The 142,864-nt window shown below is 40.3% G+C and overlaps 9 protein-coding genes, 1 long non-coding RNA gene and 1 pseudogene across 14 annotated transcripts; 7 read left to right on the top strand and 4 right to left on the bottom strand.

Annotated features, from left to right (window-relative positions):
• Window positions 1–470: 470 nt before the first annotated feature.
• LOC133735943 (uncharacterized) lies at window positions 471–2,150 on the bottom strand. The gene is made up of 2 exons (XM_062163384.1): window positions 1,036–2,150; window positions 471–659 (listed from the first exon to the last, which is right to left on the bottom strand). The coding sequence occupies exon 1, from the start codon at window positions 2,123–2,125 to the stop codon at window positions 1,118–1,120; it is 1,008 nt and encodes a 335-aa protein (XP_062019368.1). The 5' UTR covers window positions 2,126–2,150; the 3' UTR covers window positions 471–659; window positions 1,036–1,117.
• A 6,805-nt stretch (window positions 2,151–8,955) lies between these two features.
• On the top strand, window positions 8,956–12,941 carry LOC133740744 (pentatricopeptide repeat-containing protein At5g04780, mitochondrial-like). Of its 2 annotated transcripts, XM_062168687.1 has the most exons (3): window positions 8,956–9,233; window positions 10,484–11,555; window positions 11,913–12,941. In XM_062168687.1, exons 2-3 carry the CDS (start codon window positions 10,514–10,516, stop codon window positions 12,386–12,388), a joined length of 1,518 nt encoding a protein of 505 aa, XP_062024671.1. In that variant the 5' UTR covers window positions 8,956–9,233; window positions 10,484–10,513; the 3' UTR covers window positions 12,389–12,941. The 2 variants fall into 2 exon arrangements, with proteins under 2 accessions (XP_062024671.1, XP_062024670.1); XM_062168686.1 differs by having other exon boundaries at window positions 8,960–9,233; window positions 10,484–12,941.
• Window positions 12,942–13,389: 448 nt separating this feature from the next.
• On the bottom strand, window positions 13,390–16,245 carry LOC133738105 (pentatricopeptide repeat-containing protein At5g50390, chloroplastic-like). Its single transcript, XM_062165551.1, has one exon. The coding sequence runs from the start codon at window positions 15,602–15,604 to the stop codon at window positions 13,478–13,480; it is 2,127 nt and encodes a 708-aa protein (XP_062021535.1). The 5' UTR covers window positions 15,605–16,245; the 3' UTR covers window positions 13,390–13,477.
• Window positions 16,246–25,475: 9,230 nt separating this feature from the next.
• On the top strand, window positions 25,476–37,411 carry LOC133736883 (zinc finger CCCH domain-containing protein 19). 2 transcript variants are annotated; one of them, XM_062164485.1, is made up of 10 exons: window positions 25,476–27,248; window positions 27,333–27,412; window positions 28,709–28,896; window positions 29,441–30,344; window positions 30,451–30,578; window positions 30,838–30,897; window positions 31,006–31,056; window positions 33,908–33,978; window positions 34,849–34,988; window positions 35,105–37,411. In XM_062164485.1, the coding sequence occupies exons 1-10, from the start codon at window positions 25,768–25,770 to the stop codon at window positions 37,087–37,089; spliced, it is 5,088 nt and encodes a 1,695-aa protein (XP_062020469.1). In that variant the 5' UTR covers window positions 25,476–25,767; the 3' UTR covers window positions 37,090–37,411. The 2 variants fall into 2 exon arrangements, with proteins under 2 accessions (XP_062020469.1, XP_062020468.1); XM_062164484.1 differs by having other exon boundaries at window positions 34,849–35,003.
• Window positions 37,412–42,533: 5,122 nt separating this feature from the next.
• On the top strand, window positions 42,534–47,477 carry LOC133740668 (uncharacterized). Of its 2 annotated transcripts, none has more exons than XM_062168602.1 (5): window positions 42,534–42,877; window positions 43,044–43,210; window positions 43,505–43,568; window positions 46,942–47,011; window positions 47,148–47,477. In XM_062168602.1, exons 1-5 carry the CDS (start codon window positions 42,604–42,606, stop codon window positions 47,257–47,259), a joined length of 687 nt encoding a protein of 228 aa, XP_062024586.1. In that variant the 5' UTR covers window positions 42,534–42,603; the 3' UTR covers window positions 47,260–47,477. The 2 variants fall into 2 exon arrangements, with proteins under 2 accessions (XP_062024586.1, XP_062024587.1); XM_062168603.1 differs by having other exon boundaries at window positions 42,541–42,769.
• Window positions 43,581–46,839, top strand: LOC133740669 (uncharacterized). The gene is made up of 2 exons (XR_009861366.1): window positions 43,581–46,279; window positions 46,367–46,839. It is a non-coding gene; the product is annotated as an uncharacterized LOC133740669 (long non-coding RNA).
• An 857-nt stretch (window positions 47,478–48,334) lies between the features above and the next one.
• LOC133739090 (cytochrome P450 84A1-like) lies at window positions 48,335–50,915 on the bottom strand. Its single transcript, XM_062166813.1, has 2 exons — window positions 49,919–50,915; window positions 48,335–49,105 (listed from the first exon to the last, which is right to left on the bottom strand). Exons 1-2 carry the CDS (start codon window positions 50,843–50,845, stop codon window positions 48,485–48,487), a joined length of 1,548 nt encoding a protein of 515 aa, XP_062022797.1. The 5' UTR covers window positions 50,846–50,915; the 3' UTR covers window positions 48,335–48,484.
• An 18,150-nt stretch (window positions 50,916–69,065) lies between these two features.
• LOC133737384 (uncharacterized) lies at window positions 69,066–75,536 on the top strand. The gene is made up of 6 exons (XM_062164949.1): window positions 69,066–69,093; window positions 69,709–69,785; window positions 71,600–71,820; window positions 71,911–72,476; window positions 72,590–73,995; window positions 74,352–75,536. Exons 1-6 carry the CDS (start codon window positions 69,066–69,068, stop codon window positions 75,534–75,536), a joined length of 3,483 nt encoding a protein of 1,160 aa, XP_062020933.1.
• A 4,221-nt stretch (window positions 75,537–79,757) lies between these two features.
• On the bottom strand, window positions 79,758–82,365 carry LOC133737383 (wax ester synthase/diacylglycerol acyltransferase 11-like; annotated as a pseudogene).
• Window positions 82,366–83,889: 1,524 nt separating this feature from the next.
• LOC133738973 (protein FMP32, mitochondrial-like) lies at window positions 83,890–86,954 on the top strand. Its single transcript, XM_062166678.1, has 6 exons — window positions 83,890–84,290; window positions 84,419–84,478; window positions 85,858–85,934; window positions 86,033–86,089; window positions 86,261–86,327; window positions 86,412–86,954. The coding sequence occupies exons 1-6, from the start codon at window positions 84,012–84,014 to the stop codon at window positions 86,532–86,534; spliced, it is 663 nt and encodes a 220-aa protein (XP_062022662.1). The 5' UTR covers window positions 83,890–84,011; the 3' UTR covers window positions 86,535–86,954.
• Window positions 86,955–95,712: 8,758 nt separating this feature from the next.
• On the top strand, window positions 95,713–99,447 carry LOC133739576 (uncharacterized). Of its 2 annotated transcripts, XM_062167360.1 has the most exons (7): window positions 95,713–95,860; window positions 95,983–96,045; window positions 97,607–97,686; window positions 97,791–97,833; window positions 98,852–98,919; window positions 99,030–99,066; window positions 99,161–99,447. In XM_062167360.1, exons 1-7 carry the CDS (start codon window positions 95,741–95,743, stop codon window positions 99,284–99,286), a joined length of 537 nt encoding a protein of 178 aa, XP_062023344.1. In that variant the 5' UTR covers window positions 95,713–95,740; the 3' UTR covers window positions 99,287–99,447. The 2 variants fall into 2 exon arrangements, with proteins under 2 accessions (XP_062023344.1, XP_062023345.1); XM_062167361.1 differs by lacking the exons at window positions 98,852–98,919; window positions 99,030–99,066.
• Window positions 99,448–142,864: the final 43,417 nt, after the last annotated feature.

Genomic DNA, 142,864 nt, shown 5'->3' with positions numbered 1-142,864 from the left:
AATCATCTGTGTCCCGTGAGATTGCTCTTTGATCTTTCCTTTCGATTATTCATTGTTCTTCGTGGTTGCCCAACATTCATATAATTGTGTTCTTGCTTGTCACTAGCACTATTTTAATATCGTGTGGCTTTCATTGTTCCTTGCAAGGTACTCACTTGGCTGACTTGCTTGCTAGCAAGTGCCGCACGGTCCGCTTTGCGCACTGCAAAGTTCGGCCCGTGACACCTAGCCAAGCTATACTCATATTCCCATATTTGTCTGTTCGTCCGATGCATAAATGACATTATTGCCTACATGGCACTAATGATTTTCTGCATCATATTCTGAGATTCTGTGACTTCATTTTCAAGCTTCGAAATGTACTCTCTACTATAAGCAAGTAAATACTTGATAAGCAAGGATAAATAAATAAATAAATAAGTCATGCTGCTGTCCTTAGAATGTTTTTATTTTATTTTTATGATCTGGAAAATTCATTTAAGAAAGGCAAAAGCCACTAAGTACAACATAGAAAGAACAAGCAGAAACTGCAGTACGAAGGAAGTTAAAAACCAAACAACAAAAGTCCTGGCGAACACAATAATCTGGAGGGCGAGGGAGCTCTTTGAAGAACAGCAGGGAGAGGGGTGGTGGCTTTGCAAGCTGTCCATAGAATGTACCTGTTCCCAATTTAAATGAAAAGAATATGAGTAAACAGATAACAGTACTAAACATATCAAATGTAAAAGTTACCCAAACTAGCTACAAAGACAATTGATAAAACAGAAATAAGGTCACATATACCCTAATCCCTTCCCTCAAAAGAATTGATCAACAGATTCAGGTATTGGATGTACTGTAATAATCAATATAGTTACACAAAAAACATCTCTAATTGGTGTTATGCAAATGCAATTTGGCATGGAAAAACCAGAAAACTCGAATAACAATGTAGCACAATGAAACACCAATAATAGAGGCAAACAAACAGTGAACAAGTATATATATATTGAAGCATGAAAGTTTTAGCGTCTGGTCCTTTTACTATGATCATACCTCATTCTCCACGTCTTTTTCTCTTGTTTGGCAATGTCAATGGCAATGATGAGGATGGACTAACAGATTTGTGTACACTAGTTTAGTTTATGTTGGCACATGCAAAAGCCGTACAGAACACATTGTCCTCGAAGAAATCATAGTATTCTGCAGCTTCAAGGACTGCGGAGAGGACTGAATTGTCATCAGGGTCATTTTCAATGAAAACTCGGAACAGCAAAAAAGGCATATGGCAATGTAGATCCGCTTCAACACCCTCAAAAGAATTTACTAACCAGATAAAGTTGTCCTCACCATCGTCAAATAAGCCCATAAAAACTTGATCCAACTCTAAAAAATAGGGACCCTTGAGATTGAAGATGTCAAACAGGTCATGTAGCACCTTAAGTGGGCGCTCAGGATTTCCATTGGAATCCATCCGAGAACAAACAAGTAGTCCAGTAGGTAAGAGGCCAATAAAAAAACCTTTATATTCAACAGCGGCTCTAAATTGATCAGGCCATTTATCCCATTTTTCTTTGCACAAGTCAAAGGTGTATGAAGCGCCGCGACTAGTGAATGGAATGCCGAGAGTAGTAATATGGATCTTGTGTCCCCAACTAGTGTGGTTCGACACTCTGGAAACGGGCGGATTAGGTAGGATTCTTTTGGTGCATCCGTCAGTTCCTTTGGGTTCAAGCACATAAAAGGTGATGCCCTGTGATGCGTCCAGAATATAAAATGAAGACCCAACTTGAAACAAGGTAGCACTGGATTTGCTCAGGGCAGACAACAAGTCGGGATAGTCATAAGGAAAGGCAGCGGAGGTAACACATGTGGTGTTAGGGTTAATGGCATAAGCATCAGATATGTTGGGTTCATCGTTAGAATAATAACCCCCCACCAAATATACTTGAGAACCCACAATTATGTGTTGCGTATAATATGGAAACTTACCATCAGGCGAAAGGAGCTCCAGATCTTCAAACTCTACCGGTGGACGCTGATTCAGCTTTGGAATTCTGTTTCCGTTTCTCAGTTTTCGGATATCCAGTTTCAGACGATGTACTCCAATATCTGTCACCACATATAAAAACCACTCTTTCCCCATCTATGGAATTCTAGGGTAAATCTAACCTGACGAACAACTCGATCCGTGGAGCTTCGAGCAGAGGGTTTCGGCGATGCCTATCCGACCTCTTTATATGTACTAGCAACGTGCCCGCGTTTTTCGCGGGTGATGTGATATTAATGGAAAATAGATCAATTAAAAAAAATAGTGGTTATTTATTTTTTAGACATAGAATAGTGGTGGTTTTGGTATTTTTTTCAATTTACTCTTTTATTTATTTATATTTTATTAACTTAATTTAATAATTATGTTATTGAAGGGTATTATAGGCACTTTCAAAATTTGGTGAATCCTTTGACACCAAAAGAGGGCCTCCAATTATAGTAGAAGAGATATATCCCCAACTACCCTCCCTTCTTTGGGCTTTGGGCTCGCTATTTATGAGTTTATTTTATTTTAGCTATGTGGAACAGGTCAACAGGCCCATCTACTGGGTGGGCATGGACCTTTAATGCCCTTTCGTGTTCGAGTTGGCCCCGCCCCCCCCCCTCCTTTCTTTTGTTTTTTTTTTTTTGTGAAACGTTCGAGCTGCCCTTTATTGGGCGTGGCATGCATCACTGACCATAAGTATTTGTGTTATATCGCAACTTGTATTACTTGTTCTTTGTTAAACTTGCGGTATATAATGCTAGTTTTGGAGCCGTGTATGTAATTTCTGAAAAATCGTATTAAACTAAATTAATTTTATATATCTATACTATTATTAAGAGAACTCAATTTATCAGCCAAAGTGGGTGTGAAATAACATAAGTATCCTTAAACTATAGATTAATTTAAAATATTCTTTAATATATGAGGAATATTATGGTAAATAACAAAATATAAATGAAAATAAAAATTCAGAAAAAGAAGGAAATGATAACTTCTCACCCCACACATTCTACGGCAGCGACCTTGTACCCTACCTCGCCAAGACCAGAGGCCTTCGCAGGAACATCTTGCAAACCCTAGGCGCACCAAAACTGCTTTTCTTTTTCCTCCGAGATTTGTGGAGCTCTTCTTAAGGATAAGTTAAATTAATACGACTTGTGTATTAAAGTTATTCAATACCTACTTCAGAAATAATTAAGAAACCTAGCTTGCAGACCAAGAAAACCCATATGCCTTGTCATTAATACCTTCAATCGATATCACAATACAATTAAATTGGGTGGATAGACTCTCTTGTTCGTCTTTCAGTATAATCCTCAATATTTCATTCTCCACTAAGCATGGAACATCTGCAGGCAGAACAGAACACAAACATCGAAGCTAATATCCCCCAGCTCCCTTCCGAAATTTTATACTTTAAGATATTGTCAAGGCTAGGCTAGCGATCAAGGATGTAATGAGTTGCAGGTGTGTATGCAAGTCTTGGTCCTCTCTCACCCGCAACCTTCTCTTTTATCCACGCCTACCAAAACTTCAAGCGCCACAATAGCAGCAGCAACAACAACAACAATACGTCATGACGACCCCATCCTCGAAATCTTGTGCTTTCAGATATTCCCAAGGCTACCTGTCAAGTCCCTTTTAAGGTTTCCAAGCGTGTGCAAGTTGTGGCATTCCCTTATTCGAAACCCTCTCTTCATCCCCCTTTTTCAGGGGACTCCCCTGCTTCGGTATGTGGGGAGAGTATCAACGGCTTGGTTTGTATGTATTGTCGGATCCCAAATGGGAACTTGAATGGGAAAAAAAATCTGTTTCCTTGAATGTGTTGAGAAGTCGCAGCTGACGAATGACCATCGGTTGCGATTTCGATAATCTTCGGTTTCGAAGTTGTTTTGGTTTCTTCTTTTTTAATAATAGACGTGTGTGTATTGTGTGCTACTTGGGTGATATATTTTATACCTATCAAACTGATCATCTAAAGCTTGTTCTTGTGTTAGAGAAGCAAACAAACTTTATAATTGCAGAAGTGTACATTTGACTATTACGACTATTAAACATCAAGTGTACGTATATACTTCCTCAGCTTGTTGAATCTAGAGAACATGGATGAAGAAAAGATCGAGCTTGGCTGCAGGCTTGGTGGTCTCAGTCTGGCTGCATATAGCATCCCTTTTTGTACTGTCCCATCCAAAAATGTTAGCAATTCGTCTGTACAATGAATTGATAATTGTTATCAATAGGAGGTAGGGATGAATGTTTTTACAATAGGATATGATTTCTCACAAGCTAGTGTTCATAACTGGAATCCATCTCAGTTCTTCTTCGCCAATAGATGTTTCTACACTCAATCTCTCGATCGATCAAAGTTGGAGGTCAATGTTAGGTTCCTTATCAGCAAACAATAGGTACGAAAATCGAAAACAGAGGACCCATAAAAAAAAGGGTCATTGACCAAAAGCACCAAAATAAACCCTTCAAAATACTTTGATAACTAAATGAAGAATTCTATGGTTACTTTTTGAATGAACTAGCTTGATGATTCATTCTGTCTCGTGATAAATTTTTATAATCTGAAAGTTCGATTGTTTGATAAGTTAGTCTTCAAAAATCATTTTTGCAAAATTATAAATCAAATGATTGATGCTAAAATCATCCTGACAAACTGTTTATTTATTTGATAGAATTAGATGGTTAAGTGCTTTTTGTAAATGTATAGTTATTTTTTGGAAAAGAAAATATCGTCGCAGTGTTTCACACATAAACAGTTTCCACTGTAATGAATAGTTCCATTAATTTCTAAGGATTATTACGACAATAAAGTTTGTGCAACAACTCACTAGGCAACAAATTGTTGTTTTTCTTGCATCTCATTTCCCACAATCCATTTCTTTAATTACCTTGTTTGGGTAACAGGAATTTGTTTTCAACAATTGTTTAATCATCTCTAGTAATGTATGGTTTTCTCCAGTCATGTTCACCTACTTAGTTCCAGTCAAGCTCCAGTTCACATTCTGGATGCTTTATACTTTGATGGTAATCATCTTCCTTAATCAATAAAATTTCACAAGTCTTTACTCAAAAAAAAAAAAAAATATGTTCACCTACTTAGTTTATTTCTTACTCAATTGTGTTAAACTGCCATTAGATTTAAATTCAACAGTAGAGAATAATGAGGACACGTTGAATCTAAATCGAATGACAGTTGAGTACAATTGAATAAAAAACTAACTAAATACGTGGACAAGACTATGATTTCTTTTATTTAAAGAATCGGATTGCCTAGGGGATGAATGTTGCTTACCTCTCTCATCCAACATTCCCCGATCATTAGCTGCCACATGGATTCTGCATCACTCAAATTTATAACTCTAATGTAATCAAATTTACAATTTTTCCGAGTTTACCCATCATAAAGGAAAATTTGTTTCTTTTTCCATACAAAATTAATTGATATACAAACATCTCTCGCTCTGTCTCTGTCTCTGACTCTCTCTCTCTCTCTCTCTCTCACGTTTCAACAAAATTTTGAGAACAAAAATAAAATAAGTAGAGAAAAAAACGCAGCTACACACATTGGAGGTTTAAATAAAAAAGTTATCTTCGTCTAGCAATGCATCCTTGGAATGTTATCGTCGGATGGGATCTAGTGGATTAGTATGTAGATGTGGTGGTATCTTTGTAGCTCTCACTTTGGATCGATGTGATTTGAGGAGAAGATAAAGTTTCAGCGCAGCGGCTGGCAAGTGTTTAGGGGTAGACTTTTGGCCACCGAAAAACTGAAAATCGGTTAACTCCGCACCGAACAGCCACGAGAGAACCAAAACCAGACCGATAGGAAAGGTTGGTGTTGGAAACCGCACTGAACTGATCACTTCAATGTCGGTTTTCAGTTCAACCATACAAAAAAATCAGATTGAACCGAACCGAATTGTTTTTATGAATTTCTATTGGTTTTGAGCATTGTATACCCTACGCTTGCACACACACTACGCATTCAATTGCTATCTTTTTTAATTGAGGTCAGCTTAATATTGGTAGTAATATGCTACCCTAGACTTGCATACACTAGATTATATCCTTACTATTACATCAGAGATGCATTTCTATCTATGAAAAAGAAAACCTAAATGCATTTCACCTTCAATTTCAATTTTGTTAAGCTACTGCTCCTTGCAATACTTTAAGCCTTTTAGTAGTGCCATGGCAAGAGGGCTAAGTGAAGTTGCAACAAATACAATTACAACTCCAATTAACTCCCCTGTTTCATTTCTAATCACATCCTCGGCTCTCACTTTCCCAACTTTCAAGTCACAAGCACCATTGAAATTTATGACGCAGCGGTGTATTTTAGTTTTTTTTTTTATATTTTTTTTACTCCATTCACTGAGATTTACAACTACTAGTATTCAGTGAGCCGACCTCACAACCTCCCTTACGAAGATGAGACTTATACTACTAGATTAAATGGTAAAGGGCGTGTATTTGAATTTTCACGTAATAAACAAAAATTAAAAAATAGAAAATCTAGTTATTTAATTCATTCAAAGAGATCATGCTCCTTGTTTCTTTTCTTATTGTCATATTGATTTGTGATGGATTTGAACGTATTATATTGAAAAAATGATACATTCTTCCATAAATTTTGATAGCCAGATTTGGAGATTGCATTGTTCCTCAAAATCGAACAAAAATCGAAATCGAGATTGGTTAAACCGACTATGTCGGTGTTCAAAGATTCTGACTGGTTTTGGTGCCTAAAATCTAGCAAACCGACTAGCTGGTTCAATTGTCAGTTCCAACCAATTAATTACACTGAACCAATTGAGTCCTGCCTTAGGTGGATTTTATTGGTTCTATGAAATCGATGAGATGTCGTGGGTTTGGGATCATAGATGTGGGTCGACCCTGATAAGATTTGGAGTTCGTGGTAAGCGGATCAAATCGATTGCCATTCTTTTGCCCATGATGTTTTTCGTACCATCTCTAGGCTTTTTCTTATGTGCAACTTGACAAAAGTTTACTTCTAAATATCGAAAGAAGCCGCCCCTAACATGGTCACTCTTATTTTTCTTTTGTGAGGCATCACATTAAGCATGAGATCCATAGTTCTTTATTTACACACTAATTCCAAACTATGCACTTTTTATATTTATAATTATGTCATATAAGACCAGTAGTCGAAGGTAATATAGTGTCCCCTTTATAACGGATTATTATGTGTAATTTTATAATAATAAAATTGACGTCTTATTTCTTAAAAAAATGAAAAGGCTATATAATAGACCCGCTAGACATTAAAATAGCTCAAGAGACCACAATAATTTCAATATTGCCATGCCTTTTTATTCGTCATTATTTTAAAAATAGTCATTGTGTCCAAAAGATTACTAAACATTAAATTATTACAGCCAAAAGTTACTGACTCTAACATCAAAAACTACTATTATGTCGAACCTCTTTTTTTCCCTACGAAAGAGGATCAAAGGATTTCACTCCTACCTCTATAGTGACTCAAACTCATGACCTCGATCTTAGGTAGTGGGTGCTCTAACCAGTGAGCTAACACCACTTCGTCTTATGTCGAACCTCTAAAAACTATTGTTACCAACCTAAAAGCTATTATCACCAAATCCCTTATCAACGTACTCATTCTTAGGCTTAACTAGATTAAGCTGGATCTTGCGGTACCGACATTCATGGATGGAGGATTGCTAAATTTTTCTGTATCCTTTAATATTGGCCAACAATGCACAAATGCAAACTCCTCTCATTTAGATAATTGACGATATATTGATTTAGCTTGTAATTCCTATAAATAAGGAGATATTAAACATGTACTATATATATTTAGACAAAAGTCAATATAAATAACATGCTAAAACAACGACAAAATTAATTTTAGAAATAAGAATTAAACTTCAAGAATAAGGACGATTACCTGGTCGATCACCACTTTTGTGAAGAAATGCCGCTTTGTTAAGAGCTTGACGCCATCTTTGGCATGCTGGTAACCGTCACACCCTCCTCCTAATCTAATCAGGCCTCCGGTCAACTTGCAAGTCTCGTACACTTCATGTATACGCTCCCACAATTTTTTCTTCTCTTGACTAGCACCGTAAACATCTTCGGCGGGTTTCCAACACTCTTTGTCTAGGGTTGGGCATCTTCTAAAAAAATTGAAAGCTAGCTAGATGAAGAACAATGGTGAAAAATGATGAAGTTTGGAGATGTTTTGGACTGAAAAATTATGAAGAAGAGTTTTGGTACTTATAGAATTTGTTAAAATTACTGTTCCAACGGGCAAAAAATATTTTTCTGATTTTTTAGAAAATTTTCTTTTATTTTTTCAATTTTTTTTGGTTTAAAACACAATTACTTCATTATTAAGTATTAACCATTGATTTTGATCCATGACATTTTTTTGACTGTCAAATTAGAAATTTAGTAAATATATATTTTCTTTTTTATTTTTAGAACGAATTAATCCGGGCGTTTCATTCTAAATAAAATTAATGAAGATTGAATATGGGCCATTGATCTTACGACTGTTGGAAGCTTAGATGTTGTTCTGCGCACGCGGGCCCCATGTGTCAGCCACTACATCAGCGCGTTAGCACGCTTCCTCCATTTTTTTGTCGTTTTGCGCGAGTGGCTTATGTCTTCTACCTCTTGCGCGTTAAGCTGAGCGTCTGCAATTTATCACATGACGTTGTGGCCACCTCATTTTGCAACGAAGCCAAAATGGCTTTCGTTGTACAAAGTTTCGTCATTTTGACTCGAGTTTTGGCTCATGAGTCAAAATGACTACATCTCGCCTTGGGTTGGAGATGGTGAATTTGGTTTGGGAAAGTCAAATTGGCTTTTGGTCCCATTGTTGGAGATCCCCTTTAGTATTAAGTTTCAGCTCAACTCTATTTTTTTTTTCTTTTTCTTTTAACACAAATCTAATGAGCCACAGATCAACAGAACTCTTTTGAGTAAAAATTGGTAGGGGTGGTCCAGCATATTTTGCCAACCGGTTATAACCGACCCGTTTATGAACCGCTTTGATCCGTAAACAAAACCCAGATTGCAGGCCATTTTCTCCATATATGCCCAGCAACCCATTCCAAATTTGTTCCAAACTCTTTTACTTGAACCCGCGCCTAAATTTCCTTGTGAACTTGGGATTACAAAGCTTCCAAATGGGTCTGTGCTGCCATATAAATTCCACAAGGTCAGTTCTGCATTTCGGGGTTTCTGATTTTAATCTGGTTTGGGTGATTTGGTATTTTGTTGGGTTCATTTCAGACTTCACTGTGGTGTTTAGATTTATGTTCTCTATTAATTCCAGACAGAAAAACAAATGAAACAAAGTGTAAATCATGACTGCCTGCCCAGAACTCTAATTTTTCTAGCAAAGTAGAATTTTTGATTATGAAAAGCTGCAATCTTGCTGATATTTAGTTGTGTATACCAGTCATTTATTGGTCCTTGAAGCTATCAGGGACAACCCACTTTCGAGTTTCGACAATATCAATGCTGTTATTTACCAAATGTTGTGTTTGATGATGTACATTATACTCTCAGCTTAAATCAAAGCAAGAGTGCAGGGTGAAAAATTGTTTATGTTTATATTGTGTTGGGGGTGCCATAAGAGTCGGCAAATCCTTATTTGAGTTTGAATGTGGGTGCTTTCATTTCGGGGCTTGTCATTCTCTGTATTTGGGGATTATATTGCCCATACTTACAGCACATCTACTTGTATTAGACTTCCTCACTAACTTTTCAGTAATGTCAAAACAAAATACCTGATAGTGGAAATTTGATAACTCGACTAATTAAGTTTTGGATGAAAAGCTAGTATTAAATCATGGAAAGAGACTACAGAATGATTGTGTTTGTTTTCAAAATCGGGTCACTTTTCAAAAAATTCTGTAACTTTCGGGTTGCTTCTCCCCCTTTTCTTTTGGTTACATGCTCCTCCCTCTTTAGTGACTGCAGAAAGATGAGAAACGAATATATGTCTGTGCAGTGATATAGAAAATAGATGATGATAAGAGCAAGACTACACATTTCACCAAAAGAAATGGACATGTAGAAACTAATATGTTGTCCCACCCTGCACTGCCCTGAGAAAGTCTGAATCCCATATAAATACTTCTTTACCTACATTGCAGAAACAGTTTGACCCTCCTCCCCTTCCCTCAACATGTTTAAATTTCTTAGCTTTTATCATATGTAGGAATTAATGATATAGAAAAGGATATGATTTGACTTTGACCATTTGTGTACAACTCGATTCTTTACAAATGCATGGATATATTTCACTTCTTCTGTGGAATATAGACAAAGGTTTTTGCTCCCACTTCCTTGAGTTTATCTGTGGTTCTTTTCTTTTCTTTTCTTTTTTTATTATTTTTTTATGACTAGATTTCCATTACTTCTTCATGTTATGTTGTTGACTTTTGAACATTGAATTTGCAGGAAAAGATTCACCATGCTGCAAGCAATGGTATGAGAACCTTAAGGAGATACAAGGAAGGATTGTTTAACAGTAGCACAGCTCAGATATATTGTAGAAAATTCTCAGCCATTGGCAATGCTAAAGCTGATAGACCCAGAGACCAATGCCTTGTTTGGTTGGGCACAAGTGCCACTCATATATCGCTTTTGCATCAAATCTTGCAAAGCAGTGCAAGAACAGGTGCACCTATGGAAGGAAAGGCCTGCCATGCACAGAGTATTTGTGTTGGATTACAATCGGACACTTTAACGTCTAACATGCTTATTAACATGTATTCAAAATGTGGCTTACATAATTCCGCTAGAAAAGTATTTGATGAAATGCCTGAAAGGAGCTTAGTTTCATGGAATACTATGATTGGGTCACTTGCCCGGAATGGGGAGGAACAAGAAGCTCTTAGTGTTTTCGTACGTATGCAAAGAGAAGAAAACCAATTTAGTGAATTCACTGTTTCAAGTGTTCTTTTCGCTTGTGCTGCGAAATGTGCTGTGTCTGAGTGTAAACAGCTTCATGCTTTTGCTATTAAGGTAGCAATGGTTTTGAATGTCTATGTGGGGACTGCATTGCTTGACGTTTATTCAAAGGCTGGATTGATAAAGGACGCAAGTTTTGTTTTTGAGTCTATGCCAGAGAGGAGTGATGTCACGTGGAGTTCAATGGTTGCTGGGTATGCGCAAAATGGGCTCTATGAGGAGGCTTTGGTGTTGCTCCACAGAGCTCAAATGATAGGACTAGAACATAACCAGTTTACAATCTCTTCTGCTATTTGTGCTTGTGCAGGTCTGGCAGCTTTGATAGAAGGGAAGCAGGTGCATGCCTTGTTGTTTAAAACTGGATTTGGTTTAAATATCTATATCGTTTCCTCTCTGATAGACATGTATTCAAAATGTGGTAGCATTGGAGAAGCATACACCGTGTTTCAAGGTATGGAGGACAGGAACACTATTTTGTGGAATGCCATGATTTCTGGGTTTTCTAGACATGCTTGCTCCCTAGAGGTGATGATCTTATTTGAGAAAATGCAGCAGGCAGGTATGCTCCCAAGTGAAGTAGCGTATATATCTGTATTAACTGCTTGTAGTCATATGGGATTGGTTGAAAGTGGAAGGAAATATTTCAACTTCATGATAACAGAACACAATGTGTCCCCAAATTTTGTTCACTATGCATGCATGGTTGATATTTTTGGTCGGTCAGGGTTGATTCTTGAAGCCCATAATTTGATTGAGAATATGCCATTTGATGCTACTGCTTCTATGTGGGGTTCACTGTTAGCTTCTTGTAGGATCCATGGAAATTTTCATTTAGCTGAGATAGCAGCTAAGCATTTGTCTGAGATAGAACCGAACAATGCAGGGAACCTCATTTTGTTGTCAAATATTTATGCAGCAAATAATAAGTGGGAGGAGGTTGCAAGAACAAGGAAGCTTCTTAAAGAAAGTGAGTTGAAGAAGGAAAGAGGGAAGAGTTGGATTGAAATCAAGGACAAAGTTCACTCATTTATGGTCGGAGAGAGAAAACATCCTAGAATTGCTGAGATATACTCTAAGTTAGACCAATTGGTGGAAAAATTAAGGATGATGGGTTACAAGGCTGAGATTGAACATGATCTTCATTATGTCGAAGAGAGCAGAAAACATGAACTTCTGAGGCACCATAGTGAAAAACTTGCTCTTACTTTTGGGTTGATGTGCTTACCCTCCAATGCACCTATCAGGATCATGAAGAATCTTAGAATTTGTGGGGATTGTCATTCTTTTATGAAGATCGCATCAAGTTGTTTGGGGAGGGAAATCATTGTCAGGGATACTAAAAGGTTTCACCATTTCAAAAATGGTTTTTGCTCTTGTCGGGAATTTTGGTGAAATACTTGTGCTCCATTATGTAACTGACTACTTACTGTTAGCATTTTGTGCACTTTCCTAGTTGTTGCTGAGCAAAGGGTGCGAAAAATATTACTGAGCAAAGGGTGCGAAAAATATTCATTTGATGACTATTATCCAATAGTCTGGATATGAGAGATGTATGTGTCGAAGTTCAGGAACTAGGTAATAGTATCCCGATCAAAAAGCTGATGAAGGGGGTAAGGGAAACAGGGAGTCTACTGGATAGGCAAGTAGTGGACACATTAAGCCCAAATGTGGTGGTCAGGTTAGTCAAAGATTTCATTTTACCAAGTTCAATGTCTCTCTACATCTTGTTTCCAAGAGCACAAAAGTGGAGCTCTGTTGTTTTGATTTGTTAGGCAGAGTATGTATATCAGCAGGCGCAGTTCATCCTTTCAGCTTTAATTGTAGGACTTCAATGTATTTTGATGGTGCCCTTTGGGCCTTTTTTGGTTCTACAATACTAGTAAAGGTTAATTTGCATATAGACAAGGATTTATATCATATTTTCATCATGTTGATAGTGATCTTATTTCACAAGGATATAAAGTCTCTTGTAAGTTTATGAACTTTATATTTGCAATTCAGAGTATAATGATAAGTACACAAGTTGGGATAAAAAAGAATCAAGACAAAGAATGACAGTCTTGAATCCTTGGATAGTTGATAAAAGAGTATGATTAATATAGTATAGTGATTTCAAACACACACTAGCTTCAATTCCTACAGTTCTCCTATAACACAGTCGGCTGCAATTTCATTATGATAATGCCATCCAACCCTGTTTTCAAGCTCTCTGAGCGGGGAACCTTGTATCTAGTGATTTTAGTCTAGCAGTTCTTTGTTGTTTTTAGGAAATCATAGCATTAGCAGAAAAGAGGGAAAAAAAATTTGGAAGAACAACAGGTAACAGTACTCATTTGGAAGTTGGAACTATAAATCTTGGAAAAAAAAAAAATCAGGTTTAGAGCACCATATCATTTCCAGTAAAACAACTCTTGTTATTAATTAACCTTATTGTATGTTTACAATAAATAGTATAACGCTACAAGTAAAGTAACTTAGCCATCACCAGTAATTCCCACAAGAACAACTCCCATTCTTGAAGTGGTGGAATCTGCTGGCGTCCCTCACTACAATTTCCCGTTCAGTCACCTTAGCTATTAACTTGATTGCGGAATGGCAGTCTCCACAAATGCGATGGCCTTGCACAATTTGCAGTGGCGTCCCATCTGACGTACTTATCAAGCCGTAAGCTATAGCCAGTTTCTCACTGTGGTAAGCTGAGATGCGCTCGTGTTCATCCACATCAGGAAGTAGATGCTTCTTGTCAGGGATGTAACCACGTCTCCTAATCCTGACCATCAATTCGTCCACTTTCTCATAAATCTCCCTTGTTTGGGCATGCCTTTCATCTCCGGAATGAAAAATATGTACCTGTTTCTTAATTTCAATCCAACTGCATGCCGGAAGCATTCTCAAACCCTTTCTTCTTAGAGTCTGAACAACAGCAGCAGCTTCCTTCAACTTTCCACAACTGTTATATATATTCAGGAGCACAACATAATTATTTAGCTTCTCAGGCTCCATCCCATAGAGCTCTTCGGCTGCAATTTTGCCAAGCTCTAAATTCTCATGGATTCGACAAGCTGTCAGCAGAGCAGCCCACATGTTTGCTGTAGGCTTTAAGGGAGCAGTTCTTATCAGTGCAAACGCTTCATCTAAATTGCCCTCTTGTCCTAGCAATTCAATCATACAAGCATAATGCATAGCACGGGGCTTAATCTTGTAATCCCTGCTCATTGATTCAAAAATCTCCCATCCAAGTTCTGATAAACCTGAACGACTGCAAGCAGACAAGACAGCAAGAAAAGTAACATGGTTGGGTACCATTCCTTCCTGAAGCATCTTCTCAAACATCTCAACAGCCTCATCACCCCGACCATGGTTACCATATCCAGCAATCAAGGCATTCCAAGATATGACATTCTTGTTAGGCATCTGATCAAAAACATGACGAGCATCTTCTATCCTCCCCCATTTGCTATAGAAGTCCACGAGCGATGTGTTTGCCACTATATCCAACCCAAAACCATGACGAACTAGACCTGCATGTGCTTGCTTTGCATGTTCTAACGACGCCAACCTTGCACATGTTCTTATGATCATGGAAAACGTAAAATGGTCCATCGGCACACCAGAATCACGCATATCATAGTACATACTCAAAGCCTCCTCACTATAACCATGAAGTGCATAACCCGCTATAATGGTATTCCATCCTACAGTTGTCTTCTTCGGCATCTCATCAAAAACACAGTGAGCGTCATCAATGCTCCCACACTTGCTATACATATCAATCAACGCACAAGACACGAAAATATCAGCCGCCACACCCATCTTCACACAACACGAATGAAACTGTCTCCCTGCAGAAATGAGTCCCAACCCGGCCGAAGCCCGAATCATTGTGGCAAATATCCTCGACTCCCCATCAGAAAACTCCCCCCACATATCCAAAAACAACCCGAACGCCTCCATGAACTCTCCACAATCCACAAGACCCCCAATTATGGTGTTCCACGAAACCGAATTTCTCTCAGGCATTTCCTCAAACAGGTGGCGTGCATCAATCATCATCCCACATTTCACATGCATAAGCAAAACCCTGTTCCTCATGTACTGATCCAACTCAAAGCCATTACCAATCATATAACCAAACACCCTCTTCACTCCTCTAATCGATTTCAAGCTAATACAAGCACTCACTAAAGCATCATAAGTACTACCACCCACTTCATACCCACCTCTAGATTCCAAAAACTCAAACATTTCAAGTGCTTCCCTATACCTCTTATACAAAACCAACTTCTCAATCTGACTACAAATCCCAGAACTGGGCACTGCAATCTGGGCGTCTTCGGGTTCCAAAGGTGCGACCTTTGGTTCCTCCTCAACCTCAATTTTGGCGGGTATGGGTCTGGGCCGGGGCTTCAGCTGTTGCTCCACATAAGAACAACACCTAATTTGAGAAAATGGGTTCCTCCATTTTGGTCTATTAAGGGAAAAAGAGTAGCCAGAAAACAAAGATCTCCGCTTGGAAAACTTGGAATCTGAGAATGACAAAGGGAAGCTAATGCTACATTGAATCTGGTCCAACACTAGGCTTTGGTACCTTAACAGAGGAACCTCCATGGTTGTGGTTGTGGTTGTGGGATCAAACAACTGAGCTGAGAAAAGATGGTACCTTTGCTCTCTGTCGGAGTTTTCGAGGTCGGTCGGAGTTTTCGAGGAGGGAGAGAAACGACGTCGTTGAGCTCGTTGAGAGTGGAGGGGGAATAAATAAATAATTTAGGGCTGGCCGCGGTACGGTTGCCGAGTTTTTTCACTTCAGCCGATACCGATACCGAACCGATAAATGTCGGTATGCTCAAATTCTTCACCGTAACCGTACCGCACTTTTCGGTTACCGAAAGCAAGCTCGGTTTACCGAGCTCAACAGTCGGTTTCGGTCGGTATTGAAAACTCCGATCGTGGGAATTTGGAGGCGGCAAATGATTGCAGAACTAAAATCCGGCTATGAAATAAGAAATATGTATATAGAGGCAACCTCATATCTATAGATCTTGAGGTTCCTGAACCTCAGATTTGTAAGCCAAGTGAAGGAGAAGAGGGTTTCAGTATGAGGAGAAAGAGAAAGAGAAAGAGAAACTGAGGTTTATTTTTTGCATGAAGGAGAACTGAGGTCGAAGAAGAAACGAAACAGAGGTGGAAGAAGAGAAAGAAGAAGAAAAAAAATAAAGGAAGAAGAAAGAGAAGTAAGCTACTAATTTAATAAAGGGTGGGTAGAAAGTTTCAAAGTTCAAATTTCATGGAGAGGCTGCTAATTGTTATCAGTTTTGTAATACACATATAAATATATTTTTTGTTGGAAAATTACAAGTTTTCATTTCGGCCTGGTGGATAAGGCTGATCCTTCGCAGGTGAAAGGGAGGAGGAAGGTTCGAACCCCGCAAGCAGCATAAGGAAGCTACATTTAATTCATTTTGAATTAAATTACTTCATTTTGGTCGGCTCAGTTTAAGCCGGACTCCTGAACCGGAACCGTACCGTGCTGAGTCATCAGGTTTGGTAATCCCATGCCGAAATGGCGGTTTATCAATCGTCTGGTTTGAATCAGTTCAATTCGGCCGATTTTCGGCAGGTTCAGCAAAATAAGCCAGCCCTAGGAATAATGGTCATGGTATAAAGCGAATTGTGGGGTTGAGTTGAGAACGTCTTCGCATGCTCGTCTTGTTTGGGCCCAGACATGTGCAGCTCACATGTCAACAAATAAATTCCTCTTAATGGGAAAGGCTTAGCCTGTTCCCAGTTGACGTTGGGTGAAAAGATTTCTACCCACGAATGGACAACCCCATTCTCTTAAGCAGAGACTGCTAGGTCCCTGTGAAGTCTAAAGACCCATACTTCTGTTCATCTCCTTTTCCCTACAAGGGGAAGGACATGGCCTGAGGAAGATTAGGAATTCACCAGTACCTCTGGTTCCTAGGTCCGACACTCCGACCTGTGGCAATCGATTAGCTACTGGCGCAGGAAGGAACGCAAGCAACAATACCCAACAATAGTTATCAGAGACGAATCAAAAACTCTGGAACCGCTGCCGGAAACGGGAATCACAGTGAAATCCGACGTCACCCAAAAACACAATTTCTTCATAACCCAATCGAATTCAAAAACTATTTATACTAGCATGTAGAGCGTGACGAAAGGATTAAGTTTTATACCACATGAAGCTCAATCCGTAGCCGGAGTCGCCGGAAAAAGTTGGAGAACCGCCGAGGAAGCTTTAAGCTGTCATGCTTTGTATCATCGCCGTCTGTCGCCATCAAAGAGACCAGGAAGAAGTCGGTATCAAAGAAACGAAGCTAACATCGGTGTTTTGCCGCCCGTAGATGGCCTGATGGCGAGGAAAAGACCGGGCCTCATACTCGGGTATTCGGATCGCAAGACCGGGTCAGAGACTCGGGATCTCTCTCAATCCCTCTACAGTGTTGATCTAATTGAATACAGTCTCTTCTTAATTACTTTAGAACGGTCCTGATAAAGAGGTGGCATTTTACGGTCCAGATTGCACCACGTGATTTTCTATTTTCCTTTAATAATTTCTCAAAATTCTAAAACTTCAGAAAATCACAATAAATAGTTGGGGTGTCCAAAAAATTCCCCGAAAATATCGACGGACTCGTGACGTCGTGTATTTTATTATTAAACCCTTAAATCAAGGAATTCACCGCCTGAAAGTTCTCAAAAAATATTTCCGAGCGCCTGTACAATTTCTGAGATCAATAAATAATCTTCGCACGATCTCACTTAAGCTCGACAAATTTTTCGAGGCTCACAGATTGGGGATCCTATTCCTAGAATCCCCCCTCCCTCCCCTAATTGGGGGAGGATAGGGATCCAATGGTGCTCCACCCTGTTGGGGATTTTTGTCATCCCTAAGTTGTAGGCATATAAGGATTTTGTGCAATCCGACGAAATCGCGATGAAAGTTTTAGACTTTTAGTCATATTTTGTTCAATCCAAATAAAAAGAGAAGTTAAATTCAATAAATTTTAAATTCTCCGTGTTTATTGCATGGTAATAACTAATAAGTATTATATAAAAAAAATTGACCATCATTGAAAGTAGTCAACCCTATAAACACTCATACTTCACTAAGGGGAGCCGAATCACAATGAGATAAACATCCAACTAATGTAAAAATTTCAAAAAGTTTATATACTGGTGGTTAAGGTCCTCTTAGGGAATTATAAGTGTATAAGCGGTTGACCGATTTATTTGACATCTAAATGATGGCGGATAGGGTTAATTTTTTTACACAATGCCTATTAATACACTATAAATAGATGGGTAATGTCAAATTTTTTGATTTCCAGTTTCGATTGTTTAGATCGAACGAAATCCTTATATGCATACTAATGCGGTTTTAACTTGTTTATTAGTTGTATTGAAAAATATACCTTCCATGAGGAACAATGTGGAGGAAATAGATTTTATCAAAATCGACCGTTGGATGTCATCATGATAAGAAGATATAATTATGGTCAAAATTTGAGATATTTTCGAAGTTTTTTGGGTCTCGATCTACTAGGTCAATCCTAAACTCCAAATACCACATAAAACTAATTTGCTCATAACCGCTCACTCGCAACTTTTTTTTTCGATCTGTCAGCTCTCACACTCTCGTGGCTATGACCTATATCAACTAATATAAACTAGTGGTTAAGCTCCCCTTAGGGAGTTATAAGTGTATAAGTGGTTGACCACTTTATTTGACATCTAAATGATGGCGGATCGGGTTAATTATTTTTACACAATACCTACTAATATGCTATAAATAGATGGGTAATGTCAAATTTATTGATTTTCAGTTTTGAATGTTTAGATTGCACGAAATCCTTATATGCATACTAATGCGGTTTAACTTGTTTATTAGTTATATTGAAAAATATACCTTCCATGAGGAACAATGTGGAGGAAATAGAATTTATCAAAATTAGCCGTTGGATGTCATCATGATAAGAAGATATAATTATGGTCAAAATTTCAGCTATTTTCGAAGTTATTTGGGTCTCGATCTACTAGGTCAACCCTAAACTCTAAATACCACATAAAACTAATATGCTCATAACCGCTCACTCGCAACTTCTTTTTTCGATCTGTCAGCTCTCACACTCTCGTGGCTATGACCTATATCAACTAATGTAAAAATTTCAGAAAGTTTATCTACTCGTGGTTAAGCTCCCCTTAAGGAGTTATAAGTGTATAAGTGGTTGACCGCTTTATTTGACATCTAAATGATAGCGGATCAGGTTAATTTTTTTTACACAATACCTACTAAGATGATACATAATTATTCCTTCTTCAAGTATTAAGACTTAATTACGCCTTGTAATCCTAGTACTTTTACTAAGCCCACACCTCTGTAGAGTAGATCGTTCAATACCTGCGGCACAAGCCCAAAAGAATCGACAGACTCTTTTGGTTTTCTCGAGCAACAAGGCAGATTGCCTCCACGATCAATCTTTATTCTTTCATAAACCTGAGTGTTCAAAATCGATCATGGTTTCAACATGTATATCTCACAAAACAATTTAATGTTTAACTAAAGAATGAGATAGCAGATCAATTGTTGTACATGACCTTATGGTTTTGATTAATCAAGTGAAATCAAGATATAGATCATGATGCATACAACTCTAAACTTACAGATAATTAGTAGCAACAATATCAAAAAGTTTCATGTTAGATTTGAAACAATATATGCCTACCCCATCATACTTGCTATGAAGAATTATGATTGTATCCATTCCTCCAATTGATGGATTGCAAACCAAGAAGGTAAACACCAAAATTAATTAAGTATATATAACTAGAACAATTAAAAGAAATCAAACGAAAAAAAAAATGACGTAGAAGTGAACTTTTTAGGAAAATACTATTTGGAAGAATAATTTTAGCTTTCAAACAATGTTTTTAGAAAGAGTAAATGTCACAAACAGGTCCCTGAACCTTGAAGTTTAGGTCATCTTACACTTTTGTTCCCAACATTCTAAAACTATCACATAGGTACACTTTTATTCCCAACAGATAAGAAATCAGTCGACTTGAGTGCTTAATTTTTTAGATCTAGAATTCTTAACAACTACAAGGAACCTTAACCTTTATATAGTCAAGGTGTTTAGATCTATCTAACCAACTTGTGGCTAAAATGAAATACCTAATTAACTAGATTAAATTGTACTTTACAACCTAGATATCTAGTTAAGTGAGTTGAGCAAATAGTAAAGCAAGTGGTTGCTGCAAATAGTAGCAACAAGTGGCTGGGCTTTAGCAGTTTCCTAGTTGGACCAAGAAAGTACTAACTTCAACACTCCAAGTAGGCCTCTAGATATTCAAATCACTCTCTTGCAAGAGCCTTAGTGAAGATATTTGCAACTTGGTCTTCAGTATTGCAGTAGACCAAATCCACCTCATTTTCTTCACTACATCCCTGATGTAATGAAACTTCAAGGCAATGCATTTTGCCAGTAGGGTTATTCCTAAGGTGGGCCCCACAGGGGCCAACTCAGATTTCAGGGTGAAATTCGAGGCAGGTCCTATCAGCAGGATAACACAATGAATATTATAAACAGAACAACATCGAATTTAAGTCCATATTTTGGTCTAACCTTATAGTGATACATACGATAACAATGAAAAGAGGCAGAAGATATTTAAGAGGAATTTCATTATAAGAACCAGACAAACTAAAAAAAAAAAAAAAATAGAGAGAGAGAGAGAGAGAGAGAATGCCTTCATATAAAGAAACAGATTTTGCTTAGTGTCCCTTTATCAAGAACTAGATTTCATCTTACTGAAACCCTAGTTGTGGATGGTGAAGTATAGATTCATTATTTTTACACTTAAAAGTCGAACAAACGAGGGAGAGTTGATATTGTAAGCTTAGAAAAACATGGTCATTGTCATAACCTTTAGATATGAAGAGAAAACCATTATAAACCGCTTTATAAGAATGCCATAACTCGTTAAACTGATCAACGCTACGCTCATGCCAATAGAAAATGCCTTGCTTGCCTTTGGTCATGTGAAATGCACATGTGTTCAGATGGCGTTGTGTAATATGAAGTATGAGAGATTCTAATTAGGACCACTAAAATGAGGACTTCATGAGGATTTTCTAATCAACGGACCCACTTTTTGATCAAATTTCTGCAAATCAACCATTAGATGTTTATGTATGCATGTATAAATCATTTATGCAAATTTTCAATCAAATTGAAGGCATTCATAATCGTGACTTATCATTTATGTGCATGAACAGTTCAGATTTGACAGATTTGGTTCGCTCATTGGTTTATCTAGTTTAGTACCTTAATGATTAGCAATTTGGAAGAAAATTTTCAAAAGTGATCTAATCATGCATACATAAACATCTAACGGTTAGTTTGCGGTAATGTAATTAAAAAGTGAGTCTTCCAAACCATTGAAAATCCTCATAAAGTCCTCACTATAGTGGTCCTCATTAGAAGCTCTCCTTATGGAGTATGACTTCTAATAATTATAATCAATATTTCTAATGCTGTGCTTTGAAATTCACTTGGTCATTGGATCAATGGTTTCCAAGCCAACCTTGGTATTTGAGATGTACTTAATGCTGAAACTTGTAGCTTGTCCCTTGGTCTTAAGCGTGTTATAGAGAGTCACATTACTCAATTGGTGGTAGAATCTGATTATGCAGTCTTGGTTAACTCTCTCCTCCATAATAACACTGAATTGCATTGCTTGGGTTCTCTATTGTCAAGCTGCAAGTGTTTGATGCAGAAGTTTGAAGATACTTATGTAAAGCATTTATATCGTGAATGCAATATGGTGGTTGATGCACTTACTAAGAAGGGGATTGAAGCTGATCATAGTGTTCATCTCATGGAAGACTCTGCTAGTTATGCTACTCAGGCTTATTTAGATGATATCTTTAGATTTAGAAGGGTTCCCAGGAGCCAGGGGTTATCATGGGCTGGCCCTGCCCTAAATTTTAGGGCTGAAGGTAGGGTCGGGCAGGGCCTAGTCAAAGTCAACGAAACTTAGCTAGGGTCGGGTTGAGACTTCAATATGTAATCCCTTATCCATCCTTAAGGCCAATTTTGTAACTGTCAAAAAGGTTGGGGCGGGCTGGCCTTCCAAATAGGGCCAAATAGGATTGACAAGGGCTGAAATGACCTTACTTTATTTAACAAATACACACACGCACATTAATTGCTTTGTGTGTGTGTGTGTGTATATAATTTTTTTTTTTTGACAAAATGTGGCACAATGGTTGTAACGGTGGGTAATCTAAGACTCTTTTTTTTGTTAACCCTATTTAATACATACAATTTTTTGAAGTTACCTTAATAACATTTATAAATATTAGTTAGGGGGTAGTAATATACAATTAAATCTCTCTAAATTTCAAAAATTAATTGTTGTTTAGCAAAGAAATTAAAGCTTACTAAAACAAGCACAAAATAATAAAGAGATAAGTTGTACGTGGATAAAAAAGGATGAATATATTGAGAAAATAGAAAAAATAGAAAATTATTAGGACTTGTTTGGGTGGCTTAAAGGGCTGGGCTGAGCTTGACCCTTATGGTCTCAAACTCTCAATTGAGTCAGGCCGGGCTTCATTTCCATGACTCTTATCCTACTCTATTTGAAAAAGAGCTGGGCTTAGGGCCTAGCTACTTGATTTAAGGCTGTGTTTGGTTCGTGGAATCAGAGCCTTGGGAAAGGAAAGTCATTCCTTTCCTGTGTTTGGGATTGCAAAGGAAGGGAAAATGATTTCCAAAGGAAAGGAAATTGAGGGGGAAAATGCTTCCCAACCACCCACCCCAGGATCCACTTTCCAGCCCAATTAAGTGACTAAACTATCCCCGCTCAAAATTGTTATTTGCTAGTTTTATCCACAATACAGTCTAGAGTTCTGTGTCAAGCTTGTTTTTTCATGACTGAGTCCAATTCCAAACGCTATGTCAGATTGCACGAGAACTGAAGCACTTCACTACCAAAATTCATCTTGGTATCATCTTCCTCGCACAACAGCTTCCAAAATTAATCTTGTTATCATCTTCCCATCTTCCTCCCGTAGCAGCTTCCAGGTATGTATCATATATAAGAGGAATCTCACATGCCCCTTGTTTCCTAATACCGTTCTTTTATGTAAGATGGATTTGCAAGCAAACTCATGATCCTCAACTAGTAGAAGTGGAAGAAATAAAGAGAAGCAACCATCACACACCTGGACCCCTATTGAAGATGTAGCTCTAGTTGAGGCTTTAATTGAACTTTGTGTTTCTGGGACCTGGAAGGTTGACAATGGATTCAAGGCAAGATATTTGGGACAACTAGAAAAAATTATAGAGCAAAAGCTACCAAATTGTGGATTAAAGGCGAACCCCCACATTGAGTCTCGTGTTAAGACACTAAAGAAACAAACACTTGCCATCTCTGACATGATTGCTAACTCAAGTGGTTTCTCATGGGACCATGAAAATAAAATGGTTGTTTGCGAAAAACAAGTGTATGACGATTGGGTTAAGGTAAGTTGTATTAAATTTAAATGCAAGTTCTTAATTTCAAATGTGGTATCTAATATCTAATTGTGTTGTAATTTACAGATTAAAATATAATCTTGATATCTAGTTATGTTGTATATGACAGGTTCACAAGGAAACAAAGGACTAAGACTTAAACCATTCATTCATTATGATAGTTTGGTGGAAACTTTTGGGAGAGATAGAGCCAATGGGTTAGGAGCTGAAGGACCTGCTGAAGCGGATGATATTTTGAATAATGATAATGAATTTGTTGATCTCGAAGGAGATGGTTTGCCTGAAAATATTGTTCCTACACCTGCTACTCGTACAACTTCTTCCGCTTCTAATTCAACTCGGACTAGAAAGCGAGCAAGGGACGCTTATGCTCAATGCTTGGGAGACATGGCTAGCACACTCCGCTCCTTTGTGGATGTGACCAAGACACACTTGGAGACTATGAAAGAAGTACTTTTGAATGACCATGCAACATCTACAAAAAGAGGTAAACTTGTCGAAGAGCTTATGAAAATTGAAGATTTGAATGATTATGATGTGCTAGAGGCTGCTGCTACAATTATTGGCGATGACTCCAAAATTGAGCTCTTGTTCAGCTTACCTGACAATTTAAAGAGCCAATGGATTTACAAGCTTCTTAACCACTAGAGAAATTGATGCTCAAGACTAATGTTGGCCTTAAAATTGCTTTTGTTTTTCGTTTGGCGTGTGGATGATCAGATTATGGCTCAACATAATGTTATATTTTGCTCAAACTTCTGTTGGAAGCTATTGTGTAATCTGAATTTTAACTCTGTTGTGACATTAGAACTTAGTATATATTATGATGCTATTTCAAATACCTTTATCTTGGGATGTTTAGTTGGTGATTCTTTATCTATTTTTATCTGATACATAGGGGTCTTTAATGATATTTAGTAGATGATAGGTTAAGTTGGTGATATAAAAAAATATGGAATTATTTATTTTTTTTTTTAATTTTTTTATTTTAAAGGGTTTGGAACCCAGCCAAGCTGGGAGGCTCAGCCCCACGCCCGGTTCCGTTTATTACAATAAAAAGAAAAACAAAGATAGGGAATGGGGGACTAGACCAAAACCATTCCCTAGAACCAAAAAGAACAATAACAGAACAAAGAATACAAGCTGAGAACTCATGAATGAAAACCATAAGTCGTCTAGATTAAGCAAATCTATATGAAGGGCGACCAGAGAAATCACCACCCAGAGCCGAATGCAGGAACTGAGGCACCACCTCCCACTAGACAAAATCTCCATGCGAGGCACCATAATTAGCAAGCTTATCAGCCACTGAAAAAAATATGGATTTTGTTACTTTGTCTCTTGTTATGAAAATGTCTATTTAAGCATATGGAGAGCAGGTTATCATTCAGGCAATTGAGAAAAGGTCATGGTATCCACTATCCAGACACCCTCTGCTCAAGCATATATAATGCAGCGCAATTGAGAAAAGGTCATGGTATCCAGACACGTTCAGCTCTTGCATATGTTCCCAGCATAAGCTTATGATTATGTTCTTAGTTTTCTCATTAGTATGAGGGTATTATTGAAAAATTGATAGGATTTTGTTTCCTTTCCTTATGAGAACCAAACACTTGAATGGAAACTAAAAGGTGTATTATGACTACATTCCTAATCTTTCCAAACACTGAAAAGAAAAATTGATGAGAATTGCAATTTCCCATGTCCATGGAAAGAACAAGAAATTGATTTTCTTTTATTTCCTTTCCGCGAACCAAACACGGCTTAAGTCTTGGGCGTGGTAAAAAGTCAGGTCCTATTGTAGTTATTGGTCATTACTAATAAGGTGAGACGAGTCACCTCTTTGGAATTAAGCCTTGAAATACCACAAGTGCCCTCATGATTTTGCGTTTAATGCAAAAATAGGCACAACCCTATAGAGGAGGGCATACAAAGCCTGCGTTTGATCGCAGCCCAACCCTATCGAGTATCGAGAAAACGCTTCTTCACTTCACAGGGAGCTTCCTCTCTGCTTCGTCTTTGTTCAAAATTCAAAAGCTCTAATTTTTCACCTCTGATTTGTTTTCTCTTTCCTTTTCCTTGTTCCATAGTTATTGTCAATTTGAATTCGAATCGGGTTCTGGGTTTTGCCCTAACAGCCATGCACAGCGCAGCAATTGCGGTATGAAATTCGCGATAAATTGTTGATTTTTGTCGAGAGGAGGAATGGCGGCGGAAGCGGAGAGAGAGGAGGTTGAAGCAGTGGAAGTGGTTGAAGGGCAGAGAGAGGAGGTCGGAGACGGCGGAGACGAGGTAGGAGGTGTGGCAGAGGAGGTACAAGTGGACAGAGAGGAGGAGGTCAAATTGGAGGGAGAGGGAGTCGAATTGGAGAAAGCGGAGGTCGAATTAGAGAGAGAAGAGATCAGAGAGGAGGAAGAGAAGAAGGCTGAAGAGCAGGGACATGTGACGGACATGGTGGATGAGATCATTGAGACTGAGGCTAGGGCTGAGGCCGAGGCGGTGGAGGGGGGACATGTGTCGGATTTGAATTTGAAGGACAGGGTTGATCAGACCTTGGAGACTAGTGATGGGGCGGAAGTGGAGGACACGTTTGAGACTACTGATGCGGTGGAGGAGGGGAAGGGGAATGAAGCAGAGGTAAATGCGACCGACATGGGTGATGAGACTAATGGGACTGAAGCTGTGGAGGAGGGGAAGGAAGGTGTTGTGACTGACATGGTTGATGAGACTATTGAGAGTGAGGCCATGGAGGAGGGAAAGAGAGGTGCAGCAGAGGGACATGAGGCTAATGTGACTGTGACAGAGAGTGATGAGATCTTTGAGACTACTGAGGCTGTGGAGGAGGGAAAAGTGTCTGAAGCAGAGGGAGATGAGGCAAATGTGAAGGACATGGTTCATGAGTCCATTGAGACTGAAGCAGCTGGGGAGGAGGGACAAAAGGCTGAAGTAGAGGGACATGAGGCTGATGCAGCTATTGAGGCTGAGGAGGCCGTGGAGGTGGCACAAGAGGTGGAGGCAGACGGAGATGAGCAGAATTTGAATGTGAAAGACATGGTTGATGATGCCATTGAGACTCAGGTGTCCGGGGGAGAGGAACATGAGGCTAATACAACCATTGAGGCTGAGGAGGTGGGACAAGATGCGGAAGCTGAGGGAGGTGAGCGGAATTTGAATGTGAAAGACATGGTTGATGATACCATTGAGACTCAGGTGTCTGGGGACGTGAGACAAGAGGCGGAAGCAGAGGGAGGTGAGCAGAATTTGAATGTGAAAGACATGGTTGATGATACCATTCAGACTCAGGTGTCCGGGGAGGAGGAACAAGAGGCTGAAGTAGAAGGACATGAGTTGACTGCGACTGTGACCAACATGGTTGATGAGGCTGATGAGGCCGTTGTGACTACTGAGGCGGTTGCGGCAGATGTGAGTGACGATGTAATGGAAGAGACTGAGGCAGCAGAAGGAGCAGAAGAAATGGAGGCAGATGAGATGGAGGCAGCAGAGGAGGAAGAGGCGGAAGAAATGGAGATGGTAGAAGATACTAATACCTCTGGCGTTGGTGGAAAGAGGAAGCGCCGGAAAAATTCTAAGGCGGCGGCCTCTGAAAAGGTCCTCTCAAAGAAGAAGGAAGAGGATGTCTGCTTCATTTGCTTTGATGGGGGTGAGCTCGTGCTCTGTGACCGGAGGTCAGTTTATCTCTACTGCATTGTTGTGCTTCCTTTTACTGCTGTGATTGATTGAATGATACTGATTTTGTTGGTTGTTTTCAGGGGATGTCCCAAGGCATATCATCCTTCGTGTGTTAATCGTGATGAGGCATTCTTTCGGGCCAAGGGTCGATGGAATTGTGGTAAGTTGCTGCCTTAATTATCTTACTTTTCACCAAATCCATTTTAAAACAACTTTTTTTTGTTTACTTATTCCCTGTCTTTCAGATGTCTAATTTTTGGAGATTCCATGTTAATAAATTGGCTTACTTTTTTCATGTTCATAAAGTAAGTTTTATTAGTTGCCAGCAAGTCAAATAATCAAAATTACCGCCAATATATCAGCAAGAAAACTTTGGGTCCGTAGTTTAATGCTAGTTGCTTTGAAAACTTTCGTGTTTTTTATTTTTATGTTCTTTAGAGACGAACACTGAAAAAGAAGAGAATGTTGTAAACTTCACCTAGAGTATCATGTCAAAGTTCACCTAGATTGTACGTGCCAAACTTCCACTTAAATGTAAGCAAACTTTCTAAATCAAACTCGAAAAACATACATAATATGCAAAGTAAAAGGGTTAGAGATCAAATTTAGAGAGACACACACTGAGATAGATATAGGGAGACCCTTGAAGCCAGTGTGAGAGTTTGACCAATTGTTTTGGGGATTGGATGTAGAGAAAGAGGTTCTTCTAGGGAATGAGCTTTGGAGATTTCAGGAAGAAATGGTTGCTTTTTTACGCTATTATCATTAGAAACAAATATGGGCCACAAGCGATTGGTATGGAGATTTTAGGAAGAATGCTTACTGACACATCTAAATGACAGGTTTTAGGTTGACACTCTTTTGGGCAATTGAGGTATCATCGTTGAGTTTATATATACTGCACTGTCAACCTCTAACAGGGATTTCTAAACCTCTTGATACTTATTGCCCGCCCGAATCGTGGTCCAAGATATTTTCAACGTTAAAAATAATTCTAGTTTGCCCAACGGTAAAAATTAGAACTAGGCCTTCCCCCACCTCATTGGCTACCAGGTAAAGTAACACAACCAGTACCCAGCTTCTACCTCCTGCCAGAGATAACCATTTCCTAGGAAATATTAGTTACCTGTTATGATATATGCAAGGATACAGCAATTATATTTTGTCATTCAGACTCTTGCTTGGTACCTGAAATCCTGTGTATGTCAATGGTGATTTCTCATCTCTTGTATGACCTAGTCTTTTTGCATTAGTAGTCGGTGTCTTTTGAAGAGTGAGGCTTCAGTTAGTGTGATTGGTATTTTGATTTCTTCATCCAAGTATACTTTTATCAGGTATTACTGTTGATATGTATGGTTTGGTTAGTTCAACTCCTTATCATCTAGAGAAATGCGAATTTCAAAATGGTTTTCATGTCTTTTAGTTGCTTGGAAGTAACTAATTTATCTATAAATAGGTTGGCACCTTTGTAGCAACTGTGAGAAGAATGCCCACTACATGTGTTATACATGCACCTTTTCCCTCTGCAAGGCGTGTACCAAAGATGCTGTTATCTTATGCATTAAAGGAAACAAAGGCTTTTGCGAGACATGCATGAAAACTGTTATGTTGATTGAAAAGAACGAACATGGAAACAAGGAGAAGGTATGTCTGCCTTTTTCCATCCATCTTCTGTTTGGATAATTCTCTTGTACTTAACTCTTGCTAACCTTGTTACTATATGGTGAACCATATGCATATATATCGTATATATTTTACATTGGAGGATTTTAGTATGTGGAAATAATGTGTGGTCAAATCAACTTGTTACATCCTAGAAAGCAGGTAATAGAAAAGAAACAAGAAAGGTTACATCTGCAGGTGCATTTGTGGATCATTTAGAAGAAGCAAGAGATAAACCCCTGACAGATACAACAATCTTTTGAAATTAGTTTTGTATGGCACCCGAGTAATTGCCTTTTTATTTCTTTCAAGTTAAAGATGCAACAATCTTTTGAATGCATCATCAGTTGGATTTCATATAATCTTAATTTTTAGTCCAAACTTAAGAACTCTTTCGTCTTTAAGAAAGTATTTTGCATTTTATGTTTCTGCTTCCTTTACTCTTTCTTTGCTTGGAGTCTGAAGTGTGATTTTTCAGGTCTGCTTCACATTACATGTTCATTCCTATTTTTCTGTGCTTGTGCAGGATGCAGTAGATTTTGATGATAAAAGCAGCTGGGAGTACCTCTTCAAGGATTATTGGACAGACTTAAAGGAGAGGTTATCTCTAACGCTTGATGATCTTTCACAGGCCAAGAATCCATGGAAAGGATCAGCTGGGCATGCTAATAAACATGGGTCACATGATGAACCTTATGATGCTAATATTGATGGAGGGTCTGATTCCGATAATTCTGAGAATTTGGATTCAACTAACTCTAAAAGAAGAAAGGGTAAAAAACGGTTGAAGACCCGTGCAAAGGGAAAAAATTCATCAAGTCCAGCAACTGGTTCTGGAGGCCGATATGCAGATGACAATACAGAATGGGCATCAAAAGAACTCTTGGAGTTTGTTATGCATATGAGAAATGGTGACAGTTCTGCTTTATCTCAGTTCGATGTTCAGGCTCTCCTGCTAGAATATATAAAAAGGAACAAACTTCGTGACCCTCGCCGGAAAAGTCAGATAATTTGTGATTTAAGGCTTCAAAGTTTATTTGGGAAACCACGTGTTGGGCATTTTGAAATGTTAAAGCTTCTTGAATCTCACTTTTTTATGAAAGAGGATTCTCAGGTTGATGATCATCAGGGAAGTGTCGTTGATACTGAAGGTAATCAGTTGGAGGCTGATGGGCATTCTGATACTCCGGCAAAAGCCAGTAAGGACAAGAAACGCAAACGTAAAAAGAATGAACCCCAATCTAATGTCGAGGATTTTGCAGCGATTGATATTCACAACATTAATTTAATTTACTTAAGACGTAATTTGGTGGAAGATCTACTTGAAGATACGGATAACTTTCAGGAAAAGGTTGCTGGTTCTTTTGTCAGAATTAGAATTTCTGGTAGTGGTCAAAAGCAAGATTTGTATAGGCTGGTCCAAGTTATAGGTAACTATTGATTTACTGTCTTTCATTGTAGTTTTGACCTGGGTAAAGTAGGCGTGAAATCTCTCCAAATTGTAAAGTTCATTTTTCAAATTGATTTTCTGAACAGGTACATGCAAAGCTGCCGAGCCATATAAAGTTGGTAAAAGGATGACAGACATCTTACTAGAGATTTTAAACTTAAACAAGACAGAGATCGTTACAATTGATATCATCTCAAACCAAGAGTTTACTGAGGTGATTTAGCATATAACGTTTCCTTAAAATTAGAAGAGCGAGAGAATTAGTTTTATCACAATCTTCATAACTAAATGTTTCACAAATGTCACCAATACAGACATGATTTGGATATCCTCTTGTTCTGAAGGGGATGAACTTTTAGCAATGTTATTGACAAAATGAGACCTGAAGCTTTATGAGCAAAAGTTGTTATAGGAAGATATTTCTTCTGTTTCAATTTCGATGTTAGTCACTTGCTTATTTATTTTATTGCTAGGATGAATGCAAACGACTGCGACAGAGCATAAAATGTGGACTTATCAACCGGCTAACTGTGGTAATTCTATGCTCTATTATTGTTGTTGGGATTTTTTTTTTTTTTAAAAAAAAAAAAAAAATTTTCCTGGTTTGAGAAGTTCTTGTCCTGAGAAAGTGGTGCTTGTAGGGTGATGTTCAAGAGAAAGCAGTGGTACTGCAACCGGTCAGAGTCAAAGATGTAAGTTCCTCGCACCTTTTCTGGAAAGAGTATTGCTTTTTACTTTTCTTCATTATTTGCATGTTGCACAAGTTGCATTTGAATTTGATTGTTACATCTTAAACTCATTGAGGTTAGAAATTGCTGGGGATTAATCGTTAGAATAATCTTTTAGGCTGGTGGGGTTTGAGGTAAGGAACAATTGGTGAAAAGTGTGATTATGTAGAAAACAGAATGGAGAGATATTGCTGTTCAATGGCAGCTAACAGCATTCCAAGTGAACTGTGTGCAGAACAGAGAGAAAAATAAAATGAAGCCCACATATTTAATCTGATAAATCCGTATTTGTTATCAGAAGTCAGTAGCTTATCAAATTCCCGTACAGTTAAGCAAATTTGTAGACTCTTGAGACTCCACAATTGGAACATAAATACTTATGTTGACAGTAAAGAACTCTTTTATATTATCACTTGTCTTATTATTGGTAGCTAAGCTGCATATATGGGGCATCTTGATGCATTGATAATCAAAAATCTGATATTGCTCATCAATGAGGCCTTTTCCTCTGTCTAAATGTCTTTATGATCTCAAAGAAGACTTATGCTCCTCAATGAAGAGTGGTTTTATTTTCTACTTTTTTTTATTTTTTGAAATTTGACATCAGTTATTCGATTGAGTTTCTGAGTTTGAGAAACTTTATGGATGGTACTGAAATGGCCTAAAGTTACTTTCTATGACTAAAGTTGTCTCTGCAAATGCAAGAGGCTGATTCAGTGTTTGATGTCCAAGTTGTGTTAGGAGGTGATAGGGTACGTTAGCTAGATTGGTTTGCAAGAGGTATTAAATAAGATGAGTTTCTGGAATTTGGGAAACAGTTTGCAGGAAAATTGTAGCTGTAGATATCTTTAAAGTTGCTTTTATGAAATTATTCTATTCTATTTCATGATGATTGGCCTGTTAAGAAAACTATGTTATTGCTGCAAAGAATGAAGAGAAAATCTGAAGCTTGTTTCTGTCTTTCTGCATCAAATGGTAGTATCTCCAGTATATTCAAGCCCCACCCCCTTTTGGGTTTGTTTATTGATAGATGTATGGTGATAGGTTAAGGCCCCGTTTGGGATTGCTTCGCTTTTAAAAAAATCAGCTTTTGTTTAAAATTTTAGATTTTATTGTGTTTGGTAAATAAATAAAAAGCAGGTTTAATTGAAAGTTATAGGTCACTAGCAACAGATTTTAGAAGCAGCCCAGAGGTTGCTTTTAGAAGCTGCTGTTGATCAAAACACACTCTGCAGTTGTTTTATGTACTGACAACACTTTTAAAAATATTATTTACCAAACACGAAACTGTTTTAATTCACAGCTGATTATTCTCACAACATAGCAACAACAATGTTTTTTTAAAAGTCACAGCAATCCCAAACTAGCCCTAAGTTTTAATGTTGGCAGGACTCACTTTTCACTCTAGAAACTTAAAATCTTAGTTATATGCTAAATAAAGGGTCTTGATAGCTAACTAGCCTACCTGAGTTACTACAAAGTTTTATTTATTATTTTAGACAATATTCCTTCATGTCTGGTTCCACAACTTTGGAGATTGATCTGTAAAGAGGAAGCCTGTTTGACATAGCTGCTATCCTCATCCCCAGTATCCAACTTTCGTAATCTGTTTCTTGCCTTTTGTCAAGATAGGTTTGAGGTTTAGTTACAGGTTCTGGGTTGCAGTATTATCAGTCATTTTTATTTTGTTTCTGTTATCATACCACCCATAATGAAGCATATAATAAATTTGTGTCTTAAGGTTGTGTCTTAACTTATGCAATAACATAGCTAAGGCGTAACATGTCTACATCTAACTCTTCATCATGAGTATAGCCTAGAAAGACCCTTGCATTGTGTGAGGTATAGCTTTTTTGATGGAATGAATCAGAGATTGGCAGATTTATGATGGGAATATTTTAGATTTATGATGATACAAAGCGTGAGGATGTGGAGAATGTATTGGAAAAGGTTCTTTTGGCATCTTTGTAGGTGTCTACTTTTTCAGAGTTTAGGTAGTGTTTGGCATTTATAATGCTGCTGTCATGTGATGTTCTAGATAGGCACGAGTGTGCTGATTCTTGGTGGAGTAGCAGTGCTATTTTAGGTTGTGGCTCTTGTTGTTTCTAAATAAAGTTTGTTTCTCATCAAAAAGTACTTGCAATTGTAGATTTAACTTTTGCAAGAAGAGACGTAACATGTCTAGGGTGACATTAACTTTTCATTATGAGGCGATTATGATATAGACATACTAGCAAGAGCTTTACTTTGTGAGAGGTACAACTTTTTGGTAGAATGAAGAGGGGATTGGTTTTGGGGAGATCTATGATGGCAGTATTTTGGGTTTTTGTGGATGGAAAGGAATAAAATGGTCTTTGATGATGCAAAGGGTGGAGGTAGAGTTTTAATCGGAAGGGTTTATTTTAGCATCTCTATTGGCTTCTACCTCTGCAATATATAGGAAGCATTCAGCATCTATAATTTGCTGGACAGAAATGCTGCTGTGTTGTAGTTCTAGTTGGGTTCTAGTGTTGTATATGCTGTTTCTTAGTGTAGTCGTTTTCCAGTCCAAAAGGAAAAAGCATAGTTGATTCAAGGCTCTTGTGGATCTTTCACATTTTCACTGGTCTGTTGTATTTTTTTTTTCTTTCTCAAGCATCATCTTATCCTCTTGTTTTAGAGCCAACATAGATTCTGGCTAATGTTGACTGGACTTTTAATCTTATAGTTTCAATTCAATTTTGTTTTCTAGTGTTCTTTATCATGGATGCTATATTAGCTTTTTTTTTTTTTTTTTTTTTTTTGCATTATTAAGTTATTTGTTTTATTCTGACAGTGGTTGGAAACGGAAACAGTGCGACTTCAACACCTTCGTGATCGAGCTAGTGAAAAAGGCCGTAGGAAAGAATATCCTTTTCTTTTTCAGTTTAATATATATTCTTGTGGGTGCAATGCTTGACTGTTTACTTGGAGGTTTATCCATTGCTTTCTTTCTTGAGGTCTGAGTTATCCATTGAATTTTATTATGATCCTGTGGTATAACTTGTAGTCTTTGAAGGCTGTGGCCTTGGAGTGAGTTGACCTAATTCGTATGTTAGTTATTTCCATGAAGAATAAAAAGAATAAGACAAAATGCAGGTGAATTTGTTCATTTATTTCTCTTTGAAGGCTGTGGGTTCAGCTGCTTATTTTGTCTTCACCAATTTTTATTTATTTATTTCTTTTAGTTTTACTTGTTTTAAATTTGTTTAGCATGCTAGAAAAGCTGACATATGTTCAACCAATGTGACTCATCTGCTATGATTTTAGACAATTTACGTCCTGTTGGCTTATTGGTAGTAGTGTTACCAATTGCCATCTGATTTGGTGCCACATATTGGTGGACTTAAAGTTGGTGCCTTACCATAAATAGGAGGATTAAACTGTGGCTGTTGGTATGTTTTGGTAAGCTCAAGGGTTATGGTACCAACAGTCAGGTTTGCAGATGCATGACAGAACATCAGTTATAGACTAAAAGTTCCTTCTCTTAACTACTTGGCCAAACACTATAAATATTGTTTTTGTTTGTTTTAGTTTTAAATAACATATTTGTTTGGAGTATAATAATATAATTTTTCCCTTCAAAAAAAAAAATAATAATATAAGTTTTTTTTTTGTCATTTATGGGAAAGAAACACACTGAATTTCTTTTATAACTGTAGTTGTTGCTGTTTCTGTTATATCTGTCATCTGACAAGATGAGGGATAGCTGTGAAGTAATCCTTAACTTCCTTTCACGCTTAGAGAATGTGTAGAGAAGTTGCAGCTTTTGAAGACCCCTGAGGAACGCCAGCGTAGACTGGAGGAAACTCTAGAAATACATGCTGATCCAAATATGGATCCAAGTTATGAGTCTGAGGAAGATGAAGATGAAGGAGGTGATAAGAGAGAAGGTCCCTTTCAACGTGCATGTTATGAAATATTATCTTAAATTTGCTAGTGCAACTTTCTTTTGTTGATTATTGAAAGATGACATAGCTTTCAATTCATGCAGAAAGTTACACTAGGCCAACAGGGTCTGGCTTTGGCAGGAAGGGGAGGGAGCCAATTTCTCCACGAAGAGGTGGATCTTCTTTGAATGATTCCTGGAGTGGGACTAGGAACTTTTCCAATATGAATCGTGACTTTGGCAGAAGCATGTCTGGTAAAGGAATCTTCAACAAAGCAGAGAATACAACTGGAGCTGGTGAGATAGTGAATGATACATGGGGTCAAGGAAGAGAGACACCGCAAACAAACTACTGGGAGAACAAACAAAATATATCAAGTCTAGAAACAGGTAGTAGGAGTACACAGTCTGTGGTACCATCTGAAGCCTCTCCTGCTGGTGCACCAGAAAATAGAGCAGCACCTATTTCCACAGGAGTGGCACAATCTGTGGCCAATATCAATGAAACTGAAAAAATATGGCATTATCAGGATCCATCTGGGAAAGTCCAGGGACCGTTTTCCATGATACAGCTGCGTAAATGGAATAACACTGGCTATTTTCCTCCCAACTTGAGAGTGTGGAAAAACACCGATAAACAAGAAGATTCTATATTAGTAACTGATGCATTGGTGGGAAAGTTCCAGAAAGATCCTTCAATTGCAAAGGCTCAAATGGTGCATGATTCACATCTGACGCCTGCAAGTTCTGGGAAAGCTCAAGGAGCTCAATTACAGCAGAGTTTAGAAAGCCAATCTGGAGGAGGCAGCTGGGGAGCTCATAATGAAATTATTTCTTCCACAGGCAGGGGTACTCCATCATCAGTTGAGGTTCCCAAGTATACCTCAGATGGGTGGGGTACAACAAACTTTCCTTCGCCTACTCCATCTCAAACTCCCATTAGTGGGGCAAAGAGGCAAGCGTATGAGAATAATTGGCCACCCAGTCCAGGAGGCAATGGAGTGATGCAATCTCATGCGGTACTTACTCCAGAGACTGCCATGCGAGTTTCTGGAAATGATCCTTCAACTTCTCTACCTGGTATGACTGCAGCACCCAATGCTCTTCAAATGCATGGTCAAGTAACAGTATCGGGACCGGTATTGGCCAATGCCTCAGTGAAACCATTACCTGATGTGCAAAACATTGTTTCAAATCTGCAAAATCTGGTTCAGTCGGTGACTAATCGTACCACTGCTAGTGATACTCGAGCATGGGGTTCTGGTACAGTACCCGGAAGTGAATCTCAACCCTGGGGAGGTGCTCCATCCCAAAAGATAGAACCAAATAATGCTACGAATGTCCCTGCCCAACATCCGTCCCATGGTTACTGGCCTCCTACTAACAATGGTACCTCATCTATTAATACAGGAAATTCAGCTGGAAATTTCCCAGCACAAGGCTTCTCGGGTGTTCCAAACTCTGATGCTTGGAGACCTCCAGTTCCTAGTAATCAATCATACATTCAGCCTCCAGCACAACCTCAGGTACCTTGGGGCTCGAGTGTTTCTGATAACCAAAGTACTGTGCCAAGAATGGGACAGGAGAGTCAAAATTCTGGATGGGTGCCAGTGGCGGGTAATCCAAACGTGGCTTGGGGAGGACCAGTACCAGGAAATTCAAACATGAATTGGGCTGCTCCTAGTCAGAGTCCAGGATGGTCTGCATCTGGTCAAGTTCCAGTACGTGGAAATGCAGTTCCCAGTTGGGCCCCTCCGCCTGGTCAAGGACCGCCATCTGTAAGTGCTAATCCTGGTTGGGCTCCACCTGGTCAAGGGCCGGCACTTGGGAATGCAAATTCTGGTTGGTCTGCTCCCACTGCAAATCAAACTCAGAACGGAGATAGGTTCTCAAATCAAAGGGATCGCGGTTCTCATGGTGGAGATTCTGGTTTTGGTGGGGGAAAGCCTTGGAATAGGCAGCCGTCATTTGGTGGTGGAGGGGGAGGAGGTTCTTCCAGGCCTCCCTTCAAAGGGAGAGTGTGCAGGTACTTCGAGAGTGGGCACTGCAAAAAGGGATCATCTTGTGATTATCTCCACCCTGACCACTAAAAATTTTGGAACTCAATAGCAGCGGAGCAGTAATACTGTACAGTAATATCTCCCATGGAAGAATTTTTAATTTTGTATAAGCCTCTTCAATCTATTATAATGGCAGCAGTTTAGTGTTTTGCTTAATTTTTTCCTCCTTTTAGCGAGTAGAATCCTTATTTATGATAGAAAGTGTAGTTTTGGTAGTTCAGTAGATGGTGGTTGGGGTCATCTTAATACTAACTAATTTCATCTGTGTCTTTTATGTTGATGGGCATTCTAAGATTGGGAGGGTGATCAAACCAATCTTTTGAAATGATAGTACCGCAATTTTATCTGTTGACTTGTTTTCTCCCAGCATTACTGACCAGTTATATATTTTGATATGTATGCAACTCTTTGATACAAGTTGTGCCTTATAAGAGAATGTAGAATTGTAGATCTCATGTGCTGTGCCTTGCTGCTTGTTGAATGAAACAGCAGGAAATTTTAGACAGATTCCATTGCGATTGGGAGTGTCGATTACTTGATTTTAGGCAGTTGTTCGACTTCTTTTAATCTTTTAAATCTAAGTTAGCTAGCACCGAAGAGGTCATGGATACAAATATCACTGGCATCAAGAATGTAGGTGGGGTGTGGATGAGAAAGAAAAAGAAATCCAAGTTCATATTTGATGCAAGTCTCCGAGATGGAGAGAAGAAGATGACAGAAATATGCATCTGCTAAAATGCATATGTACTCTCTTATGTTTGTAGCCATCATAAGAGTACGAGGGACGTGTTATAATAAACTCTGTTCATCATCCGCAGTTCAACCATATTTTAATTGCTTTTATTTCTAGGAGCAACTCTAATTCATCTGTCAATCGTCAAGTGCACATGAGAAGTGTGTGTCAAATTCGATATTTAAACGGGTCCTTGACTCAAAGCACCAAAATAGACCAAAATCATCCTACTTACCCCAGCAACAAATTTTTGTTCTCACTAACACCATGTAAGAGAAAAAGACACTTTTAAGTTTAACTTAATTATCAAATTACGCACATGCCACTAATAATCTCTCTCTCTCTACTTTCTCTGGTTGTAGATCTGAGGCGCTGGCGAAGAGCTCCGATGACGTTGCCGGCGACGAGGTCAAAGAAATCATCTCTCTCTCCTCCCAGCTTTCATCTGCGACCAATTCTCCGTCGTTGGCCAGGTTCGATGGCCTGAAGACGGAAGGTCCAGCCTTCTTCCCTGCACTCATCCCTCTGTCGGCCTTTTTCCCTGTCGTTTTCCAGCAGTCCAGCACCGACGTCGTCCGTCGTCATCTTCGGCATCGCCGGCGTCATGTTCTGCATTTGTACTTTCTCTCTCTCACTCTCTTTCAGTTGCTAATTCCTTTCGTTTTGAAATCTAAGGCTGTGATTGAACGATTTTGTGGGTGCAGATCAATCAAAAGAAATTATGATGGAAAAAATTTCTGAAACTGGGGAAAACAACGAAGAAGAAAGGGATTCGATGGTCTGCAACCGGGAAAGAAGGGGGAAGAAGAAGATTGGGTGCCCAAATCAAATTTTTTTTTTAAAGTAATGGGATAGAAGGAAAGAAAAAAAAAAGTTTTGAATTGATGTAATCTCATTGTTTTTTTTTTTTTTTTTCTGTAATCAAAGTTTTATTTGTTTAAAGGGAAAAATTTGGTAAGTGGTCCTGAACTATGGACCCCTACGAATTTCAGTACAGCAATTTCCAAAACATAAACTTTGGTACATGAGGTTTCAAAACTGATCAGTAAGCATACACGATGTCATTGACGCCGTTAGTTTGGTGCTAGCTGGCCGTATTTTAAGGGGTAAAACGGTCTTTTCAAATTTTCTACTATGAGCACTCAGCCCTCTCTCTTCTCTCACTCTGGGCACCTAGCTCTCCATCTCTCTTACTCTGGGCACCTAGCTCTCTCTCTCTCTCTCTCTCTCTCTCTCTCTCTCTCTCACCTGCTTGCACAGTGCAGCGTGCAAGCAACACCACCACCCTTTCAACACAGCGTCCTCCCATCACAGCGGACGACAATCGCTGGTCCTCCCAGAACGAATCGAAAAGAATGGTCTCCTACGCTATTCTTCGCGCATAGTAAATCGAATCCAAATACCTCCACAGCTCACCAAGAGGTGTAGACCAAAAATACCTATTCGAAGGAAGTCAAAACTAAAGAATTAGACCCGAAGGATGTGATGTTGTTGGGGGAAAGCGATGAAACTACTTGATGATAGATAAATGAGGTTGTGAGAAGCGGTGGGTGAAGCGGCCACCATTGCCACTATCGAATTTCTCGACGCCAAGCTTGGCAATGTTTGGGCTTTAAGGCGATCGCCAATTTGAGCTCGAAGAGGACGAACACCCCCAGATTTTATCCACCTGCCGCTGACACAGCAACTCGAAGAACGCCGCCGAGTCCGACATGTTGCGAGAGTCCGAGTCCGAGTCGAACTCGGACCTCTGATTGTAGTTAGTGATGCCAATGGTGCAAAGCAGGCAGAGAGAAGAACAGAGATGGCAGACCTGAGAGAAAGAAGAGAGAAGGAAGAGATTGAAACTTGAAAGTTTAGAGATAATACAGAGAGAGTCAACATGAGAGGAGCGAGAAACATGTGGCAGAGGAACAACGCGAGCGGGCCAGGCATTGGGGCTCTTGTAGCAGCGGTGGTGGACACAGAGGAGAGGTCGTCGGAAGCCATTGGTGAGCTGTGGAGGTATTTGGATTCGGTGAGCGAGGTTAGGAGAGAGGGAGAGAGAGGGAGAGTAAGAGAGACGGAGAGAGTGAGAGAGAGGAAACCCATTGACAAATGAAAAATCAATTCTGCCCTTCATTATGTGAGTAATGGCATGCAGACTGACGGAGTTACTGACACCGTGTACGTATATGAAATACATTTCATATTTGATGTACCAAAATTTATGTTTTGGAACTTGCTGTACTGAAATTCGTAGTGACCCTTACTTCGGGTACTATTCATGAATTTTTCCCTTGTCTAAATTTAGGGAGATTAATTCCTATTCTGGCGACTGAAAGTCCTATTGAGGGGCAATACATGGTTGATAGTCGTCTATTATGGGGCAATAGAGGTCTATTCAACAAATTCCGGTGGGCGGCGGCTGGTGACCGGATTCCGGCGGCCGGTGAAAAAACTTCGGCGAAGTCTCCTATGGTTTCTCTCTCTCTCTCTCTAAGTAACAAATGGGTGAGGGTAAAATGGTATTAAAAAAATTAAAAAAAAAAAAAAATCTTAATGGGGTATTAAGGAAGACCTCCTTAGAGTGTTTTGGGTAAGAGGGAATTAAAAACACTTAATGGGATAAGTGGGAAAAAAATCTCTAAAAATAGGGTAAATGGACAAAAACCCTATTTAAAAAGAAATTTGTGTTTTATCTTTTCAACTAGGCGCAAACATACTCTTAGAAGGAAGTGGTATTCAAATGCTCAATAACTAAGTAAAGAAATTATGTTTAACCACTCTTAAATTTTGATATAAAAATAGAAAATAAAACAATTTAAACATAAAATAATTGATTCCATCGATAGACCAAGATTCAAAAATGATTGAGCATAAGTTCATAACAATGAAACTCCAACCACTCTTAGATATTGATTTAACAATAAAAAATGAAACAATTCAAACATAAAATAATTGGTTCCATCGATAGACCAAGATTCAAAAATAATTGAGCATAAGTTCGTAACAATGAAACTCCAACCACTCTTATTAAGTGATAACTGAGGGTTACATGGAGCGATGCAAAAGCATCGAAAGAAAATAAGAAAGCATAACAAGATGCACAGACGCATCTATACTGAAGCATAAATAAAACAGGATAATAAGATGCACATACGCATCTAAAATGAAAGGTAACCAGGATGTGACTTGATGTCGAACGACATCGCTGCACTGCATATGTCACGAAAGCAGTGTAAATGTAATAGTAACCGTAACCGTAACCGGTGATATGATCACCTAGGAGAGGTGATTCGCTCACCAAGAGTTCGAAAGTAATCGAGGGTGTCAGAAACTCGAAAATTAGCAAACGAACTCCTAAGAACCAGAACCAATACCAGATCAATTTGAGCAGCTGTTTCGGATCCAAGATCCGAATGTATAAACGACCCGGATCCCAAATACGGATCCAAATCTGGCCCGAGACCCAAATCAAGTCTGCCAAAACAGACCTGACAAGAGCCCAAGCCCATTTGAATCTGATTTGGGCACCCATGCACATGGGCACCTTAGCATCAGATCCTCTCTGGGCACCCGAACGTCTATGCACCCCAGCCGGCAGCCGTCGACTGTCACCGGTGGAAGAACCCACGGCGCCACCCTCAACCACACACAACCCCTGCGCTCCTCGTCCAGTCGTTTCGCCGCACCACAGACGGAAGAACCCATCGCTGAGAGGACCTAGCACCACGGCCAACCGTAGTAACCTGATCCTTGACACAACCTGAAACCAAAGCGAGAACTTTCGTCCAAACTCCCGGCGTGCAGCAACCATCAGCCACCAACCCGAGCCTACTGCATCCCAGATCTGGTTCGGGTCCCCCATACCATAGTGCCTCCACCGATCTGATTGCAGATCTACCGGAGCCGCTCCGAATCCCAATTTTGGCCTCCAAAACGACGTCGGGATCCCTGGATCCCAAACCTTCCAGTCACCAGCAGCCACCAATCCTTGGCTCCGAACCGAAAACAATTCCAAACCCCAGTGCAAAGCAGTCTGGGTAGAAAGAAGATCCATCGCCTCAAACCGGGTCAAAGACCTCGACTTCTGGAAGAAAAAAGGTAAAAAAGAAGAGGCGGCAAGGGCCGGACTCGACAACTGCGACACCAGGGTAAGCGCCGGAATTTTACTCCATCGGAGATGGAGGAAGGTGCAGAAACGAATCCCCATGGGCGGCGTTCTCTATATTGCAAGGTTCTTGAAGTGAGAATGATATAATAATATTCCCTGTATTGCAACCACTCTTAGATCTTGATTTAACAATAAAAAATGAAACAATTCAAACTTAAAATAATTGGTTCCATCAATAGTCCAAAATTTAAAGATGATTGAGCATAATTTCATAAAAATGAAGCCCCAACACAAAAAGATATCCACAAATATTGTAGAGCCCAACTAGTTGTAGATGATTTATTTGATGATACTCATAAGTGTAAACAGTAAAGCAACTTATTATTCACTGTATAATAAAGTAGTTTTCAGCCCACAGAACATGAAGGAATTTCTCAAAAAAATTGAGGACGTAAATCCATTTTCATGACGGAAAAATATACTTACCGGTAAAAATTAATAAAAATGAGACTGACGAAGAAAAGCCCCTAAAAAATAATAGGATGGTTCTTAATTTCCAACCGTCTGATTTGCATCCAACGGCCATGAGAATCTCAAGTGAAAGCTGAATGAACCAAAAAAAAAAAGAGCAGAGAGCCTGCAAAAGCAAAAAAGTAGAAGAAACAAAAGGGAAGGTCCATGTTGGAAACCCAATTCACCGATTAAATAGAGAGCGATGGATAAGGAAGGCGAACGATTTCAAAACCAAAACCCTAACCCTAATCAGAGCAGAGGTTCAACAAGGGGAAGATCCTGCAAGGGTTGCCTCTATTACTCTTCTCTACACAAATCCAAATCCAAGTACCCCACCTGCGTTGGCTTCTACAGAACTCTCAATCAAGGTCTCTCTCTCTCTCTCTCTCAAGCTCAATGTTTGATTCATAGACTATCTGCAACTTTCATGGGATTAATATATGAAAGATGGAAACTTGTTACTGCTACAACATTCAGTAAGGCTCATTTGATGCTTAAGATTTTTCGATAGTGATTGAAATCTCTAATCTTTGTGGACTGTATAGCCTGTAAGGTGCGTGGTAATTTATGTAGCGATTAGATTCCAACTTAAGACTTCATTCGATAATAAGATATGTGCTTATTTGTGTGTTTGTGGCCCAGTACCCAGCTACATTGTGGGAGAAACGGAGTTGGAAGCTTCAAAAGCCGATCGCAGCCTTACGGATTTTAAGTACGGGTGTGTAGGTTACTCGGTGTTCTTAGACAGGAAAGATTCAAGTGATCCACATAAAAAACAGGCGGAATTGCCATTTTGTGTTGGTCTTGAGGTGTTGCTCTGTCTTTTTCTTGTTTTCATGATTTGTAAGTGCTATTTGCATTTTATTTTTGTGTGTGGAGGTTGTTTGAAAGTTATTGTAGAGCACTTTGTCCCCCTCACTAAATGGGGCTTCTAGTTCTAGTTGTGACATTGTTGGTAAGGACCAGCTGCAGGAGCAGAAATGTCTAAACCTTTCAGACTTGGCACTCAATAATTCATAATCTCATGCTACTCCAATTTGAATGAGTTATGATATTCTTTGTTCTCAATTTCTCATTAAATCAATTGGTTTTGCTTGTGTCAGATATTATATGACAAAAGACCCGCAGACCAGGCTCATGCTCCTACTCCTGCTCGTAAAAGTGGAGGTATGTGAAGTTTTTCTTTCATTAATTTGGGTGATCTCAATAATTTCTTGATTTTGATTAGGCTCTGATACTAAATTTGTCATATATTCTTAAATCCATGTTCCAAAAGTCAAGTGCATGGAAGTTCATTTGATAGTTCTTTATTCTACTTGTATTTATCATAAATAGCTGAACTTAGATGTAATTCATGAAATATAACTAGTGCGAGTAACTGGCTGAACCCAGTTGATTAGCCTTCCTAAATGTGAACTAAATGCCTAACATTCTTTGCAGTAGTGAATAGTGAATATTTATGCAAGTGCACATGTACTTTTCTCCCTTAAAGCAGTGTAGTTGTACTTTCTTAACTACCATTACTAGGTGAAGTTAGTTGAAATTCATGAGAATTGTATTTGGGTCATTTCATTTGCATTGTGATGTTCTGACATAGGGCATTTCTAGTTAACACCAGACTGAGTTCTCCAACTATTCTTGATATTGGTATATAATTCACCTTTTGGTGTATGAAGTCAGAAAATGTCCCCTGGGAATTCATGGTCAATGGGTTGTTTTTCATTTGGCTACCAAAATACTTGGTGAGTGTTATATAATAGCTATTAGGTCAGCCATGCTATATGACAATTGTTAGCCCATTTTCCAATAGTTTAATCTTTTAGAATAGAGGTAAGTCAAGAAACTTTTATTCTAGTTCTAGAGTCATCACCTGTCCAACAAATGTTATCCGCGTATTAGAATCATCAAGTGTAGGTTACCTTAATAAAAAGCGCATGTAAGAATTGCCAGTCACCCTCAAAATTGACAATTTATCTTGTCTATAGTCCCCCAAACAAAGGTATCCGCGTGAGGTTTGATTATTGAACAGTAGTCCTATTTTGATTGGGCCAAGTGTTTATAAAGCTATATACCAGCTGTCGCCTTTCCACCTGACAACTTAAAGCCTTTTTGTACAGTGGTGAAAAAATTTATCATGGTATCAGAGTAGGGGAGTGTAGGAATAGTGGTGCCACACTTTCAGTATGCGAATCCTTATTGTTGGCAAGTAATTGTATCGATTTTGTCTTGGAGAAGAAGGGGTTTGGAATTCTTTGGAGGAAAAGGATGAGAGGATGCTTGAAATCTTTGGAATTCTCCTTCATTATTAATGAATTCTCCTTCATTGAGAAAGTTTGGGGCTTCTACAGGGTACAGGGATTAGGGTTTAGGGAGATTTGTTGCCCCCGCTCTTATTTACTATGGTTGTCTACTTGTTGATTTTTTCAATAGAATGGTGGATAGAGCCGCAGCGAGGCATTTATAGAAGGTTTGAGTGTGTTGGGGGGTGGGGATAGAAGAAATTGAAATGTCTCATTTTCAATTTGCATACGATACTATTTCTTTCTCTCCAGCACTTGGCTGATCTCTCAACAGTAATTGAATCATTTTGTGTGTGCTTATTTTATTTTGCTTCTGGGACGAAAACTAAGTGGGTGAGGTGTTCAGTAGCTGGGATTAACACTCAAATAGGAAGAGTTGATGAGTTGGCCAAAATTCTGGGATTTGGAATAGGAAATTGGCCAATGAAATATGTGGGTCTGCCTTTTGGAGGGATTCCTACGGCAGTGAGTTTCTGGGATCTGCTAGTGGAGAAAGTGGAGAGGAGGCAGAATAACTTTGATTCAATCAGTGTTGAGCAGTTTACCAAATTTTTATCTCTTACTGCTTTGAATCCCTGCTAGTGTGGCTAAGAGGATTGAGTGATTGATGAGACATTTTATAGGATGGGAGGAAAGAAGGAAAAAAAAATTATATGGTAAATGGGAAAATGGTGATTCAAGTAAAAGAAAAAGGTGGTCTGGGGTTGGGAATTTGGTGAAAAGAAATGAGGCTCTACTTGGGAAACGGCTTTGGAAATTCTAGAGGGAAGAAATTTACTATAATATGCAGTCATTAGAAGTAAATATGGACTATAAGAAAATAGGTGGGATTCAAATATTGCGCTCCCATGTTCAAGTCATAATCCTTCGAAAGATATATTGAATGGATCAATTCTATGACTGCTTGAGATGAAAGAAGAAGAAAATGATTATTTAGTAAATGGGAAAATGGCAACTCAAGAAAGAGGTGGTCTGGGGTGGGAATTTAGTGAAAAGAAATGAGGCTTTACTTGGGAAATGGCTTTGGAAATTCCAGAGGGAAGAAATTTACTATAGTATGCAGTCATTAGAAGTAAATATGGACTATAAGAAAATAGGTGGGATTTAAATATTGCGCTTCCATGTTCAAGTCATAATTCTTCGAAAGAGATATCGAATGGGATAAATTCCATGACCGCTTGTTTTAGTTATTCCATGGTGGGGAATGGGTAAAAAGTAAGGTTTTGGGAAGAGAGATGGGTCTGGCATAGAGCTTTCTTTCATTTCTTTCCTGATTTCCACAGATTATTTCCAAATCATAATAATTATATTGCCAGAATGTGTATCAACTGTCTCTTTCTTGTAAGTTGATCTGAGTTTCGAACACACCGAAATAACCTGGAAGTGGAGGAACTATTAGCACTATTATCTACAAGTGAGATGATGCTGGTTCCTTCTAGATCAGATAGGAGAAGGTGGATGGGGATATTTTCTTGTAAATATTGTTCGATTTGTTTGATGGACAATCCCCTGTTCAAAATATTTTATGGACAACCCCATTCTTACACAATTTACTCCTCACTAATCTGGAAGACCAAGGTACCTCTCCTCCTCACTAGTGTGTGATATGAAAAGCTGGAGCTGAGATTGGGAATCACTTTTTTTTTTCCTCTCATTGTCCAATAGCTTTAGCTCTTGGAATAGGCTGTTCGGAGAAGCTATATTCAGATGGATCATCCCAGCTAATTGCATGGCCCTTGTGCAAAGAACACAAACAAAATTCAGATGGATCATCCCAGCTACTTGCATGGCTCTTGAGCAAAGAACACGAACAAAATTTTGGTGGGAAGAAGGAAGGACTGTTGTTGGGAAGATGTACTATGATGGCTACCTTCTGGGATCTTTGAGTGGAAAGAAACAAAAGGATTTTTCAAGGTTTGAGGGATGAGCTTCCTTATGGACATCAGTTTCTTCAGATTTTATGGATTGCTCTGTTTCTGCTATTTTCATAAGTTGGTTTATATTTTGATTTTTGAGTAGTTCTTTGCGGGCTTTGTTTGTGCTTTCGTAGTTGCACTCTCTGTTTGGTGAAAGTCTTATCCACTGTTGCGTATCCTCTTTATTTTTAATAAATTCTAGTTTCCTACTCAGAAAAGAAATTTTACCCTGTTTTCCATTTTCTTTTTAATAAAGTTTCGAGTAGTTTTCTTGTAATATTCATATCAATATTGTTCATCAAGCTTGGTGTCTTTCCTCTTCAGACAATGTTCGACCTCTACCTCAACCTCGAAGCTATAAACCACATTCAACCGGAGATGAGTACCTGACCAGGTAAAGACGGAAATTTGAGTTCACAAAAAAAGGAGTTATCAGTAGATGTTTAGACATTGTTTTCGGTTGGAATATGCACTTTCGTAACTTGTGTTTATAGTCCATAGATTGAAGAACTAAGTATTTATACATGCAGGTTTAAGAGGAACGCTGGCCTAGTAGCATCAGGTGTTGCTAGGAATTTAAACAGAGTAGGCAACCATATAAAACAGAGCGTGGATAACATCTTATTCGGAAGGTCCAAGTAACATTTCTGATATCAATGATACAGGCACAGCACGCAAAAAACCCAGTACCTAAATTGGCAGTATCCCAGTTCTGTAATTATATTGATGTGTATCTCTCTGCTGTATCAATAACATTATCATCAAGCAAAGGTTTTTTCTTTTTGTCAACCTCTTGTAACAGTATACACTTACTAAAATAAATGTTAATAAAGTCGAAGTCGTCATTGGAGTTGTGGACATGATCGATGGGTCTGGCATAGTCCATAGAGTAAGCATGGGTAATCAGACTGCGAAGCGTTATCAGTGAAGAGAGTAAGATGTAATTGAAATGAACTAAGCAAAGTTGTAACCCTAGTGAAGCAATGACATGACTATGAATGGATTCTCAAAGTTTGGGATCTGGGAACTAATGTCACAAGCTAGATCAGGGAAGCGCCACGCGCACCAAAAAAAAAAGAAAAAAGAAAAGAGGCTGTCTTCTCCCAGCCGGACGTTGTCGGCATTCTTGCAGCGGCGTGGCGTCCAGGTCCGGGAGAGGAGTTTGTTTTACAGCTGCGGGGCATGGTTGCGCTCTTCTGATGGTTCCCTGCTCTGTTGTGGCTTTACTTGGTGGTCAGGCTAGGGCAGAGGGATTGGACATCATATATATATATATTGAAAAAGGTAGACAAATGTCTTTACTTCATCTATACAATCATGCATTCTCTCAAGAGTATTTCAAATTTTCGATCTTTGCATGTACTTTACATGCTCTTAACCACATGAATTAGATATATCTTATTTAAGTTGCGTGATTACATGCTCTTAACTACAGTAGTTAGATATGTTTCGTTTGAGTTGCGTGGTTGCGTGCTCTTAATCACAAGAGTTAAATATGCCTAATTTGAGTTGCGTGTTTCTAACCACTACAACTATGTGTTATAAGCAAGTTGACAAGACATGATATATAAAGTTTGCGAGCGTAGCTAGGTCATAAAAGAAGCTTTTGATATAATAGTAGGTATGAGCTTTAGAAACTTGTGATTAGATTAAGGGAAGAAGTTTTCTATTAATTTTCAGAAGAACAGCTTGCAAGTATTTTAGTTCGGGATGTGGGTTAGATCGAAACAGTTATTATCATAATTCATAATAAGTTGTCCAAACTTCAAACAATGAAAACATAATCAAACCCTTCACATACATAAGAGAAATAGACTCATCTAACAGTACTACTCTTCATGATGATGATCTCCTGAACTTATAAACTTCAAAGCGGGCAGTTCAACCTGTAGTTTGGCACAGCAACGAGCTGAACAGCTTTGGGTGCAGTCAATCCAAACACATCGTTCATGTCAAGCTCACTAGCCTTCATCCCATTCGGCAACTCCCACGTAAAACAATGCAGCAGATGAGCCACAGCCATCTCCAACCCATAAAGCCCGAGCGCCATCCCCGGGCACGACCTCCTGCCGGACCCGAATGGGATGAACTCGAAGTCACTCCCTTTGAAATCGGGGGAGCCATCTTTCAGAAACCTGGAGGGTTTAAACTTTTCGGGCTCGTCCCATGCAGAGGGATCACGCCCTATCGCCCACGCGTTGATGTAGACCCTTGACCCTGCGGGGAACGAGTACCCGGCCACGACGCCGTCCTCGACGGCCTCGTGGAGGAGGAGAGGGATTGGTGGGTGGAGACGGAGGGCTTCCTTGACTGCACATTTGAGGTAGGTTAGGTTCTCCAGGTCGGTTTCTTGGACTCTACGGCTCAACCCTACGACATCGACGAGCTCTTGTTGAACCTTTTTGAGATCTTCTGGACTCTTCATTAGCTCAGCTAGGGTCCATTCGATCACTGATGCAACAGTCTCAGTTCCTCCAAACATCACATCCTGCATTTTCATTTTTTTTTTTTTTTTTGTGAGGAGAAACGAAAATTTCTATAAGAACTAGAAGTTAATTAAGTACAATAATGAGCTAAAATCTGTAATAATTTTCATTTTGAATAGTAATAGTTAGTAAGGAATTTGTTATTTCTTAAAAATTCAATCTGCGCCAATTATGAAAAATTGTCCAAAGCCTGCAAAGCTTCCGGAGATGTACCAAAATAAATTAATCTTGAAAATGAAAAATTTGACACTGCATAGTTAAATTTGTTTCTCATTAAGTGAAAGGGTACGAAATAAATCGGAGTGATATTTTCCGATCAAAAGTACTATTATGCTCAGTTTTCCTTTTTTTTTTTTCGACAAAAGAAGAAAATTACACAACAAAGCCGTGAGGGCAACCATAGCCTAAACTATCGAACAGAAAAGCACTGCTAGCAGAAAGGGGAAGCGCCTTGAACCAACTCTACATTAATTTTACTTACCAAAAGAATTAAGCACATTATTACATTTTCTTAATTACTTGAAAAAAGACAAAAATACTCACCAACCCGCAAGACCTATGCTGCAAATAATATGTCTAGATTCGTAACCCCAACACTAAAGTCACAGAATTTCGATGGTAAGATATTTCTACATAAAAAAGAAAAATAACGTAATGATGATTTTCAATTTTCTTTCTTGTTTAGTCTTACCATAATTATATCCAATTTTCTTAATGAGTATTGAAATGAAAAATAAAAAAATAAATTGATAATCAGACAGCGGAATTTTAGTACAAATCAGATAGTAGAGAATAAAAGTCATATATACACTTACCATAATGAGCGCCTTGATATTATCTCTGGTGAGTGCAAAGGCAGAATTGGAGTCGTCACCTTCGTTTAGAGCATCATTTCCAAAGAAAGCGAGTAATTCATCAACCATATCTGTCTCAGCCTCACTGTCATCTTTCTTAGTAGTCTTCTTAGCCATGTGGTCATCGATAATTTTATCTATGAACACATCTAACGATTTGCGAGCTTTGGCCATTCTGTTTTGGAATGCTTGTGCATGCATCCAACCCAACCATGGTAGAAAATCTTGCATATTGAATGCCCCAAAAAGCTTTGAAAATTCTTGCAAAATCTTCATAAAGTCGTCCTGCCCTTCGTGCGATTTTGAGCCGAACGCAGCTCGGTAGGTAATGTTCCGCGTGAGGGCGAAAACCAACTCCCCAATGTTAACCGGTGAACCAATTTTTTCCGCCACAGTGAGGACCGATTCATTGACTTCCTCACGTACTGAGGCCCATGATTCGGCCCGTTTTCGGCTAAATAGATTCATGACGCAAATCTTGCGCATACGACGCCAAAACGGGCCGTAGTTGGCAAACGCCATGTCGGCCCGGTCATACGTCAAGTACGCAATTGCAACATTAGCGGGCCGGTTCGCAAAGACGCTGTCTTGGGCTTGGAGGATTTCACGGGCCATTTTTGGGGTTGATACAGCCATGATGTGTAGCACTCCTATTTGGAGATGGACAAGACCGCCGTATAGCTTGCCAAGTTGGGCTAGCCCCCGGTGCGTGAGCTGGTCCATCATTAGCATGTTACCGATAATCGGTAACCCTTTTGGACCTGGTGGGTATGGGAGTTTTCTACTTAACCTAGACAAGAAAATCAAGGAAGCAAGTAGGAGAAGGAGAAGAAAGAGCAACATGGGTGAAGATTGCAGGGATTGCAGGGATTGCAGAATGAGATCCATGGTTTGGACTTTGGAAAATGGAGTTGGTGGGTTGGTGATGGTGATGTGTAACTATGAATTGTTAGATTTGAGCAAGCTGGCTTTGCTTATATAACAAAAAGTATCTCAGCATTTATGAGCAATCTACAAATGTGGCAAATAATAACCAGGGACTTTCACCGGAGGGGATAATATTTGAAATTCAGATTCTTTCAAGTCACAATATCAAAATTATCATATTGTTTGAATTCATATTATAAATGATCCTTATCCCATCTTAAAAGAAAAAAAAATGTTATGTGCTTACCTTGCTCGAACTTTATACCTAATACAATAAAACATAACCAATGTTAGGGTAAAAATAAAACATAACCAATGTTAGGGTAAAAAAAATCTGAACCACGATCAATGTTGAATTTTGTAAACTAATCCCTTTACATTGATCAGAGCATTGATAGTGATTGAGGGGTCGAATAGATCCAATCTCTTGTATATCATGAGGCGTATGATTATTTGGTTTAGTAATGTAGCACCCACTACCTAGGATCCAGGTCCTGGGTTCGAGTCACCATAGGGGTAGGAGTGAAATTCTTTGATCCTCTTTATAAAATAATAAATAAATAAAATGTAAGTCTTGTTCAAGTAAATCCGAATATGTGTCTGGCCCAAACTCGAGGTTAGTTGCTCTAGTTAAAATAGGGTTTATATTAGAGATATTCTCGGAGAACCTTAAGAGATATCAAATCAATGTACGATTATGTTTCCATGTACAACTCTATCTCTATGCTTGTAATCCTCTATATTGTTGATGTTCTGAAGTCCGGCGGTAGCCGAACCTTGGTACAACGCGGGTTTGGTGGGCGGATCGCTACTCGGCCGACTTGATGATCTTCTCTAGCTGTCAGACGGAAGATAGGGCGTCAGAGGGAGACCACGCTGGGCGGTCTTCACTTCTTCGATGCCTAAGTCAGTCAAAACATATAGAAAGCATAGTCGAATAAGTATTGAATGCGTAATCAATGAGGAGAGAGGAGAGGACCTTTTTATAGGTGAGGAGAGGTCTGATCTTCTCTTTGTTTTCGATGTGGGACTGATGTGCTTCAGTTCTCAGTTTCAGTAGCTTCTGACGCTGTCTTGGCGCAGCGCGTGGCGGCGCGTCGGCGGTGATCTGGGGGCGATCCTGTGCTCAGACCGTAGCCCGCCTGGCTGTCTATCCGTAGGACATTGCTTTGGTGGGAGTTGGTACTTCTGGCGGTACAATGAGCGTAGCTCATTATAGCTAATTATGCTTGCAAATGTACATGTAGGTACAAGTCCCCCAAGTCCCCAGTCAAGGAGGGCAATCTTGGTTGGGGAGTTGATCGGCGGTTTGAAGCGTTTCTTCCGCTAGACTTTGCAAAAGCATAATTAGCGTCAGTGCGTTGTCAACCATGGATTTACTGAGCAAACGCTTTATACCCTTTCGGGTGGGCCCCTGCTAGGCCCCCCAGGGAGTCCCCCACTCCCCGGCTAAGATGGACCTCCGGATGGTCGGTAAATTGTTTGTTGAGGGGGAGCTGCACGGAGCAGAGGGTGTTGGGTAGCGAGCCCAATCTTAGTACCCAAGTGACGGGGGTCAACGTACCTGATCAGGGCCGTCGTAGACTGTTGACTAGTCCCCGTGTCCCGTAGGGACAATCTGACTGTAACGCCGCGTGGCGGTCGTTGTCAGAGTGAGGCGTGGCCTCGGGATCCGCCGCTGGCGGATGTCCCCCCGCTGGTTGAAGCAGGAAACAGCGTCTAGTAGACGTGCTTGGCGGTACTTTATTGAGCGGTACTGCGCTGAATAAAGTACGCGACTTGCCAGATGAAAGAGGGTTCCGCTAGCAGTGTGTGGTGTAGCGGAAGACGCCTCATTTGCAGGATGACAAGGGAGAAGCTCCACTGTCGGAGACCTCGATGGTGACGAGACAAGTGGGAAGTTCCGCTGGCGGGGTTTCGCTCAGCGGAGACTTCGTCACGAGATGAAAAGTGAGAAGTTCCGCTGGCGGGGTTTCGCTCAGCGGAGACTGCGTCACGAGATGAAAAGTGAGAAGTTCCGCTGGCGGGGTTTCACTCAGCGGAGACTTCGTCACGAGATGAAAAGTGAGAAGTTCCGCTGGCGGGGTTTCGCTCAGCGGAGACTTCGTCACGAGATGAAGTGAGAAGTTCCGCTGGCGGGGTTTCGCTCAGCGGAGACTTCGTCACGAGATGAAAAGTGAGAAGTTCCGCTGGCGGGGTTTCGCTTAGCGGAGACTTCGTCACGAGATGAAAAGTGAGAAGTTCCGCTGGCGGGGTTTCGCTCAGCGGAGACTTCGTCACTTGGCGATGTTGCCCTAAGTGGTTGCTTCCATTAGACGCTTCGTCTGATGGTGGCTGACACGTGGAAAAATGCTAGAGGGTTAGCGTCCGGAGGCGTGATCTCCTCAGCCTGGCCGTCTTCTCGCCATTAATGCGAGCAATGATGGATTTCGTAACCGAGGAGTCGCCTCGGTTAACCCGGAGAGTTATTGTAGACGTAGGACACGTGTACGGCTGGTACGTGATGTCGTTTTTTACTCGACGGCCCAGAAGCCCCTGATGTGGACATAAAAGGGGGGGAACGTAGCGAGATTTGTCAGTTTGCCAAAACTTCAAACCCTACTCGTCTTCAAGCTCTGTGTGTCCGAGATTCAAGAAAGAGGCTGCTGTGATTTTGCGGAGTTCTCGTGCCTGGAAAGACGAAAGTTTCTGTCGTCGGAGACTAGCGCGCACCACGACTCCAGAAAGTTCACTGCTGAGGTTAGTATTTTGGTTCTCTGTCCTGTTTCATTTGTTTTGTCGATTTCTGGGTTTTTTGTTATTTCTGGGATTGGTGTCTTCTTTGTTGTTCTGGGAGGGTGTAGAGTGTGATTTGGGGGTGGGTTATGGTGTTTGACAGAGAGTTGGTATTTAGGGTGTTGCTAGATGGTCGAATCTGGGTTGAGTGTGTTTGTTCGTGTTTTGGTATTTTCTAGGTAGCTGTTCTTGGTGTTCTTGGCTATAACTGGTCTATAGGGATAGGTTAGATCCGTTTTTGAGCTAACTGATTTGGGTTTTAGGGTTTGGGATGGCTAACGTCGTAGAGATATCGAGCAGTGAGGACTCCGGGTCTGACGTGTCGTTCAGCGCGGCGGATAGAATATTTATTGACTCGTTGCGTCCGTCTGCCCGTGCAGGAACCTCACTGCCAGAACCGCTAGAGGTCGAGCCGCTACAAACCATACCCTGGGAGTAGTCATGGGTCGTGCTTCGCGTCCGGAGAGTTCTAGGGCGGGGGAGGCTGCCGCTGCTCAGAATAGACGTGAGGAGCGGCTGGCAAGTAACAGCGCCGCCAGTGGTTCCGCTGACGGGGGAGGATACAGAGTCGGCATGGGTTCTCCAGGATGGGACCCCCGTTGACGAGGCTGGAGGGAGGATGACTTCCGTCGCCGTCAATCGGTTGAAGCAGATGTTTCGGTTGCCTGGCGTGGTGAAACTGCGTCCGCCGACGGTGGATGAGAAGGCCTCCATTCTTCCAGCGGGGTTTGCCGCTGTGCATGAGGCAATATTCCGTCAAGGGGTGACACTCCCGCTCGTGCCCAATCTACAAATCTTGGTGTGCGAGTTCGGCCTTGCCTTTGGGCAGATCTGCCCCAACATGTGGCGGTTGATGTTAGCGATGAACTCACTGTGGCGGCTGTCCGGCTGCGAGGGGCCAACTGTGGCGGAGGTACTGCACTTCTACGAACTGGTGTACGTGAAGCGCCAAGGTTGCAGAGGGCAGGTGAATTTGAGTCGCCGCCAGGGAGCGCCCAAGCTGATCTAGAACTTGAGGGATTCGATGTCCTACTGGCGGGGGACCTTCTGCGTTGCCACGGCGGGGTGGGAGTACCAAGCTGAGTCCAACGAGGGGGAGCCGACGTTTAGGATTAAGTCGGAGTTTCAGCCTATCCGAGGTTGTCTGGCGGTCTCCGCTGAACACGTCTGGTGTTTTATGTTATGTATAGCCTTGTACCGTATGCTAACCATTATTCTTGTTTTGTAGCGGGCTTGCGGTATAACCTGACTCGTGAGGAAGAGTGCCGCGTGGCGCGCATCAGAGGCTGTTGGCGGAATCGCAATTTGCTGGACTTCCGTCTCCTGACCGGTTGGGAGTTGTTGGTCGATCAACAACTGACTCGCGCCGTTGGTAAGAAACCTCCGCCATACAGTACCTTTTGCTAGTTTGTTTGAGGCTGACGTGTACACATTTTTTTTTTTTTTTTTTTTAGAGACTCCGCCAGGTAACAAAGCTAGCCGCGACGCTTTTGAGAAGGCCATGGACCGTGCTGAGATTGACAATTTCTTGGAGGCCATGTACGCCTCAGGGCAGGCGGCCCAGGAGACGGCTGTGAATCCGGAGACATTGGCGCTGAGCCCATCCGAGGTTCCGGTGGTGCTGCCCATGCCGCACCACTCCCACCTTGGCGCCGACGGCCTGCCGGTTGTTCAGGCGGGGGCCAATGTGGAGGGCGGGAAGAAGGGGTCCGCTGCTCCCGCTCCGCAGAAAGAGAGGGTGGTTGCCCTTAGGCGTGGGTCACAGAGGGTGGGACAGCCGGCGGGGACTGCCACGGCGGCCGGGCTGGAGCAGCCGCAAAGGGGGCCAAGGCCTGCGCCCGCTGGAAACACACGGGTGCTCCTGCGGAAGCGCCGGCAGAACGACTCCGCCGAGGAGGATGAGGATGACGCGGAGATCATCGGGGTCCGCCAGCAAAAGAAGGTTCGACAAGCTCCGCCAAAGGCACCGGCGACTGCCGACAGAGATGCGCCTGTGAGCGATCTGGACTCCTTCGCCGAATACGCCGAGTTCATGACCGACAGTGAGCGGGAGTTTCTCTTCCATCTCTGCGAGCGGTTGGGCTTTGGCGGCTTAGCGGGGATTTCGCGCCCAACGGCGATTGACAACTCGCCCTTTAGCTCGGCCTTTGGTCACCTGGCGGTTGGGCTAAATGAAATGTTCCTGGCGGCGTCGAAGCAGCCCCGAATTGAGGTGCAGCTCAGGGAGAAGATCAAGAGACTCGAGGGGGAGCTGGCGGATGCCAAGGACAGGCTGGCGGGTGTGGAGCGGCGCCTGATGAAGGCGGACTGCGATGCTGCGGACGCTCGCGGCAAGCTGGAAGTGGCCATCCAGCGGGATGTGGAGCGAAATGAGCACGTCTCCAAGCTGGAGCAAGACAGGGCCTTGCTGCAGGAACGGGTGGCTGCTAAGGAGAAGAAGATTGATATCCTGCAGCGGGAGTCTGCCGCCAGGCAAGGGGAGGTGAAGAAACTGGAGGGTGAGGTGGCCCGCCTGAGGGACGAAGGGAGCCGTGCCGCGGCCGCCGCTGTGAGGAAATTTAAACAGTCGGCGGAGTACAAAAAAGCGATGAATGAAGCGGCGAAGGCTGGCGCCCTAGCCAATGTGGAGATGCTGACCCAAAAGGGTGCCATTGACTGGGCAAAGGCGTCCCAGCCCACCGTGCCGCAAGCGAAGAATGTACCGCCGGCGAAGAATGCCCCGCCAGTGCAGAATGTCCAAGTTGAAGGCGCTGGCTCGGGCAACAGAGAGAATATTGCGCGGCCGGCGGATGATTCCCAGCGGACTCCTCCTCCTACCCAGTCGGAGGTGTCCCGTGCCGGTTTCATGGCGGCTCACACTCAGGCGGATGGGACCATAGAGACTCCAAGTCCCACTGCCCGAGGGTCTGAACAAACAAGCCGCGCACAGCCGCCGCCGCATGCCGCAGAAGACGACGTGGCAGTCAACCCCTGAGATGCTGAACTTCCCCCCTTTTTTTTTTTTTTTTTTTTTGTGTAGCCGCTGAGGTTGAATATTGTTGGATGTAAAGAATATTTTTGGGTGGGGAGTCCCAGCCCTCAATATATGAAATGAAATTTGGAATTTTGGTTTGTCATGATATGCTTGTACCGCTAGAGTTTTGACTTAGAATTTTCTTTTGCAATCAATGAAACATTAAAGGAATTAAGATTGGTCCAAGTGCACAACGTAGCGGACGTAGTCCGCTGACGATTACTGGCGTTGCCAGTTGCCCTCAGTGCTAGACTTGGTAATAATGGTTTGAATAATTCCTCGTTTCATTGATAACTGACGGATCCGTGTTTACAAAAGTGGGGATGTACCCGTTGGGTAGCTTCCCTTAGCTAAATATTGAACAAAAATTTAGCTAAGTCAAGATGCTCCTGGGTAGCGACATGACTATTTGTAGTAATACCGAAGGTGTTCGGTATTCCAAGGGTGGGTCGTTGTGACGCCATCCTTGTCCATTAAGTAGAAGGTGCCTGGGCTAACGACTTCTACTATTTTGTATGGACCTTCCCAAGTTGGGCGGAGTTTTGATGGCGGTGGAATGACTTCCTTCATTACCCAGTCCCCCAGTTGGAGGTTCCGGGCCTTGACCCTGGCGTTATAGAAACGCGATACCCGCTGCTTGTTTTGCAGGTTGTGCAAATGGGCCTTGTGTCGTTTTTCCTCTAGGAGGTCCTTGTCCAGGTTGATGCCGTCGCTGTTGATTTCTGGACGGTAGCCTTCGACCCTAGCGGTAGGTTGAGTTACCTCAATAGGCAGGACAGCCTCAGTTCCGAACATCATACAAAAAGGGGTTTCACCAGTGGCGGAGGCTGGGGTCGTTCTGATGGCCCATAGCACTTCTGGAAGCTTCGCCGCCCATAAACCCTTGGTGGTGTCGAGTTTCTTTTTTAGCAGCTTCTTGATTATCTTGTTTGCTGCTTCGACCTGGCCGTTGGTTTGGGGGTGTGCGACAGATGCAAAACTCATCTTGGTGCCAAGATTGGCGGTGAAAGAAATGAGTTCCTTGTTGTTGAACTGTGTGCCGTTGTCTGTAATGATTGTATGTGGGACACCATAACGGCAGTAAATGTTCTTCCAGAGGAAGTGAATAACTTTGGCGGTAGTTATTGCCGTCAGTGGCTCCGCCTCTATCCACTTGCTGTTGTAGTCGATGGCAATGATGATGTACTTGAACTGTCCCTTGGCGGTTTGGAATTTCCCCATCAAGTCGAGGCCCCATGTAGAGTGAACCCATGGGCTGATGATGATTGAAAGTGGTTCCGCCGGTGCATGTGGGAGATCAGCAAACTGCTGGCACTTGTGGCAAGATCTGGATACCTGCCGGGCGTCATCACCGAGCTTAGGCCAAAAGTAGCCTTGTCGCATTGTGCGATTGGCCAAGGATCTGGCGCCCAAGTGGTTTCCGCACTCCCCGCCGTGGATTCCCGCCAGCACGACCTTTCTCTCCTCTGGGGTTAAACAGCGGAGGTTGGGGTGAGTGAACCCCTGGCGGTAAAGCTTGCCATTCTGAATATTGTAGCGGGTTGCTCTCCGCTGAAGTTCTCGTGCCTTGACCTTGTCCTCTGGCAATGTCCCATTGCGCTTGTATTCGATAATCTCGTTCATCCAGCTGGGATTGATATCAATGTTGAAGATCTCCGCCAGGGTTTTTGTGATACTTGGCTTATCAAGACATTCCACCCTTGTGTCCGCTGGACTTTGATATGGTTGGGCGGTAGCCAATCTCGCCAGTGAATCAGCCTTGGCGTTCTTTTCCCTGGGGATTTGTGTGATGGTGTGAAATTTGAATTTTTTGAGCAGTGTTTTGACGTACCCCAAATATGCCGTTAACTGCTGGTCCTTGGCTTGGAAGCTGTCGTTGACCTGGTTAACGACTAATTGAGAGTCGCTGAAGATGTTGACGCTGTCAGCACCTGAGTCAATGGCGAGGAGTAGGCCGGCAATAAGTGCCTCATATTCCGCCATGTTGTTTGAAGCCTCGAAGTTGAATTTCAACGCGTATTTCGCGTTCAGCCCCCCTGGTCCTGTTAAGATGATTCCGGCGCCGCTGGCCTTGGCACTGGCGGAGCCGTCTACATGCAGGTCCCAATCTAACTGCTGGGGAGCTGGCTCTTCAGCGGCTACCATCTCCGTTCCGGGCCCTGCCTCCTTGTCTGGTTCGAGTTGGCACTCGGTGAGTTCAGCAATAAAGTCCGCCACTGCCTGGCCCTTCATGGCGGTTCTTGGCTTGTACTCGATGTCGAACTCACTGAGCTCAATGGCCCACTTGCTGAGGCGACCTGAATGTTCAGGGTTCTGCATCACTTGTCTCAGCGGTTGATTGGTTAGCACATGGATTGTATGGGCTTGAAAATATTGGCGGAGGCACCTGGCGGCCACGATGAGTGCGAGAGCTAATTGCTCTAATGGAGGATATCTTGTTTCTGCTCCGTTCATGCCTCTGCCGGCGTAGAACACTGGGAGTTCATCCTGTCCCTCTCGCCGTACAATGGCGCAACTCACCGCTGACACTGATACCGCTAGGTATATGAACAGTGTCTCTCCTTGCACAGGGATAGAGAGTAGTGGGACTACCGCTAGGTAATCCTTCAAGCCCTGGAATGCCGCCTGGCATTCTGGGTTCCAGCTGATGACTTTCTTGTGAGTCGTTTTGAGGAGTTTGAAAAATGGGGCGCACCGATCAGTGAGTCTGGAGATGAATCGTGAAAGGGCGGTTAGCTTGCCCTGGAGGCATTGGACGTGTACCTTATACTCAGGGTCCGCCAGGTCAAGGATGGCCTGGACCTTGTCCGGGTTAGCCTCGATGCCTCGTTCGCTGACGATATAACCCAGAAACTTGCTGGCGGTGACGCCGAAGAAACATTTTTCTGGGTTGAGGCGCATGCCATAGGCCATGAGAATGGTTACTATGATCTTGAGGTTCGCCACATGTCTGCTGGCCTTTATGCTTTTGACTAGCATGTCGTCCACGTAGACCTCGATTATTTGTCCCAGATGTTCCGCGAACATGGCGTTCATCAGTCGTTGATAAGTTGCGCCGGCGTTCTTCAGACCGAAAGGCATGACATTGTAGCAGTATAGGCCCTTGTCGGTGGTGAAGGTGGTGTACTCCTGGTCGCCGGGATGCATCTTGATCTGATTATAGCCGGAAAAAGCGTCCATCATGCTAAGGAGCTCATGTTCGGAGGTTGCATCAACAAGTTGATCAATGCGGGGTAGCGGGAAACTATCTTTTGGGCATGCCTTGTTGAGATTTTTGAAGTCGACACACATCCGCCACTTGCCGCTGGGCTTCTTGACCATAACCAGGTTGGAAATCCACTGGGGATATATGACTTGGCGGATGAATCCAATGCCCTGGAGTTTTGCAACCTCTTCTCCAATTGCCCGGTACTTTTCCTCATCAAAAGCCCTCCGCTTCTGTTTGATGGGATAGAAGGATGGTTTGATGGTCAACTTGTGTGTGATGATTTCAGGGGAGATACCTGGCATGTCCGCGTATGACCAAGCAAAGACAGCAGCATTGTCACGTAGGAATTGAGTAAGTTCTGCCGCTACCTCTGGGTCAAGTTGGGCGCCTATGCGGACTGTCCGTTCAGGGTGCTCGTCCGAGATGCAGACAACCTTCAACGACGTTTCTGGGTTGACTGGTTCCTTCTTTACGTACTTCTCCTCCTCGTCCCTAGGGTCTTCGAAGATATTTGGTGGCGGTGCCTGGTTTCCCACTGTCAGGATTTCATGGCGGCGCGTTGACCGCGCTATGGTCGTTGAATAACATTCTCGTGCCAACTGCTGGCTTCCCCTCACACTGCCCGTGCCATTAGGTGTGGGGAACTTCATGAGAAGTATGTATCCGGCGATGATGCACTTAAGCTTGTTGAGTGCCGGTCGTCCGAGGATGGCATTATACGAGCTGAAACAATCAACGATTATGAATTCTGTATGTATCTCCGCCATACATGGACTAGCGCCAATAGTCAACCGCATGTAGTCAGAACCCAGCGGTTGCGTGACGTCACCGGAGAAGCTGAGCAGTGGCTCATGGTCCTGGAGTAACTTGTTATTCCGCTTGAGGTGGCTGTAGCAACCGCTGAAGATGACGTTGACAGCGGACCCGCTATCCACCAATATTCTCCCCACTGAGAATCTGCCAAGAATGGCGTCGACCAAGAATGGGTCGTCATGGGGTAGATGCACCCCGCGCTCCTCCTCCTCTGAGAAGGTAATAGGTTCCCAACCCGCTTTTGGGAGTTTGGCGGACCTCTCGTAGCGGATATTGCAGACTTCCTTTGGGTGATTAGCGCGTGCATAACGCTTCCTTGCCCTGTGAGACATGCTCGTGATTGGAGCACCGCCGTCGATGGCGTTAATGCGGCCCAGGTCTCGACGTTGGCGATCACAGGTGGCGGTTGGCGCACCTTGAACTGCTCCATCTTGCCTTCACGGTACAAGGTCTCAATGGCTGTTTTTAGTGCGTTGCAGCTGTTGGTATTGTGGCAGCTGTCCTCATGGTACTTGCACCACCTGCCGGTGTTTCTAGGTTTGCCCGTCTTTGGGTATTTTGCTGGGGGTGGTGGCGGGATTTGATCCTTGCACTGATTGTATATTTCCTCATACGAGGTCGTGAGGACCGTGAACACTGCATACCGCTGAGAAGACTCCGTTTGCTTGTTGCGGTTATCCTCCTGGGTTGGGCGGTTGCCCTTGTTGTGGTATTGGTCCTTCTGCCGCTTGTTCTGGTAGTGGCCCTGTTGCCATTCCCTTTTCTTGTCAGTTGGCGGTGCGGCGGGTGCTTTATTAGCGGTCTCCTGCTGACTGGAGGTGGGTTGTGTTGTCTTTGCTGGCGTTGCCGGTGGCGGTGGGGCTTCTCCATATGTGATGAATTCCGCCTGGGCGTGAATGACCGCCTCAATCATGATATGGTCATATGCCGCGTTTGGATGGTTGTAGTTGAGGTGATAGAGGAATGGCCCCTTGAGGAGTCCCTGCTTGAAGGCCGCTAATGCCATTGATTTGTCTAGATCGCGGCACTGAGATGCTGCCGCTCGCCACCTTGTGACGAATGCCTTCAGTGATTCGTCTCCCCCCTGCTTGACGCTGAACAGCTGACTTGTGTTATGATGTCCGGCGGACAATAAGATGAACCGAGAGAGGAAGGTATGTGATAGTGCATGGAATGAGTCAATGGATCCCGGCGGACACTCGAAGAACCAATTCATCGGCTCACCGTCCAACGTTTTGCTGAACAAGTGGCACAGGGTGGGGTAGTCAAATCCCTTGTTGTTGGTGACCTTCTTGAAGGTGTCCATGTGGACGAAGGGGTCGGACGTGCCGCTATAGTGTGACATCTTTGGAGTTTTTGCGTACGCCGGTCTGATAGCTTGCAGAATTGCAGCAGTGAAGGGCCCTGGTCTGGACGTGAAAAGTGGACTTTGAGTTGGCGCTGGGGCGCCCGACTCCGCCCGGACTAACCTCTGTTCCAACTGTTGCATCCTTTCCAGAATTTGGGCTGTTGCGTCGCCGGCGGATCCGGCCTGGGTACTCCGCTGGGCTTGCCTACGCCTTGGCGCAGGCGGATTGCCCTCAGTCCTTGCCCTAGCTTTCGAGCGGTTGGTGCGCGGCACTGACTCCGCCTCCTGCTCTAACATTAGCTGGGGGATGGGCGGTGGTCCCATCCCCAATAGTTCAGGTGGGTCCAGCGGAACCTGCATCTGTATGACTGGTCCGGTGCCAATGTGCCAGTGTTGGGCTAACTACGCCTGGTGCTGCGTGATTGCTCGCTCTGCGCTGGATTGGCGGTTCTTTCCAGCGTCCTTTTCAGGTCATCAAACCGTGACATCAGCGTAGCCACCTGTTTTTGGGCCTCAGCCTTCTCTCTGCGCTCCTCTTCACGCTCTCTGTTTGCCTTGTGAAGGTCTGCCAATGCCAGCTCGTACATGGCGGCGAGGTCCTGGCCTGGTGGGCGGCTGCTGCTTGGATTTGCCTCACCGCCGGGGTTGGCTGGGGTGTTGAATAGTGCGCGGTTAACACCTACCGCTGGGTTGGAGGGTTGGGGGATGGCGGATTGGTCTGCCTGCTCTTCAGCGTTTCCCCCGCTACCGCTAGTCATGGTAGTTGTGATGGGATGACCTTCTGTTCAAGGGTTCCCACAGACGGCGCCAATGTTGATGTTCTGAAGTCCGGCGGTAGCCGAACCTTGGTACAACGCGGGTTTGGTGGGCGGATCACTACTCGGCCGACTTGATGATCTTCTCTAGCTGTCAGACGGAAGATAGGGCGTCAGAGGGAGACCGCGCTGGGCGGTCTTCACTTCTCCGATGCCTAAGTCAGTCAAAACATATAGAAAGCATAGTCGAATAAGTATTGAATGCGTAATCAATGAGGAGAGAGGAGAGGACCTTTTTATAGGTGAGGAGAGGTCTGATCTTCTCTTTGTTTTCGATGTGGGACTGATGTGCTTCAGTAGCTTCTGACGCTGTCTTGGCGCAGCGAGTGGCGGCGCGTCGACGGTGATCTGGGGGCGATCCTGTGCTCAGACCGTAGCCCGCCTGGCTGTCTATCCGTAGGACATTGCTTTGGTGGGAGTTGGTACTTCTGGCGGTACAATGAGCGTAGCTCATTATAGCTAATTATGCTTGCAAATGTACATGTAGGTACATATATAAAGAGGCCCCTATTATCAATGAAAGCACGACTCAATTCTGTCCCAATTTCAGTTTTCCTTAAACACGTTATCAGCACGAAGCCCTAACCCTGAAACCCTAAAATCGTAGCCTTCAAATCCTAGCAACCACCGCAGCATATATTGAAGCCCTCAATCCCAGGAATCCAGAACCGGCGGCGCCACCCCAAGAACCGGCCGGAAAACACCCGAACCGGCCGCAAGAAGATAACTACAGTCCCCTGACCGGTTCACACCTTTCCAGTCTTCCTTCTACCGTAATTTTCTACCACCAGAGGCGCCCAAAACCCAGAAGCTAGGAACCGGTGAAATTACTGAAAAAAACCAGCCAGAAACTTTCTGAACCGGCCGGCAGAACCGCTGCACGTTGGTGAACTGCCAGCCTCCCATCCTCCCTGCCCTGCCACGAGACAGTCTTCCCGTCGTTAGGGGGAGATAAGAACACGGATGTTCAGCAGGAACGACAGGAATTGTCGTGGCCTGTCCCCACTATGTCTCATCTCGATCCCTGTTAAAGTGATGAGATCACACATCTGCTGCAAATATGCCTGCAAGGAAGTACGTCCTACGAGAGGACGTAGCGCCACCCTACAAGGAGGTAGGCATGGCGCCAACGCCAAAGAGAGTGACACTCTGGCGTTATAGGCCATGGCCCCAGCTAGGATGTGTGGGAGGCCTGTGGGTTCGAAAGATACTTTGGCACAACCCAATCCTTTGATCATCAAGACTCAAAATCCGTCTCATGAGTATCTTTCGGATTATGGTTATCGTTGGGGGACGCCTCAACATCAGAACCTATTCTTGAGAATATAGAGTTCTTTGAAAATTACACTAGTGTACATGAGACGTGGGATAGAAACTCCATCATAATTGATGATGTAGTTGCGCATTTCGTTGCGCATGAGTTTGTTGAGTCTGATGATATCGAACCACGCTCCATTGATGAATGAATGCCAACATAGAGAGATTTGGCCTAAATGGAAAGATGCGATCCAGGTTAAGTTGGATTCTCTAACGAAGAGGAAGGTTTTTAAGCCAGTGATGCCAACACCTCCTAACATAAAACCTATTGACTAATGGGTCTTCGTTAGAAAGCGTGATGAGAAAAAGAGATGGCAATCTCGCCTTATGGCGCAAGGCTTCTCACAAAACGCTCTGGAATCGACTACGATGAGACATATTCTCTCGTAATGGATGTCATTGCACTCCACTACCCTGTCAGTTTGGTAGTTTCCGAATAACTGACCATGCAGCTTACGAATGTGGTCACTACGTATCTATATGGGGATCTAGATACGGAATATACATGAAGATTCATGGTGAACTTCATTTACCCAAGTCAAGTAGCTCCAGACCACGAAGCGCGTTCACAATAAGGTTGAAACGCTCACTAAAAGTGACTACTCTATTGGGAAGGGATATGCCCGCGCGTTTCCATATATAACAAGTTTCGGATTCTATCGCGGTTCATGTTGGACATGATCTTCGTTGAAAACCCTTAAAGAGTTAAGGGAAACCGCTGAACACTTGAAATCCGAGTTTGAGATGAAGGATTTTTGGGAGAACACGATTATGTCTCGGTTTGGAACTTGAGCATCGTGTTGATAGATGCTTAGGCATTTTGACAAGGTCAAGCCTTCAAGCACCCCCGTGATCGTCCGTAGTCTTTATCCTGAAAAGGATCCTCTTCGTTCGAAGGATGATAACGAAGATGTGCTAGAGGCAGAAGTGCCTTACTTAAGTACAATATGCGCATTATTGTACTTAGCTCAATGCACAAGACCAGACATCTCATTTGCCATGAACTTGTTAGCTAAGGCATAGGTCTGCGCCAACGCGACACCATTGGATTGGTGTAAAAGATATCTTTCGATACTAGAGATGTACGACTGATATGGGCTTGCTTTATCCCTACAAAGAGATGATGGATTCAGACCCATCACACATCAGGAACGCCGCCAACACTGGCCTGCGTCCACTATTCCCATCCCAAAACGACATGTGTTGGAAGGTTTTGCTGATGTTGGGTATCTCTCTGACCCACACAAATGTCATTCCCAAAATGGTTAAGTGTTCACCATGGGTAAAGACCATGATATCTTGGAGGTCTACAGAATAGACCCTAGTCGCTATATCTTCGGACAATGCAGAGATTATTGCTCTTCACGAAGTGGTTCGTGAATGTATATGGATTGGATCCATAATTACGCATGTTCGAAACAATTGTGGTTTGAAGTCTACCACAGATGAGCCTACGAGCATTTAGGATAATGCTGCTTGTTTTGAACAAATGAAGCAAGGCTACATCAAAAGCGACATCACCAAGGATAATCAGCAACAACAAACTCTCCTCAAGATCAAAGTGAACTAGGTTCGATCTGAGGACAGTGTGGCAGACTTGCTCACTAAGTCATTGCCTAAATTCCACTTTCGAGAAACGTGTTGGTAGCATCGTTTGCAGACGTTATCCGAACTCCCATGACCGTTGTCATCAGGGGGAGGTGTCTACATGTATGGTCTCGAAACGTGAAGGGTGTGTTGTGCTCTTTTTTCCCTTCGACCGAGGTTATTTTTGTCCCACTGGGTTTTTGTTACTCGGCAAGGTTTTTAGCGAGGCAACGAGAGGAGCACCACGTTTGGGCGACACAAGGGGGAGTGTTCAAGTAAATCCAAATATGTGTCTGGGCCAAACTCGAGGTTACTTGCTCTAGTTAAAATAGGGTTTATATTAGAGATATTCTCGAAGAATCTTAGGAGATATTCAATCAATGTACGATTATGTTTCCATGTACAACTCTATCTCTATGCTTGTAATCCTCTATATAAAGAGGTCCCTATTATCAATGAAAGCACGACTCAATTCTCTCCCAATTTCAGTTTTCCTTAAACAAGTCGTTGTTTTGTATATAGAAGAGGCTCTAAGACTCACATACAACATGTTATTTTGAGTACATAATGAAAAAAAACAAAAAAAAAAAATCAAGGAAAATATCTCACTTAATTTTCCTCATCAGTGTACACAATTTCTAAATTTTCCAATAAGGATGATTTTTTTTTTTCCAAATCTTTTTCCAATCAAGATCTGTATAAAATAAAGAAGTTGCGAGCAAAAAACAGTGTGGTTATGATATGACCCGATACTAGCACCAACTACGAGCAATCCCAACAATGAGGTACCCCTCAAACCAAGTTCGACATCTTTTAAAAGGAGGTGATCAAATTAAACAAGAGTCGAAGTACAAGGCAAGGTGTAAAAGCCATATGCAACAAACATCGATCCAAACATCAACCTATCCAAAATTAACAACCTTATTGAACACATTCTACTGATAATGCAGAAGGAGAGAAAACTAAAGGAGACCCTTTAACACCATATTAGCCAAAATGTGGGAGGAGACCCATCGATCAAAACCGAGAACAAAAAACCCAATAAAGTTTTTTATTTTTTATTTTATTTTTGGGACTATTTTGCTCTCTCTCCCTTTGTCACTTAGAGAGAGAGAGAGAGGTCATCCGAAAATTCACTAGGCTCAGGTAACTGGTCACCATAATCCGGTCACCGGCCGCCGAATTTTGCCGAAAACCTCACCGGAGGTTTTCAAAAAGGTCGTCAGAGATCTCATAGGTCACTTGAGAGGTCGTTGGAGACTTTTATTGCCCCCAATAAAAGTTTTATTGATGAAGGGTTTTATTTTTGGTGTTTTTTTTTTGGGGGGGGGGGGGGGGGGGGTATTAAAAGTTTATTTCCGGAAGGGTCAAATAAAATGTGAAGTGTGAACAGGTTTTGTATATATGGCTTGTGATTTAATCTAAGCAGTTACTGTAATTGTATGATTGTTTTGCTCAAAATTTGCAGAATCCGGGACTTGTTAATCATTGTTTTGATTATTCTTTATGTGATGAAACTTGGTTGTCTTGCTCGAAATACATGATCAATCAGTAGCAGCAGCTTTAACAATGGCTTTATGTCCACGCCAAGAGTACTAGTTAGTTTGGCTGAGTTGGTTATCATATCATCTGCCTATAACAAAGGCAAAGCATTAAGTGAGAGATGGTGATGCCATTAATCAAGGTACATATTAATAAATCTATTGGACCTCATAACCATATAGCAATTGAGTAGTGCCTACAAGCTAGTTGCAGTTGAGCTTTATTATTAGACTCCTGTCAAAAGTTTGAATGCAGTGTGTAATTTTCTAATTAATTTAAGTTTACTTTATACATTATGTAGATAATGACCTTGAGAATAGGCATGTTGAGATGTCAATGGTTATTAGAACCCGTAGAAGCATTTGTGCTTTGAAATATCAAGCATGTATAATCAGCTGGTTTTATGCAATCAATTTCTATGTCAGTAGCTTTTCATTACTAGTCCAGTAGCTTTGTACATGTGTGATAGTAGTTTTTTGTACCTATGTCAGTACCTTTTTATCATTACTCTAATAGCTCTGTACATGTTTTATAGTAGTTTTCTGTACCTAGGTCAGTAGCTTTTTATTACTGGTCCAGTTGCTTTGTACGTGTGCTATAGTAGCTTTTTATACCCATGTCAGTAGCTTTTTAGATGGCTTATTTTTTATTATCTAGTTGATAAAGAGTGCCACGTTTGCTGCAGCGGTACATTGCTTTTTTTAGTTTTCATTATAAATACTAGTATTTTGTTGTATTTTTGTTCTTGCAGAATTCGTCCCCTTTGCATTTGTAGTAGTAGATTTCGAAAAACATGTGAATTTGGATATTGAAGCCTCCATTGACCAAGAGATCATTCGGCCAACCAAGAAATGTTGAAATGAAGTCTCGTGTTGAAGGTGGCAAAATTATGCATATGGGTTAGAGCATCACCATTGAAAAAATGATAGTAGCATTACAACATTGACAGTAGCTTTGTACAACTATTGTAATAGATTTTTACAACTATGAAAGTAGCTTTTTACATAGTTATATCATTATTTGAACCCTGCATACCTTTTGTATTATTGAATATGTTTTTATTTCTCGATTGCAATAGCATTTTTATCAGTTGTATTCTTTACATTTCCATAGCTTTGTTAGTCTCTGAGAATAGCTTTCTCAGTCTCTGGGAGTAGCTTTTGTTATACTTAGTAGTAGTTTTTGTTCTGCTTGGTTATTTCTTTTGGCGTTGATGAGAGTAACCTTTGGTGATAGAGAGAGTAGTTATTGTTACTGGTGAGAGTAGCTTTTTGGTGTGGGTGACAGTAGCGTTTATTGCTTGTAATAGTAGCTTTTGGTATTGGTGATAGTACCTTTTGTTGGTGGGGATAGTAGCTTTTGGTTTTGGAGAGCATAGATTTTGTTGGTGACAGTAGCTTTTATTACCTCGCCAGAGGTTGCCGGAAATCTCACCAGAGTAGCTTTTGTTGCTAAAAGTTTATTTAGGGAAGGATCAAATAAAATGTGAAGTGTGAACAGGTTTTGTATATATGGCTTGTGATTTAATCTAAGCAGTTACTGTAATTGTATGATTGTTTTGCTCAAAATTTGCAGAATCTGGGACTTGTTAATCATTGTTTTGATTATTCTTTATGTGATGAAACTTGGTTGTCTTGCTCGAAATACATGATCAATCAGTAGTAGCAGCATTAACAATGGCTTTATCTCCACGCCATGAGTACTAGTTAGTTTGGCTGAGTTGGTTATCATATCATTTGCCTATAACAAAGGCAAAGCATTAAATGAGAGATGGTGATGCCATTAATCAAGGTACATATTAATAAATCTATTGGACCTCATAATCATATAGCAATTGAGTAGTGCCTGCTAGCTAGTTGCAGTTGAGCTTTATTAGTAGACCCCCCTCAAAAGTTTGAATGCAGTGTGTAATTTTCTAATTAATTTAAATTTACTTTATACATTATGTAGATAATGACCGTGAGATTAGGCATGTTGAGATGTCAATGGTTATTAGAACCTGTAGAAGCATTTGTGCTTTGAAATATCAAGCATGTATAATTAGTTGGTTTTATGCAATCAATTTCTATGTCAGAAGCTTTTCATTACTAGTCCAGTAGCTTTGTACATGTGTGATAGTAGTTTTTTGTACCTATGTCGATCAGTACCTTTTTATTATTACTCTAATAGCTCTGTACATGTTTTATAGTAGTTTTCTGTACCTAGGTCAATTGCTTTTTATTACTGGTCTAGTTGCTTTGTACGTGTGCTATAGTAGTTTTTTATACTTATGTCAGTAGCTTTTTAGATTGCTTATTTTTTATTATCTAGTTGATAAAGAGTGCCACGTTTGCGGCGCAGCGGTACATTGCTGTTTTTAGTTTTCATTTTAAATACTAATATTTTGTTGTATCTTTGTTCTTGCAGAATTCGTCCCCTTTGCATTTGTAGTAGTATATTTCGAAAAACATGTGAATTTGGATATTGAAGCCTCCATTGACCAAGTGATCATTCAGCCAACCAAGAAATGTTGAAATGAAGTCTTGTGTTGAAGGTGGCAAAATTATGCATATACCTAGAGCATCACCATTGAAAAAATGACAGTAGCATTATAACATTGACAGTAGCTTTGTACAACTATTGTAATAGATTTTTACAACTATGGAAGTAGCTTTTTACAACTATGGAAGTAGCTTCTTACATAGTTATATCATTATTTGAACCCTGCATACTTTTTGTATTATTGAATATGTTTTTATTTCTCGATTGCAATAGCATTTTTATCAGTTGTATTTTTTACATCTCCATAGATTTGTTAGTCTCTGAGAATAGCTTTCTTAGTTTTTGGTAGTAGCTTTTGTTCTACTTAGTAGTAGTTTTTGTTCTGCTTGGTTATTTCTTTTGGCGTTGATGTGAGTAACCTTTGGTGATAGTGAGAGTAGTTATTGTTACTGGTGAGAGTAGCTTTTTGGTGTGGGTGACAGTAGCGTTTGTTGCTTGTAATAGTAGCTTTTGGTATTGGTGATAGTACATTTTGTTGGTGGGGATAGTAGCTTTTGGTTTTGGAGAGCATAGCTTTTGTTGCTGGTGACAGTAGCTTTTGTTACCTTGTTGGAGGTTGCCGAAAATCTCACCAGAGCAGCTTTTGTTGCTAGTGACAGTAGTTTTTTGTGACCTCGCCGGGGGTTGCCGGAAATCTCACCAGAGTAGCTTTTGTTGCTAGCGACAGTAGCTTTTGTGACCTTGCCGGAGGTTGCCGGAAATCTCACCAGAGTAAGTTTTGTTGCTAGCGACAATAGCTTTTGGTGTTAGTGACAGTAACTTTTGTGGTCGTCGGAGTTCGCCTGAAGTTGACCAGAGGTTTGCCGGAGACCAGTCAGAGTTGGCCGGAGGTCGGCAGGAAATCCGTCGAAGTTGGCTGGAGGTCGACCAGAGACCCGCCGGAGTTGGCTTGAGACCTCGTCGGAGCGGAGAGAGAGGATGATTGTTGACTTTTTACTCTAGTACCATTTATGTAAATATGTTGGTTTTTATATCCAAAATTTAACACCCTTTTTAATCTAGTGGCCTTATGAGGGAAAAAAATAGTTGGTGACCTTATGGCTTAAAAAACATTCAAATATGCATTTATATGTAATTAACCCATAAAACTTTGATTGAGGAAGAAAATGAGGAGATTACCGGTGGTGGGGGTATTAAAATTTTATTTAGGGAAGGGTGACTAATCTCCTTAAAATTAGACAAATAAAACTTTGATTGAGGATAAAGATAAGGAGATTACATATTTGCTCAAGGATATAGAACATCTAGAGCTCCGCTGCCCCGACCGAAGATCAAGGATTTCTTGATCAACCGCGACTCCGGCTGCCTCCAGCGCTGGCTGTCTGTTCATCCCGTCCTCTAATAGAGGGAGGATCCTATTTGGGCGTTGCTTCACCACGCGTCCGCCGCCATCTCGCTGCTTGTCGGCGAAGTTTTCGAACCGGCGCTTGTCGGCAGAGCAGTCTATCGGTGACTTCTCTGGCTGGGTTTTCTCATTTTCGCTGTCTGCGCGGCTTTGCTCGACAGGTTACAGCTTCTGTCTTGGTAGATCGCTTCTCTTGCTTTCTACCTAGATTTCCTTCATCGGCCATGTTTGAATCCAAGATATTGGTCTAGAATTGTCAGGGCCTCATTAACTTGGAAACACAAGATGCTTTGGTGAATATTGTTCAACAAAGAAACCACAATTTTATTTTTTTAATCAGAAACACTAGCTACTCCAAGTTTGGTGAACGCAGTCAGATTGCGTTTGGATTTTGAGGGTTGTGAATGCCAGCCTTGTTCGTGGGACTCTCAGGGACTGGCTTTTCTCTGGCGTCAGGGAATTCCGGTGCGAATTCGGAATTATTTCAACAACCATATAGATGTGGAAATTGGTGAAAAGGGCTCCCAAGATGAATTTTGCTTCACCGGTATCTACGGCTTCGCATCCAATGCAGATCGTGTTAGAACCTGGGATCTCCTGTGCACTTTAGCTTCTCAATCTACTCTGCCTTGGTTGGTTGCAGGAGATTTTAATGAAATTCTCAGCAATGCTGACAAGTCTGGTGGTGCTTAGAGAGCATATGTACCTATGGCATGATTCAGGCAGGCTCTTGTTGATTGTGCTCTTATTGATATGAAGTTTGTTGGCTCTAGATTTACTTGGGCTAACAGATTTACAAAAGAAAGACTAGATCGTGCTTGTCACACGGTGGAATGGAGAGATAAGTTTCCACATTCTCGGGTTGTTACCCTTCCCCTTAGCCGGTCTGACCATAACCCTCTCCTAGTAGAGGTTAACTCAACAGCAGTTCTCAATCATCGAGCCCCAAAACATTTCCGGTTTGAGGAGATGTGGTCTCAGCATAAAGATTGCCCAAATTTAATACAACAAGGTTGGATGATGCCTTCTACTGGTGATCCAATGTTACAAGTTGGGAGGAAAATTCGCAATACAGGAAAGTTGTTAATGAAATGGCATGTGGGAGTTTTTCAGCAGAGGCATACAGAGATGAGAGTGGTCCAAAATAAACTTGAGCAGCTTATGAGTAAGCCTTATGATCCAGAGCAGTTTGAGGAGCAGAAAGCATTACAATTTTGGCTCAATGAGCTATTGTCTTTAAATGAGACATACTGGAGGCAGCGCTCTAGGGTGCAATGGTTAAAAGAAGGTGATAGGAATACAACGTTTTTTCATAGGAAGGCTTCCAACGTAAATGCAAAAACTCTATCAAGGGACTCTCTGATTCTGCAGGTAATTAGCACACTTCTCCTTCTGATATAGCTGCTGTTCTTACTACTCATTATGAGCACATCTTCAAATCGGAGGGATATGATCCTCTTGCTTCTAACCTGATTTTGGAAGCTGTTCAACCTCGAGTTACTTCACAGATGAATGCAGATTTAGTTGCTCCTTATATGGATGATGAAATTAAAGTCGCTCTCTTTCAAATGCATCCCTCTAAGTCCCCGGGCCCTGATGGTATGTCCCCTCATTTTTTTTTTCAGAAATATTGGTCTATTGTACATGTTGATGTCTGTCTGGCTGTGAGAACTGTGCTTGAAACTGGTCAATTACCACATGAGTCTAACTTTACTCATTTAGTTCTCATTCCCAAAGTGAAGGATCCAAAGACAGCTTCTGATCTTCGCCCAATTGCCCTGTGCAATGTGGTGTATAAGATTACATCAAAAGTGTTAGCTAACAGATTGAAAGTGATATTACCTCAGATTATCTCCCCATTACAAAGTGCGTTTGTGCCAGGAAGACTTATTTCTGATAACTCTTCGGTGGCTACAGAGATTACTCACTTTATGAAGAAGCTCCGTACTCAAGCTGAGGGTTTCTTCTCCCTTAAGCTAGACATAAGCAAGGCTTATGATCGTCTTGAATGGACTTTTCTAGAAGCTATTTTGGTAAGGCTGGGTTTTTGTTCTAAATGGGTGGAGGTCATTTTGTCTTCACTGAAATCTGTGAGTTACTCTCTCATTATTAATGGTGAACCTACTAGTTTCATTACTCCAACTAGGGGAATCCGACAAGGAGACCCGTTATCCCCCTATTTGTTTATACTATGCGCAGAAGGATTTTCATCTTTTATCACTGCTTCAGTTTCTCAAGGCATCCTCAAGGGTTTGTTGATGAATCCTTCAGCTCCCGTTATTCATCATCTGTTATTTTCTGACGATAGCCTTATGTTTGGTGAAGCTTCGGAGCATGAGTGCTTGAGTGTCAAGGCTATTCTGGATATCTATGGACGAGCTTCTGGTCAGCAAATAAATCTTCAAAAGAGTAGTGTTGTGTTCAGTTCTAATGTTGGTATGGATTCCCAACATTTTTTGGCTAGTATCCTGGGTGTTCAAAGAGTTTCTGATCATGGTCAGTACCTTGGCTTACCACTTCATGTAGGGAGATCAAAGGTGGCTGTTTTTGCTTATTTAAAAGAAAGGTTAACAAAGAAGCTTGTCAGTTGGAGGGCGAAAACCCTTAGTATTGGAGGGAAGGAAACATTGATCAAGGCAGTGGCTCAATCAGTGCCTCAGTATGTGATGAATTGCTACTTGCTTCCAAAATCTCTTTGTGATGATCTTCAGCAATTATGTGCACAATTTTTTTGGGGCAGTACGGATGATCAAAAGAAGATCATTGGTGCTCTTGGGAGCGAATGTGCTTGTCTAAACAGGAGGGTGGTATGGGTTTCAAGAGCTTACATGCACATAATCTTGCCATGCTTGCTAAACAAGGGTGGCATTTCATGTCTAATCCAGCCTCACTAGTGAGCCGTTTATTCAAATCAATCTACTTTCCCGATGGGAGTTTTTTGACGGCTGATATGGGAGAGAGACCATCCTATGCATGGAGGAGCATCATGGAGGCTAGGCCTGTCATCAAAGCTGGTCTCCTTTGGAATGTTGGAGATGGCAGTCACATTAGTATTTGGGAAGATGAGTGGATTCCCTCAATCTCTTCTCACTCTTTATCTAAACCGGCTAATACTGTTTTTGATTAAGTTGCGGACCTTATTGATATTGGCTCACACTCTTAGAATGTGGCAGCATTGCATGCTTGTTTTCCCCCTGAAGTTGTGACACAGGTTATGTGCATCCCTCTAAGTCGGAGAAGAGCACTAGATACCATCACTTGGAAGCCGGACAAGAAAGGTTTCTTTTCAGTAAAGTCTGCTTATAAAGTTGCTAGAGATTTTACTTTGAGTCATATTATGTCTTCTTCTTCAGGAGGCGACCCATATGCTCCATTGTGGAAAGCTTTGTGGAAAGCTAGAGTTCCAGGTAAGGTTGCAATTTTTGGGTGGAGAGCTTCTCACAATTTGTTGCCAACTCGTGCTTGTTTATCTTTGAAAGGTTATATGGGCGATCTTCATTGTTTACACTGTCAGTTTCCTTGGGAAGATTTGGGCCATATCTTATGTCAATGCCCTATAGCTCATAATATTTGGGGTGCTCACCCTTTCAATCTTGTTCTTGATGTTTCATCTCATTTGGATTTCAAAAACTGGCTACTTGAGAGAGCTACTTCCTTGTCTTCCGATTTGTTTGACAAAATGTTGGTTCTTTTATGGAGCCTATGGAAGAACCGGAATGATAAGTTGTGGAATGAGAAACACAAAGATGGTCCAATTCTTGTAGCCACTGCAATGGGATGGTATGAAGAGTATCTCCAAGCCAACGTTCCTTCTGGCTTAGTTCCTTCTACACCAATGAGGCCTGTAGCCAAATCTTGGTGTTCTCCTAGGCCTGAGACTGTGAAGTTGAATATTGATGGGTCTTATCTCCCTAATGTTACTTATGGTGGTGTAGGGGGTGTTCTTCGTAATGATCAAGCTGCTTTCTTGGCTGCCTTTTCTATCAGGGAATCCTTTGTGACTTCTCCTCTTCATGTCGAATTGCTAGCCATAAAACATGGGTTGCTCTTGCTTCTGGGTTTGGGAGTGAATAGTGCAATAATAGAGACTGATTGTTTAGTTGCTGTTCATGCTATTTCATCCCCATTTGAAGATCTATCAGGTTTGAGTAATTTGATAGTAGACATAAAAGATATACTGCAAACTTGGCCCTTATTTATTTTCGTTCATGTCAGTAGACAAGCTAATAGGGTAGCTCATAGGCTAGCAAACATCAGTTTTGATTCTGATATCAAAACTGAATATTGGTTCAATCATGCTCCGGATTTCTTATCGGATGCCCTCTTGTACGATCTCAATCGTGTTTGATGAATAAAGTTTCTCTTGTTTCAAAAAAAATAAGGAGATTACATCAATTCAAAATCTTTTATTGGGGGACAATAAAAGTTTATTGGAAGGAAGGAGGACTAATCTTCCTTAAATTAGACAAATAAAACTTTGATTGAGGAAGAAGATGAGGAGATTACATCAATTCAAAATCTTTTATCGGGGCGGGGGGGGGGGGGGGGGGGGGGGGTGTGTTGGGGTGGAATAAAAACTGGCAATAAAAGTTTTTATTGCCCCTAATAAAATAAGAAAAACTAATAAAAGCAAGGGTTAATAGCAAAATTAACATATTTATATAGCATCACAGAAAAAGCAACATGTTTTAAGTTCAAAGTGATGGATTAAACACTGTAATGTTTGGGGACAATAAATCGTTTACTAGTTTGTGATTCCAAAATATCCTACCAACCATTTAACTTGTATTTGCGAAACAACCAATATTATTTTAGTTTTATTTATGGAGTAGGATTGTTGAACACGATAGCTAACAAATATACAAAAGCAAGATGCAGCGCATGAAAATAGTACTCTTGTCCTTAATAATACAAGTGGCTTCAGAAAGAGTTTTGAGTTTTAAGGATGCAAACAGCAACGATGACACAACTGATATAGATTCTGCATTTACAGCCTACAAGTAGAACGATATGATTTTGGAACCTAATCACATCTCTCTCTCTCTCTCTCTCTCTCTCTCTCTCTCTCTGTGTAAAGGGTTTCCAGCCTTTAAAGAAAAAATGCAATATTTATATTATTTATTTTCCCATATTACTTTATGTTATTTCTCTTATTTTATAGTTTTAACTTTGTTTCATTATTTTAGGTGTTTTTTGGAGCAAAGGAGAGAAAATAGAAGAAATGCATGTGTCTTGCATGTGAGAATTAAAAAGCCTAAATTTTAGCTAAGTGTCATGTGCATTTTTAAAAAATGTCATGTGCATTTTTAAAAAAGGCATGTGACATTTAAATGAAAGTGAGGAAAAAGCATATGCAACTTAATGGTCATGTGCAAAGCATGTGTGGAGAAAGACTTCCTAAAATTTATAGGAATTAGTTTTCTAATCCAACCTTCAGGTACTCATTTCGATATTGTAGGAGCTATAGAACTTCAATTTTGGATCTGGCGACTCCATTTGAAAGTAGACTGCCGGGGTTTTTTATCCATATAATCGCGTTTTCTAGTTCCTTGTGAGCTATGAACGATGGCTCTCCAAAGTTGTAGGACCTGGGTGACGGAAAATCAAAATTTTCTTCCTAAAATTTCAGAGAATTTCAAGGAGCACATGTACAAAGCTAATTTGGATTTGACTTCTTCTACAACTTGGATTAGGAAACCATAATGCACGAGGAGAGCTCAAGAAGGGCCTAGAAACATGTTCTAGACATTAAAGACTTATTCAAATCTAATATGGACTAGGATTTCTTTACAAAAAAGGATTGGAGACTCAAGTTCGTTTAGTGAAGGATTTGCGGGATTAATCTCTATAAAAAGAGTAGGAATTCACATTGTAAAAACACACCACACATTTCACCTTCTCCTCTATCTCTCTTTCTTGTTCATCCGCCTCCATCCTTTTCTTCTTTTTGATTCCTTTTCTCTATTTTTTTATTTTTGTTTTTAAAACTATGTGTAACTAATTTTTCTTAGTTAAGAATGTAAGTTTGAAACCTAATTATGTTATAGTCTTTACGTTATAATTCTCTAAGTGATTTTGCTATGTCTTATGTGAGTCGATCATATGACTTTGAGTTTATAGAGAACTTTTGCATGTTTGTTTTTATGTGGTTCGAAACACTTAGGATTTGCATGTAATTGGTGCTAGAATTAAGCTAACAATTCACCTTGGAACTAAATTCACAAGTAGTAAAAGCTATGAGCAGTAGTTAAAATCATATGGTTCTGGTTCTTGATTAGACAAGTTACTTGTACTTTGATTGATTTGATTTTTAACCAAACTTTCACATGTTTCTAATGCTTTAAATATGTTGTTGACAGGATAGCTACTATACCTTGATTGCATGTTTAAAAGGCTTGGTAGTGGCACTACGTCTTGCTTAAGTAGTAACTGGAAATGCAAATGGTGGTTTATATCTCGCTACGAGTGTAGTGTGCCGGTTGAAACTCCTCACGATATAGTAAAGGATCTAAGAGATTATAACTTGACTAGAAACGTAATTAGTGGCGGATAACGAGTGTTCCTAGCATTATTCCATTCACCCTTGTTTACAAACTTAAAATCTAAATTGTTTTATTTTAATCTCTGCGTTACAAAACCTAAATCCCCCATGTTTATGATTTCTTGTTCTTATATATTCTTTTTATTGTTTTCATATACTTATACCTATACTTTGATTCTTTATTTATTACGTGATTACTTGTGTACCCTCAATCCCCGGCTTGAACGATCCATACTTATTCTATACTAACAACTATATTTTGTAGGGTTAAGTTGAGTGCTACTTTTGGCGTATCATTGCGTTCAGTCCAAGTAATTAAACCAAAGCAGGCTGCACACAGCCATCCTCCACAATAGCTTCGAAGCAAGGGACAGGCGCTAAAGCAAATCAGCGAAAAACAAGAAGTCCAGGTCGGGTTCCTGCCAAAGAGGGAGACGAAAAAGAGAGCACCCAATTTTCTATTCAATCTGTGTTTGTCTTTCCATCAAAATTGCACACTAGGTTGATTAGGGTGATCTTCGATCCGTTGTCGTTAATCTGGTGCAAGTCAATCAAATATAGATAATTATTTTGAAAGGAATATAAGTAATTATAAAAGAGGCAAAGAGACACCAAGAGACATTTGATGGAGTTGATGAAATATTTTCTAGCATAGTCATCTATCTATTTGTATGGTGGAGTTGCCAGTGGATGTGATTTCAATTAGTTTTTCATTTTTTCTAATTATAATTTTGTCAAGGTAAAATTAAGATTAACATAGCTAAAATTAGTGTAGGGTGAACAAAATATTTCGTAGGATGACAATAGCTGCAACCTTACGTAAAACCCTAATAATAAAAAGAGCATTAACATACATGGTTGCCACGAAAACTTTGCCCGTAACAAAAATACATAACTTTTTATTTATATTTCCAAGTCCTCTTAGCTCAACCACACATATAATACATAAGATAAAGTGCGTTAATCTATACTAATATTAAGAGAAGATGTTTTATTAGCCAAAACTAAAAATTTTGACAGATTTAATCCTGAAATATTAAAAAGCTTTGAGAATAAATCTAATCACAAAGGTAAATATGACAATTATAAAATAGATTTTTATTAAGAAAATTAAGGGTAAAACTATGGTATGTTAACATTTCTCATACATCAACTATTTTTACCACTTTAAGGACTCATGTTACCACTTTGAGGACTAATATTACTATTTTGAGGACTCATATGGTAAACTAAGAAAATTTACCACTTTAAGGACTCATGTTACCACTTTGAGGACTAATATTACTATTTTGAGGACTCATGTGGTAACTAAGAAAATTTATCACTTTAAGGACTCATGTTACCACTTTGAGGATTAATATTACTATTTTGAGGATTCATTTTACCACTTTTAAGGCAATTGTATGCATGTCATACGTTAACACATTGTAGAATTTTCCGAAAATTAAAAGGAAATGATCCCTCCCACTATTTTCTCTCTGTAATAACTGTCTTATTTCATTTTTTTTTTTATTTTTTTTTTTGGGTTATTATCACAAATGGTACCTGAACTATACCTCAATTTTATCGATGGTACCTGAACTTCAATTTTGATCACAACCAGTACCTGAACTTTTCGATTTCATTTTAAATGGTACCTAGAGCCACCTCCAGTCACTATTCCAACTAAAAATGGCATGTAAAGGCAATCATAGTGATGATCTTTGATGATTTCAAGGGTTGCAATCATATATAGTGATGATTTTTTTGGTAATAGACTTGCCTTGAACTTTTTTTAAATTTTTTTATATTTTAGATTTGGCTTTTTTGGCCGGAATAGTGACCGAATGTGGCCTTAGGTACCATTTAAAATGAAATCGAAAAGTTCGGGTACTGGTTGTGATCAAAATTGAAGTTTAGGTACCATCGATAAGATTGAGATATAGTTCAGGTACCATTTGTGATAATAACCCTTTTTTTTTTATTACACATGTAGAGCATGTATGAAGAAGACTAATATATTTTAAGCATGCTAGTTCGCTGAATCCATTAATTCTTCTGCACAGCAGTTTTCTCCGAGGCTTCGAGTATCATCTCAAAAGACTTTTCCATGCATGACTTGAACTTTGGTGGATCAATAAGACCCTTTTCCATCTTGAAGGCAATCCTCACCTTTCCCATATAACTTACTATTGTTACATCAAGGCCCTGAAAAGGAAATCATAGTGAAAAAATCAAAATACAGTGTACCAATACGAATATTGCCTAGTACGCCGATTTTGTTTAAGACCTCATTATGTACAAGGTTTGAGATTATGACATACCTCAGGTGAACCAAGGACCAAAAAGTATAAGCCTTTAACTGGATGATTTGCCAAAGACATTTGTTCCACCGGTCCAATCATATTGGAAATTATCATGCTCGACTTCTTCAATGTGTTACGGATGTATCTTGCTGCTGCCTGCACCCAGCCAGTACCAAAATGTTACCAACAAACAAAACACACGGTGATTTGAAAGTACTTTGTGGGATCGATGCTACAAAATTCTGGAAGTACTTTGATGAAATATAAGAGCTCTAAATAGTAAATTCCTTTTCCGTCCAAAAAAAGGAAAGAAAAGAAAAAACTACAAAGGGATAGCCCTAGCCAGAGGCCAAGCAAACAGTTGAGGCATCAGTGCCAACAGGCACGACTTTTTTTAGCTTCGGGGAGGGAATTCGAAGTGTGGACCTCAGATCTAGAATTTCGTAAAATCTGCATATATAGCTTTCATTTCTCAGATGTGAAGATCAGATATGTTAAGAACTGGCCATTACTATTTACTAAAGCTGTATTTTGGTCACATGCACACATCATATTTCACCAGTCATATATATTATCTGAACTTAGTGCTAAAAGAACATATATAGCATCTGCGCCTTTCACAAACTTACATACCTCATGGCCTCCAAATTTGTTGAGAATCTCCAAGAACCCAGCAGTGAGATGAATACCCAAAGAATGTCTTTTGCTCCTTATAATTTTCTGTACCTTCCAGACAAAGTCAAGCGCATTATCTGAAAATTGTTCTTCACTATTCGTTAACAACTTGGGTATTGGTACATGCAACAGTGACAAATGGTTCCCCCATGGCAACTTGCTATTAGGTTTGATCATCTCCTGAACTGAGGTGTAATTCCCCGTCATCCTTGTGTTGAGCAATACAATTGCTGTGCCTCTTGCTTTGCTTAAACTTTTGTTCGTCTCTTGGATGTATAGTCGAGTGCCAAGGAAGATCATCGCGGTAAGAACGTCATTTATCGTCTATTAATCATTGATAAAATTCAAATTAAATAAGTAAATTAAATTAATTAACATCATGAATAATGATCAAGTTAATTCAAACAACAGTTTTTCCGTTAAACCCATGATGCGGTCTAATTGATCCACACCATTCCCTCACTGCTTAAGCTAATTCCTAGTGCTTATATTTAAAATAAAATTTGCAAATTGATGAGCTTAAAGTCTTCAAACAAAATCTTAGTAGTTGATTAATCTTAATTATGCCACTCCAATTAAGCATACTCTTGAATAAATAACCAACATTAACTCATTCCAAATCGACTTGATATACAAAAGACTCCTTAAAAATATATAGGTACGTAATTGACAACTTGATCTTACCACTCCGAGCCTGCTCTTGATTAGTTTGATTCTATCAAGGGAAATCGTCATAGTTGATACTGCAATTGGCTTGAACTCAATTCCATCATTCCCCGATCTGATTGGTGTTGATCATCTTCCTCCAAGTTGCTATTTAAAAAATCCGATATGGTGTTGAAGACAGAAGAAAAAACTTTAGTCACAAAATTTTCACTCTTCCATGGCTGCGACCTCCTTCTTGACGGGAAGGTTAGGGGAAGAGAAGGATTGTCAGATCGTTGTAAACAAGAGAGAAGAGCACCCATGAGAGAGAAGCCATCACCAAGCGCTTGGTGAAGCTTGAATATTACAGTGCCGGCTGCATTGGTAGTTGGGTACTTGATAATGTGAATTTCCCAGAGAGGTTTGTGTTGTGGAAGTCTTTCCATTGCTAACTTTGATATGTAGTCATCAAGATACTTATCGTATGATGCAGGCGATAGGCCAGAAGGGAAAATAGGGATGTTAACATGGTCTTCAAGCTTCACTTCAACCCTTTTCCACTGCTTCTTTCCCCTTCTCTCAACCTGTTAATTTTCAAAGAATCATGCATGAATGACGGACTATTTCATAACTATTAATTTCCTTTCAATACATGGACAAAATTTAGTGTTACTTTTTTCCTTTAAAATTAAAACGAGTCACTTTTGTAATTATCTAATTATGACAACATGCTCTTAGCTGATTCTTAAAATATTTTAACAAAAACAGGTAAGAGAGCGAGAGTGAGAATGAGAGTGGGAGTGAGAGAAGAGAGAAGAGAGAAGAGAGAAGAGACAGAATACCATGATCGAGGAGAACCGTGGGCTGATGGGGAGGAACACATTTTGAAGCAACGACATAGCTGGAAGCTCATCGATTGGAACCTCAGTTTCCAAAACACCAAGATTCGATACCGATAACACAGAGCTAGTGAAGTACTGACCGAGAGGGCTCACCGGCTGCAGTCCTTCTCCCTCAAACTGCAACTCCATCTTAGTTATATATTATTAATTAGCTGACTATTTGTGTGTGTATATGTGTTAACCCACATATATGTGTGTGTTAACCCACCTAAATGAGAGTGCCGATGACTAATATTAACTTGAAATAAATATGCAACTAAGTTGTATTAGCAGCAGTCATGCATTGTCGACTTTATTTATAGAATAGTATCTCCTAGCCCTATTAGTATTTATTTATTTTTGTTGAGAAAGGGCCAGTACGAGCTAGTGTCTCCCAGCTGTATCATCATCTTTATATGATGTTAAATGGGAGAGCAAGGCTTCTGCTTATCAGGTGCCTTGTTTTCTTCTCATATGTTAGATGTGACTGCGAGTTTTATGACATAACAAATCCTTACTGTTCATAATATCCCTTTTCCGCCCTTCCCATTTTGAAGGAATTACTTTTTCCGTCGGATTGAAGCCGCACTCTCATTTAGGTGGCTTGCTTTCAAGTTTGAATTTTATATAACTACAATATTTTGTTCTTCTGAATAAAGTGACCATAGTTCCTCATTTTTATTATCTTGTTATTTTTGTCAAAAAAATAAAATTGATTATATAACAACTAATTGTTGAGTCAAACTTGAAAACTACCTACTTAATTATAAATGAGAGACCTATGTCACTAGAGCAGATGAATATGAACACCAATATCATGCAGCCTATTAGTTATGTATGTTTGTAACAAAAATTCATCAAGTTCAGCCAATAAAAAGTATTTTAGTCTCCTACTTAGATAACTCTTATTTGAGGTAGCACCTCCTATGCAAAAACACATATATTTGTAACAAAAATTCTTCAAGTTCGGCATGCATGCTAGATTTGTTATTCCTAACTTAGCGCGCCTCCTCAAGTTCATCGAATTCCCAGCCAAATCAGTGTCTCTGGAAGTCATTAAGGGAAAGTAAAGCTTTGTGTGTAGAAAGCTTGTTGTAATTTTTTGCCAACTTGTGATACTTTGATTGTAAGCAGGTGGGGGTGCCCCATACTTTGATTCTTTGTGAGGACCAAGCTGAAATTTGTGTGCATTTGTTCAGGGATTGCTCAGATCTAGTTTTGCTTGTTAGACTCGTGCTAATGATTCTCATAATAATTTCCTACGACCTCTTCTACCATTGAGGTGGTGCATTCTAGAGATTGCATTTGAAGTTGATGAAATCAAAATTTTCATTTCGATCCCATTTGAATCAGTTACCTTATTACCCTGTGTTAAAAAATATATATATATATATACAAAAAAAAAAAAACCAATTCAAATAGGGTTGCGACAACCACTAGGGATAGTGGGGTGGTAGAAGGTCCCAGTCTGGAATCCACAGGTCTGGCTTTCGAATCCCCATGAGGCCTTGGTGGCCAGTTAATGGGTGCTTAATGCCCCATGACGTTTGGAAGGGATTAATCCGGCTCTGCTGAGATACTCCCGAAGAATGTGTGTGTTGCTAATTTTCTAACGCTATCCTCCTCCAATTAAAAAAAAAAAAGGGTTGCGACTTGGGACCTTATTGGTCGAATAGGCTTTTTGTGCAAGAGCCGGACGGTAGCAGAGAGAAGAAGCCTGATAGTTAAAACAAGTGTGCCCCCTCTCATTTTCCCAATTTGAAATTTAGTGTCACTATCCTATCCCCCATATTCCCATGGCTCTCTGTAAGCACGTCCTCAAGTCCGCCGCCGATTCTGCCTTTCTTCTCCGGCGAGGCCTCTACTCGTCGTCGTCGGTTTCCACTAACGGAGTCGTCACCCGCGCCTCGGAGCTAGTCAAGTCCGGCGGAAACCGAGCCTATCCGGTGGACACTTTAGCTCTGGTGAGGGGCTTGGAGGCCAAAGGCGTGCCGACGGACCATGCCGAGGCAATCACGTCTGCCATCACCGGAGTTTCCACTGATAGCTTGGAGAATGTGCACCAATTGCAGAGGGTAATGCCATGCCCGCCAGCTGTTCGACGATTTGCTTCACTGAAATTTTTGGTTGCTTGCGTATTTTGATGGACTGAGATTGCAATTTGTGTTTTGTTTTGATGATTTTTTTCTTTCTCAAATTGCAGACTGTGATGCTGCAAGAAGCGAAACTGTCCAAGTTTGAAGCCGAAGTAAAGAGTTTACAGGTTCCATTCCTTTTCCATCTTGTTTCTTTATAGCAGGCATTCTTTTCATAGCTGTATCTTGGCCTGAAGTACATGATTTCTATCAAGTTTGAACCGTTTGAATTTACCATGAACTAATTAGTGCCATTTTTACAATAGAGAATCATGATTTTCTTGTAAACCAGTCCTTTTAACAATGGATGTGATTTTTTAGATCACTAGATTATCTGTTGAATCTGTGAAAGGCTTTGCTTCCTTCCAAACCTGTATTGAAGAAAATTCATATACTAGAATTGTTATGTATGAGGCAACGTGTTACAATCAAATAGATGACCAGGGGTAAGAAAGAAAGTGTATCATTCTGCGTAGTCTGTTGCAATACAGAGTTTTGGCTTCACAAATAAACATAAAATGCAGAACAATAGTATGACATGTAACTGACTTTGTCAAAACGATATAGGACCAACGAGGGGTTAGCAGGAACGATCAAGCCCATGGCTTGCTCCCATGTGGTCGGGTTCGAACCTCCTCACAGTACCTACCTAGCTGTTTGAAACAATTTCCTGCCTCCTAATGACTGTAGGGTTTGGTAGGAGGCCCCAGTTTTGAACCCGGGTCCGCAGATGCCCTTGGCCATCTAACCCCTTGCCAGTGATTTCCAACTTTAAATTGAATAGTATTCTTGCAAAGTTCAATTGCAGTAAGGCTGAAAAACTATAAAATTCAAGGGCTTCTTCAAGAGTATGAAATGCTTGTCGATGCAACATGTATTTAATGATACGAAAATTATGTGTGTTAAATGGATGAATGAGAGCAGTGAAAAGTTAATAAACGGTGAGATAGGGAACAGTTGGATGCCATTAAATTTTTAATTCTATTTACAACTTTCACGTCAACTTTTAATAGTAGGATGCTGCTTAATAGTCACTTTCTAGACTAAAATTGTAGTAGAATTAGGCCAAACATTTTATTTAGCTTCTTCTTGCAGTTTGAGTTTGATCTACAGAACTGTTGTAAAAAAAAATAAAAATCAATTATTCTTCAGTAGTAAGTCCGGTTTGCAAAGCATTTCAGTTCATGTTATCCATTTTAGCATCACTTGTTAGAGGGATGCTAGACTTGGACTGTATGATAATGTCCTGATATTGCTATACTTGAGAACAAGTACAGTATCCTCTGATGAACTTGTTGCACTACCTTAATGTATTTATATCTGTGTGGTAAAACCGAGTCCTAAATGCACGTTTTTTTTTATAGAATTCTGTTGAACCACATAATGTGGCTTTTTTAACTGTGTAGAACCACATATCATGGTTTAAGGATTATACTCTTAATAGTCAATTCATATGGGACCAGAGTTATCACTTTGTGGATTCTGATCAATCCTGGGTTGCATGTAGGAACATCATTTTTCCATGTTGACACGTGAAACAGAAAAGCTTCAGAGTATCATAGACAAGATGCGCAGTGAACTGAGGTATGTCTTGTGTGTGGCTTCTACTGTTTGGAGATTCCTCTACTTATTCATTAATTTAGTTATGTTCTTGGTTCAATATATTTGGTTTCTTGAAACAGGTATGAGTTGGACAAGGTTGCAGCTGGGTCACGCTTGGATTTAAATCTTGAAAAAGGGTAAGCAGCCCTTGTTTTTTGGCTGCATTATTATACTTGTCATCTGCAGTTGTATATGTAGTCCTTGGTATCATTGTAATTATTACTGATGCCCCAGTCCTTCAATTTTTTCTGTTCTTTTTGGTCTGACTCAGTCCTTCGGTTTAAATACCTTATTTTTGCTTATTCCAGCCGCATGCGTGATGAGTTTAACAATCAGAATGCAGAAACAGCCAATCTGACAAACAAACTTGATCGAGTAACCACCATTACTGCACCTATCTATTGTTTAGTTTCATGCGTATTTGCTCATAGGGCTAATTATTTTGAACTTTGTTTACAGGAAATTCAAGCAGTAAAAGCCCTGGTTGAAACGGGAAAATATGAAGTGATTAAATACTGCATAGGAACCCTTGTCTCCATGACAGCAGTTGGTATTGCTGTGCTTCGTATTATGATGAATTGAGCTACTATGGTCATCAAAGGTTACAGAGCATTTCTATGGTCATTCTTTTGATAACAGTACGATGCTAGAACAAGTATATTGTTATAGGTTATAGCTATTGTGGTCATCAAAGGCTAAAGCACTCGAATGTTCTTTTATGATAGTTTGCTGGTAGAACAATTAGGAAGTTGAATGAAAATATAAGATAGTCACAGTTCCAAGAAAATGCAATTCCATTTGGCCTAGTTTCTGTTCTCTTTTGCTATGTTGGATAGGTAAAGTGGAAATATATGAGAACTATGAACAAATGGTTACTAGAATCTGCAGTCACTTTCTGTCAACCTTCGACTAGATTGTTTATTTTCTTAGACTAGGTTATTAATTTGTCCAACTGCCTACATATGAAGGATATGATGGCTTATCAGTAATTTTGAGGTCAAAGTGTCATACTACTGTGCTTTGTTCTTTTTCATCTTACGGAGAAAATGCTTCTAATATTAGAATGGGTTTTGAAGATAACAGAGATTAATTGAAGTCTCCGGGCGCACTTAATGCTCTCGCGTCAAAACTTATTGGCGAGGGCTTTTTAATCGAGCATGATATTAGAGTGACCTAGTTACATGGGATGCGGTGGTTTTGATTTGATCACTTAGGTGCGATGGCCCAAAGCTCTTCTCTAAATTTATACTTTTTTTTTAATCAAATCTTTTTTTAATCAAATCAACAACTAGTGTTTTGTGAGTCGAACTCACGACTTCCCGCTTACAAAAAGAAGACTTATGTCACTAAATCAAATAGTATTGAGCTCTACAAACTTTTTCAATAGAAGCAAACTGCACCCAAATTTCGATGATTTTTAACTCAAACCATTGTTGATATGTGAATTTAACGAATCATCACTTTTTACTTATTTATTGTTTTGAAATGATTTATTGTTTAAGGACATCTAGTTTATGTGTGTGGCCTAAACTCTAGTTACTTGTCCAAGTTGTAATAGGGCTAGTCTTACAGATATCTTCTTAGATATCATAATCATTATACGATTATGTTTCCTTGTAAAACTCTGATTCTTTGCTTGTAATCCTATATATAAAGAGATTCCTATTATCAATTAAAGTACAGATAATTCTCTCCCATATTCTGATTCCCTAAAACACGTTATTAGCACGAAGCCCTGAAACCAAGAATCCAAACCCTAGAAAAGAAAAGAAAAAAAATTTATGTTGGTTAGCCTCGCTAGCGCCTAGCCTCCCCTCGTGCAGCACCAACGCGACCCCAGTGCCCCTCTGTGCCCGTCAGCTAGCCTCGCTAGCGCCTGCAGCCCTGCCCACGTCCTGCCTCGCTAGCCTTTCCGGGTTAGCCTTACCCCGCCTGCTGCTAGCCTCACCAGCTAGCCTCGCATGCCCCTGTGTCTGCGCGCCCTTGCACCGTCAGCTAGCCTCGCTCGCCCAGCAGCCCCGCACCAGCCTGCATGCACAGCGGCCAGCTGCCCCTACCTAGCCTCTGCCAGAAGCTTCCGACCACGCCCCAGCACCGCCCGGCCAGCGACGGCTACCAGCGACCAGACGGCCTCCGGCAAGGATTTTTCAGGCGACTCCAATTCAAGGTAAATTTTTATAAAAGTTTCCGCTTTTGAGTAATTTTCATTCTCTTCTTTTCTTGGGGACTTTCAACCTCCCTTCTTCTATGTCCCACTTCTTTTGCAAGAAGACTAAGTCAAATTATAGGAGTTCGTGCTATCTCCAAACTTAGAGTTTGTTGAGATCTCCAAGCTTATATTTTGTTGAGACTTTACGATCAACCACATACATCATTGTATTGATCAAATCCAAGATCTCTTGGAATCGAATTTCTTGGGAGCAATTACACTAAAAAATTCCTTTTGTTTTTGTGGTAGCCTCTTTGCTTTGAAACTAACCCTTTTTTCTTGTTCTTTTTTCAGGATGAGTAACCTGAACAAACTGGACTTTGCTCAATTGGGGACAACTGGCTCTGAATATCACAAGTGGGTTCGTGATGTCCACCAGTATCTCAAGGGTCAAGGAATTATATCAACGATCCTTGAGCCCTCCCAGAACGTGCTCACTGTAGCAGAAGAGCAAGCCTTGGAGGCTAATAAGGCAAAAACCATCATCCTATTGACTCGTTATATGTATGGTTCTCTTCAATACGACTACTTGAATGAAGAACACCCCAGAAGCCTGTGGGTCTCACTCGAAGAACGTTTTGGGAATGTCTGTGACTCCCTGCTTCCTGACTTTGAAGTGAGATGACATAATCTCTGCTTCTATGATTTCAAGATTGTTCTTGATTACAACTCAGAAGCACTTCGCATCACAGATGAAATTCTTGATTGTTCTTGATGGAATTATGTGGCAAAGAGATCACAGATGCGATAATGATCGAGAGGACTCTCTCTACCTTCCTCGTCTCTACATTGATGGTTGCTAAGAACTATCGTATTGATGTTACTGTAGGACGTATCACAAGGTTTCATGATCTAATTGTAGCCATGAATGTCACTGAAAAGCATGACAACATCCTTATGAAAAGCTTTAGGGTTTAGAGTTTTCTAGGCTTTTTGCTGGCCGGTGAAAAAATGACAATACTCGCCCCGAATTTCACCCTGAAATCCGAGGTGGCCCTGTGGGGCCCACCTTAGGAATAACTCTACCAAAAATTTAGCAGAGACACCCCTAAAAATGGACTACCCAAAACCTGTAGAAACACATTCACACTTCTACTAAATCATCCTTATTCTTCTGGAGTCACCCTGCTCTCCAAATCACAACAACTCTACAATAAACAACTGAAATCCAACAATACAACATAATCCAAATACACAAGTGTAACTCCCAAACTTTACAACATTTGTCCCACAGGTTATCAGAGCAATCTAAAAGACTAAAAAGAAATCAAGATACACGTAGGTTCAATAAATAACCTACAATAAGGAATACAACAACAGCATATGCTATGCCCCAAATCCTACTATGTCGAACTAGCTACTCTGCAGACTGGGCATTTGAAACCGAAGGGCCCAGGAAAGTAGATAAAAACGTTAGCGTGAGTGGACAAAAATAAGTAATTGAAAAGAAAAGAGATTTTATACTTTCCCACATTTATTCCTTTAAAAATCCACTACATGCAACATTTAAAACACATTTTTTTAAGCTCGAAAACTCGTGAAAATATACCGGCCCCTCTGGTTAAGAGACATCGGACTAGCCCCGCTAGTCAAATTAACAGTAGAGTATGGGGAAGGAGTTATCACCATACAAGTAAGGGAGCCTCCCAGGCTCTAGAACCTCCCAGGTTTTGCTCAACTCAGCCGCAAACACATAGTAAGCGGGGAGGAGTACTAATAGGCTAGCTAGCAATAAAATAAAACGACCTAGGTATGGTGGGTTAAAATCCACGAAAATCGAAAATCAGTAAGGCTTTCCCAAAAACGCCAAAATATTCTCGAATTCATAAACCAATATGCGAGAAATAATAATAAATATAATTTCAGAATCACCTCGGAAAATAAATCGTCAAAATTCAACATAAATCATAAATCCAAATCCGAGCATCGCAAACTCATATTCAAAAATCATGATGGAAATCCAATCAATAAACCGAATTAAAATCCGAAACCAATTCATTTCCGAAATTAATTTATAATCCGAGATCAAAATATATGCTCGATAATTAAAACGATAAATGAATAAATGAATAATTCATAATATATTTGCATGCATCATTTAAAATCAAAGATCCACTCACAATATACAGCTAACGTGACCATGCGTATGGATCCTCGTCGAGCGATGGGTCGGTACCTCGTCCTGTACAAAATTATATTCCGTAAACAACAATTCTACAATTAAATATGAATCTAAAACGAAACCTGAAAACCCCTCGTAAACCAATATCTCCATTCCTTTCTGTATTCAACCCAAACTTCACCACTAATATTAATCTGTCGATTACAATATTCCATAGCAGAAAATAAGGGAAACCCGAAGGTCGGATTCCCATAAATCGACATCCGAAACTCCAAATTTCAGAAATTCACAATCGATAACAGACTTCTCCAATTCCCACCAAAATCACATTTACAAGTTCTACAACACACAAGTAATTTATCTAGCTAAAAACAGAAGCCAAGATCCTGCCCTACACGCCTCTATGCGCCACCAACAATCGATAACAGACTTCTCCTAATGCCGGCCAACATCACCTCCAGCCCACGCACTGCCAGCCAACATCACGTCCAGCCCACGCACTGCCGGCCAACTTCACCTCTGGTCACCAAATTTCAGCAACACCATCTTCTCAACAAGCCCAAAACTTTTCTCAACTACAACAAAGTCAAAAAAACATCTAGAATGGCTGAAAATCAAGCTCAACAGTAAAGCCCCGATTTGCTACAGTGAAGAACAAAATTCAAACCTTCGATTCTTCCTCCACACATTGATTAGCTTTAAGAGGTTTGGGGACCTTCAAGTGTGTCTCAAGGCGCCTCTATGAACATTGGTTTCGTCGCCGGAGGTGGCCGGATTTGGGAGGAACCGGTGTTGACCTTTTTCTGCAACAATAAACTTATCGGCTGTAGACAAAAGAAATTTAATGAAAATAAAATTCATTAAATAAATCGGTCAATGTTTGAAATTTTGACTAAACAAGCTTAGTTGGCACATGGGTCCTACAAAAGGTACACGTGGTTCATACGTCACCAAAATTATGTGAGCTTCGAGGATGACACATGTCAAAACACGAGTGATCCATCAATTGGATGACGCGGAAGCATCAATTGTGGAAGCGTCAATTTATCGCTGATTGATTGTTGCTCGAGTTAAACATTTAAAGTGGATCAATCGTATTAAACTGATTGATCTCGATGAAAATCAAGCATCAAATACAAATATCGATCAGATTAAATTGTTTAATTCTGATTGAAATAAAGTATTAAATTCAAATATCAATCAAATTAAATTGTTTAATTCTGATTGGAATCAAGTATTAAATTCAAATATCAGTTAGATTAAATTGTTTAATTCTGATTGAAATCGGGCATTAAATCAAATTGAAATTGATTGACATATTCCTTAAATAAAAGGTAATTAAATCAATCAATTAAAACTGATTGATTTAATTACATAATTACGGAATGTGATTAATGCTATGTCATCAATGCATTGCAAATTGAGGGAGGCGACAACACTATAAATACCCCCTCTCAAATCAAGATGGGAGACGACGACAAACAGAGGGACGCAAGCAGACGGAAGAAACCTCTCCAAGGCTCATAAGTCTCCCAAGCTCGTGAAGAACCATCAAGCTGCCAAATAGTCGGTCTCTTCATCTCACCACTTCAGACAAACAAGGGAAATCACCTGCAAGCTTGGAAGTTGTTAAACTCGCGGAAAATCAACAAGCACCAAGCAAACGTGCCGATTCATCTGCCATCAAAGCCATACTCGCCATGTGACACTGCTCGTGGTTCAAATCTAATCAAGATCAAGCCTCTGCAGCCCTTGATCATTCGTCGTCTTCAAATCGTCAACAAAGCAAAGCTTCTGCCAAGTTCTTCATCACGCTCGTGGAGAATCAACAAGCACCAAACACACGTGCTGGTTCGTCCCCTACCAAAGCCGAAGAACGCTCAACAAGTGACACCACTCGTGGCCTAAATTCGATCAAGATCAAGCTTCTACAGCCCTTGGTCAATCGTCTTCCTCAAATCGTCAACATAGCAAGAAATTCACACTACAACCGTTCGATTCAAGATCAAGTGCTCGCCACCCTTAGATCAAATCAACGTTGGAGATTGAATCAGAAGAGATTCTTGTGAAAGAGCATCTACAGAGATTGTAACCCTCAAATTCATTAATAAAAAATATATTATTTTGTACACGTGTCCTTCTTTCATTCATTGCAGGATTTTCGTGTTTACATCGGCCTTGGTTCGCCTTTTTCCGGCCAAAACTCCGTGAGCTACCACCGCAGGCGTGTCCAGGAGGAGAAGCCGCGTCTAACAAGCTCGGTGGCACGCCGTCAGGTGGCCGGAGGGCGGAGATACAGCGGAGAGACGGAGAGTGCAGAGGAGAGAAAGAGAGAGAGAGAGAGAGAGAGAGAGAGAGAGAGAGAGAGAGAGAGAGAGAGAGAGAGAGAGAGAGAGAGAAAGTTACCGAGTGACTACAGTAACTTCTCATATTTATACTAAATTACCCCAAACAGTAACTTACGTCTTTCGCTTATAACTTTCACATAAGAACTCTGATTTTTACCTACCATATGTCCACGGACTTGGTTTAACGTCCTCTACGACTTTCATGAAGGAAGTTTTCTAAAAAACTGATCAGAACAAAAAGTCAACTTTTATGGCCACTAAAAGTATCGAAACAAAGTAAAAAGTGAAAATAATTGTCGTTTACTGTTCAAATGACTAGTAAACAGGTAAATTGAGATACAGGGACGTAAGAAAAAATATTTTACTATAGAATTATTTATATTCTTCGTCTTGTGGAGTTTTTAGTGAATTTAATCAATTTATGCATTTTTTTTAGTTAAATGGGTTGCAATGTTAACTCTCAAATGAGTAATTTTGTCCAACACACACGACTTATTTATTAAATGGGTTAAGCGGGTTGGAAATGGGTAACCCGTTTAATAAATAGGTTGGGTTTGAGTTTAAATTTTCAACACGATTATTAAATGGGTTGGGGGTTTGTCTTTTGTGACACAATAAATACTTTGACCCGACACGACTTATTGACAGCCCTAATAATAATTAGGTTTTCTAATCTTGATTTCGAACTCTACACATTGATATTTTGTATTGATGGGTCTGAGCTCAAGTAGCTAGGCTACGTCACTCTATGAAAAAAAATGATTTTACTTGGCATGCTAAGTGATACTAATACTAGTGCCATGCCAAGAAGCAAATCTCTATTTGAGACTCGAGGTTTTCGTTGAAACCTCATTGAGTCTCGATTGGATGAATGTGAGTTTTAATAAGGACTCAACCTATTAATTTGCAGATAATCTCGTTGAATCTTGATGCTCAAAGTTCAAAACTTAGTAAGTTGTTGGTGAACGAGACACCATGAAAACCCATAAAGTAGGTTTTCAAGTTGATCAGACTTGACAGCAGGCGTTTATTTTATTTTATAATTTTTTGGCTGAGTGAGCTACCCAAGGACTAAAATATCGAATATCAAGGATATATCGATAGTTCAAAAATTGAAAATTTCAACGGAAATATCGATATCGGTAAAAATTCGAGAAAAATGATGGAAATTAAGAGAATAATTTGGAAATTTTAAATGAAACTTTTGCATACGTTTATTTGATCGATTATCTACTATAGTTTAAAAGAAAATGTTGAATAAACATTGTTACATATTAAATTGTAGTAATTTAACTTCAGAAATCTCATAAAGGAGAGTAGCAAAAACCCTAGCGCTGAGAGAGAAATTTTGAGAGCTCCTCCTTCCTGTCTGGCGGCGAGCCCTGTCGCCGTCATCGGACGGGTTTTGTCGACTCCGTGTGGGTCTGGTGAGAGGCCGGGTTCGAGGGGATCACGGTGGCTAGCTGGAAAGGGAAGATTGAGTTGGTAGCTGTGTTTGGGTTGCTGCCTCGCTGGGATCGTCGACGAAACAGTGTGGAGATGCAGGTTCGGAGGTTGCCGGGCGAGGTTGGATCTGTGGCGGCGTGGATTGGATCGGATCGTACTGATCCCATCTGGAGTGCGTTTCACGGATCCAATTTGGGAATCGATTTGCTTGGAGGAGGCGGCGCTTACCTTTGGCGCGGCGGGGATGTCGGAATGACGATGATGTTGGTCCGGCGACAATGGACGGACGACGCAATTGGTGGTCTGCCGGCGGTGGGCATGGTGAGGTTGGGCCTGGCTCAGCTGGTGACTATTGGTCTTCCCTTTCAAGTGTATTGTGTCTAGATCGGATCGGTTGATACCGATCTGGGTTGAGTGCTTCATTTTCGACCTAAGGAAGGACGGCGTGGCTTGCTGGCGGAAGGTAGGAGACGGTGGTGCGCTGACGAGATGGTTGGGTCACTACGTCTGCAACCAATTACTTCAACGTGGGCCGGATGCATTTTGGGCCTGGATTATTTGGTTTTTTGTTTTCAGTCTTTTTAGGGTTTAGGGTTGGGTTTTATTTTTGTTTTTGTTTTGTTGGTAATAAGGCACAACCAAGGTTTGGTGTGTGGTATTAGCTGTTGTTTCCAGTTGTGTTAGGTGTTAGCTGTCGGGTCGTGTGTACTACAAGATGTGGCAGAGACAATCTTCGCTTCGGCCTTCTAGTGGGTCCTACCTATCTGGTTTTGGGTCAGCAAAAAAGTCTGGCTGTGCCATAGACGAGCATTAATGGCCTTCTAGTGGGTAGTTCCTGTCTGGTTTTGGGTCGGCGGCGATGGCGAGTTGGGGCAGTTGTGGGTTGATAGTGTTGACAATTTGGTGGTGCCGGAAAAGTTGGGGTTTATTTTAGTCCCAGGTCCGAATGTCCGGGAATTCTGTTGGTCGGGTTTAGGTCACAACGAGTGTTGGCTTGGTCGATCAAAAGCTAGTCAGGAGGACTCTGGTTGGTGAGTTAGTGTTGACACAAGTGAGTTGTCCAGTTTAGAGTTCTTATTGGCTGGACAAGAGGTGAGCTGTCAAAGATTCACTGCTCCTGCGTTTGTTGTCTTTGCCATACTGTTGTAGTGCAAGTTTAGAGTCAGTCATTATAGAGTTCCAGTGTGAAGTCTATTGACCATTTCTGTATAAGAGATGTCACCTAAAACTCGTTGTAAGCAGTTCATTATTAATAAAGTTATTATTTGATCAAAAAAAAAAAAATTGTAGTAATTTTGAGTGAATTAGAATATCCTGAGTCGTCTGACTTTTCTTAAAATTTAACTTAAAACTCTCAATTTTGAAGCTAAGACCCTTTTTTTTTTTTTTTTTTCCTGTGTGTGTGTGTGTGTGGGGGTGTGTTTCAGTTAGATTGGCGCCAGAAAAGTTGGATTCCCGCTCATTTTGTAGCGCCAAGTCATATTGCCGCTCTAGGGTTAATAAAATTGAGCCACGTGGCTTAGTCTTACTCGCGGTAGCACCGTTGTATAATAAGACTGGTTGCAGAGGAACATTATAGGGCTCGCTTCATTTTCCTTTTAAGTCTCTTCGTTTTCCAAAAGGCTCAGACTAAATCTCTCTCTCTCTCTCTGGGAGATCGACGATGGCATTGCAGAAGTGCGTGCTCAAGCTTGCAGGCCTGTGCGCTCGTTCAAAGTATCGCAGTGGCTTGTTGAGCAAGCAGCAGCTTCCTCAGCCCAAACTCCATGGAACTCGTGCCCTGGTACTTGCTTTAATCAACACTTGTTTCCTTGCCAAACACACTCATTTCACACTCACTAGGGTTTCTATTCAGAGCCATTCTTCTATTAATTTTGATGCTTAATTTTTTCCCGGTATTTGTAGTCTGAAGAAGGGCTTCGAGGATCAAGGTCGTCAAAACCTAGCTCCGAATCTGGAAGTTCACAGGTACTGACGGAATTCTCCATGTCATTTTTTTGAAAAGATAGTTTAATTAGTTGATTTGTTTAACTGAGTAGTATTACTTTATCAATTAAATATACTATGATGTCACTATTTTATAGCTCAAGGAGTGTGGTAGTCATGTAAAGATGGCTATCATGTAAAGATGTGAGAAAATCACATTTAGCATATTGTTGATCATGATGTTTTATCTTTCACATAACTGCTGGTTGATTTTGAAACAAAGCGGATTTTGGTTAACCATGTGAAACCCAAAAGCTAAGTGCATTGCCTTTTCGTTAAATGAGTTGAATGAATTCTCTGCATTCTATTATGGTTTAGGATTCTGGACTGGTTTGGAGCGGCATATTGTGGTTTCAGTACCTTTGCTTATTGAGTTCCTTCATGGACCAAAAGAACTATGTAATATCCTGAATTTTTGGGAAGTTGTAAGGGGTGGAGTTCAGAACTAGTGTTTAAACTTGGCTTGGTTATTAGCCTTAGCACACAATTGAGCCATGGTTTATATCATAGGTTTGCTTATTATTAGTGTGGGTTACCCATAAATCCCAAATTGGACCATTACTGTTCAAATAACACCAGCATGTTGTTCTAGGCTACGGATTACTTTTCACTCATGGATGCTGCTATTTCTGATTTATACAAACATAGCTTTAAAGGATCTGATTTATACAGACACTTATAGCAGCAAAAATCATAAATACGGGTGCTCCTACCAGAGAATAAGCACTGCATAGAGGTGTTGTTGCTAGCATTTAGATGACTGCTTCTTCTCACTTCCTACAATTTGGGAGGCTCATATTAATTGGGTATAAAATAGTCTTTAGGCTTTTCTATCCCTTGTACCTTTGTTTGAGAAGAGCTTAAAAACTTTCTCACTGTTGGAGTCAATGCGCGCCTCCCAAAAATTATAGGAATCGATGGCGATTTGTAAATGCCTGTTTCTATCAGGGTTCCAATTAGGCCTCTATGCGCACGTTCACCCTTTAACAATGGGTTTTACTGCAGACAGTTTCTGGAGCAAGTTTTTTCCAAATGCAAATCATGCTCTGGTACTCATCACCACATCATGTTTGTGAATTTGACTTGCTGTATTATTATTAGTTCATAGCTCTCTAGAGTAACAGTTTTCTGCCTTTATTTTGTTTACTTTTTATACCATCTCTTTCTGGGATGTATTTAGTTTCCCGCGTGGAATCTCTGTTTGATCTAAAGTAATGTTCAGTACTTTAATACTGGTTGAAAGGCACCAAAATTTATGGTATCCATTTCCTGTGCCTGATATGCTATACTTGCATATGCTCATTCAAAGGCACTGCCACTTCAAATGAATTGAATAATTAATTCCTTGCATTTCTTTTCTTAATGTATTGATGGATTTTCAGTTGAATAGTGTCCTATATGCATATTATGGTTTTAGGATTTGGTAAAATCTTTTAAAGTTGGTATTGTTGTTTTAGTATCATAGCTCTTCTTATTGTTTAGTTTAGTATTTCTAGTAGTCCTTCATTTCTTTTATATTCTATTAATCCTAAATTGGGTTCAGGAGCATCCTCTTTCATTGATGGAAACTGAATATGAAAAGCTTCGGGTTGAGATGAAGAAGATGCACAGTGAATTATTGAGGTATGCCTTTTAAAGAATACATGGCAATTTCTAGGGAATGCTTCAATCAGGACTTTGGCAAGCCCTATTACATCTTCTACAGCTAAAAATTGGTTCTTCTGCAGGCACATTTCCGAGTCAGTAAAACCTAATACAAGTCAGCAGCAGGTACTCGTTTTCAAATCCACATTCTCTGAAGTGTTATTATGACCTATCATTTCACTGCACTTTTGAAACGTATATTAAAGTATTTTATAGGTATTTTCTTGTCTCATATATTAGTGTACTGTTCATGTCTCTAGAACCTTATAATCTTTTTTCTGTCTTCTGTGATCTTTTCTTAGTCCTTTATGCAATATTACTGAGATTAAATATATTAAAAAGTGACTAAATCTCATTGAGCATTGTTGCTCATGATCACAGATTAACTCAGTTTTGTTATATATTTGACTAAACCCTGAATCGATCAGTTTTATAGATCCAATTATAGTAAGTAATCCCTAACAGCGGAACATTTACTATTATTTTCTTGGATGCTGGCTGAATCTTGAAATCAAAGTTTGTTAGGTAGGATAGAATTTTTTTTTGGCAGTTGGGGCTGTGCATAATTTACTCTGTGTGTGTGCGTGTGCGTGTATCAGCAACTCAGCATGGTCTATAGACAAATTTGAATTCTTTACTTTCTGTTCAATAAATTGAAACGAGTTCTAGCTATGTATTAAGGAATGAGTGCATCCATTCCAAAATCAATTTGCAAGGGGTGGAGAGGAGCAAGTTCTTGTAGATTATATATCCAAAGTTGTCAATTATAAAACTCCGCATCAGTGCTAGGGCTGTAACCAATCAACACTCTCACCCCATGTACTCAATGGCTAGAAACATAGTCCTGACTCCTGACCTATCTATGTCTGCGGTACATTTGATGTGATACCATCATAAGAGTTGAAGTATCCAAATATTAAATTTTTTTAATGAGCAGTAACCTGAATTCTTATACATATCTATATCAACGATACTATGGGTGATGTTAGAGCCTACTAAGTGCTAATGCATGCATTGTCTTTTTTTATTTTTTTATGCAATATTTGAAGTGACATATTGTGGCATGGTTTTGGCTAGTTCTCTACTGTGAATTCTTTTCTGGGACCAAAAAAGAATCATTACTTTGTTTATTCTATATATCTAGAAGCGTCGTTTTTCAAAGATGGAATTTGAAACAGATAAGGTTCAGAAAGACTTCCAAAACATGATCAGGTATATCTATTTTTCTATCCGAAGAACTCATCTGTTATAGAGGCTTCAATCATTTGTTTACTGTGTCTTTGGCTTATGATTTCACTTTAATAATTTTGTTACTGAACCAGTGATGAGATTGGCGAGAAATTCAACAAAATAAGTCAAGTGAGGACCATTACTATCCTTGATGAAAAATGGCTTTATTTGTTTGCATTGGCTTAGAGATTGAATCTTTTAATAATATATATGTTTACAACAGGAACTTGCTGCACAAAGTGCTGAGATCAAAGTCATACGCAATTATACGGCAGTTTGTCAGGTGGCCTCAGGCTGGATCATTGGGACTGCACTCGGCACTATAATTGGTAGTCTGCTGTATAAATGAATGTTACATTATCACTATCTATCAGTAATTTTGTCTAGCGTTATCAGATTCTGTATTTGTCTCAGGTTAAGATGCAAAAATATGTTGTGACTTGTTGGTTGGACTTGTTAAAAGTTAATTGGGAGAATGAGTTGATTGAAAATGCATTTTCATTTTTGACATATTCTCTTACACTTTAGAGCTTCTATTTAGACCTCCAAATCTAGTATTTAGATTTGAAATTCCAATTTTGCCTCCAATTTAATAAATAAATAATAATAATGATAAGATTTTTATCCCTTTCCTCCTGTACCCTGGTTTCTGGTGAATGCTTGTTGTGAATTATTAACAGGGAGGTTTGACAACATTACTAATGGACAAGAGTTGCGAAAAATAGGCAAGAGCCTAAATCTTTTAATTGGTTCAGGAAAGCTAAATGCAACCCAGTAACAGGGATCTTGCTATACTATTTACCATGAATAAGGGCATATGACCTCAAAATGCTGAAAATAGTTGAATTTGAGTTTATGAGTTCAACTAGGGGATGGTGGTAGGTTGACAACTACCTTACTAGGGATAATTGTCACGGTTGCCCTCTTTTCGAACATACATCGACGACACTAGTTCGAACTCCAGCACAGATCTTACTTCCTCCAAGCGAGCATCAATTTCACTCCAAGTCATTAGCGAGTTAAGAAGGAATATTTAGTCACATAGTAATATTTTATTTTGTTTTCGAGTTAAGGACTTTTATCCACCACTTATGATTGAAATTGTTATAAGGGCATCCAGATTGAGATCCGGAGCACGAGTAAACAATTAAACTCCACAATAGGACTAGGTAGTCTATGTGCTACTCTATTTGTTTGCAGGGGAGCATGATGCACTGTAAACTGAGGAAAATCTTTAAAACGAGCCTTGATGCCATATGTGATACTGCTCATAGAAGACAGAGGCAACTTGTTACAAAATGTTGATAGTTCAACATGTTGAAGATTCAACTTGGATAAACAGGGCAATTTTGATGTTTTATACTGGTATCGGTGGTTTTATTTTATATTTTAATATTTTGGAGTAGAAATAGATGAATACAAGGACACCAGCAGGGTAATACCACTTTCCTTGATGAGATGTCACCCGACGAAGAATATCTCAAGATCCAAACCCAATCTGATCATTCTCTGCAATATGTTCACATTGCGGACACTCCTAGTAGTCAATTGATGACCAAGTTGAGGCCTTATATTAGGACACTTTTAGTGCAAGCCAGTCAAATGTTTGAGCTGTCCGCATACACAATGGGTACTCAGAGATTATGCGCTCGAAATGGCTAAGCTGCTTGATCCCGGAAATCATATCTTTGGTGGTAGAGTCATATCACGTAATGATAGCACAGAATCAGATAGAAAGAGTCTAGATGTCTTGCTTGCCCGAGATTCTGCATTTGTGATCCTATGTAGCAAAATCAGAATTGTAATATCTAATCCTATATGCTAAAACAAAAAAATTACAAAATCAGAATTGTAATGTCTAATCCTATATGCTAAAACAAAGGTGAACAGTGTGCTCTAACATTATTAGCACAAGATTATTCACTAACAATGAGCAATACTATATTTCAAAAATAAAAGATAAGAGAGATTGACTACCTAATTGCAATAGAATGTTGTTTAGTACAGATTCCTCCAAACGATACAAATTATTGTTCTCAATTCTAACAGTATATCATTGAACTAAAAAAACAAAGCAAACACTAATTTAAGAAGAAGCAGATTCCTATTTGTTTGAGGAGTTATTTTGCGAGATCACAGCGGTATTGGCCAGGCCTTTCTCACCATAGGTATATCATGTCCGAGGACAGGGTTATTTGCAGCAACATATTGACATCCCCTACTTCTGCCTATTGTGTGGATTCTATGGCTCTTTTATGAGACATTGTGTCATTTTGACTGATTACAACAGAGATGAAGGCATTGTTCCTCCCTATTGGGAGTTCAAGAATTGCTGGGGAGCTGAATGGGCCGGGGCAACGAAGGATACGGGAAATTTGAGATGACAACAGGGCTGGAAAGGAGGCACAAAACCGAGACACAAGGCGTGCTAGACATTGAGAGAGCGGGATTCGGCATTGAGCTTGAAGACATACCGTGGATTTAGGCAGTTTACTGCTTGGTGCTCTTCTCTAACATGCTTACTTTGTGCACTTTTTCTTTGTACTTCTTCCTGTATTGAGACTTCTTAGATTGATTGCACTTGAATCTTCCAATCATAACCGTAATCTTTTGAGCTCAAAAAAAAAAAAAAAGAAGCAAATTCCTCATATTCATATTCAAGTATTATTTGCAGTAAAGCTAGTAAGCGTATCATCCGAGGTGAATCAAAATTCATTGTAGTGACAAATCACAGCGTCAAGTTCACACATTTGAAACAAAATTCTAAGAAGAGCAAAGCACTAACCAGTATCTTCCTCAATCAAGGTTCGCCAGACGTTAGGGCGCCGCTGATGAGAAACGATCTCGTAGTCGAAGGAAGGTCGGCTTTAGGGTTTCTCCAAAGGCATAGCGTTTTGTTTTATTAATTTAACGTACATGTTTGAAAATTGAGAACGTTGCTGGTTGAAAATTAGTACAAATCCCTAACCTTAACCTAGAATATCCCTAAATTTCAAGTCCAGAAAATCCTTCAACCCTATTCTCCATTATCAAATGGGGCAAAGAAATTGTCCATCTCAGACAAGATTTCACATCTTATATTCTCGGTTTGATTGTCGTTTCGAGATAACTAATGATTAAAAAAAAAAAAAAAAAACCAACGCCACCGTTCCCATGGCCAAGCGTCAAAAGATAGCTAATCATTCCGCCGTGGATGAATATATCATGTATCATTTCAGTGTTGTCAAGAGGACGGTATATAGTTTTATCAACATGAACGTGTCTCTGTTCGAAAATGTTGAAATTTTTTTCCATATATATATTTAGGTATGACTCCCCAAGCTCTCGCTGCATCTGACATTGTCAATAGGCAAGCTGATAATCGAAATGACAGAAGGAGCTTCGATATGAAGTTTGGACATCGGCTTAAATCTCAATTATCAAATAGATTATTGTTCATTGCTTTGACAAGAACTTCTATGCACATATCTCCAGCAGAAGTTTCCATTTTGAAGTTTAAGAGAAATTTGGGTATGATAGCTACGCAACTCTGCACGATTGGGTTTACTCGGGCCATCATAACCTCCTGCAAACCTGAAAAGAGGATATTTGGCTGAATGATAATTGTATTCAATCACGTAACAAAGATATATACAGATTACAGGAGAGAGTTCCTATTCTACAAGAAAGCTATCTCTACAATTAAGGAGAGAATAAGGCAGCAGATAACTATGCTAAACTACTTTCCTATTACACAAGATACACAATATTTACCTTCCTAACAAAACCACCCAACATGGATTTACTCACCTCTCCCGTGAGTTTGCCTCCAAACTGAGTGTTGTTCTGCAAGATCTACTCTACATGTGGAATACTACTAGATACTCACATAGCAATATACATGCACAAAATGTTTTCCTTGTTGGTTCTAGTTTTATTGAACTTCAACGGTGGCGCCAGCTCCGACTTGGATCAATTTGCAGGAATGGTAAGGGGATTCCCGCTGAATCCCTTTCCAAATTAGCTGGAAGCATTACTTCAAACCCTGGCAGATAATGCACTATTTGAAGAACGAAGGATCAACAACGCAACATTTTCATTTGCTCATCCGATATTCAAGACCACAGGACAAAAATTGAAGTACAGAGACACGTTTTTAGGTGTGGACATTGAGAATTTGAAGGGTTTTGCTAGCTCGGTTTTGAAGATTTGTACTTGGTTTTTGGAACTCAATGAAAGAAGTGTTTGCCCCCAAAAAAAAAAAAGAGAGAGAGAAATTTGGGTATGATGTACTACTATTTGTCTGGGGTTGTACAAACATGTTAGTCATTATCAAACTCGTTCCCTCTCAATCGATTATTTGCATATTCTTCAACATACTCCTGTCCTCTCCCAGTTGCTACCAAAACATCCTTGCTTTTTTCTACCTTTAACCTGCCATCCCACCACAATAATCACCAACTCTGATCCATACCACCCGCAAAGGGTAACTCTAGATGGGAATTCTTTGTTTTGTTCTCTGGTCTCCCCTTTCACTCTAGATGACATGTTGAGCAATATGTTACTGTCTGTGATATACACTTTAATATTTGCTGGTTTTTAGATTTATGTTAGTTACTATGGAACCAAAAAAAAAAAGTTGATAAACAAAATTAGATTCGTTTTTCAGCACCGACTTAAATAATCAAAATGATTGTAAATAAGTAATTTCTATATAACATCAATGACTAGAAATTTTTTTTTTATAAAATCAGAATTGTAATATCTAAATCCTATATACTAAAACAAAGGTGAAGAGTATGCTCTTCTTCTAAGTGCATCTATGTCATCTTGCATCCTTTGAAGTTGAGTAATATCATCAGCAATATTTGGCAAGACTCCTACAATACAATAGATTATTCTTTTAAAATAACATAAATATAATTATGTAATAGCCGATAAAAGAAAGTCATGTTGAGAGCCCATGGGCCAGCCCAATGGACCACCGAAACCAAACGGCACAGAACTTACATTTTTCCTTCTCCTCTCTTTTGAAAATTGAGAACGTTGCTGGTTGAGAATTAGTATAAATACCTAACCTTGACCTAGAAAATCCTCAAATTTCAAATTCAAAAAATCCTTCAACCCTTTTCTCCATTGTTAGATGGGGCAGAGAAATTGTCCATCTCAGACAAGATTTCACATCTTATCTTTCGGATTTGATCGTTGTTTCGAGATAACTAATGGCAATAAAAAGCCAACGCCACCGTTCCTATGGCCAAGTGTCAAAAGATAGCTAATCATTTAACTGTGGATGCTTATATCTATCATTTCGGTGTTGCCAAAAGGACGGTATATAGTTTTATCGATAGAAATTGCTGAAGAAATTTTCCATAATCTAATTAGGTATGGAAATCCCTATTTGAATCTTCTGATTGTTGACTTAAGAATTGTATCTTTTTTCTTAGAAATTTAAATTATGTGATGCAATAATTTCAATAGGGTCCCTATTTGAATCTTCTTATTATTGACCCAAAAATTGAATCTTTTCTTGAGAAACTTAAATTTGGCTACTTTGGCTTAAATAAAAGTATGCTAAGTAACAAGTATATATCTCCGAGTGATCCTTAATGAGAATTTTATGTTTGAGCTTTTGTTCTATATTTTATTGGGTCATATCTTATACCTGACAAATCATCAAGTCTAGCAGATGCTCACTATTTGAACATCGTGGATGATATGTCGGATAATAGTAGTTACGCTTAGGGTCATGAATACTTAAACTTGAAAATTGCCAAACTTGCCTCTATATAGTGTATATATAGTGTATGCTAAGAAGAAAAAAAAAATAGTGTATATATATTATTTATGCAAACTTTCATTCAAATTGAAAATAGTTAAGTTACTGCATGAACTAGATTAAAATCAAAGGATGAACTATATATGTCCAAACTGAATTGATTGTGTTCATAATGATAAATGATTGTGAATGCTTTAACTAATCATCGAATAGTTTCCTTCCATTGTGATAGCTTGGAGAGCAAGCAAGCAAGGAATCACTCTGAATCATTGTTTGAATGCCCTCCTTCACTGCCAGCAGTTTAATGTATAAAGAGAGGTTACAAAATCTTTCCTGTATATTAAAAAACTGCTAGCTAGAAACTCTCCTATAGACTTTCGAATTGCAACTCTAGCACCACCATAACTCCTAGTAGGAAGAAAAGAATCATCCACATTTAACTTCAAATAATTGACCGGAGGAGAACTCCATTGAGTTACTGTTTTCGTGGCTTCACTGCATTCCTAGAATTAGGTTGGTTTGCTTGAAGAAACTCTTCATACCAAGCCTTGGAGACTGCAATCAAAGTAAGGGCGCCTGTCTTCTCAATTTTGTTCCACAACTTGTCTTTCCAATTTTTCCAAAAACTCCAAAGAATAACCAGTAGCCTTGTAAATATACTTGGCAAGGAAGTTTCCCTCTCTATCATCCATTCTTTAAAGCTGAGAGTCTGAGACATGTACATAAATGGAGAATGGTGTGTAGGGCTGGACCATTCCAAGAACAAGATTGAACATTAATCAAATCTACAAGAGGAATACACATGATTTGTGTCACTATATCCCGAGGGAAAATGGTGTGTAGGGCTGGACCATTCCAAGAACAAGATTGAACATTAATCAAATCTACAACATTAATTATTGAAGAGAGAGTACCAGATGGTTTATTGAGAATAAGGCAAAAGGGGCATTTCTACTGAAAAGGCGACCCTTAACGAACACAATGGTGCAATAGTTGATCATAGCTGTGAAAGTTCAAATCCCAACTCCCACTTTGAAAGTTCATGTATTCTTTTATAAAGCGTGCTTTAATTTTACTTGTTCTCACTATTTTATAGCTGTCTAGAATTTGGGTTAGAGTATTTATGGCTATCATATATATAAACATTATGTGACACAATTACATTGGCATTGTTGATCATGAGATAGAGGTGATCCAGACCTAATAAATACATATTATGGTTTTAGGATTCTGGAAAATCTTTTGAACATGGACATAGGAAATTAGGAATTATCGTTTTAGCATTCTCAAGAAGGTCCTTGCTTAACTAGTATGGCTATGAAATGGAGTTATGCTATGTATAGCTTTGGACTCGAGGCAAAAGATTAAGCAGTTACAATTGGAAATTCGTTATTTAGGTTTGGTGGTACCTTCTAAGCTCAAGTGGCTAGCTATGAAATGTTCATGTACATTAAAATGAGCTTTGAACCGCAGGTTAAGACATGATTGACTGTTCAAGAAACTCTGATTCAATAGCGTTTTTTGTGTGTGTGTGTGTGAGATATATATATACAGGCCTGTTCTGAGGCGGACGTCCACACTACAGCAAAAGTGCGGACATCCATGCTTTTGCAGCGATCAGGTGCCAATGGCGGAGCGGCTCTTGCCGGACGGAGGCGAGGGGCATCCCGGACGGCTTCACCATGAAGATGAAGGTCAAAGAGATCGAGGTCGAAGGTTCTAGGCAGCGACCTCACCTGAAACTTCAAGCCCGATCAAGGTCAACCGCAAACTGGTATCCGGCGAGTTCACCGACAAGAAGAAGCTCAAGATCGACGTCTGACTTCCGTCCGACAAGAGCCGCTCTGCCGTCAGCGCCTGATCACAGCAGAAGCATGGACGTCCGCACTTTTGCGGCACTGCAGACGTCCGCTTTTGATCCTCTATATATATATAAGTTCAGCCAGAAAAAGCAATTCTCAAAATAGTTGACAAAATCGAGACTTATGGTTTTTCATGAAACCTCCTCATTGAGCCTCGATTTATTGAGTGAGAGTTTTAGTAAGGATATATTCCACATATTATATTCATCGACTAATTAATCTTTGTCATAATTTTTAAAGTTAAACTTAATTAATGGTGAATCTCACTAGTCACTCGGATTAGCAAGTGAACGTAATTCTTAGTGGGAGCTATGGATAAAGGTTGATGAACTCAAGAGTCGTCTTTTTACGGATCCTCTAGAGACTGTCTTCTTCCTCCAACCTAGGGTTTCGCTCCCTTCCTCTCATTCTCGTCCAGCAGCTCCCGCGCCTAGCCAAGCCTCTAGCCTCGTCGAAATGCAGTAAGTGCAACAGGGCGGGGAGTTTTTTCAAAGGAGCTTGGTGGCTCTTGCAAGATTGAGCTCTCTAGGATTGTCGGGCTTGGCGTTTCCAGTGGGAGGTCAGCGTCGGGTTTTAGATCACAGCTCTGAGGCTATGGAGGTCGTGGGCACAGGTTTCGTGGTTTGGGATGGTTTCGGTATTCCTCCAGATTCATTCCAACCTCTATAACGGTGGCGTGAAGGGGGGGGGGGGTGGTCAACGCCTTTGGGTGCTACGGATCCAAATCTGGTGGGATTTGGGTTCACGTTTCAGTACGTCGGGTCTCGCTTAGACCTCTTGGAGCGGCATCGAGGTGAGAAATGCTGGGGTGTGCTTGGACGTGTGGTGGCGGTCGTGGCAAGGGTGGCGGTTATGTTTTTGTAGCTGTGCAGCGTCTGCCCTACCAGAGGAGGTGGTATCTGGGCCTGAGATGGGCTTTTCCTATTTGGACCTTAGGCTGGCTTTTCTTTTTAGGCTCAAAGATTGCTTTTATGGTTTATGTTTTTACTTTTCCAATAACTCCCTATTTTTGGGGAAGATAGTGGGTTTCGGCCAAGTTAGGCTGGCTAGGTATAGTGAGCGTAAGTCTGCACGGCTATAGTTTCTTTTTACATCAAGATAATGAATCTCCTGAAGTACCATAATTGAGTGCATTAACGAAGGGAGATTCTGTTATACCCCAGAAATTCATTATTAATTTATGATAATTTTTTCAGAAATTATTAAGCAGGTTGTTAGTACTATTACATGGTTCGGGGGTGGAGTGAAAGTGTTTCGGATGAATAAATTCTCGAAACGTTTTATTTTCGAGGGGTCAAAGGGTTGATTTTTTATTCATTGAGTTTTTCCGAAAACTTCCTTCATAAAAGTTATAGAGCCCGTCGATACGAGTTCGTGGACATGAGGCACGCGTAGATCAGAGATTGTAAATCACTTTCCTTTTTCAGCATTTTTCCAGAAAATTCCAGAAACCCAAACCCAACCCTGACCCGATTGTAAGACCCGACTTTTCCAGCCAGTTCTGGCGTTCTCCGGCCACGGCACCGACTCAGATCGCTTCCTCTTCTCCTTTCGGTCCTCCCTATGGACGCTGCCAAGAGCAAAATGCTACCAGTTTATCCTCTAGCTCCGATTCTCACCCACGACGGTGGATCGAGGTAGCGAATAAGCTAGGCAGCTACATACCTGATTAGTTCTCCTATTTCTGATGACGGTTTGGCTTGAAACTGGTAGCATTTTGCTCTTGACAGCGTCCTCTTTCGATCTTTGGAGGTTTGGTTGATCGATTTATACCGAAGGAGCTTCAACTCTCGGTGAACAGTGGTTTTCAACTTGCGGAGGCGATCAGCGGTGATCTAGGCTGAATTGGCTCAAGTCTCAGGTATTAAAGTCAATCCTTATGTTGTGCTCTCCATGTTGGACGATTGGATTGAGCTAGTGTTGAGTTTGGCAAGGCGGCACATCCGGCCAGGGTTGGGGAAGTTTCTTTAACCAGTACCATCTACTCGTCGATACGAGCATTTTGATATATGGTTTGTAACATTTGGAGACCGTTTGATTTTGTTAGGGTTTTTTGTAAATTCAAATCGTTCGGTTTTCGATCCGTGAGGATCTGACCGTTGGATTGACTTGCTGTTTTGACATATTGATCCTAGCTAGGAGTGTTCTAGAGACTTTGGGGTGGTGTCCGATGAGGTTTCGTCTCAATTGACGTATCATTCGATTTATAGTTAACGTGTTTCAAACTTAAATGCTCGTGTACTTTGTGTCGTATTGAGTGTGACCTTGGTGTGATTAGGTGATCGACGGGGTTTGATGATTTTGTGTTTGTCTCGGTTATGTGTGAAGACGCAGCGGGATTTTGACGCGAGTAAATCTCACATTGTTTCGGGTGGTAAGTTAGTTATGTGATAGTTTTAGTAGAATTGATTGTTAGCAGTGAAATCATATTTGTTGCAAATTTTTTTTTTTTTTTTGAAATATATGAACTTAACTGCCAACGGTTCATGGGTACGTAAAAACAAGGATTTGTTACAAATAATTTTAGGTTTGAGTAGATTGTGAAATATAGTGGAAATGTTTGGTGAAGTTAAAAACATTGTTTTGCGTAATTTGATCACTATTGGGTTGCGAGGTAATTTTGAGGAAAATAAATGAATTTGAAAAGGGAAATGAAGATGTGTTAGATTTCTATTTTGTAAGGAACATGTACGATTTGTGAAAATGTTGAGGTGTGAAAATAATATTTGAAAAATGTTTTTGTTATGGTTTTGAGGTTGTTGGAGATAAGAAAACATTATTTTGAGGCGATAAGTTGATATTGAGATTTGGGATTGCATTTTGATTTGTGTGATTAAATAAATAGACTGTGGTGTAGTAGGACCTGTGTGGCGGAACCAGTGTGGTGATCTGTGTGACGATTGTTATGAAAAGGATATAGATTATTGTTGAGTGATTGGGTGATGTGGTGTTTAGAGCTATCAGTAGATGAACGTGTATTGATTTTCTTATAGTTTATTTCTATTAATGAATTGCTTGTTTTCCTTACTAATCTCCTGAACTAAATTATATGCTGAGATTACTATTTGATGAATTAATTGGTTTTAATGTAATCTCCTGAACTTATATGCAGGGATTACTATGATTTGCTTGATGTACTTTTAATGTAATCTCCTAAACTAACTTATATGCAAGGATTACTATGATTTGCTTGATGTGCTTTTGATGTGATCTCCTGAACTAATTCATATGCAGGGATTATTTTTTACTTGATTTAAATTATATGAGTGCTATACATTTTTCAAGAAGTGGTTGTTGAGATTTCAATGATTTTGAAAGGTCACTGAGGTGACAATTATTCGGTTGAGATAAATGAATGATGATTTTGGATTATTGGGGTTTTAAATGTTTTTAAAATGTTACTTGAGTTTGATTGTTTAGTTGAAGTTTTGTGAAATTAGATGCTTGAGTTGAGAGTCAGAGCATGTGGGTTTTAGTTTTAAGTTAACTTACGTGAGCATGATATTGTGGATATGAACTTGATGTTTTTGTTGTGATGTTTGCATATCGATTTTGTTAGGTTGAGATGGTTTAGGCATGTGCTTCTTCTTTGTTGTTTTGAGTTTACTCATACGTGCTTTCATAAGCTTAGCGGGTTTGTTGTTTCAACCCAGTCAATGGTGTAGGGGTCTATCCTGCAGATTAGGGTGAACGTGATAGAGCCGTGGTCCCTTGCCGTTGCAATGGTGAGTTTAGAAACTTTTTTGTTGTGCACACTTGTTAGTCTTCTGCTATGTAAAGAGTGTGGTGGGGTTGTTTACCTATTGAATTGTTATTTTAGTTTAATTTGTAACTTGGTGTAATGTAACATATGACTCTAAAGAACGAGTCTGTATTGACATTATGGGTTCAGCGCATCATCTTGTACTTGTTTTAAAACGAAATTTTTTTCAGGTATTTAGTGTTGATGTCTGAGCCATCTAGCTTGGAGTATTTGTGTTTGTCTAAATTAATTGTGCTTGAAAATCGGAGCGTGACCGATTCAAGGTAGTTTTCTTGATGTAAGTTGAGATTTGTGATTTTGTAGGCTCTGGAATATTTGAGCAACAATGTACTAGTGGATGGTACCCGTATTCCCTTACCTACTTGACCACTGAGTTAGGGTACAAGCATTTCTGGCTTTGGGATTAAATGAAATCTCTATTACTCTGTAAAAAAAAAAAAAAACAGGTAGATGAACTCAGTTATTTTTTTTTTACTATTATTCATGCTGCTTTATACTGCCAAATAAGATGATCGAGCAGCGAGACTAATGGAGCAAATTGTATTGAGGTTTGAGTCTGAAAGTGAATGATCTCCAGCTTAATTGGAAGGATGGCTTTGCGGGTATTCTGATTCACTATTTTTAACGTTCTAAGAACCTTGCCTTTGAAAACATTCACCTTCACCGATGATGATGAACATGGCTTAATACTGGAAAAATAACGTACAGTCTATATATAAGATTCAATTAGCGAAATAACTCGATTAGCTTCAATTTTGTATGTAGATATTTAAGCGTTCAGCACAACCAAAATGATCAACAATACAAAATATAGACAATTAATACATGTAATATAAGTAAGTGGCAAATGCGATTTCATATGTGGCCTTGAATGATAATTTGTAGATTGATTATTTTCAAGATATTATTTTTATCGTAACATTGTTGAATGATATTATAAGAATCATGCTTGCTTGTTAGAGCTTTGGAAAACCCGAGTCTACATTTGTTGCACAAAATGTTATACTTAAAGGGAAAATTTCACAAACAGTACACCAAGTAAAGGCCACTAATAATTCTTATACATAAAGTTCCAAACCAATCATTTAGGTACACGAAATCTAAAACTCGACCCACTATCAGTACACGACGTCAATGACGCCGTTAATTTGACACCAAAATGTCTATTATGCCCTCAGTTTTTTTTTTAATAATTTTTTTTTTCTGTTCTTTTTTTTTTTTCCTTCATTTTTATCTCTTTCTTCTTCCTTCTTCCGGATCCACAGCAAGAAAGAGAGAGAGAGAGAGAGGGATCTGAGGAAGGAGGAATCAAATAGATGAAGAAAAATAGAAAGAAAGAAAGGAAAACTAAAGAACAGAGGTGGGTTTTGAAGTGGGTGAGCTCGGGCTTCTTCTCACATGAAGAATAGAGGTGGGTTTCGTGGAGCTGGAAGAATGAAGAAGAAAGAGATAAAAACGAAGGAAAAAAAAAAGAAGAGAAAAAAAAACTGAGGGCATAATAGACATTTTGGTGTCAAATTAACTGCGTCATTGACGTCGTGTACTGATAGTGGGTCGAGTTTTAGATTTCGTGTACCGAAATGATTGGTTTGGAACTTTATGTATAAAAATTATTAATGGCCTTTACTTGATGTACTGTTTGAGAAATTTTCCCTATACTTAAATTGTCATATGAAGCTGAAATTTGCAGTGGATTATGCTAGCTATACTAAAAATGACTATATTCATATAAAGTCTAAACTTAGCATCATGATATTCCTTAAAAAATGTTGCTTCTGTTCAAGTAAATCCAGAATATGTGTCTGGCCCAAACTCGAGGTTACTTGCTCTAGTTGAAATAGAGTTTATATTAGAGATATTCTCATAGAATCTTAGGAGATATCCAATCAATGTACGATTATGTTTCCATGTACAACTATATCTCTATGCTTGTAATCCTCTATATAAAGACGCCCCTATTATCAATGAAAGTACGACTCAATTCTCTCCCAATTCAGTTTTCCGTAAACACGTTATCAGCACGAAGCCCTAACCCTAAAACAAATAGCCAAACCCTGATTCAAGAAGCTAAAAACCTTGAATCCGAATACAAAACCTTGAAGCCTTTTCTGCCTCCACCTCACAACTTGAAGCATTCGATCCCAGAAGTTCAGAACCAGCAGCGCCACCCTAAGAACCAGCCGGAAACCTACCGAATTGGCCACCGGAAGCTCCATCCAACCCGCAGCAAATATTCCACCGGTTCATCATCTTCCGGCCATCCAATTTCAACCAAATTGTGTCACCAGATACCTCTCAATCAGAAGCTTCAGGAAGCGGAAGAAAAAGCACAAAAACCGGCCTAAAAGTGAGTGAACCGGAAGACTAAACCTTCCGGCAGAAGGAAAAGAAAAGAAGAAAAAAAAAAAAAAGGAAAGGAAAAGAAGCCCAAGCCCAAGGCAGAGGCCCACTGACGCAGACCCACGCCACGTCATCACCAAGACCTGCGCCAAGTCAGCGAGAGGGACCACGACACGTCAGCATCCGGTCCTGCGCCACGTCATCAAAGGGGACCCACGCCACGTCAGCAAGGGAGACCCACTGCCACGTCAGCTCCCAGGTCAACGTCAGTCAACTACCGGTCGACGCCGGTCAACCACTTTTCAGGCGACTTTTTCCAGCCAGCTTTCCGGCGACCTATTTCGAGGTATTTTTTTTCTAAAAGTTCCCGTTTTTTAGAGTTTTTACATTTAATTTCTCTTGTTTTTCGGGGACTTGCAACCTCCCTTCTTCTACCCCCCTTTCTTTATCATAGGGGAGACCAAATTAAGCCGAACTGTGGGGGTTCGTGCTCACTCCAAGCTTGGAGCTTGTAGAGTCTTCCAAACTTAGAGTTTGTTGAGATAAAACGATCGACTGCAAACATCATTGTTTCGATCTAATCCAACCCCTCTTGGAATCGAATTTCTTGGAAGCGACTACACTCAGAAATTTTATTTGTTTTCGTGCTAGCCTTTTTTGCTCCGAAACTAACCCTAATTTCTTGTTCTCTTTCAGGATGGATAACCTGAACAAGTTGGACTTTGCTCCATTGGGAACAACTGGCTCTAAATATCACAGGTGGGTTCGTGATGTCCGCCAGCATCTCAAGGCCGATGGAATCCTGGATACAATTCTCGAGCCTAGCCAGGACGTGCTAACTGTTGAGCAAGCTCAAGCTTTGGAAGGAAATAGAGCAGCCTTAGAGGCAAATAAGGCGAAAGTCATCATCCTAATGACTCGTCATATGGATGATTCGCTCCAGTACGAGTGTATGAATGAAGAAGACCCTAGAAGGCTGTGGGTCTCACTAGAAGAAATATTTGACAACGTCCGTGACTCCCTGCTTCCTGACCTAGAAGTGAGATGGCATAGCCTCCGCTTCTGTGATTTCAAGTCAGTTCTTGACTACAACTCGGAAGCGCTTCACATTAAATCCTTAATGGAATTCTATGGTAAAGAGATCACAAATGCGATGTTGATTGAGAAGACTCTCTCTACCTTCCCCGTCTCTGCAATGATGGTTGCTAAGAACTATCGAATCGATGTTACTGCAGGACGGATCACAAGGTTTCATGAGCTTATTGGAGCTATGAATGTCGCTGAAAAGCATGACAACATCCTTGTGAAGAACTATAATTCGAGATCCATGGAAACAGAGCACATTCCAGAATCCAATTATAGTCGCGCCTCTAAGAGAGGGTGCCACGAGCGAAACCCTAATCTTAGGGATACTTCTGGACGTTCTGGTCCATATAATCGCTCTACTTGGGAAGGTAACCGCCAAAATAGGCGAACACGGAACCGAAGAGGTAAACGTGGAAAGAGAGAGTGAGGCAACGCCTCTGGCCATGTTGGTGGCGCCACCAACACTAAGAGCCATCTAAATGACGCTTTCAAAGCACCTCAATCAATGGAGTTCGAGCAAAGAGATGTATGTTCTCGATGTGGAGTGTCTGATCATTGGGCACACATTTGTAGAGCTCGTGAAGAACTTGTCACTGCCTACAAAGCATATTGTGAAGCAGGAGAAGCTCACTATGTGGAACAAGAAGATCAAGAAGATGATCTAGAGTGAAGGGTTGAAGACTATAAATCTGGCTGGGATCAATAGATCGCCAATTCTGTTTAAGTCTTTATTTTTTCCAAGATATGTAATAGGCAATTGCCATATATTTTTGTAGTAAATGCCAATGGTTTAGTCTTTCTTCAAAGTAGGCTCGCCCCAGGTGATGCTGCAATCACCAACTTGCTTCAAATAGCGTTTCAGACGCTCAGGCCCAACCAAAATCTTCATTGGTTGCTTCTAAAGCCTCTCGCTCTTTTTACAAAGCCTGTTCCTTAGGGAAATTAGGACTGAGATCGTCCTATGCAAAGGATATAAAAATACTCATTATGTTCTTACATAGAATCTGTGGACTAGTTCAACCAACTTGCGGACGTTTAAATATCTCATGATGTTGGTTGACACGCAAACACGCTGGTCACATGTTGTGCCATTGTCCATTTGTAAATGCTGCTTATGCTACACTCCTAGCAAATATCATATGACAACAGGCTCACTCCCCAGATCATCCTAATTCCGTCAATTGGACTTGACGATGCTAGAGAGTTTACATCGAAAACTTTCGATGGTTATTGTATTGGGACTGATGTTGGACATCATATTCCCATGAACACACCCAAACGGTCTCGCGGAAACGACTACGATGATGGTCCGGACATTGGTAATGCGCACCAATCTCCTCATATCCGCTTGGGGTGATGCAATATACATGCAGCTATGCTAATTCGTCTACGACCCACCGCCACTCAATCTACCTCTGCATTACAGCTAGTGACTGGGTACAAGTATCGTACTTATGCATATTTGAGTGTGCTATTTATATGCCAATTGCGCCGCCACAATGCTCTATGATGGGTCCTCACAGACGAATGGGCAACTACGTTGGATTTGAGACTCCAACAATCGTCCGCCACTTCATGCCCTTGCTAGGCGATCTCCTTACCGCTAGATTTGCGGATGTCACTTTGATGAGACAGTCTTCCCATCGTTAGGGGGAGATAAGAACACAGATGTGTAGCAGGAACGACAGGAATTGTCGTGGTCTGTCCCCACTATGTCTCATCTCGATCCCCGTTAAAGTGACGAGATCACACAAATATGCTGCAAACATGCCTGCAAGGAAGGACGTTCCTACGAGAGGACGTAGCGCCACCCTACACGGAGGTAGGCATGGCGCCAACGCCAAAGAGAGTGGCACTCAGGCGTTATAGGCCATGGCCCCAGCTAGGATACGTGGGAGGTCCGTGAGTTCGAAGGATACTTTGGCACATTTCAATCCTTTGATCATCAAGACTCAAAATCCGTCTCATGAGAATCTTTCGGGTTATGGTTATCGTTGGGGGACGCCTCAACGTCAGAACCTATTCCTGAGAATATAGAGCTCTATGAAAATTACACTAGTGTACATAAGACGTGGGATAGAAACTCCATCATAATTGATGATGTAGTCATGCACTTCGTTGCGCATGAGTTTGTTGAGTCCGATGATATCGAACCACGCTCCGTTGATGAATGAATGCCAACGTAGAGAGATTTGGCCTAAATGGAAAGATGCGATCCAGGTTAAGTTGGATTCTCTAACGAAGAGGAAGGTTTTCAAGCCAGTGATGCCAACACCTCCTAACATAAAACTTATTGACTAATGGGTCTTCGTTAGAAAGCGTGATGAGAAAAAGAGATGGCAATCTCGCCTTATAGCGGAAGGCTTCTCACAAAACGCCCTGGAATCGACTACGATGAGACATATTCTCTCGTAATGGATGTCATTGCACTCTACTACCCTGTCAGTTTGGTAGTTTCCAAATAACTGAACATGCAGCTTACAAATGTGGTCACTACGTATCTATATGGGGATCTAGATATGGAATATACATGAAGGTTCATGGTGAACTTCATTTACCCAAGTCAAGTGGCTCTAGACCACGGAGCGCGTTTACAATAAGGTTGGAACGCTCACTAAAGTGACTACTTGATTGGGAAGGGATATGCCCACACGTTTTCATAACAAGTTTCGGATTCTATCGCGGTTCATGTTGGACATGATCTTCATTAGAAGCCCTTAAAGAGTTAAGGGAAACCGCTGAACACTTGAAATCCGAATTTGAGATGAAGGATTTTGGGAGAACACGATTATGTCTTGGTTTGGAACTTGAGCATCGTGTTGATAGATGCTTAGGCATTTTGACAAGGTCAAACCTTCAAGCACCCCCATGATCGTTCGTAGTCTTGATACTGAAAAGGATCCTCTTCGTTCGAAGGATGATAATGAAGATGTGTTAGAGGCAAGAGTGCCTTACTTGAGTACAATAGGTGCATTATTGTACTTAGTTCAATGCACAAGACCGGACATCTCATTTTCCATGAACTTGTTAGCTAGATATAGCTCTGCGCCAACGTAACGCCATTGGATTGGTGTAAAAGATATCTTTCGATACTTGAGATGTATGATTGATATGGGCTTGTTTTATCCCTACAAAGAGATGATGGATTCGGACCCATCACACACCAGGAACGCCGCCAACACTGGCCTGCATCCACTATCCCCATCCCAAAACGACATGTGTTTTGGAAGGTTTTGCTGATGTTGGGTATCTCTCTGACCCACACAAAGGTCATTCCCAAAATGGTTAAGTGTTCACCATGGGTAAAAACCGTGATATCTTGGAGGTCTACAGAAATAGACCCTAGTCCCTATATCTTCGAACAATGCAGAGATTTTTGCTCTTCACAAAGTGGTTCGTGAATGTATATGGATTGGATCCATAATTACGCATGTTCGAAACAATTGTGGTTTGAAGTCTACCACAGATGAGCCTACGAGCATTTAAGATAATGCTGCTTGTTTTGAATAAAGAAGCAAAGGCTACATCAAAAGCGACAACACCAAGCATAATCAGTAACAACAGACTCTCCTCAAGATCAAAGTGAACTAGGTTTGATCTGAGGACAGTGTGGCAGACTTGGTCACTAAGTCATTGCCTAAATTCCACTTTCGAAAAACATGTTGGTAGCATCGTTTGAGGAAGTTATCCGAACTCCCATGATCGTTGTCATCAGGGGGAGATGTCTACATGTATGGTCTCGAAACGTGAAGGGTGTGTTGTGCTCTTTTTCCCCTTCGACCGAGGTTATTTTTGTCCCACAGGGTTTTTGTTACTCGACAAGGTTTTTAATGAGGCAACGAGAGGAGCACCACATTTGGGCGACACAAGGGGGAGTGTTCAAGTAAATCCAGAATATGTGTCTAGCCCAAACTCGAGGTTACTTGCTCTAGTTGAAATAGGGTTTATATTAGAGATATTCTCAGAGAATCTTAGGAGATATCCAATCAATGTACGATTATGTTTCCATGTACAACTCTATCTCTATGCTTGTAATCCTCTATATAGAGAGGGCCCCTATTATCAATGAAAGTACGACTCAATTCTCTCCCAATTCAGTTTTCCTTAAACAGCTTCCATTTTGATTTTGGAAAAATAATCAAACTAATATATACTAGCCTTCTTTATACATGCTTTGCATGTGTAAAAGTTTTTTTATAGTTTTTTTTTAAGAAAATAAAAAAATAAATGAAATAAAACAGTTATTGCAAAGAGAAAATAGTGGGAGAGAACAGTGGGGGTTGTGGGATTATTTCTTTTTAATTTTCTTAATAAAAATTTATTTTGTAATTGTCATATTTACCCTTGTGATTTACTTTATTCTCAAAGTTTTTTAATCTTTCATGGTTAAATCTGTCAAAATTTTCAGTTTTAGCTAAGAAATTCTCCTCTCTTAATAATAGAATAGATATATACAGGGCCCTTTTAGTGAGGAATCCCTTTTTTTGGCCATTTTAAGGGATAGCTTATTAGGCCCACTCTTTGATCACATATCCACATCTCCACCGTTCAGTTTTTAGATCTATATGAGTAGATCACTTATGCAAATTTTCAGCCAAATTGATAATCATTAAGGCATTCAAAACTGTGATTTACAATTATAAACATGAACGATTCAGGTTGGGCAGATTCGGTTTGTCCATTGATTTAAACTAGTTTGATATTAACGACCATCAATTTAGCTGAAAATTTGCAGATATAATCTATACATTAGAACAAAAAAAATGAATGGTCGAGATATCGAAATGCGATCGAAAAGTGGGTTCCACAAGGGATCCCTTAAAATGGCTAAAAAAAGGAATCTCTTAGTGAAAGGGCCCTATATGTCCCATTGATTAGTTAATGGAATGAACATTTGGCTAATATTCTCTCTGCTTACCTAAGTACAATATTGCAGGCTCTTAATGACATTGTTTACATTCTAGGTCACCTATAGTTTTTGTAATGCTATCTCTCAGCTATAACTAAGGTGAAGTACTCTTATTAAGGACTTACACTCTAGGATCGGCAATAGTTTTGAAGTTTTTTTGCCTAATGAATGTTAATGAAATTGTATATGATCTCTTTACATTGACTGATATGCGATTTTTAAGATGTCATTTATGTGTTTCGTTTGCTTAATGAAAGAATGCTCAAGTTTTCCAATATTTCGAGAAAAAATGCTCTCGCCTTTTCTCTCTTGCTCAAGTTGCCGCCTAGGTTTAACCTTAGGCACGGCCTTGTTTTCTTATTGGATCAGCCCTGATTCTTTCTTGAGGCGACTTTGTTCGTTCTCTAGCACGCAGGGCGCTTTGGCTTCCTGTTTTGGCTAGTTTTTTTGCTGGTCTCTTTGTTTTCAGCTTTGGGGGGGAGGGGGGGGGGGTGCGAAGTCTTTGATCTCCTTGTTGGACGACATCCGGATTTGTAGTGGATGCCAGCTTTGGATGGAGCGGTCAATGGTGGCGGTTGCTGTTACGTCCCGTACCTCAATTTACCCGTTTACTGGTCATTCAGACGGTAAATGATTAAAATATTTACTTTTATCTTTATTTAGATCATTTAGGAGACTTAAAAGTTGACTTTTTCTTCCGCTCATTTTTTGGGAAAACTTCCTTCATGAAAGTTGTAGAGAATGCTAAACTGAGTTCATGGACAGGTGGCACATTAAAATTGGAGTTGTAACGAAGAAGTTATAAGGGTTTCAAGTCAGTGGCAGTTTTGGAATTATGATGAAATTGGGTTCTATAAATGGCAGGTCACACTTGCCATTTCGGGAAAGACCCGAAAATTTCCAGAAATTGCTCCCCCCGATGTCGAAGTTTTGCTGCGTCACTGCCGCTTCGTCCAGCCACCTATGGCCATGGAATTGGTACCGACATCTTCGTCTTGAAACGAGCTTTCCATCCATATATGTCTTGCATCCTATCATTCACCACAGACGATGAATCGAAGCAAAGATAGTTAGACCCCTTTTACGGAGTTTTCTTCAAATTACGGTCAACTCCGACCAAATTAGGAGGGGAGACCAATTGGGCTTTGTTCGTATAGAGATCTTCTTCTAACCTTTTAAGTTTCACATCTCAATTCAGCCCGGGGAAGACAAATTTCGGATTTGAGCGATTTCAGCCTCTTCCTTCTTGAGGTAAATTCCGATCTCTAGACTTGAAATTGGACTTTTTTGCAGTTATGAAAGTTGTTGTACTTGTTGAGTGAAGATTTTGGTATAGGTATTGTGACCCAAGTTGGGGGTTGGTCAGCGGCGAGTGGGCCCCACGTGCGGCTGCTTGTGGCGGAACTTAGGGGCGCGTGCCGCCGCTTCTGACCTTCCATTTTATTCCACCGTGCAGATCACAATGTTACAATCGTGTGGACATAGTTTGGTAGGAATACGTCGAATTTCAAGATCGATTGGAATTTCTGAAGTTTCGGTAATTCGGGTATGAATTCTTAACGATCCGACCGTTGGATCGTTATGATTTTTCATGAGAATGTTAGAAATATCGAGTTTATGAAATCCTTGAAGTTTGAGCCGATTTCGATGTGAGTTCGGATCTTCGGGATTTAGCGATGAACTATTAATTAGTTGTTTCGTTTGAATTCGAAATTAGTTCATACTAATTCATTTCCGACAAGAGTCTCGGATTTGAGTGTTAATCATGACTTGCGACCTCTTGAACGCAATTTCGCATGTGGTTTACGATCTCTTATAAATATTCGGATTATATTACTTGTGATTTATGATTGTTGATAATTAATTGAATTTTTGTGTTAATAGTGATCTTTAATTTCCGATGAATATTATGAATCTGATTAATTATTATGATTTTTGGGTTTATTGTATGATCGTGGATGTATTAATTATTAATATAGTAGTATTATATTGTGATTGTAATAATTGTTTCGGTTGGATGTGATGATCGTTTGTTGGGATTGTTGTTCGTGAATTGATTGAACGAATTATGTTGTTGGAGACACTAGAAGTGTGATGCCCCGGAAATTCGTATTTATTTTCCGAGGATTTTTCGGAATTTAAATTGTGGTTATTGGACGGTTTCGTAGCTCGTGGATGGAGCGGAAGTGTTTCAGGAGAATAATTATTCGAAGAATATGGTTTTAGGGGGGTTGCAAAGGTTGACTTTTTATTCATTGGGATTCTCCGAAAACTTCCTTCACGAAAGTTGTAGAGTGCGTCGATACGAGTTCGTGGACATGCGATACGTGTCAATCGGAGTTCGTATGAGGAAGTTATGGCCATTGGAAGAAGTTTCCATTTTAGTATAAATAGGGAATTTCCGGAAAATCTTTCATAATTCCATTTTCCTTTTCCGGAAACTTTCCTTCTCTCTCGGCTGCACCTTCAGTATCTGAGTTTTTCGTCTAACCCGACCCGAACCCGGCTGACCCGGCCCGGATTTTCCGGCGAACTCCGGCGGTGAAACTTTTCAGATCGGTTAGTTGTTACCGTCTGCTCCTCCCTCTGGCATCCTCTAGCAGCGATTCTCCTCCACGGAGGCGCTGCAAGTCGGTAAAGTTCGAGGTTTTCGGACCCGGCTGGAAATCCTTGCTCCGGCGACGGCACAGCTTCAAGCTTCCTTCTTTGGGTTCGTGGGAGCCTTCTGGATCGATCTATGGTGTTTGTTTGGATCGATTTATGTGGAAATCAGTTCAACTCAGATTGAGCAAAAATTCAAAGCTTGTGAGGTAGTTTTCGACCCTTTATGCTTGTTTTCTGACTTCGAGTTAGTTATGAAAATTCACAAGCATGCTTAGATGAACATCTTTGATGTTGGAAGTTTTGTGAAATATTCAGTTTTGGTCGGCGGCGTTCCGGCCATATTAGGAACTGTTTCTAGTATTATATATCTTCTACTCGTCGATACGAGCGTTTCGATATATAATATGCAAATTTTGGAGTTCGTATGGATTTGTTATGATTTTTACGGTTTCATACCGGTGGATTTATTCAATCTATGAGGATTTGAGCGTCCGATCGACTTGTGGGTTGGACATATCGATCGTGGAAGTGTTCCGGAGACTTTGGGAGGTCTCGGATGTGGTTCCGCCTCGATTGGCGCCACTTTGGGGATTTAAGTTCAGAACAGGGGTTTCGAACTTAAATCGTTTGTGAATTGTTATTAAGTTGAAACCGTATGTGATTAGGTACTTGACGAAGTATTTGGACGGTTATTTTGTGGATTGGCTTCTTTGTTCTATATTGAAGATGTAGCGGGAGTTTCGAGGTGAGTAATCTCACAAGGTTTATTAATTAACGGAATTACCTTTATCGTTTTGAGAGTTATTGATTTAACTGCAAACTATAGTTGGTATTAGTAGGCATTCCTGAGCGGATGACTACGTATATATATATTTACGTGAAATATATATGTTTTGGTGGGTTTGGTTGATTTATGGAAACAATATGCATGAATGATGCTTTTTATTGTTTTGGGTTATGGCTTTTCGGAAAACAAATGATTGTGGAATTGTTGATTCGATTTGTTTTAAAAGGCGTTGAGATTTGGGTATGAAAACAATATGCATGGATTGATGCTTTTTATTGTTTTGTGTTATGGCTTTTCTGAAAACAATGATTATGGGAATGTTGATTTCGATTGTTTTGAAAGCGTTGAGATTTGTGTAATGTTTTTTAGTCCTGTGCGACTGCTTTAACGTTTTGCTCCAAGGGACAGAGAGGCCCGAGGAACGAAGGTCTATGACCTTGGGTAGAATATCAGGTAATCACGTCTTTGGTCGGACGAGTGGTTACGTTTTCAGTTAGAGCTCTAATATGTCTGCCATATAGGTAATTCATGGGGTAACGGGAACTGGTTATTGATAACTCATGACATTACGTGTTTTTAGGGAACAAGGTGTGAGTTGCTTCCTTATTAACAGTTTTTAAGGGGACAAGGTGCAAGTTGTTTTCCTTATTAACGATATGATAGAAATCAATGTGTGAGTTGTTTTCTATGGTACGGTTTTGGTACAACTGATAGAAATCAAGGTGTGAGTTGCTTTCTATGGTACGTTTGATAGAATTCAAGGTGTGAGTTGTTTTCTATGTTATATTTGATAGAATTCAAGTGTGGGTTGTTTTCTATGGTACGATTTTGGTACAATTGATAGAAATCAAGGAGTGCGTTGTTTTCTATGTTAAATTGATAGAAATCAAGGTGTGAGTTGCTTTCTATGGTACGATTGATAGAATTCAAGGTGTGAGTTGTTTTCTATGTTATATTTGATAGAAACCAAGGAGTGTGTTGCTTTCTATGTTTCGTTTTAAAAGAAACCAAGGTGTAAGTTGCTTTCTTTTATTTCGATTTGAAAGGAAATTAAGGGTGGGTTGTTCTCCTTTATTTCGTGTTTTTAAGGATCAAAGCGTGATTTGGCTTCTTGATTGAAACATGCGGGTTTTATCCCGTGATTTTGTGTGAGTTGTTTTGAGTTACTCATACGGGCTTGCAAAAGCTTACCGGGTTTGTTGTGTGACAACCCGGTGCACTATTCAAACAGTGTAGGGGTTAATTCTGCAGGTCAGGGTAATCGTGGCTGAAGCTGAGGTAGCTTGTTGGCAGCAGAACAGGAGGAAGCAATTTTGGTTGTCTTTGCCATTGTTATGACTTCCGCTATGTAGTAAACTCTGAGGAGCATTTACGTTTTATTTTGTTGTTGACAATTTAATTCGTAAGCTTATGTAATATATGACTTTGTGGGCGGGTTAATATTGGCATAGTGGGTTCAAGGCATCAATACGTATGTAGTTTAAAAGGGAAAAAGTTTCCAGGTGCTTGGTATTGATGGTTGAACGATCACGCATATGTAATTATGGGATTATATATCGATTTTTATTTGTGTTAAAAATCAGGGGCGTGACAAGAAGAGAGGGGATGGACTGGTGGTCTCGATCAGTAGCACCAAAAGAGAGGGGATGAACTGGTGACTGAGATTGTTATTGTGGCACCAGAAGAGAGGGGATGTATGATAGGAGCATTTTAATGCGATGTTTTAATTGTTATTTCCTCATATTTACTTAGTTATTTCCTTTAATAAATCCTTCTTCTTTAGGAAAGTTTATATTTTTAGGAAGTTTCTACTTTTAGTAATAGTTTCTATTTTCAGGTCCTTTGGAGCAAATAAAGCTGAAATGAAGAAATTGAGTTTTCCTGGTCCGACTAGGAATCTCAATCAACGCAGGAATCCTGATGAGGCTAGGAAACCTGAAGGCATTAGGAGATCACATGGCTTGAAGATATTAAGGGAGATTAAATCTGATTTTTGCATGGGAAATCAAGGAGGTTACATTGAGAATATCAAGGGAGAGTTTCAAGGGATTGTGCAACAAGAAAACGCTCAAAACAAGTCCAGATTCGTTCCTTAATTCCCTCAAGATATGCTGGCAGAAATTAGAGAATAAAATCTGCAATTTTAATGTAAAAATCAAGAGAAAATCAAGGGGAGGATGTTAAGGATAAAGCCATGGAGAGATTTAAGGGAGAAAAGGTCCAAAACAAGTCTAGATTCATTCCTAATTTCACTCAAGAGTATTTTGGCCGAAAATTAAGAGAAAAATCAGATAAAATCTTGGGAAAATCAGCAACAATATATTAGGGATTTATTTTGGAGCTTTTTGATTGGTTGAGTGACATGGCAGAGCTGACGTGGCATTATCTGATTGGCTGATGCTGTGCGGATCAATCTTGAAGACTTGGAGACTAAGTTGCCATCCTCTTATAAATAAGAGCATTCTCTACACCATCAAACACCACCACAACCACAACCACAACACCACAACACACCACAATTCTACACACAAAAGTTCTCTCCATTCTCTAGTCTTCAGAAGCTCTGCGTTTCAACCAAGGAGGAAAAGAAGTCATGCAATACATCAAGATCCTATCCGCCATCCACCCTTGTGTCGTCCCTAGAAGATTGCTGGCTTTCAAGGATCTTCAAGTTCTTCGTCTCAAGGCTTATCATCCATCTTTCACGATGTATTTCATACTTTCTTTTGTTTTTCTTTGTTTGATTTGTAGAGTTATGAATTCTAGTTAACATGACGTTAAGGGCAAAGTTTAAAGCCCGTTTATATGTTTTGAAATAAATTTGTGATTTCTTTATGTTGATTTATATGTTGCTTATGTGAGATTGCTTGATTGATTTTGGATTATAGAAAACTTTTGCATGTTTATGTTCTTTAGTGGCCAACTTAGGATATATGCATGTAATTGGAGCTAGATTTAAGTAGTAAAGGCTTTGGACAAAAGTTGAAATCAATTAAGGAGGATTGCAAATAGATGAACTTTTTCATACTAGGTTGTTCACTTTGGTTGGCATCCTTTCTTTGTTCTTCATGCGTTGAATGTGTTCTTGATTAGCTAGCTTTCTAGACTATGATTGCATTTTCAATAGGTTTAATTTAGGTGCTTTCACTTAGATTAAATATTGAAGGAAAGTAAAAAATGGGAAATCGTTTGCTTATTAACGTTTCACATGGTCAACTTATTTCTCATAACATAGAAAATCAAATATAGGAATTGTAATTGGATTTCATTCATATGGATATGGTTTTGATCTTTGTTCCTTGTGTTCCACCCTTGTATATATGTTTTTACGTTTTCTTTACTTTATTTATTTTAATTTTTAATTTTAATTCTAAATCCCCTATTTTCGATTACTTGTTTCTTTTGTATATAATTTTGTAAATATAATACTTTTTACTTTTATTAATTCTTTATTTGTTTTTACAATTACAGGTGTACCCTCAATCCCCGGCTAGAACGATCCCTACTTATTCTATACTGACAACTACATTTTGCAGGGTTAAATTATGCGCTTACTTTTAGCGTATCAATGTACTGGTGACCATCGATATGGAGACACCAGGAGAGAGGGGATGTACTAGTGGCACTAGATGAGAGGGGATGTCCTGGTGGTCATGGTTGTCGTGGTAGCACCAGGAGAGAGGACTGGTAGCTGTGATGATTCTTGATCTGGGACATGTATGTTGTGAGTGTATATCTAAGTATGGTTTGAACTATCTGGGTCGTCTAATGCTATGGCAAGATGTGAATTATATTCATGTATATTGAATGTGTGTTGAATATGTGTTATGATTTGTTATATTTATAATTCACAGAGACCCGAGAGGCTAGACCCTTGTTATATTTTAGTGGGTGAGTGGTTGTGGTTATGAAGAGCAGGTAGACTCTAGGGGTTGAGACTCGATTTGTATGATTAGAAGTAATCAGTTGTTTTATGCAGGGTTGGGTAGTCTATTTTCAGGGGAAGTGCTGCTGAATTTTATGTAGATTTCTCCTAAGGTGGGCCAGCATGACTACTTTGGATTTCATGGTGAAATCCGGGCCGGGTCCTGTCAGTAGCGGCTGTCGGGAAGGTGATGCTGGATAGGATGGCAGTGGTTATCAGCCTCCCTCAATTGCTATGTTTTGTGGTTCTACAGAAGTAGTGTGGAGTGGCGACACAAGCGGCGTGATCAGAAATGATTGTTTGATCACTAGTACTGGTACTGGAATGGAGCCAACAACTTTGGATTTTGCTGGAGGGCAAACAGAGTTGGGTTTGCGCGTTACTCTAGCCAACAATAGCACCAATGGAGATGGCAGGGCTTCTTGGGCTGTTGTTTTTGGCGGAGGCGGCGTGTTGGTGGTTGATGACGGCGCTGATGACGGAGTAGAAAGGGTTGTGACCCACGGCGGCAGCTATGTTTCAAGCGCTGGTCATCTTGGGCTTGTGGTTGGGCCTATTGATTTTGGGCTGGCAGGGTTTTCTTTTGGGCCTAAAGGTGGCTGTTATGGAGACCGAGGAGGTTGGCACCGAGTTGGACGAGGCGGTTGGCACTCCTGCGAGTGTCCTTGAGTAGGGTACTTGTTGGACTAGAAATAAATTAGGGCTAGCTCTTGAGTTGTTTCGAAACTTTCTCTAGTAGTGTCAGGAAACTTTTTAGTTTGCTCGTATTGTTCCTCTACAATAATTTACATTTTAGGTTACCCTATTTTTTCTTGTTCCATCTTGGTTTAGGCCCTAGGGTTCCCTAAGAATGGCTCAATTTTGTCGTAGCCCTTCTCTGGGAGAACTGTTTCAGTGTATTTTATCTACTTGCAAACACCCACATTCTCTCAAATAAAGTTTTCCAATATCCAGCCAATTTATGTTTTCCTAAGGAGCTAAGACTACTCTTAACTAACTAAAACCAATTTTTCAAGGGAGTTTAACATTTAAATGGAAAGCGAAAATTGTTGTTGGAGCTGGTATACCACAAGAAGACCACATCAAAAATCATTGTCCAATAAAAATGCAAACAACAGTTTTTCTTAAAATATTGTTGTCTTATGTAAATCTACACCACAGTTATTAGCACATGATCGCTCTCATATGATAATCCAATTAACCACAGGTGCAAACCATCTTTTGATGTGGAAAAGAAAATAGGCCATTCTGAAGTTCAGTGTATCAGGTTTCAAATAATTAACTTTGGTACATGACGTTGCAATCCCGACCCACTTTTAGGCCATCTCCAACCCTGGGCTAAGAGGTTGGTATAGCCTAAAAAACTCCATTTTTCATCTCAAACCCAAGGCTATGCTATAACAAAAATCCATTTTGGGGAGCTAAAAGGGCCAAGGGCTGGGCTAAACATAGCCCTTAGGCTTCTTCTTCGTGGGGACCACGCTGGTGGCCTGAAAATCTGATCAACAAAACCAATGGCTGAGATTAAAGGCCAAAGCAGCTATTGATGTCAGCTAGCTGTTAGAGACTAGCGGTTGAATTTTTTTTTTTTTTTTTTTTCAATTTGAAATGTAACGGCAAATTTTGAAAAAATAATTAAAAAAAAAAGATATATATTCCTATAAATACCTCCTCACTCTCATTTTCATTTCTCACCTTCACTCATATTTTTTTATACCTCCTCACTCCCATACTACTTATTTCTCATTATTGTGCAATTTCTCTCATATCTTCTTTGTTCAAAAATGTCCTCCACCACAAAAAAAATTAGGAAATTGGATGCCAAAAGAAGATTAAGCTCTTACTATTGCATATGTCAAAGTTTCGGAAGATATGGAGAAGGGTACCAACCAAACAAAGGAAGGGCTTTGGGCACAAATCCAACAAACATACTTGGAGTATTATGAAGGCACCACACTTCCGAAGGCAAGATCGGAAGAGAGTTGTAATTCTCGATGGAAAAAACATATATTTCCAAACATGAACAAATGGCACCAATGTCTCAAGCGTTTCAAAAGGAGGGATCAAAGTGGAGCAAATCTTCAAGATATAGTGAGTTTTTATTTTTATTAATTTATTTTTTTATTTATTACTAATAACAATTGTAAACATAAATTTTTTTTTTAGTGTTTGTTGTGTAATTTAATTTTGTGACAATTTTTGTTATTGATTGAATTTGATAGCATCAGCAAGGCGAGAGTTTCTATAGGACGATTCCGGAGGAGTACCATTTAAGTTTGGTAATTGTTATAATTTGTGCAAAGATTGGGTGATGTTTCAAGATCCATCTCAGGAACAATTTGGTCCAACACCGGTGCAACGAAACACCTCAATTTCTTTGGAGGAGGATGAGAATCCCATTGAGGATTCTCCTACTTCATCTCAAACACAAATTCCTAGGCCTATGGGAAGAAATTCCGCAAGAAAAATGAGGCAAAAAGGAAAAGAGGCGGAAGTCAAAACCATTGGAGAAGAAATGGTTGCCGGAATGCGAGAAATGGCGGCACAAATGAAAGAAGCGGAAGAGGAAAGGAAGAGAAGAGAGAAGAAAAGGGGATCGAAGAAGGTTGCTAGGTTAGAGGCTATTTTAATGATGCAAACCATCAATTTTACTCCGAGGAGTAAAGAGTATTTTGATGGGAAGAAAACAAAAGCTCTCCACCAACTCTAAGGACGTGAATTGTTTCTAAATTCCGGCGAGACATCAGATGTCTATCGTCCACAAATGCCATCCAATGAAGATGAAGCTTAATTTATTTAATCAATTTAAATTTGTGCTTAGATTAAGTGTTTGGGTTAATAAACTTTTAAAGTTGTAGGTTAGTGTGGGTAGTTGTCGTAGGCTATGAAGTTGTAATTTTCAAGTTAAGAAATAAATTGGTATTTATATTCAAAATACATTAGGGTCATACATTAAAAAAATATGATAATATAACAACGAGATAACAAGCTACAAATTATGACAATTATATAAGAGTTGAAATAATAGCATAGTTATAAAATACTATATATTTGAGATACATAATGAAAAATAATAAAATAACATGGTATTTAAACTTATAGCCCTAAGGGTTGGAGATGGTAGAAATTATACCCCTTACTATTTGCATGAATAGTGATTATCAGGGGCTAAAATTTAGCTCGGGGGCTATTTTAGCCCCCACAGCTGGATATGGCCTTAGTATATGGCATCAATAACACCGTTAAACCTATGCATTTATTCAATTTTTAAAAGGTAATTTTTGGTTTTTATCTCCCTCTCTCTGTCTGATACGGACACCCAAATCTGGGTATCCTTCTCCTTCTTCTTCTTCCTTCTTCTCCTTCTTCTTCCTTCTTCTTCTTCTTCTTTCTTCTTCTTCTTCCTCCCTCCCTCCCCGATTTGATTAGGACGCCCAAATCTGGGTACCCAAAATCTGATTTTCTTCTCCTCCTTATTCTTATTTCTTCTTCCTTCTTCTCCTCTTTCTTCTCCTCCTTCTTCTTCTTCTTCCTCCCTCCTTCCCTCCCGGATATCAAGTTTTGATTTGGACACCAAAATCTAATTTTCTTGTCCTCCTCTTTCTTTTTCCTTCTTCCTTCTTCTCCTTCTTCTTCCTCCCTCCTTCCCTAATATCAAGGTTTGATTTGGACACCCAAATCTGGTTTTCTTCTCCTCCTCCTTCTACTTCTTCATTTTCCTTCTCATTCTTCTTCCTTCTTTTTTTTTTTTTTTTTTTTTGAATAAAGGGCTGGTGTAGCTGCCCTCAAGCCTTGATTAATGAAACTGTCGAAAACAAGGGGGAGACATTGAGCCTAAACCCCTGATCACAATAAGCATCTAGAGTATTTCCCAAAATAATATCAGGAATCTCCACATAAGACATGTATTCTAACAAGCACCAACTAGCAAAGAGTGCCATACTAGCTACTCCATTTGCTTCGACATAGCGATGACATAACGGAAAGATAACTCGATATGTAACCCGATTACAACGTAGCATAATTACTATAATCCCAGCTTTCCCACTATGTTGCCGCCGGAGAATAAATCCGACGACACTTAGCTTCACCCTGCCACTAGGTGGAAGCGACCATTTGACGAAGCAAGAAGCTCGCCACCTACCTAGAGCAGATAAGGCACTTTGAGTGCATACACAGGCACATAGCCCGACTAGTCCTACATAACTACTGTAGGGATTTATTGCTCGCATAAAGCGCAAACATACTAAATAGCATAAAAAATAACCAACATTCAAGAATAAATAAACCTTAATGGGCCCAGGTTGAAACCCCATGCCCAAAAACCACTAGACCTAGGACAGGCCCACAATCGAATTAGGGCAAAGAGGGCCCAATTATTGGATCCATTCCAAAACAGTTGCTGCAGCACCACCGCTACCTGCCCGTCTCCCAGATCGTCGCTCCGCTGCCGCTCTCGGACCCCGGCCGCTGTCGAACAAACACCGCCGACAGAGAACCAGCAGCCGCCAACCTTCACCAACTCAGCCCCAAAACTCGAGAGCCCAAATCCCTGATGACGAGAAACACCAGAAATTGGACACCCACTGTCGTCCATTCCAAACCCATCGTCGTCCTCCTTGATCCCTGCTGCAAGATCTGAACGCTTGAGCGACGCCACACAACCAGAAACCCCCTGCTTTCGCACACCCCCTCCCCGTGCAGTCACCGCCAAAAACTGAGATCCAACAAGCTTGGACCAACTATGCCCCATTCTCCGATCACCAGACCAAAGCCCTGATCCTAAATCCCGTCCGACCACGCCTGACGCACGCCGGAGAGGCCAGAGGCCTGCGCCAACGCCGCTGCGCAGCCGGACGAGAACAAGAGAAGATGGCGACAAGCTTTCCTCTGACCTAGCGCGTGGAGCGCGTTCTGTAAATATTCTTCTTCTTCTGTATTTTTATTTTTATTTTTTTGTCAATCCATGAAGAGACGGGTTTGCCCTTACAAATTTGACCAAAATCACACTAACTAACTGGGACTGTAACAGCATATACCTATTTTGGGTTGGGATTGTAACGTCATGTACCAAAATTAATTCTTTGAAACCTGATACACCGAACTTTGGAACGGCCTATATGTCATGTACCGTTCTTAAAATTTTTCCTGTGGAAATTGATAACAAACAATGAGCAATGATGTTGTATAACTTTTCTTCACAATCTACTTTTTCTTAAGTGCTGCTGACTCAGTTTCATTTGCACAACAGTTTATCTCACTCAATCGTAATTTGAGCAACTTCATACAACACAATTTCATTAGTTCCAGTTGTATGAAAAACAGTTAGACAATAATGATTTTCTGTTTTCTAAGTATTAACAAGTAGCAACAAAAAAATCAGTGATCAGACGATAGAGAAAAGCTGTAAAAAATTTTGTAACTACACCTCTATTAAAGAGTAACCTCCTTATAGTAATAAAATTAGTTAGGTCTCAAAATAATGACTATAAAAAAGTTTATTGTAATTGTACATCACTTAACTAGTTGATTGGATAGATATTTAAGGAATCACTCACATGAAAATAATGAATGCAATATTTCCTCCAAGAGTATTGCTAGCAATATAGGTGAAATTTAGTGAACGGAAGAGAATGGATTAGAAGGGTTAGTTCAACTCCAAAATTTTCATAAAATCTTGAGGAGGTTGGCAAGGTAAGCTCTCCTGTACACCATGATATTCATAAAGCCTTTTAATGGTCTTTTTTTTTTTGATCAAAATAAGAACTTCATTAAAGAACGAAGATTACAATGAGAATGGTAACAAGAGCTTCAAAACGAAACTCTGCCCACTTTAGACTTCACTAATGAAGTCCATACTGACACACTGGTGAAGCCAACTAGGCCCCGACTCCAAACATAAGAAAGGTTGACTAAGACAGAGGGCTTCTTTTGCAAGGCGATGTGCAACCATGTTACAATCGCGCTTCACAAAATGCCAACTACAACTAGTAAAAGATAAAACTAACAGTTTAACTTCATCTAATATATGACCTTCCGAACTAAGATCACCACTGTCATCATGCAAGGTATTTAAGACTGTTAGCGCATCCCCCTCTACTTCTAAACTTAAATAACCAACATGTAGAGCAAACCTGAGACCATGTAGTAGTGCCAATGATTCAACAGCCCTTGGTGAGATATTACCAACCTGGGGAACAGCCATAGCCCCTCGTAGATGTCCTAAATGGTCTTAAAAAACTACTCCCAGCCCACAGACCCCATTCTTCACATCAGTAGCACCATCGAAATTCATCTTGAGACAACCCAAGATCGGAGGCTTCCAGACTTGAGGCTCCACCGGTATGTGTCCAACCACTCTTCCTGGCCCATGACTTTTTGGAATGCAACTTTTGACTTTCACATTAGCAGCATCAAAATGCATCTGCCACTCTCCAGCTGCAACTACTAATTCCTCCGGTGTCAAGGTTCTTTCACCATGACGGTGAAGGTTCCTATTTCTCCAAATCCACCACATGATAAAGCCAAAAGCTTCCAAATCACTTCCAACAGCAATACTAATTACATGTGTGACAAGATCAATTAATGAAGGCTCTTTCCATACTTTACACACGTCACCTAAGAAAGAACACTTCCAGGCCTTTCTTGCATTGGGACAATCCCAAAACACATGAATTGCAGATTCCACCGGTGCATTACAGAGCCAACAAGAAGCATCAGACGTTATCTTTCTTCTCTGCAGATTCTGACCACATGGGAGAAAATTATTGATGGCCCTCCATAGTAAAAGTTTAACTTTAGGTGGTACATTCAAACCCCAGACTTTCCTCCACATTGCTGGGACACCTGAGGAACTACAATCAGCTACATTGCCACTCTTAATTGCTGTCAAATCACGAGCCACCCAGTATCCCGTTTTCACACTAAAACTACCATTCTTCGTATAATGCCAAACCAACCGATCTGGAATTGTTCGTAGGCCCAGTGGCATACTTAAAATCAAATCTGCTTCATGAGCCAGGAACAAAGACTTTATCACAGGAACATTCCACGCACCAGATTCAGTAAATAGATTAGCCACTGTCCACTCCGCCGGTAAATTTACCGGAGAAACAACTTTAAACCCAGTAGGACAAGGTAACCACCTATCATCTCTGATTCTAACCCGCAACCCATTACCTATACGCCACCTGGTTCCACAATCAAGCACCTGTTTACCCCACATTAATCCTCTCCAAACTGCCGAAGGAGTAGTCCCCAAAGAAGCATTCAAAAAACATGTAGTCGGAAAATACTTGGCTTGCAAGATATCACTAACCAAAGATCTTCTTCCCCAGAATATCCTCCAAACAGTTTTAGCTAACATTGCTTGATTAAATGCCCGCAAATCCCTGAAACCAAGACCTCAATCATCCTTCCTCTTACATAACTTCTCCCAACTACCCCAATGGATACCTCTAGCACCACCACCTTTACTCCACCAAAATTGGCTCACCTTAGATTGGAACTTCTTACAGACACCAATTGGCAACTGGAACACACTCATTGAATAAGTGGGGATTGCTTGAGCCACAGCCTTAATAAGAACAAGCTTACCCACTTTTGAGAGGAACTTCCCTTGCCAACCCTGTAGATGAAAATCCAATCTCTCATTCATCTTTTTTATTCCTACCAATAGTGGTAGGCAGCCCCAAATATTTCTCGTGGAAATCTACGACCGGCACATTAAAAATCTCTTTTATTTCTGTTTTCTGTTGATCTGGAACATGTGGACCAAAAGACAAAGCCGACTTCAGAAAATTGATACGTTGTCCCGCTGCGCTCTCATAAAGTAACAAACATTGCTTCAACTGAATACTATCATTCACAGTAGCATTAACAAATAAGAGGCTATCGTCTGCAAACAAGAGATGGGATACAGATGGTGCTGATGGAGCAACATGTACCCCATGAAACATGCCCAACATCTGCACGATGTAGGAGTCCCGACAATCCTTCAGAAATAATAAGGAATAAGTACGGAGAGAGAGGATCACCTTGACTAATGCCTCTAGTAGGTGTGAAATGCCCCACCGGTTGCCCTCTCCACAAAATGGAAAAAGAAACTGACTTCACACACTTCATCACCAAGTTTACCCAACCGTCCGCAAACCCTAACTTCTTCATAACTTCTTCCAGGAAACTCCATTCCACTTGATCATACGCTTTACTAATGTCCAACTTTAGAACCATCTTAGGCTCCGTCGATGTCTTTTGGGTCCGAATAGAATGAACCGTTTCAAACGCCGCAATAACATTGTCTTGGATATTCCTCCCTGGGACGAAAGCACTTTGGGTGCTAGAGATGATATCTGGTAAAAACTTCTTCAACCTGTTGGCCATTGTTTTAGAGATCAGCTTATACACCGTTGAACACAAACTAATGGGTCTGAATTCAGTGACAATCTTAGGACAAGAAGTCTTTGGAATCAGAGAAATCAGAGTGTGATTGAACTCTTCAAGATCCTTCCCATCATTCAGAACACCCAAGCAAAAATCACAAACTGAATCACCCACAACATGCCAATAGGTTTTAAAAAATAACACTGACATTCCATCCATCCTCGGCGATTTCGTGGCGCCCATATGTTTCAACGCCACTTCCACTTCCCATCGTTCAAATTTCTTTAGTAGCTTTCCATTTACTTCTTCAAAAACCTTTGTCGGGATCGTATCGAGAACTAACTCCATATTATCACAGCCCTCTGAAGTGTACAAATGAGAAAAGTAAGACACAAATGCACTTTGAATAGTCGCTAAATCCTCACGCCATATCCCATTCTCGTCAAAGACCCCCTGAACTTTATTTTGTTGCCCACGACCTTTAGCCACAGCATGAAAATACTTCGTATTCTTATCACCATCTTGTAGCCACTGAACTCGTGACCTTTCCTTCCAAATGGATTCCTCATATGCCGCATACTTCTCTAATTCATCTTTAATCGCAGCTCTCTTTCTCATATCCACCTCTGTATCTACATCCATGGGAAAACGTTGTAGATCTCTTTTCAAGCCTTCAATTTTCCTTGGAACATGCCCCACCACCTTTCTATTCCAATCTTGCAAACTCTCAGCACAACACCGAATCTTAGTGGAAAGAGCCCCACCATCCCTAGCCTCCCATACCTTTTTAACAATGTCACCACACTGATCTTCCTTAGCCCAAAAGCTTTCAAAGAAAAATCTCCGCTTGCTTAAAGGAGTCTGTCGTAACCCGACACCTAGCATATCAAAAAGTAAAGGAAGATGGTCACTTGCCCCCACATCTAGATGAAACACATGTGCATTAGGATAAGAAAGAGCAGCTACCACATTTTAAAAACCCCTATCCAATCTTTCTGAAATCGTTCCATTACTCCAGGTGAACAGAGGTCCTGTAAAGGCAACTTCTTTGAGACAACACTCATTCACCACCTGACTAAAACGTTCCATTTGATGCATAGGCCGAAGTCTTCCGGCACTTTTCTCCTCATCCCTCAAAATCACATTAAAATCGCCAAATACGATCCAATCATCCATGGGTAATAAATGAGATAGGCGACAGAGGACCTCCCAGGAATGATGCCTCATACCAATCGTCGGATTTCCATAAAACCCAGTTACTCGAAGTCTCTGACCATTAGTTGTCACCATGCAATCAATAAAGCCCGAAGTGGAATCCACAATGTCAACTTGTAAACTATCCTTCCAAAACATAGCTAAACCTCCCCCTCTCTCCCTTGTTCTCTCCACCACCCTACTGTTGTTAAAGCCAAGTGAATTACATAACCTAGTCATTGCATCTTTTTTCTTCTTAGTTTCCATCAAGAAAACTAAGTCGGGATCTTGCACCCTAAGCAACTTCTTTAGGGCATTGAATGTGGCCGGGTTCCCAAGCCCGCGCACATTCCAACTCAAGATGATCATTGTTCGTGGTGGGCCCGCACCTCGGGTCCCACCACTTCAGTTCCCTTCACAGCAGAACTAGAACTATCTTTCCCAGCAACTTTCTTTGACAACTTCTTAGGAAAGCCAAGAACTAATCTCTTACTAGGTGAACAAGAGAGAACTATGCCATTTGCTTTCCCGCGCTTTTTAGGAGAATGTTTTTTCTGCAACATATTGAACTCCCCTTCATCTGACCCTTTCCTCCATTTAGCATTGCCTTTTCGCCTTACACCTTGTGGCTCGACAACAACTTCTTTACCTTTCACCACTTTCTCACTTACCACCGGATTATGAGCTTGAGAGGGCCCAGAATCACATTCGACCGTGCCTACAACAACTGGAACCTCAAATAAATTTGAAACCGTGCCCCCTCCAATTCTCGTACACATCTCACTTCGGGAAGAGTCATGCATTGTCACGTCATTCAGCACATTATTCTCCCAAAGTAGCCTCCTTCTTTTCTAAACGTGACAAAGTTCAACTCCATTCAACACCCGATCAGAATTAACTGCAGAGAGCACCTCCTCATTCTCCTCTTCATCTCTTTCACGAATAACTCCAGTCCTCAAACTATCAGAAACTTTCATTGACCAACCTTTCCTCCCCACATTCAGACCAAAGGATCGTCCTTGTAATTGACCATTCGGATCAATCGAATAAACATCTTTAGACAGTGTTTTCCACCTTCCATACTTCACCTCCGTTAATTTCCCCTCCAAACTAGCAGCACAAGTAGTCCCAACATGATCCAACCGACCACAATATAAACAGAAGTGGGGGAGATGCTCATATTCAAAAATCAATGTTCTCAATTGAGTATCACTCGGGGCCAACTGCATTCGAATTCCCTTCCTCAGAGATTCACTAGTCTTCAACCCCACCCTAATCCTCAGAAAATTTCCCGTTCCATCACCAACCATCCCTGTATCAGTAACATCATACTCCCCAATGCTCCTCCCAATCTTTTGACCGGTCTCCTTTGTAAGAAAAGCAGGTGGTAGCCCTCTAGCGCGAATCCAGAATTTTTGGACCGTAAGAGAGACCGAACCAGGATCAACCAACCCATCTGAAGGAGCAAGCGCCAACAGCGCATTATCGAAAGACCAAGGACTCCCATTCAGCACTCTTTTCCTGTCACCCTCTGTCTTAAAAGAAAAAACAAATCGACCAGAATCCTCCCAATCCAGAATAGAGAAATCCTCCTTCGTCGTCCAAATCCTTTGCAAAATATGCCTGAAAGATTCCTTGTTCACACTCCTGTTCGAGAGAACTTTGCCAACAAGCCAAAACCGCTCGGCCATTAGCAATTTTGGATCCTCCACTGTTATTACTTCCAACTCATCCTCGTCATGGATAGCAAGGCGACGAGAAAAATCTCCCACCACGTCCTCCATCTTACTCAATATAATACCTCCACAGGTCCACAACCACACAAACAGATGCAACAGCCACCACATGCACAACGGATACTCAGGCGGCGCCACCACTCGGTGATACTCGGCAACCACAAACCCTAGGTTTCACTTGAAACCCTAACTCAGCATATAGCCTTTTAATGATCTTGTGTCCAACATAATTTTGGATTTCAGATGGGAAAAATTAAGATAAAAAAAACATTTATCATGAAGCATAAATAATGGCTCTAGTTAACCAACCTAATGTCCTTAAATTACATTAGTCTTTTGGTAAGATCATAATATGTGGGTTGTGATCATGTCATTCATGGCCATGGTTATTTGGGTTTTGAAACTGATACCCAGATCATTTTGAATAAGGACTTATAGCCATTATCTTTTGTTAATGCTCAAGATCCGACGGTAGTTAGGCCTTGCTAACGAAGGCTCAAGCCTGCCGTGGCGTTGACCAGCTGGTCAATGCATGGTAACGGAAAACTGTCCTTGGGACATGCCTTGTTGAGGTTCTTGAAGTCTACGCACATCTACCACTTACCGTTATGCTTTATCACCATTACCACATTGGAGATCCATTGTGGATAGTTTGCCTGGCGGATGAACCCATGCCTTTCAACTTAGTTACTTCCTCCTTGATTGCTCGATATTTTTCTTCATCAAAGGCCCTTCACTTTTTCTTGAAAGGGTAGAATGACAATTTGATGTTGAGTTTGTGTGTGATGATATCAGAGGATATGCCAGGCATGTCCGCATAAGACCATGTGATGACCGCAACATTTTCTCCTGCCACTATGTCAGGGGAGAGTTGTGTGCTAGTGCGCACTGTTCGCTCTGAGTATTCATCAGGGATGCTAATGGCACGTAGCGATGTCTCTGGATTGACGGCCTCCTTCTTGACGTACTTCTTTTAGCCATCCCTTGGGTCATCGATTTTGTCCGTTAGCGCTGGTAGATTTCCTACGAATAGGATTTCGTGGCGGTTTCTTGAGCGTGCCACAATTGTTGAGTAGCACTCTTGTGCAATCTGCTGGTTTCCTCTTATGCGTAGCATATACCGGGCAATGATGCATTTAAGCTTATTGAAGGTTGGGCGGCCAATGATGGCATTGTATGAACTAAAACAATCTACTACTATGAAATCGGTATGTACCTCTGCCGTGCAAGGGCTAGTGCCAATTGACAGGCACATGTAGTCTGATCCTAGCAGTTGGGTTACGTGCCAGAGAAGCTAAGCAGTGGTTCATTGTCTTGTAGGAGTTTTTGTTGAGCTCAAGTTATTTGTAACAGCCTTGAAAGGTGACGATAACGGCGGATCAGCTATCCACCAACACTCTTCTAACCAACAACTTGTCAAGCATTGCGTCAATGAGGAATGGATCATCATGGGGCAAGTGGACACCTCGTTCCTCTTCCTCACAAAAAGTAATTGGCTCCTATCCAGTTTTAGTCATTTTAGCAAACTTGTCGTTGCTGATATTGAAGACTTCATTTGGGTGGTTAGTGGGTTCATAGTTGTCACGCCCCGAATTTCGAATAAAGGAAATTCAAATCCGAAATGCGGTAACTCAACAAATCGCCCAAATACTAAGAATTTTTTTAATTTCAACTAAGCAACAAAATAAACTGAAATCACAAATGTCAATACAGACTCAATCACTAGAATCAAATATTACATCATCAAGTATTTAAATAAACTTGAAAGCATCAAAGTATAATGCAAACGCTCACTAAGAGCATACTACAAACAGCAATACAATAACAAAATAGGTTTTGAACCTAACATTGCTGCAACTACATACACCACGGAATAATGCACCGGGTTGCAAACAACAAACCCAGTAAGCTTTTTAAGCTCGGATGAGTAAACTCAAATAAAATGACTCAAACAACACATGCTTAACAAATCCTCAAACACAAGAATAAATTAAAGCAACCAAAATCAACTCCACCAAATAGTAAGAACCCTAGTCCCTCATGGACAATAAAAGAAAGAAATACCTGAAACTCTCTTTTAAAAATGTGTACTCATGAGTCGCAAGTAACCCAAGTGTTATCCCTATGACATACAATGGCAGACAGACTAGAACTCTAACTGAATCGTAACTAATCACCCGGCCAAAGACTTGGTATCCCGATATATTTGCCTCTATCACTACTTTGACACTAGATCTGTAGATTGAAAACATTTAAAAAGTCCTACATGACTCAAAATGTTACACCAAAACTCAACTACTCTTTCAACACAATATAAATCAACAATTGCATGATTTATTGCATTCCCAAAAAAAGTAAATGCTCAAAACAATAATTTGAATAAAATCACCATTATTATATTTATCACAATGCCACACCATCAAGATATATATATTTCACGTAAATATATATATATGTAGTCATCCACTCAGGAATGCCACTAATACCAACTATATTCCACAATCACAAAACTCAAGAAATCATTTTTATAATAAAACTCATTTTAACTTACCTATGAACCATAGATGATCAAGTTCATATAATTTAAAAACAAATATTTATTTCCAGAAAATAATTTCGCAATTTAGCTATTAAACCGAACAATAAACTAACTCTATTCATAAATGAACCACGTGAGATTTACTCACCTCTAAGTCTCGTTGAGTCTTCTCTTATAGCCAAAATAAAGTACAAAATACTCTCCGTCAAACACCTAAGTAAAATAAGGTCTCAACTTTGTACACGATTAAAACGAAAGCGGTTACAGTTCGAACCGAGCATTTGAACCAAAAACTGAAGATTTTGTCAATCGAGACAAAACTTGATCCGAGACCTCCCAAGGTCTCCGGAACACTTCATGGATCAATTTATCATAATTATACGACGATCCAACGGTCGGATCCTTATGGATCGTAAACCGAGAAAATTGAAACTACATTAAACCTAGCATGATTCAAAAGATCACAACATGACCCCATAATATATCAACATGCTCGTATTGACAAGTAGGAGACAACTAAAAAATAGAACCTCAAAAACTGGCCGGACGAGCCGCCACTCACTACTGACAATGGCTTAGTGTGGGCTCCAAGCGCTGCCGGCAACCCCCAAATCGGGTCATGAAACCTATGCCAAAATGTTCATCTCGACAAGCACAACAACTTTCACAACTAGCACAAAGTCAGAATTCAAGCAATTTGGCTGGAAATTACCTCGAAATTTCAAGAAATCGGAGAATCCCAAAATTTCGATTTCGTTCGATTCTTCCTCCTCGCTGCAAATTGGTTCAAGCCACTTGGAGGGATTGATGTACATCTCCTAGGCTTTCAAACGCGACCAGTGGCGCGGCCAAAGGTGGACGGCAGATGGAGAAATCACGGTGGACCGAAAAAGCGCCGCCACCGTTGCTGCGTCGTCCTGGCAGTCAACTGCCGTGCAGCACCACCAAAGAACGCAGGAGGATGAAGAGCCGGTTCGAATGGGATCGGTGGTGAAGCCAAAGGTTGCTGGACAGCCAAGATATGGCCAGAAAACTAGAACTGGGTCTGGTGGCTCGGGGAGAGAGAAAGGGAGCTCGAGTTTCTATTTTTGGAAACCTAGGGTTTTCAGAAATATTTTCCAAATTTTTCCATTTATACAAAATTTCCAAAATTGGAAACTTCTTCCGCTGACCATAACTTATTCATACTAACTCTGATTTTCACGTTCCGTATGTCCACAAACTTGTATCGACGCGCTCTACGATTTCTGTGAAGGAAGTTTTCACAAAATCATAATGTATAAATATTCAACCCTTGAATCGAAGTGTTCCGAGTGGATAATTGTCCGAAATTGTTTCTATTTCTCGATTAATCATAAGAACAAGGCACCGAAACAATAATTTATACCAACTGAGAGTTTTATTAATTTAAAAAAAAATACAAGAAATTAATACGAAAATCCATGTTATTACAATAGTGCTTTCTCGTCCTGTGTGACATGTTGCTGATGAGAGCGCCACCGTCGATCGTATTGATGCGACTCATGGGCTCAATGTTGGTGACTACCGATGCTAGCTGATACATAATCTGTCCAGCAAAAAAAAAAAAAACAGAAGAGTACATTATGTGTGATTGTCGAAAGGATAAAGAATAATTATGAGATACATAAATACTGTATATCATTGTTCCAAACAAAAAAATTAGCAAGGTGAAACTATTGTGATCAATGATAAAATCCTTCAAAAGAGCAAAACAAGCTGAAGACTATGACATGATATTTTAGAAAACATATATGTACATATACAGATGTTTCAAAGGCAATTCCATGAGCAAGTGGAAGAGGTAACAAATTCCTTCGTTTCCAGACCAAAAAGGACAAAAGAAAAAAAATAAAGGGAAGGAGTAATCGCAGCCCGGTAGCTCATATCAGGGTATGTGCTTTGATTCAATTCATCCTTGTTGTGACTAGAATCACTTAATAGGTGCCAAACATAATCAAGTGCGCGCTCCACTGATAACCCTGTTTTGCGAACCTTAATTCTGCATTCCAAGCTCAAAATCAAAGGATGACAAATCATGAAAGACCAATGTGGATGTGACAAGGGGGATTCAAATGTACTTGAAAGGAGCAGAAACACTCTGAATTCCGAAGCAATTGGTAAATTTCAATGCATGTTCAAATGTTAAGTATCAGAAGGACAGGAGATGCAGTCTAAGTACCCTTAAGCACAGTGGCAGGAAACAAATCACAACAAAAAGAAGTTTAAGTTTTGACTATATGAGAAGTTGGTTGTTGTGCCAGAAATAGAAGGAACAAGAGATTCTCACGAGAGTTAGGACAATGGTTCACTAAGGGACTTTTTTACTTTCATTGGGTCATTTTTTAACTAAATTAGAAAACAAGATTATTAATCAATCTGGTGACACAAAAAACTGAAAAAGGTCAATTTTCAAAATTTCTCAAAGACATTTCATCTTTGGAACTAATCAATAAGATTAATTAGAATTCAAAGTTACGCTAACAGAATAAATATGATCTTTTTGACATAATTACCTAACATGTCGACAGCTAGAGTAAGGTACCCTACAACTCAACATGTCAATGGAACTGATTTTATGAAGGAAATAGTGTAAATCAACACGTAGCTTACTTTGATAAGAGTCATAATAAGAATTATGCATGAGTCACTCGCTCCCCTTATCATTAGCTCAAGTGGTAAGGGAGATTGGAAATTAGGTTAGGATTAAGTCGACTAGGTCAAAGATTTGATTTTTCTCCAATGTAAGAAAAATAAAATTAGTCCCTCAAAATGTCTGTTTGAAAACTTAACTAAAGAAATTTTAGGAAAATACGTGAAGATATTTCTTTTGTAGAAATAACTAGGGGTGTGCAAAACACGGTACAAACCGACCAAACCGGCCAAAATCGACCGTTAAATATGGTTTGGTTAAGGTTTTTTAACTTCAAAATTAAAAGTCAGTTCAATATTGAACCAAACCATTTATGAGCTGGGTTGGTTTGGTTTCTCTTGTACTTAAACCGCGAAACCCAAACCGACCGG

The sequence above is a fragment of the Rosa rugosa genome, chromosome 3, assembly GCF_958449725.1.
Source record: "Rosa rugosa chromosome 3, drRosRugo1.1, whole genome shotgun sequence".
NCBI classification, from domain to species: Eukaryota; Viridiplantae; Streptophyta; class Magnoliopsida; order Rosales; family Rosaceae; genus Rosa; species Rosa rugosa.
The sequence above is the reverse complement of the archived record's forward strand: the minus strand, read 5'-3'. Positions and strand labels throughout refer to the sequence as shown.

Excerpts from the sequence above, each read along its gene's own strand:
- LOC133739576 (XM_062167360.1), top strand. The coding sequence starts at position 95,741 with ATGGCATTGCAGAAGTGCGTGCTCAAGCTTGCAGGCCTGTGCGCTCGT. Across the intron at positions 95,861-95,982 it reads TCCATGGAACTCGTGCCCTG|TCTGAAGAAGGGCTTCGAGG; the intron begins GTACTTGCTTTA and ends CGGTATTTGTAG. Across the intron at positions 98,920-99,029 it reads GACTTCCAAAACATGATCAG|TGATGAGATTGGCGAGAAAT; the intron begins GTATATCTATTT and ends TTACTGAACCAG.
- LOC133740744 (XM_062168686.1), top strand. The coding sequence starts at position 10,514 with ATGAGAACCTTAAGGAGATACAAGGAAGGATTGTTTAACAGTAGCACA.
- LOC133739090 (XM_062166813.1), bottom strand. The coding sequence starts at position 50,845 with ATGGATCTCATTCTGCAATCCCTGCAATCCCTGCAATCTTCACCCATG. Across the intron at positions 49,106-49,918 it reads ATATCAAGGCGCTCATTATG|GATGTGATGTTTGGAGGAAC; the intron begins GTAAGTGTATAT and ends ATGAAAATGCAG.
- LOC133740668 (XM_062168602.1), top strand. The coding sequence starts at position 42,604 with ATGGATAAGGAAGGCGAACGATTTCAAAACCAAAACCCTAACCCTAAT. Across the intron at positions 43,211-43,504 it reads CATTTTGTGTTGGTCTTGAG|ATATTATATGACAAAAGACC; the intron begins GTGTTGCTCTGT and ends TGCTTGTGTCAG. Across the intron at positions 47,012-47,147 it reads GGAGATGAGTACCTGACCAG|GTTTAAGAGGAACGCTGGCC; the intron begins GTAAAGACGGAA and ends TTATACATGCAG.
- LOC133738105 (XM_062165551.1), bottom strand. The coding sequence starts at position 15,604 with ATGGAGGTTCCTCTGTTAAGGTACCAAAGCCTAGTGTTGGACCAGATT.
- LOC133735943 (XM_062163384.1), bottom strand. The coding sequence starts at position 2,125 with ATGGGGAAAGAGTGGTTTTTATATGTGGTGACAGATATTGGAGTACAT.
- LOC133736883 (XM_062164484.1), top strand. The coding sequence starts at position 25,768 with ATGGCGGCGGAAGCGGAGAGAGAGGAGGTTGAAGCAGTGGAAGTGGTT. Across the intron at positions 27,413-28,708 it reads CAAGGGTCGATGGAATTGTG|GTTGGCACCTTTGTAGCAAC; the intron begins GTAAGTTGCTGC and ends ATCTATAAATAG. Across the intron at positions 28,897-29,440 it reads AACATGGAAACAAGGAGAAG|GATGCAGTAGATTTTGATGA; the intron begins GTATGTCTGCCT and ends GTGCTTGTGCAG.
- LOC133737384 (XM_062164949.1), top strand. The coding sequence starts at position 69,066 with ATGAGAGATGGTGATGCCATTAATCAAG. Across the intron at positions 71,821-71,910 it reads TCTCAATCTACTCTGCCTTG|GCAGGCTCTTGTTGATTGTG; the intron begins GTTGGTTGCAGG and ends GGCATGATTCAG. Across the intron at positions 72,477-72,589 it reads GGTGCAATGGTTAAAAGAAG|CTGCTGTTCTTACTACTCAT; the intron begins GTGATAGGAATA and ends CTTCTGATATAG.
- LOC133738973 (XM_062166678.1), top strand. The coding sequence starts at position 84,012 with ATGGCTCTCTGTAAGCACGTCCTCAAGTCCGCCGCCGATTCTGCCTTT. Across the intron at positions 86,090-86,260 it reads GATTTAAATCTTGAAAAAGG|CCGCATGCGTGATGAGTTTA; the intron begins GTAAGCAGCCCT and ends TGCTTATTCCAG. Across the intron at positions 86,328-86,411 it reads TGACAAACAAACTTGATCGA|GAAATTCAAGCAGTAAAAGC; the intron begins GTAACCACCATT and ends CTTTGTTTACAG.